Below are 144,179 nucleotides of genomic sequence, written 5' to 3'. Positions count from 1 at the left end.
ACTTTGCTCGGGCACCTCCATTTTGGAGGAGGTGCCTTATATATGGGAGGTCCTCCGGCAATTGGCCGGGGACTCCTTAGGACGGCGCGCGCGGTCCCTTTAAGAGAGGGGGAGCACGCGCGCGCGCCCTAAGCACGCAGCCGGAGTAGGAGCGCGTGCCGGAAGCAGCGGGGAGAGAAGCGCTAGAGGACGCCGCGCCAGGAGCAGGGAGGTGAGAGGGACGGCGTCTCTGCCTATCAAGGGGCAGAGACGCCGATGCTACAACTACTATAATACTGCCCCCTATGTACAGGAATATAACTACTATAATACTGCTCCTATGAGCAAGAATATAACTACTATAATACTGCCCCTATGTACAAGAATATATCTACTATAATACTGCCCCCTATGTACAAGAATATAACTACTGTAATACTGCCCCCTATACACAAGAATATAACTACTATAATACTGCCCCTATGTACAAGAATTTAACTACTATAATACTGACCCCTATGTACCAGAATATAACTACTATAATAATGTCCCCTATGTACAAGAATATAACTACTATAATAATGTCCCTATATACAAGAATATAACTACTATAATACTGCCCCTATGTACAAGAATAAAACTACTATAATACTGCCCCCTATATACAAGAATATAACTACTATAATACTGCTCCCTATGTACAAAAATATAACTACTATAATACTGCCCCCTATGTACCAGAATATAACTACTATAATACTGCCCCCTATGTCCCAGAATATAACTACTATAATACTGCCCCCTATGTACAAGAATATAACTACTATAATACTGCTCCCTATGTACAAGAATATAACTACTATAATACTGCCCCTATGTACAAGAATATAACTACTATAATACTGCTCTTATGTACAAGAATATAACTACTATAATACTGCTCTTATGTACAAGAATATAACTACTATAATACTGCCCCTATGTAGAAGATTATAACTACTACTAGATGGTGGCCCAATTCTAACGTATCGGGTATTCTAGAATATGTATGCGGCCGACCGGGCACAATCAGCAAAGCAGTGGTTAATTTGGCGCCAATATCGCTGATTGGTCGCGACCGCCGACCCGCAACCAATCAGCAAAGCGGTGTTTAAATTTGGCGCCAAAACTGTGTTAGTGAAGACCGGAGAGCATATTTAAATTTGGCGCCAAATTGCTGATTGCTCGCGGTCGTCGGCCTTGGCCAATCAGCAAAGCAGTGTTTGAATTTGCCGCCAATAGCCGCTGATCTCCCAACGGTAGCCGCATGGAGGTCAGCGGCGCCGCCGGTCGGGGTACTTATGATGCGAGCAGCCGGGAAATGATCAGCTAGCGCCGGTCATCTCCTGGCTGCATCACTGCTGACCTCTACGCAGAGCGGAGTTTAAATTTGGCACCAATTATGTTGACTGGTCGAGGCCGGCGACCGCTACCAATCAGCAAAGCGGTGTTTAAATTTGGCGCCAAAATCGCTGATTGGTTGCGGCCGACTATAACTACTATAATACTGATCCTATGTACAAGAATATAACTTCTATAATACTGCTCATATGTACAATAATATAACTACTATAATACTGCCCCTATGTACAAGAATATAACTACTATAATGCTGTCCCTATGTACAAGAATATAGCTACTATAATACTGCCCCTATGTACAAGAATATATCTACTATAATACTGCTCCTATGTACAAGAATATAACTACTATAATACTGCTCATATGTACAAGAAAATTACTATAACACTGCTCCTATGTACAAAAATAACTACTATAATACTGTTCCCTATCTACAAGAATATATCTACTATAATACTGCGCCTATGTACAAGAATATAACTACTATAAAACTGCTCCTATGTACAAGAATATAACTACTATAATAGTGCCCCAATGTACAAGAATATAACTACTATAATAGTGCCCCTATATACAAGAATATACTATAATACTGCCCTCTATGTACAAAAATATAACTACTATAATACTGCTCTTATATACAAGAATATAACTACTATAATACTGCCCCTATATATAAGAATATAACTACTACAATACTGCCCTCTATGTACAATAATATTACTACTATAATACTCACCCCTATGTACAAGAAAATAACTACTATAATACTGCTTCTATGAACAAGAATGTAATTACTATAATACTGCTCATTTGTACAAGAATATAACTACTATAATACTGCCCCCTATATACAAGAATATAACTACTATAATACTGGACTCTATGTACAAGAATATAACTACTATATCACTGCTCCTATGTACAAGATTCTAACTACTACAATACTGCCCCCCCATATACAAGAATATAACTACTATAATACTGCCCCCCCCCATATACAGGAATATAACTACTATAATACTGCCCCTATGTACAAGAATATATCTACTATAATACAGCCCCTATGTACTGGAATATAATTACTATAATACTGCTCCTTTGTACAAGAATATAACTACTATAATACTGCCCCTATATACAATAATATAACTACTATTATACTGCTCACTATGTACAAGAATATAACTACTATGAAACTACTCCTATGTACAAGAATATAACTACCATAATACTACCCCTATGTACAAGAATATAACTACAATAATACTGCCCCCTATGTACAAGAATATAACTGTTATAATACTGCCCCTATGTACAAGAATATATCTACTATAATGCTGCTCCTATATACAAGAATATAACTACTATAATACTGCCCCTATGTACACGAATATAACTACTATAATACTGCCCCTATGTACAAGAATATAACTATTATAATACTGCCCCTATGTAAAAGAATATAACTACTATAATACTGCCCCTATGTACAAGAATATAACTACTATAATACTGCCCCTATACACAAGAATATAACTACTATAATACTGCCCCTATGTACAAGAATATAACTACTATAATACTGCTCCTATGTACAAGAATATAACTACTATAATACTGCCCCTATGTAAAGGAATATAACTAATATAATACTGCCCCTATGTACAAGAATATAACTACTATAATACTGCTCCTATGTACAAGAATATAACTACTATAATACTGCCCCTATGTACAGGAATATAACTACTATAATACTGCCCCTATGTACAGGAATATAACTACTATAATACTGCCCCCTATGTACAAGAATATAACTACTATAATACTGCGCCTATGTACAAGAATATAACTACTATAACACTGCCCCCTATGTACAAGAATATAAAAACTAAAATACTGCCCCTATATACAAGAATATAACTACTATAATACTGCCCCCTATGTACAAGAATAAAACTACTATAATACTACCCCCCTATGTACAACAATATAACTACTAAAATACTGCCCCCTATGTACAAGAATACAACTACTATAATACTGCCCCCTATGTAAAAGAATATTACTATAATACCACCCCCTATGCACAAGAATATAACTGCTATAATACTGCCCCTATATACAAGAATATAACTACTATAATACTGCCCCCTATGTACAAGAATATAACTACTATAATACAGCCCACTATGTACAAGAATATAACTACTATAATACTGCCCCCTATGTACAGAAATATAACTACTATAATACTGCCCCCTATGTACAAGAATATAACTACTATAATACTGCCCCCTATGTACAAGAATATAACTACTATAATACTGCCCCCTATGTACAAGAATATAACTACTATAATACTGCCCCTATGTACAAGAATATAACTACTATAATACTGCCCCTATGTACAAGAATATAACTACTATAATACTGCCCCTATATACAAGAATATAACTACTATAATACTGCCCTCTATGTACAAGAATATAACTACTATAATACTGCTTCTATGCACAAAAATATAACTACTAGAATACTGATCCTATATACTAGAATATAACTACTATAATAATGCCCCTATGGACAAGAATAAAATTACTATAATATTGATCCTATATAAAAGAATATAACTACTATAATACTGCCCCTATGTACAAGAATATAACTACTATAATACTGCTCCTATTAACAAGAATATAACTGCTATAATACTGCCCCTATATACAAGAATATACTATAATACTGCATTATATGTACAAGAATATAACTACTATAATACTGATCCTATATACAAGAATATAACTTCTATAATACTGCTCATATGTACAATAATATAACTACTATAATACTGCCCCTATGTACAAGAATATAACTACTATAATATTGTCCCTATGTACAAGAATATAACTGCTATAATACTGCCCCTATGTACAAGAATATATCTGCTATAATACTGCTCCTATGTACAAGAATATAACTGCTATAATACTGCTCATATGTACAAGAATATTACTATAATACTGCTCCTATGTACAAAAATAACTACTATAATACTGCTCCCTATGTACAAGAATATATCTACTATAATACTGCGCCTATGTACAAGAACTTAACTACCTTAATACTGCTCCAATGTACAAGAATATAACTACTATAATAGTGCCCCAATGTACAAGAATATAACTACTATAATAGTGCCCCTATATACAAGAATATACTATAATACTGACCTCTATGTACAAAAATATAACTACTATAATACTGCTCCTATGTACAAGAATATAACTACTATAATACTGCGCCTATGTACAAGAATATATCTACTATAATACTGCGCCTATGTACAAGAATATAACTACTATAATACTGCTCCTATGTACAAGAATATAACTACTATAATACTGCCCCTATGTAGAAGAATATAACTACTATAATACTGCCCCTATATACAAGAATATACTATAATACTGCCCTCTATGTACAAGAATATAACTACTATACTACTGATCCTACATACAAGAATATAACTACTATAACACTGCCCCTATGTACAAGAATATAACTACTATAATACTGCCCCTATATACAAGAATATATAATAATACTGCCCCTATGTGCAAGAATATATCTACTATAATACTGCCCCAATGTACAAGAATATAACTACAATAATACTGCTCCTATGTACAAGAATATAACTACTATAATACTGCCTCTATGTACAAGACTATAACAACTATAATAATGCTCTTATATACAAGAATATAACTACTATAATACTGCCCCTATATATAAGAATATAACTACTACAATACTGCCCTTTATGTACAATAATATAACCACTATAATACTCACCCCTATGTACAAGAATATAACTACTATAATACTGCTTCTATGTACAAGAGTATAACTACTATAATACTGCTCATTTGTACAAGAATATAACTACTGTAATACTGCCCCCTATATACAAGAATATAACTACTATAATACTGCCCCTATGTACACGAATATAACTACTATAATACTGCCCCTATGTACAAGAATATAACTATTATAATACTGCCCCTATGTAAAAGAATATAACTACTATAATACTGCCCCTATGTACAAGAATATAACTACTATAATACTGCCCCTATACACAAGAATATAACTACTATAATACTGCCCCTATGTGCAAGAATATAACTACTATAATACTGCTCCTATGTACAAGAATATAACTACTATAATACTGCCCCTATGTAAAGGAATATAACTACTATAATACTGCCCCTATGTACAAGAATATAACTACTATAATACTGCTCCTATGTACAAGAATATAACTACTATAATACTGCCCCTATGTACAGGAATATAACTACTATAATACTGCCCCTATGTACAGGAATATAACTACTATAATACTGCCCTCTATGTACAAGAATATAACTACTATAATACTGCTCCTATGTACAAGAATATAACTACTATAATACTGCCCCCTATGTACAAGAATATAACTACTATAATACTGCCCCTATATACAAGAATATAACTACTATAATACTGCCCCCTATGGACAAGAATATAACTACTATAATACTACCCCCCTATGTACAACAATATAACTACTAAAATACTGCCCCCTATGTACAAGAATACAACTACTATAATACTGCCCCCTATGTAAAAGAATATTACTATAATACCACCCCTATGCACAAGAATATAACTACTATAATACTGCCCCTATGTACAAGAATATAACTACTATAATACTGCCCCTATGTACAAGAATATAACTACTATAATAATGCCCCTATATACAAGAATATAACTACTATAATACTGCCCTCTATGTACAAGAATATAACTACTATAATACTGCTTCTATGTACAAAAATATAACTACTAGAATACTGATCCTATATACTAGAATATAACTACTATAATACTGCCCCTATGGACAAGAATAAAATTACTATAATACTGATCCTATATAAAAGAATATAACTACTATAATACTGCCCCTATGGACAAGAATATAACTACTATAATACTGCTCCTATATACAAGAATATAACTGCTATAATACTGCCCCTATATACAAGAATATACTATAATACTGCATTATATGTACAAGAATATAACTACTATAATACTGATCCTATATACAAGAATATAACTTCTATAATACTGCTCATATGTACAATAATATAACTACTATAATACTGCCCCTATGTACAAGAATATAACTACTATAATACTGTCCCTATGTACAAGAATATAACTGCTATAATACTGCCCCTATGTACAAGAATATATCTACTATAATACTGCTCCTATGTACAAGAATATAACTACTATAATACTGCTCATATGTACAAGAATATTACTATAATACTGCTCCTATGTACAAAAATAACTACTATAATACTGCTCCCAATGTACAAGAATATATCTACTATAATACTGCACCTATGTACAAGAATATAACTACTATAATACTGCTCCAATGTACAAGAATATAACTAATATAATAGTGCCCCAATGTACAAGAATATAACTACTATAATAGTGCCCCTATATACAAGAATATACTATAATACTGCCCTCTATGTACAAAAATATAACTACTATAATACTGCTCTTATATACAAGAATATAACTACTATAATACTGCCCCTATATAAAAGAATATAACTACTACAATACTGCCCTCTATGTACAATAATATTACTACTATAATACTCACCCCTATGTACAAGAATATAACTACTATAATACTGCTTCTATGAACAAGAATATAACTACTATAATACTGCTCATTTGTACAAGAATATAACTACTATAATACTGCCCCCTATATACAAGAATATACCTACTATAATACTGCACTCTATGTACAAGAATATAACTACTATATCACTGCTCCTATGTGCAAGAATATAACTACTACAATACTGCCCCCCCATATACAAGAATATAACTACTACAATACTGCCCCCCCCCATATACAGGAATATAACTACTATAATACTGCCCCTATGTACAAGAATATATCTACTATAATACTGCCCCTATGTACTGGAATATAACTACTATAATACTGCTCCTTTGTACAAGAATATAACTACTATAATACTGCCCCTATATACAATAATATAACTACTATTATACTGCTCACTATGTACAAGAATATAACTACTATGAAACTACTCCTATGTACAAGAATATAACTACCATAATACTACCCCTATGTACAAGAATATAACTGCAATAATACTGCCCCCTATGTACAAGAATATAACTGTTATAATACTGCCCCTATGTACAAGAATATATCTACTATAATGCTGCTCCTATATACAAGAATATAACTACTATAATACTGCCCCTATGTACACGAATATAACTACTATAATACTGCCCCTATGTACAAGAATATAACTACTATAATACTGCCCCTATGTACAAGAATATAACTACTATAATACTGCCCCTATACACAAGAATATAACTACTATAATACTGCCCCTATGTACAAGAATATAACTACTATAATACTGCTCCTATGTACAAGAATATAACTACTATAATACTGCCCCTATGTAAAGGAATATAACTACTATAATACTGCCCCTATGTACAAGAATATAACTACTATAATACTGCTCCTATGTACAAGAATATAACTACTATAATACTGCCCCTATGTACAAGAATATATCTACTATAATACTGCGCCTATGTACAAGAATATAACTACTATAATACTGCTCCTATGTACAAGAATATAACTACTATAATACTGCCCCTATGTACAAGAATATAACTACTATAATACTGCCCCTATATACAAGAATATACTATAATACTGCCCTCTATGTACAAGAATATAACTACTATAATACTGATCCTACATACAAGAATATAACTACTATAACACTGCCCCTATGTACAAGAATATAACTACTATAATACTGCCCCTATATACAAGAATATACAATAATACTGCCCCTATGTGCAAGAATATATCTACTATAATACTGCCCCTATGTACAAGAATATAACTACAATAATACTGCTCCTATGTACAAGAATATAACTACTATAATACTGCCTCTATGTACAAGACTATAACAACTATAATACTGCTCTTATATACAAGAATATAACTACTATAATACTGCCCCTATATATAAGAATATAACTACTATAATACTCACCCCTATGTACAAGAATATAACTACTATAATACTGCTTCTATGTACAAGATTATAACTACTATAATACTGCTCATTTGTACAAGAATATAACTACTATAATACTGCCCCCTATATACAAGAATACAACTACTATAATACTGCAATCTATGTACAAGAATATAACTACTATATCACTGCTCCTATGTACAACAATATAACTACTACAATACTGCCCCCCCCATATACAAGAATATAACTACTATAATACTGTCCCTATGTACAAGAATATATCTACTATAATACTGCCCCTATGTACTGGAATATAACTACTATAATACTGCTCCTTTGTACAAGAATATAACTACTATAATACTGCCCCTATATACAATAACATAACTACTATTATACTGCTCACTATGTACAAGAATATAACTACTATAATACTACTCCTATGTACAAGAATATAACTAATATAATACTACTCCTATGTACAAGAATATAACTACAATAATACTGCCCCCTATGTACAAGAATGTAACTGTTATAATACTGCTCCTATGTACAAGAATATATCTACTATAATGCTGCTCCTATATACAAGAATGTAACTACTATAATACTGCCCCTATGTACACGAATATAACCACTATAATACTGCCCCTATGTACAAGAATATAACTACTATAATACTGCCCCCTATGTACAAGAATATAACTACTATAATACTGCCCCTATACACAAGAATATAACTACTATAATACTGCCCTCTATGTACAAGAATATAACTACTATAATACTGCTTCTATGTACAAAAATATAACTACTAGAATAATGATCCTATATACAAGAATATAACTACTATAATACTGCCCCTATGGACAAGAATAAAATTACTATAATACTGATCCTACATATAAGAATATAACTACTATAATACTGCCCCTATGTACAAGAATATAACTACTATAATACTGCTCCTATATACAAGAATATAACTGCTATAATACTGCCCCTATATACAAGAATATACTATAATACTGCATTCTATGTACAAGAATATAGCTAGTATAATACTGATCCTATATACAAGAATATAACTACTATAATACTGCTCATATGTACAATAATATAACTACTATAATACTTCCCCCTATGTACAAGAATATAACTGCTATAATACTGTCCCTATGTACAAGAATATAACTACTATAATACTGCCCCTATGTACAAGAATATATCTACTATAATACTGCCCCTATATACAAGAATATAACTACTATAATACTGTCCCTATGTACAAGAATATAACTACTATAATACTGCCCCCTTTATACAAGAATATAACTACTACAATACTGCCCCCCATATACAAGAATATAACTACTATAATACTGAACCTATGTACAAAAATAGATCTACTATAATACTGTCCCTATGTACAAGAATATAACTACTATAATACTGCTCATATGTACAATAATATAACTACTAAAATACTGCTCCTATGTACAAGAATATAACTACTATAATACTGCACCCTATGTGCAAGAATATAACTACTATAATACTGCCCCCTATGTACAAGAATATAACTACTATAATACTGCCCCCTATGTACAAGAATATAACTACTATAATACTGCCCCCTATGTACAAGAATATAACTACTATAATACTGCCCCTATGTAAAAGAATATAACTATTATAATACTACCCCCTATGTACAAGAATATAACTACTATAATACTGCTCCTATGTACAGAAATATAACTACTATAATACTGCTCTTATATACAAGAATATAACTGCTATAACACTGCTCCTATGTACAAGAATATAACTACTATAATACTGCCCCCTATGTACAAGAATATAACTACTATAATACTGCTCCTATGTACAAGAATATAACTACTATAATACTGCCCCCTATGTACAAGAATATAACTACTATAATACTGCCTCCTATGTACAAGAATATAACTACTATAAGACTGCCCCTATGTACAAGAATATAACTACTATAATACTGCTCCTATGTACAAGAATATAACTACTATCATACTGCTCCTATGTACAAAAATATAACTACTATTATACTGCTCCTATGTACAATAATATAACTACTAAAATACTGCTCCTATGTACAAGAATATATCTAATATAATACTGCCCCCTGGTACAAGAATATAACTACTATAATACTGCCCCCTATGTACAAGAATATAACTACTATAATACTGCCCCCTATGTACAAGAATATAACTACTATAATACTGCCCCTATGTACAAGAATATAACTACTATAATACTGCCCCTATGTACAAGAATATAACTACTATAATACTGCTCCTATGTACAAAAATATAACTACTATAATACTGCTCTTAAGTACAAGAATATAACTACTATAATACTGCTCCTATGTACAAAAAAATAACTACTATTATACTGCTCACTATGTACAAGAATATAACTACTATAATACTGCTCCTATGTACAATAATATAACTGCTAAAATACAGCTCCTATGTACAAGAATATAACTACTATAATAGTTCCCCTATATACAAGAATATACTATAATACTGCCCTCTATGTACAAGAATATAACTACTATAATACTGATGCTACATACAAGAATATATCTACTATAATACTGCCCCTATGTACAAGAATATAACTACAATAATACTGCTCCTATGTACAAGAATATAACTACTATAATGCTGCCCCTATGTACAAGACTCTAACAACTATAATACTGCTCTTATATACAAGAATATAACTACTATAATACTGCCCCTATATATAAGAATATAACTACTATAATACTGCCCCTATGTACAAGAATATAACTACTATAATACTGCCCCTATATACAAGAATATACTATAATACTGCCCCTATGTACAAGAATATAACTACTATAATACTGCCCCTATATACAAGAATATACTATAATACTGCCCTCTATGTACAGGAATATAACTACTATAATACTGCCCTCTATGTACAAGAATATAACTACTATAATACTGATTCTACATACAAGAATATATCTACTATAATACTGCCCCTATGTACAAGAATATAACTACAATAATACTGCTCCTATGTACAAGAATATAACTACTATAATGCTGCCCCTATGTACAAGACTCTAACAACTATAATACTGCTCTTATATACAAGAATATAACTACTATAATACTGCCCCTATATATAAGAATATAACTACTACAATACTGCCCTCTATGTACAATAATATAACTACTATAATACTCAACCCTATGTACAAGAATATAACTACTATAATACTGCTTCTATGTACAAACATATAACTACTAGAATACTGATCCTATATGCAAGAATATAACTACTATAATACTGCCTCTATGTACAAGAATATAACTACTATAATACTGCCCCTATGTACAAAAATATAACTACTATATCACTGCTCCTATGTACAAGAATATAACTACTACAATAATGCCCCCCCCATATACAAGAATATAACTACTATAATACTGCCCCCCCCATATACAGGAATATAACTACTATAATACTGCTCATATGTACAAGAATAGATCTACTATAATACTGCCCCTATGTACAGGAATATAACTACTATAATACTGCTCCTTTGTACAAGAATATAACTACTATAATACTGCCCCTATATACAATAATATAACTACTATTATACTGCTCACTATGTACAAGAATATAACTACTATAATACTGCCCCCTATGTACAAGAATATAACTACTATAATACTACCCCTATGTACAAGAATATAACTACAATAATACTGCCCCCTATGTACAAGAATATAACTGTTATAATACTGCCCCTATGTACAAGAATATATCTACTATAATGCTGCTCCTATATACAAGAATATAACTACTATAATACTGCCCCTATGTACACGAATATAACTACTATAATACTGCCCTTATGTACAAGAATATAACTACTATAATACTGCCCCTATGTACAAGAATATAACTACTATAATACTGCCCCTATACACAAGAATATAACTACTATAATGCTGCCCTCTATGTACAAGAATATAACTACTATAATACTGCTTCTATGTACAAAAATATAACTACTAGAATACTGATCCTAAATACAAGAAAATAACTACTATAATATTGCCCCTATGGACAAGAATAAAATTACTATAATACTGATCCTATATAAAAGAATATAACTACTATAATACTGCCCCTATGTACAAGAATATAACTACTATAATACTGCTCCTATATACAAGAATATAACTGCTATAATACTGCCCCTATATACAAGAATATACTATAATACTGCATTCTATGTACAAGAATATAACTACTATAATACTGCTCATATGTACAATAATATAACTACTATAATACTGCCCCCTATGTACAAGAATATAACTACTATAATACTGTCCCTATGTACAAGAATATAACTACTATAATACTGCCCCTATGTACAAGAATATATCTACTATAATACTGCCCCTATATACAAGAATATAACTACTATAATACTGCCCCTATGTACAAGAATATAACTACTATAATACTGCCCCTTTATACAAGAATATAACTACTACAATACTGCCCCCCATATACAAGAATATAACTACTATAATACTGCCCCTATGTACAAAAATAGATCTACTATAATACTGTCCCTATGTACAGGAATATAACTACTATAATACTGCTCCTATGTACAAGAATATAACTACTATAATACTGCCCCTACGTACAATAATATAACTACTATTGTACTGCTCCTATGTGCAAGAATATAGCTACTATAATACTGCACACTATGTAGAAGATTATAACTGTTACAATACTGCTCATATGTACAATAATATAACTACTAAAATACTGCTCCTATGTACAAGAATATAACTACTATAATACTGCACACTATGTAGAAGATTATAACTGTTATAATACTGCTCATATGTACTGTAACATACCTGGCGGCGTCCTTGCATAGTGGTCCATCTCCCACTGTGCAAGAGCGCGCACTTGATCTCCTGTCCAGAATGTCTCTCTGGCTTCCCTCCATGCTGTCTGTTTGTGTCTGTTTCTGCTGCTTAAGGGCGGCGCCCGATCACTTCCTGCTTTTTGTACCTGCTGTGGGTCACACCTCTTGTGCGTCCTCAGCCTATTGCTGTCTGTCACCTGGTATATAGCTCAGCTGCGCCCATCTATCCCTGCCTGAGCATAGTGTTTCTTTCAGTGTGTGCTTGCACTCTGAAGGTGCCAGGTCCCGTTCTGTGTTCTCTTGTCTGCCTATCCTGGAGGCTGTATTTCCAGGCCTGTCTGAACACGCTCCTAGCCTGTTCCTCCTGCCTTCTAGGGGCCGATTACCTAGACCTGTTCCTGTATCTTGTCTGACCTGTCTGAACACGCTCCTAGCCTGTTCCTCTCGCCTTCTAGGGGCTGATTACCTAGACCCCCTCCTGTATCTTGTCTGTCCTGTCTGAACACGCTCCTTGCCTGTTCGTCCTGCCTCTCTGGGGGCCGTATTCCCAGACCCGCTCCTGTATCCCGCTGCAGTGTCGGTCTCCTCCGTACACTCAGTTCCAGTCTGAACTCTCTCCTATCCTTTACCTGTTTTGCCTCTATGTCCGTTCCCTTCCTTTTTCTGCAGAGTCTGAACTCGTACCTAACTCCTGCTTGTTGTCTCTGTACTCCCGTTTGTGAGTTTGTGGTCCACTCGCTACTTCACTGCAAGTACCCTGTGGGTGTCTGGCTCTGCCTTTCCCTTCCTGTCTGTTCCGTGTGAACAGAGCCCTGTCCCCCCTACTCAGCCTAGCCTGCTCTGACTCCTTTGCTCACCGCTCCGGCGGTTCTAGCCTGCTCTGACTCCTTTGCTCACCGCTCCGGCGGTTCTAGTCTGCTCTGACTCCTTTGCTTACCGCTCCGGCGGTTCTAGCCTGCTCTGACTCCTTGCTCACTGCTCCGGCAGTCCTGTCCTGCCCTGCTTCTGCCCACTGCTCCGGCAGTCCTGTCCTGCCCTGCTTCTGCCCGCTGCTCCGGCAGTCCTGTCCTGCCCTGCTTCTGCCCGCTGCTCCGGCAGTCCTGTCCTGCCCTGCTTCTGCCCGCTGCTCCGGCAGTCCTGTCCTGCCCTGCTTCTGCCCGCTGCTCCGGCAGTCCTGTCCTGCCCTGCTTCTGCCCGCTGCTCCGGCAGTCCTGTCCTGCCCTGCTTCTGCCCGCTGCTCCGGCAGTCCTGTCCTGCCCTGCTTCTGCCCGCTGCTCCGGCAGTCCTGTCCTGCCCTGCTTCTGCCCGCTGCTCCGGCAGTCCTGTCCTGCCCTGCTTGTGCTCGCTGCTCCTGCAGCCCCGTCCTGCTCTGTTCTTGCCCACCGCTTCGGGCGTTCCCTCTCTGCAGTGGTTGTCTACCGCATCTGCGGTTCTGTGACCCAGTCTGTACTGGGTCTTAACCTTTCTGTGCTCCAGCCCGTCCTTTCGGCCAGTACCTCCCTGCCTGCATACTCGCCTGTATCCACCCATCTGCATACCTGCCGTGTTTGCTTATATCCACCAGTCTGTGCCAGCCTAACCTGCCTGTTCCTGAGTCCCAGTGTGTACTGGGTCCTATCCCGCCTGTGTTCCTACCTGCTAGTGCCTCCCTGTCTGCACTCTAGCTGTGCTTGCCTGTACCCCTCTACCTGTATTGTTCCTGAGTCCCAGTGTGTACTGGGTCCTATCCCGCCTGTGTTCCTACCTGCTAGTGCCTCCCTGTCTGCACTCTAGCTGCGCTTGCCTTTACCCGCCTGCCTGCATACCAGTCGTGCCTGCCTATACCCTCCAGTCTGTGCGCCAGCCTAACCAGCCTGATCCAGTAATCCCTGTGTGGGTCAACCCCCGTGTCCGGAGTTTGACCTGGAGTAGCACCTGGTCCCTCTGCCCGGTTTCTCCCTGGTGCACTGGCGTCGTATGCCGTCGTGCCATCTTGGTCGGATCGGCCAGATACTTAGTCACGCCCCTCCAGGCACTCTCCGGTTCATGGTCCAGTGGAATCACTACAATCACACGCACACGCCGCTCAGCCCGGGCGTGTGCATAACATGTACAATAATATAACTACTAAAATACTGCTCCTATGTACAAGAATATAACTACTATAATACTGCGCCCTATGTGCAAGAATATAACTACTATAATACTGCCCCCTATGTACAAGAATATAACTACTATAATACTGCCCCCTATGTAAAAGAATATAACTACTATAATACTGCCTCTATGTACAAGAATATAACTACTATAATACTGCTCCTATGTACAGAAATATAACTACTATAATACTGCTCTTATATACAAGAATATAACTACTATAATACTGCTCCTATGTACAAGAATATAACTACTATAATACTGCCCCTATGTACAAGAATATAACTACTATAATACTACTCCTATGTACAAAAATATAACTACTATTATAATGCTCACTATGTACAAGAATATAACTATTATAATACTGCTCCTCTGTACAATAATATACCTACTAAAATACTGCTCCTATGTACAAGAATATAACTAATATAATACTGCCCCCTATGTACAAGAATATAACTACTATAATACTGCCCCTATGTACAAGAATATAACTACTATAATACTGCCCCCTATGTTCAAGAATATAACTACTATACTACTGCCCCTATGTACAAGAATATAACTACTATAATACTGCCCCTATGTGCAAGAATATAACTACTATAATAGTGCTCCTATGTACAAAAATATACCTACTATAATACTGCTCTTATGTACAAGAATATAACTACTATAACACTGCTCCTATGTACAAAAATATAACTACTATTATACTGCTCACTATGTAGAAGAATATAACTACTATAATACTGCCCCCTATGTACAAGAATATAACTACTATAATACTGCCCCCTATGTACAAGAATATAACTACTATAATACTGTCCCTATGTACAAGAATATAACTACTATAATACTGCCTCTATGTGCAAGAATATAACTACTATAATACTGCCCCCTATGTACAAGAATATAACTACTATAATACTGCCTCTATGTGCAAGAATATAACTACTATAATACTGCCCCCTATGTACAAGAATATAACTACTATATTACTGCTCCTATGTACAAGAATATAACTACTATAATACTGCCCCTATGTACAAAAATATAACTACTATAATACTGCTCTTATGTACAAGAATATAACTACTATAATACTGCCCCCTATGTACAAGAATATAACTACTATAATACTGCTCCTATGTACAAGAATATAACTACTATAATACTGCCCCCTATGTGCAAGAATATAACTACTATAATACTGCTCCTATGTACAAGAATATAACTACTATAATACTGCCCCCTATGTACAAGAATATAACTACTATAATACTGCTCCTATGTACAAAAATATAACTACTGTGGCAAGACGACTCACTCTGCCGCTTCCGGAGGTAGACTCAGGAACCCGGGTTTACTCTGCAGTTTTTTTTGTATGGCATAAAGCCTTGTAGCTCCAGCAAAATAAACACAGCCTTAATGGCAATCAACAACAAACAAAACATAAACTTATAGAACAGTCCATATGTGTGTGTGCGGTTCGCCGACAGCGCTTATAGTCCTGCCTTTAGCTCCTTCCTGGTCCGTCAGGGTTTCCTTCGGTAGGCTGGTCCTGGCAAAGATGTGGACAAGTTCCCAGGCTATGCTCCTACTGGATGAGTTCCTTAAGGGTACCGCTTCGGGGTATAGGGTCACATAGTCCATGATGACCAAGATGTATTGTTGGCACCGGGACAATTTAACTAAGGTGCCCACGAGGTCCATGGCAATCCTCTCAAAGGGAACTTCTATAACCGGTAGTGGAACTAAGGGACTATGGAATTGGGAGGTGGGCACAGTTATCTGGTAGGTGGGGTAGGACCTACAATAGTTTAAGATCTCCTGGTAACATCTTGGCCAATAAAACCTCCTCACTATTCTCTCCTGAGTTTTTTAAACCCCTAGGTGTCCCCTTAGAATATGTGAGTGGGCCATATCCAGTACCCTCCGTCTGCATGGCCCCGGCACTAACAGCTGTTCCACTGTTTCACCACCCCTTAGTTTAGCCACCCGATATAGCAACTCTCCCTGAACTGCAAAGTGGGGGAACCTGGTATCGGGCTCCGGCTCTTGGGCAACTCCATTACATACAGTAACCTGGTCAAACGTCCCCTTTAAGGTCAGGTCTCGAACTTGAGCAGTCCCAAAGTTCTCTCCGGACATATCTAACTCAGGGAGGTCGGCCTCCTCGGTCACCGTCTTGCCCTCATCACCGGCAAGGACGTACAGTGGGAACTCATCCACTTTAGACTTCGTCGGGGGTTCTCCTCCAGGGACCTGGCTTTTCCCCACGCTACTTAGTCCGGTTCAATTCCCCCACAAGTCCCAAAATAAAGAAAAATCACGGCCCAGTATGACGGGATGTATCAGGTCCTTAACCACCCCGACCTCTTGGGATTGGGCACCACAGTCTGTTCCCACTGTCACTGTGGCCACAGGATAGTCCTTGGCGTTTCCATGGATGCACCGAATGCCCACAGTTTTGGAAGGGATGAACTGGTGGGGAAGGGTAGCTCTGATTAAGGTCACCAGAGTCCAACAGTCCAAGTACCTGTACTCCATTAATTGACACAGCACATGACTGCAGCCCTTCGCCGGGTTGACAGTCCACACTGCAGGCTGGATAAGCATAATAGGAACACCGCATAATAGGAACTACCTAGGCTGCAGTCCATAGGCTCAGGGGACATATGACACTGGGCGGCTATATGTCCAGGGTTGTTACACCGCGAACCGACTATATCCTTCACAACAGTTCTTGCAGCACCTTCAGTGGGAGTGGGACGCCCCCCAGCGGTGGCTCTAGACCCCTTCCGTGGTGAACCCGCTCCTTTTTGGGTGTTCCAGTACGGGTAAGTGACTATATCCAGTTTCCTAAGGGATTTTTCAACCACCTGGTACCTCTCTACCAGGTCGATAAGTCATCTGCAATCTGGGGAATCACCCTGGGAAACCCAAGTCTGTACCGACTTGGGAAGGGAGTGCATGAATTAATCAATCACCACCCGCTCGACCATCTGGGCCAAAGTGGAGGGCTCTGGCTGCAGCTACTTCTGCACGAGATGCAGTAGATCAAACATCTGACAGTGAGGGGTTTGTCACTGGCATACGCCCAGTTGTGGACTCGTTGGGCTCTCACCGCCATATTCACTCCCAAGCGTGCCAATATCTCTATCTTTAGCTTGGCGTATTCCTTGGCATCCTGCAGTGCCAAGTCGTAATATGCCTTTTGGGGTTCACCCGACAAATATGGTGCCAGAACCTCTGCCCACTGTTATGGTGGAAGTCTCTCCCGATCAGCCAAGCTCGCAAAGAATGTCAGAAAGGCTTCTACATCATCACAGGGGGTCATCTTCTGCATGGCCCGTCTTACCGCCTTCCTGACATGGGAGTCATCAGTTAGCCCTGGGGTCGGGGCAGTTGCCCTGCCCTGGATGGCGTCCGCCAGAAGCTGTATCTGCTGTTGCTGCTGCTGTGCCTTTTGCTGCAGCTCGATCTGTTGCAGCAACAGTTTGGTCGTCTCCTGGTGCCGCTGCTGCATGCTCTACTGGCTCTGCAGGTGCTGCTGCTGGTACTGCGCCTGCTGTTGCTGTAGCTGCTGCTGGAATTGCGCTTGTGCCTGCTGTGCCTGCAATAGATGCTTAAGCAGGTCCTCCATGTTTCTGGACATCTCTGGCTGGCTGACTGCCTTCACTCAGGACATCCAACATTCTCTGTGGCAGGTACATGTGTTCCTGGAATCTTGCCAGCACTCTCACACAACTGTGGCAAAACGACTCACTCGGCCACTTCCGGAAGTAGACTCAGGAACCCGGGTTTACTCTACAGGCTTTCTTGTATGGCATAAAGCCTAGTAGCGCCAGCAAAATAAACACGGCCTTACTGGCAAAACAACAAACAAAACAAATGATAGCACAATCCATATGTGTGTGTGTGTGTGTGGTTCGCCCACACCGGTTACAACCCAGCCTTTAGCTCCTTCCTGAGCTATGGCTGTCCAGTCTGGAGACCTAGCCACTCCAAACACAACAGAAAAAAAATGGTGACTGAGCATTTAAACCTTGCTCAACCACACCCTGAGGTGGAAGTATGGGGAATGACTTCCCTCCCATCTCTACGTCATTCCCATAAAACCACACCCTTTAAGTGAGTTAACCCCCCAGCAAATAACATGCTGGCAGAAAGTCTATTGGTTTCAGTTCACACAGGCTAGCAACCTGTGTGACACATACCTCCCCTCATAAGTCATACCAGTGACTCTGTCAAACTATTATATTACTGCTCCTATGTACAAGAATATAATTACTATAATACTGCTCCTATGTACAAGAATATAACTACTATAATACTGTCCCTATGTACAAGAATATAACTACTATAATACTGTCCCTATGTACAATAATATAACTACTATAATACTGCTCCTATGTACAAGAATATAACTACTATAATACTGCTCTATGTACAATATAACTACTATAATACTGCCCCCTATGTACAAGAATATAGCTACTATAATACTGCCCCCTATGTACAAGAATATAACTACTATAATACTGCTCCTATGTACAAGAATATAACTACTATAATACTGCCCCTATGTACAAGAATATAACTACTATAATACCGCTCCCTATGTACAAGAATATAACTACTATAATACTGTCCCTATGTACAAGAATATAACTACTATAATACTACTCCTATGTACAAGAATATAACTATTATAATAGTGCTCCTATGTACAAGAATATAACTACTATAATACTGCCCCTATGTACAAGAATATAACTACTATAATACTGCCCCCTATGTACAAGAATATAACTACTATAATACTGCCCATATGTACAAGAATATAACTACTATAACACTGCTTCCTATGTACAAGAATATAACTACTATAATACTGCTCCTATGTACAAGAATATAACTACTATAATACTGCCCCCTATGTACAAGAATATAACTACTATAATACTGCTCCTATGTACAAGAATATAACTACTATAATACTGCTCCTATGTACAAGAATATAACTACTATAATACTGCTCCTATGTACAAGAATATAACTACTATAATACTGCTCCTATGTACAAGAATATAACTACTATAATACTGCTCCTATGTACAAGAATATAACTACTATAATACTGCCCCTATGTGCAAGAATATAACTACTATAATACTGCCCCCTATGTACAAGAATATAACTAGTATAATACTGCCCCTATGTACTAGAATATAACTACTATAATACTGCTCCTATGTACAAGAATATAACTACTATAATACTGCCCCCTATGTACAAGAATATAACTACTATAATACTGCCCCTATGTACAAGAATATAACTACTATAATACTGCCTCTATGTACAAGAATATAACTACTATAATACTGCCCCCTATATACAAGAATATAACTACTATAATACTGCCCCATATGTACAAGAATATAACTACTATAATACTGCCCCTATGTACAAGAATATAACTACTATAATACTGCCCCTATGTACAAGAATATAACTACTATAATACTGCCTCTATGTACAAGAATATAACTACTATAATACTGCCCCCTATATACAAGAATATAACTACTATTATACTGCTCCTATGTACAAGAATATAACTACTATAATACTGCCCCTATGTACAAGAATATAACTACTATAATACTGCCTCTATGTACAAGAATATAACTACTATAATACTGCCCCCTATATACAAGAATATAACTACTATAATACTGCCCCATATGTACAAGAATATAACTACTATAATACTGCCCCATATGTACAAGAATATAACTACTATAATAGCTTTTCTGTTTACGGTTATGCTGCTGTTATGATTTTCAGCTGTTTTCTGTGTACAGGACGTTTCAGTTTTTCTGTAATGTATTTTCTGTACCCATATCAGTGACAGGAAACATTGTGTTTTACCACCTGCAGCAGTTCCAGTAAATGCATTTCCCTTTTTGCAAAACTTCTAGCAATTTTTAGCTGCTCACGGAAGTCTCATGTCATAATTAGAGCTTATTTATAATGGGGGCTATAATTGAAAGGAACAAGAAATGACAGAGAAGCTGAAGAGTTGCAGACTCTTGAAATTGTGTGGAAAATCTAAAAAAATTACTGTAGTGGAGATTCCCTGACATCTGAAGTGATGGCAAATCGTGGTACCATTTTCCCTCCGCAGGACAGTGCTCCCCGTCGCCCCACTGTGCAGACCTCTTCAGCGAGAATTGGACTTTGCAATGCATTGGAACCCTCAGCAAAATCGCAGCACAAATGTGAATGCAGTGTGAAAGCTGAAGATCCCCTTTAAGGGAATATATTGCCTGTATTATTTTTATTAATAGTAAAGAACTGATTTATTTTATTCATTTATTTTAATTTTTTTGTGCAGGATTATGGGGCGGCCATGTTGTCTGAGTTTCTTTTTCAACAGCATTTTGAAGTTTGCTTTACATCTGCCACGTGGATCATAGAAACCAGTAATCTGGTGATGTTCATTGACTTCTATTGGAAAGTGTTGTGAGCATCAGACATTGATGAGCTCTCCTAAGAATAGGCCATCAATGTTAAAGTCCAAAACAATCTATTTAATGTGAAAACAGCCATAGTTATGTCCAGGGGAGGATTAAGAGTAGCAAGGCCCCCGGGCAGTTTAGAAGGCGCGGACCCCCCCCACACACACACCTGATTTATCACGTGACATGTCACATGATCCCCTGTGATAGATCATGTGATAGTTCACGTGAAATTAATTTGGCACAATATTAATTATAATAATTTTTTTTAGGCTGTGTGCCCACGATGCGTTTTTTAAGCAATTCCGCTGCAGAAACGCTTAAAAAACGCATGATAGAAGGTCTGCCATGTCCCCCCAATGATAATCCGCATGTTCTGTGCACATGCTGCGGAAATTTCTGCTGCGGATTATCATTGCGGAAAAATCTGCAGCACTACCAATTATTTTGCGGAAGCGCGGCGTTTTCGCCGCCATTGACTTGCATTGGAACGCATGGAATCCGCATCACTGCATCTGTACATGCAGAATCCAAGCGTTTCAATGTGCTGATGGTACCCGGGTTTGGAGAACAGAAGACTCTCCTCCAGACCCGGGTACCATAGAACCTGTAAAAAAAAGAATAAAATAAAAAATAAATATTATACTTACCTTCTGATGGCCCCCGGTGTCTTTATCCGATGCGTCCTGGCTTGCCGGCAGCTCGCGATGGTCTGAAAAGGACCTGCCGTGACGTCATTTAGTCATGTGACGGGTCACGCAATCGCCAGGCAGGCCATCAGAAGGTAATTATATATTTATTTTTTACCATTCTTTTACGGTCACACTATATAAATCCTTGCTGGTTGCATGGATTTATATAGTGTGACCATGTTGTCAAGCACTTTCCAAGTGATGCTAAAATCGCTTGTCAACCCGCATGCGGAAATGCATGTGAAGAACGCTTCACTTCCGCTTGTCCCTGGCAGGAAAAACGCATGTACAATCCGCATGTACAATCCGCATGCGTTTTTTCTGCCAGGGAGATGCAGAAACGCTCAAAAAAAATCCGGAGCATTTCTGCATCGTGGGCACATAGCCTTACATTAATTGTATGACTCAATATTGAGCACACGTAGCCATCTATACACAGCAGGAGGCCGCACGTAGCCATCTATACACAGCAGAAGGCCGCACGTAGCCATCTATACACAGCAGGAGGCCACACGTAGCCATCTATACACAGCAGGAGGCCGCACGACGCCATCTAACACAGCAGGAGGCCGCACGGCGCCATCTATACACAGCAGGAGGCCGCACGTAGCCATCTATACACAGCAGGAGGCCACACGTAGTCATCTATACACAGCGGGAGGTCGCACGTAGTCATCTATACACAGCGGGAGGCCGCACGTAGCCATCTATACACAGCGAGAGGCCGCACGTAGCCATCTATACACAGCGGGAGGTCGCACGTAGTCATCTATACACAGCGGGAGGCCGCAAGTAGCCATCTATACACAGCAGGAGGCCGCACGTAGCCATCTATACACAGCAGGAAGCCGCACGTAGCCATCTATACACAGCAGGAGGCCGCACAGCGCCATCTATACACAGCAGGAGGCCGCACGTAGCCATCTATACACAGCAGGAAGCCGCACGTAGCCATCTATACACAGCAGGAGGCCGCACAGCGCCATCTATACACAGCAGGAGGCCGCATGTAGCCATCTATACACAGCAGGAGGCCGCACGTAGCCATCTATATGCAGCAGGGGGCCACACCGTGCCATCTATGCACAGCGGGAGGCCACACGTAGCCATCAATACACAGCAGGAGGCTGCACGTAGCCATCTATACACAGCAGGAGGCTGCACGTAGCCATCTATATACAGCGGGAGGCCGCATGGCGCCCCCCCCCCAGAGACAGCGGGAGGCCACACGCAGTCATGAACACACAAACATATACAGACATATACATACACGCATAAACACATTTGAAACACAAAAATACATATAAACAGACATCACACAATGATATCTGCCTGCACACACACACACACACTCACTCACTCAATCACACACACACACACACTCACCATCCCCCGGGTCCAGTAATCCTGCTCCTCTCCGGTGCAGCAGTGCAGGCCGGGCGCGCACTGCGTGACGTCACAGCTAGGAGACACGGCCGCGCACAAGCTTTCATACATTTCTTTGTAACTTTTAATGCGATATATGGATAGAGCATTTTTGGCGAAAAGAAGTAAAAATGACAGAAAGTTTGTGCCAGCCTGATATTGTCAAAGCCTCTTCCCTATGTCAGGATTAAACCACCGGGATCAGAATTTTCTCCAATCCTGGCCGTTAGTATTGGAGGACAGCTGTGAATCCCACTCATCCTCCTGCTGCTGATCACTATTCCCAGGACCATCACTATCATGTTCAAGGTGATGTAGGAACTGGTTATAGGGGAAAAGCCCTATAACAAACAAACAGCCCCCAGCCCCTGGAGCTGATGTATACAGCCTCTAACACCCGGTGACAGCTGCTTAGGTGCAGGCGCGTTTCTGTTGATTTCAGCTGTGATGTTCCGGGAAGCCACTTGTAAGAAAATAAATACAAAGTGAGAAGTTGTTAACAAAGTGTCCCAAGAAGTGTCAGCGGCACAAATAGCAACACATTTCCTGCAAGGTTTCTGTCCCTGTCTCAACCCCGAAAACTTGAGCATCTACTTCAGAAGAAAGTTTCAGGAAAACTTTATTACATAGGTACAATAAATCAATGAAACAAGAACAATGTAAATAGCTGAACACAACTAATATAACAAGAGGTTTCTCCAAATTCAGCACAAAAGGCCACTTTTACTGACTACAGGAGCCTAAGAGTTATTCTCCCCTTCTTTAGCAGAATGTAACATCTCTCTGGCTGTTATAACCTGCTGCAGACATGATACACAGACAGACATCAGCTTCTGCCAGGGTTCCTGATCACTAATATTTTTTGCATTTCTACCACCCTCATTCTTCTCATCTCACCAAAAATTTTCTGTGTAGGTCAAGTCAGGCGACTGAAGAATTCTCCAGAATACTCCAGGGCTCTTATTACCACCAAGGCTTTGTGGACTTGAAGGTATGTTTGGTATCATTATCCTGTTATGTGGTTCAAAGATGCCCATCTTGCCCTCCACAAGCAGCAGATTTTCAGTGCCAGAGGAAGCAAGGCAGACCTGTAAGGGGGGAAGACCGGGGTGTAAGTACTTTCAGAAGAAAGGATCTGGAACTGCCGGGGCCGTACCTCTGGTTGCAGGGTGAAGACAGACTGTGAGCACAGGAGTCAGGTGACTGGGAAGCTGGGGGCGTGTCCAGAGAGAGAGCTGGGAGGTCAGGTGACCGGGAAACTGGTGGCGTGGCTAGAGAGAGGGGGAGACTAGGATTTTTGCGCGGGAAAGCAGCAAGAGAGTTCTACTCAGGAGAGCAGTGTGAGAGGGTCCAGGCTCCTGGCTCCAGTACTGGGAGCAAGATCCGAGTGCAGTGGAGAAGAGAAGCAGGGTCTGTGGAGCCGAGCATGTGAGGTTCACTGTTATGGACTAGGGGCTCAGCGGGTAAAACCGGAGACCGCCCGCTGCCGCCAGAAGACGGAGCATTGTTTGGGCGGGGAAGCCTGAAGAAAGTGTCACCAGCATCAGCTGGCAACTGCCTTGTGGAGGATAAAAGTCAGCTAAGTGTAAAAACTGTCGTTTACAACCGGTTTGACTCTGCTACATCTAGTTAAACTGTGAACTGTCAGTTATAGACTTCTACCTGCTATTTCCCTTGTTTTTCCCCATATTTTCCCCTGTTACTCCCTGCGTGGAAATTTACCCTGTTATCATAAACCTCCCCTGTTTATTAACCCTGTATTGGCTGCTCTGTGTTTCCATGTCACTGCATCTAAAGTACCTGTGTTACAGACCCAGCGCACTTGCCTCCACCATGTTGCACTGTAGACATCATTAAGGCTTTGCCATGTCAATATAAAGGCATCACTTTAGGCATCACTGAACCAGCGCCATGTTTGACTATAGGAATCACCAAATCAGTGCAATGCTTTATTGCAGACATCACAGAGCCACCTGCTTCACTGAAGGTCCATTGGCTCCCAAGCTTTAGCTTTTTCACAAATGGCAAAATACATTTTTTCCTAGGATTTACTTGATTGAATCCATCTAGCCCTCCACAAGCTGCAGCATTTCAGTGTCAGAGGAAGCAAAGCAGCCCCAGAGGATCACCAAGCCACCCCATGCTTCACTGTAGGCATCAACAGGCCATGGCCATGCTTCATTATAGGCATTGACGAGCCAAAGCAATTTTTCACTGTAAGCCACCACCATACTTCACTTTAAGCATCACCAAGTCACCACCATGCCACCGCCATGCTTCACTGTAGACATCTCCGAGCCACCACTATGCTGCACTGTACCACCACTATCCTGCACTGTAGTCATCACCAAGTCACCACCATTATTCACTGTAGGTATCACTGAGCCATTGCCATGCTTCACAGGAGGCATCATCGAATCCCTGACATGCTTCACTGTAGGCATCCCCAAGGCAGCACCATTCTTCACTGCATTTTTCCACGTATGCCTCATTCCTCCTTCTCCAGACATGCACACATAAGCCTAAAAAATTCCACTTTTGTGTCATTGCTTCAAAGTACATAATTGCAGAACCTCTGTGGCTTATATATATGGTTTTGAGCAGATTAGATTTACTACTCTTGTCCTTTTGGAGAAACCAATTATTATACAACCCCTGGTAAAAATTATGGAATCACCGGCCTCGGAGGATGTTCATTCAGTTGTTTAATGTTGTTGAAAAAAAAGCAGATCATAGACATGGCACGAAACTAAAGTCATTTCAAACGGCAACTTTAGGGCTTTAAGAAACACTAAAAGAAAACAAGATTAAAAATGTGGTACTCAGTAAGGGTAATTTTTTCAGACCAAGCAGAGGGAAAAAATTATGGAATCACTCAATTCTGAGGAAAAAATGATGGAATAATGAAAAACAAACACACAAAAGAACACTCCAATACATCACTAGTATTTTGTTGCACCACCTCTGGCTTTAATAACAGCTTGCAGTCTCTGAGGCATGGACTTAAAGGGGTGTTCCCATCTCCAAGATCCTATCCCAATATAGTAAGTGTAATAATAATAATATTAGCAAATACCTCTAATTAGAAATGTTGTATAGTTTTTCTGATTCGCTATGTGTCTTTCCTCATGTGCAGTCATTGCAGGACCTTAGGTATCCATGGTTACGACCACTGATATAGTGACAGTTAGTTAACTAGTTGCTAGTGGTTATAACCATGCATAACTAAGGTCCTGCAATGCCTGAACATGAGGAAAGAGACATGGCGAATCAGAAAAACTATACAACATTTCTAATTGGAGGTATTTGCTAATAATATTATTATTACACCTACTACATATTGGGATAGGATCTTAGAGATGGGAATACCCCTTTGAGTGACAAACAGTACTCTTCATCAATCTGGATCCAACTCTCTCTGATCGCTGTTGCCAGATCAGCTTTGCAGGTTGGAGCCTTGTCATGGACCATTTTCTTCAACTTCCACCAAAGATTTTCAATTGGATTGAGATCCGGACTATTTGCAGGCCATGACATTGACCTTATGTGTCTTCTTTCAAGGAATGCTTTCACAGTTTTTGCTCTATGGCAGGATGCATTATCAGCTTGAAAAATGATGTCATCATCCCCAAAAATCCTTTCAATTGATGGGATAAGAAAACTGTTCAAAATATCAATGTAAACTTGGGCATTTATTGAAGATGTAATGACAGCCATCTCCCCAGTGCCTTTACCTGACATGCAGCCCCATATCATCAATGACTGTGGAAATTTCCATGTTCCCTTCATGCAGTCATCTTTATAAATCTCATTGGAACGGCACCAAACAAAAGTTCCAGCATCATCACCTTGCCCAATTCAGATTCGCGATTCATCACTGAATATGACTTTCATCCAGTCATCCACAGTCCACGATTGCTTTTCCTTAGCCCATTGTAACCTTGTTTTTTTCTGTTTAGGTGTTAATGATGGCTTATGTTTAGCTTTTCTGTATGTAAATCCCATTTCCTTTAGGCGGTTTCTTACAGTTCGGTCACAAACATTGACTCCAGTTTCCTCCCATTCGTTCCTCATTTGTTTCGTTGTGCATTTCCTGTTTTGGAGACATATTGCTTTAAGTTTCCGGTCTTGAAGCTTTGATGTCTTCCTTGGTCTACCAGTATGTTTGCCTTTAACAACCTTCCCATGTTGTTTGTATTTGGTCCAGATTTTAGACACAGCTGACTGTGAACAACCAACATCTTTTGCAACATTGTGTGATGATTTACCTTCTTTTAAGAGTTTGATAATCCTCTCCTTTGTTTCAATTGACATCTCTCGTGTTGAAGCCATGATTCATGTCAGTCCACTTGGTGCAACAGCTCTCCAAGGTGTGATCACTCCTTTTTAGATGCAGACTAACGAGCAGATCTAATTTGATGCAGGTGTTAGTTTTGGAAATGAAAATTTACAGGGTGATTCCATATTTTTTTCCTCAGAATTGAGTGATTCCATAATTTTTTCCCTCTGCTTGGTCTGAAAAAAAATTACCCTTACGGAGTACCACATTTTTTATCTTGATTTCTTTTAGTGTTTCTTAAAGCCCTAAAGTTGCCATTTGAAATGACTTTTGTTTTGTGCCATGTCTGTGATCTGCTTTTATTTAACAACAATAAACAACTGAATGACTATCCTCCGAGCCCGGTGATTCCATAATTTTTGCCAGGGGTTGTATTAGTTGTGCTGAGCTATTTAAATTGTTCTTGCTTGATTGGTTTATTGCAAAGCGCAGAAAATGAGTAAATTTTGCTAATAAACTGAATTTACAAAGGATGGCTGAAACATTTGTTTGCGATAGCATTCCCTAACTAAATACCCCCATTGTATGTCACTTTATAGCTATAAAATGTAATATGCAAACCATTGGCCACAATGGTATAAAACATGTTGCTCATTGCAAGAGGAGGAAAGGTTTACAGAGGAATCCCCCAACTGCTTTGATGCCACAGATGATATTGAGTGCATCATTCAAGGGGTTAAATGGCCAGGATCAGAGTTACAATCGGCGCTTGCTGTGACGGTACAGTCTCAGCTCCTGAGCCTGATACTTTCCAGCACTGTACATATACAGGGGTTTGCGGGAAGCTGAGCAAGACAGAATCATATATAGAGGGCAAATGTTGCAAAAAAGTTAACATGAAATCAGAGACTCCCGGGAAACTGCCAATTTTGCAGCCATTGCTAAAAAAAAATAATTCAGCTTCTGCCAGGGTTCCTGATCACTAATATTTTTTGCGTTTCTACCACCCTCATTCTTCTCATCTCACCAAAAATTTTCTGTGTAGGTCAAGTCAGGCGACTGAAGAATTCTCCAGAATACTCCAGGGCTCTTATTACCACCAAGGCTTTGTGGACTTGAAGGTATGTTTGGTATCATTATCCTGTTATGTGGTTCAAAGATGCCCATCTTGCCCTCCACAAGCAGCAGATTTTCAGTGCCAGAGGAAGCAAGGCAGACCTGTAAGGGGGGAAGACCGGGGTGTAAGTACTTTCAGAAGAAAGGATCTGGAACTGCCGGGGCCGTACCTCTGGTTGCAGGGTGAAGACAGACTGTGAGCACAGGAGTCAGGTGACTGGGAAGCTGGGGGCGTGTCCAGAGAGAGAGCTGGGAGGTCAGGTGACCGGGAAACTGGTGGCGTGGCTAGAGAGAGGGGGAGACTAGGATTTTTGCGCGGGAAAGCAGCAAGAGAGTTCTACTCAGGAGAGCAGTGTGAGAGGGTCCAGGCTCCTGGCTCCAGTACTAGGAGCAAGATCCGAGTGCAGTGGAGAAGAGAAGCAGGGTCCGTGGAGCCGAGCATGTGAGGTTCACTGTTATGGACTAGGGGCTCAGCGGGTAAAACCGGAGACCGCCCGCTGCCGCCAGAAGACGGAGCATTGTTTGGGCGGGGAAGCCTGAAGAAAGTGTCACCAGCATCAGCTGGCAACTGCCTTGTGGAGGATAAAAGTCAGCTAAGTGTAAAAACTGTCGTTTACAACCGGTTTGACTCTGCTACATCTAGTTAAACTGTGAACTGTCAGTTATAGACTTCTACCTGCTATTTCCCTTGTTTTTCCCCATATTTTCCCCTGTTACTCCCTGCGTGGAAATTTACCCTGTTATCATAAACCTCCCCTGTTTATTAACCCTGTATTGGCTGCTCTGTGTTTCCATGTCACTGCATCTAAAGTACCTGTGTTACAGACCCAGCGCACTTGCCTCCACCATGTTGCACTGTAGACATCATTAAGGCTTTGCCATGTCAATATAAAGGCATCACTTTAGGCATCACTGAACCAGCGCCATGTTTGACTATAGGAATCACCAAATCAGTGCAATGCTTTATTGCAGACATCACAGAGCCACCTGCTTCACTGAAGGTCCATTGGCTCCCAAGCTTTAGCTTTTTCACAAATGGCAAAATACATTTTTTCCTAGGATTTACTTGATTGAATCCATCTAGCCCTCCACAAGCTGCAGCATTTCAGTGTCAGAGGAAGCAAAGCAGCCCCAGAGGATCACCAAGCCACCCCATGCTTCACTGTAGGCATCAACAGGCCATGGCCATGCTTCATTATAGGCATTGACGAGCCAAAGCAATTTTTCACTGTAAGCCACCACCATACTTCACTTTAAGCATCACCAAGTCACCACCATGCCACCGCCATGCTTCACTGTAGACATCTCCGAGCCACCACTATGCTGCACTGTACCACCACTATCCTGCACTGTAGTCATCACCAAGTCACCACCATTATTCACTGTAGGTATCACTGAGCCATTGCCATGCTTCACAGGAGGCATCATCGAATCCCTGACATGCTTCACTGTAGGCATCCCCAAGGCAGCACCATTCTTCACTGCATTTTTCCACGTATGCCTCATTCCTCCTTCTCCAGACATGCACACATAAGCCTAAAAAATTCCACTTTTGTGTCATTGCTTCAAAGTACATAATTGCAGAACCTCTGTGGCTTATATATATGGTTTTGAGCAGATTAGATTTACTACTCTTGTCCTTTTGGAGAAACCAATTATTATACAACCCCTGGTAAAAATTATGGAATCACCGGCCTCGGAGGATGTTCATTCAGTTGTTTAATGTTGTTGAAAAAAAAGCAGATCATAGACATGGCACGAAACTAAAGTCATTTCAAACGGCAACTTTAGGGCTTTAAGAAACACTAAAAGAAAACAAGATTAAAAATGTGGTACTCAGTAAGGGTAATTTTTTCAGACCAAGCAGAGGGAAAAAATTATGGAATCACTCAATTCTGAGGAAAAAATGATGGAATAATGAAAAACAAACACACAAAAGAACACTCCAATACATCACTAGTATTTTGTTGCACCACCTCTGGCTTTAATAACAGCTTGCAGTCTCTGAGGCATGGACTTAAAGGGGTGTTCCCATCTCCAAGATCCTATCCCAATATAGTAAGTGTAATAATAATAATATTAGCAAATACCTCTAATTAGAAATGTTGTATAGTTTTTCTGATTCGCTATGTGTCTTTCCTCATGTGCAGTCATTGCAGGACCTTAGGTATCCATGGTTACGACCACTGATATAGTGACAGTTAGTTAACTAGTTGCTAGTGGTTATAACCATGCATAACTAAGGTCCTGCAATGCCTGAACATGAGGAAAGAGACATGGCGAATCAGAAAAACTATACAACATTTCTAATTGGAGGTATTTGCTAATAATATTATTATTACACCTACTACATATTGGGATAGGATCTTAGAGATGGGAATACCCCTTTGAGTGACAAACAGTACTCTTCATCAATCTGGATCCAACTCTCTCTGATCGCTGTTGCCAGATCAGCTTTGCAGGTTGGAGCCTTGTCATGGACCATTTTCTTCAACTTCCACCAAAGATTTTCAATTGGATTGAGATCCGGACTATTTGCAGGCCATGACATTGACCTTATGTGTCTTCTTTCAAGGAATGCTTTCACAGTTTTTGCTCTATGGCAGGATGCATTATCAGCTTGAAAAATGATGTCATCATCCCCAAAAATCCTTTCAATTGATGGGATAAGAAAACTGTTCAAAATATCAATGTAAACTTGGGCATTTATTGAAGATGTAATGACAGCCATCTCCCCAGTGCCTTTACCTGACATGCAGCCCCATATCATCAATGACTGTGGAAATTTCCATGTTCCCTTCATGCAGTCATCTTTATAAATCTCATTGGAACGGCACCAAACAAAAGTTCCAGCATCATCACCTTGCCCAATTCAGATTCGCGATTCATCACTGAATATGACTTTCATCCAGTCATCCACAGTCCACGATTGCTTTTCCTTAGCCCATTGTAACCTTGTTTTTTTCTGTTTAGGTGTTAATGATGGCTTATGTTTAGCTTTTCTGTATGTAAATCCCATTTCCTTTAGGCGGTTTCTTACAGTTCGGTCACAAACATTGACTCCAGTTTCCTCCCATTCGTTCCTCATTTGTTTCGTTGTGCATTTCCTGTTTTGGAGACATATTGCTTTAAGTTTCCGGTCTTGAAGCTTTGATGTCTTCCTTGGTCTACCAGTATGTTTGCCTTTAACAACCTTCCCATGTTGTTTGTATTTGGTCCAGATTTTAGACACAGCTGACTGTGAACAACCAACATCTTTTGCAACATTGTGTGATGATTTACCTTCTTTTAAGAGTTTGATAATCCTCTCCTTTGTTTCAATTGACATCTCTCGTGTTGAAGCCATGATTCATGTCAGTCCACTTGGTGCAACAGCTCTCCAAGGTGTGATCACTCCTTTTTAGATGCAGACTAACGAGCAGATCTAATTTGATGCAGGTGTTAGTTTTGGAAATGAAAATTTACAGGGTGATTCCATATTTTTTTCCTCAGAATTGAGTGATTCCATAATTTTTTCCCTCTGCTTGGTCTGAAAAAAAATTACCCTTACGGAGTACCACATTTTTTATCTTGATTTCTTTTAGTGTTTCTTAAAGCCCTAAAGTTGCCATTTGAAATGACTTTTGTTTTGTGCCATGTCTGTGATCTGCTTTTATTTAACAACATTAAACAACTGAATGACTATCCTCCGAGCCCGGTGATTCCATAATTTTTGCCAGGGGTTGTATTAGTTGTGCTGAGCTATTTAAATTGTTCTTGCTTGATTGGTTTATTGCAAAGCGCAGAAAATGAGTAAATTTTGCTAATAAACTGAATTTACAAAGGATGGCTGAAACATTTGTTTGCGATAGCATTCCCTAACTAAATACCCCCATTGTATGTCACTTTATAGCTATAAAATGTAATATGCAAACCATTGGCCACAATGGTATAAAACATGTTGCTCATTGCAAGAGGAGGAAAGGTTTACAGAGGAATCCCCCAACTGCTTTGATGCCACAGATGATATTGAGTGCATCATTCAAGGGGTTAAATGGCCAGGATCAGAGTTACAATCGGCGCTTGCTGTGACGGTACAGTCTCAGCTCCTGAGCCTGATACTTTCCAGCACTGTACATATACAGGGGTTTGCGGGAAGCTGAGCAAGACAGAATCATATATAGAGGGCAAATGTTGCAAAAAAGTTAACATGAAATCAGAGACTCCCGGGAAACTGCCAATTTTGCAGCCATTGCTAAAAAAAAATAATTAAGTATTAGATGGACAACCATTCAGATAAATGGCTCCCCATCCCACATCTCTCATGGGCTGCGCAGTAGAGCAGATTGGTAGAGCTGCCAGGGAGCTAATCAGAAATCAGTAAATGATGTGTTCAGAATACTTAAAGCAAAGTTATTCAGCATCCTAACTACACTGGAGAATGACATTGTAGTTTATTTACCAGTCCCGGCTCCAGCACCAGCCTTTCCGTCGTCCGCCCCTAGTAGTCGGCTTTCTCCGTGTGCACTGAGGTCATACACCTAAACCTTATAGGCCAGCTCAGGCGGTGGCACACTGACTGAGTAATCAGGTAGTTGGTGGGCACTCGAGTACTAGCATTACTTTAGTCACCCAACATAAACAGCTTTACTGTTCCACAGGGCTAGGCTACAACACTACAAGGGCGCTTCCCGACATACCCATCTCTGCTTTTCCCGTAGGCTATGCTACATCAAGCCAGTGCATCACCAAACATACCCTGCTCTGCTATTCCACTCAACTGAATCCATTTCTCCTGCTGCCGTCTAGTTTCTACAGCCTCTGTTACTTCTAGTGGTTCATCTCACTGCATCAACGCCTGAAGTCCATGCATCTTCGACATGATGAATCTTCCTCACCAGGTGAGCCATAACACATACATGGAATTGGGGAATCCTCCACAAATCCATTGCATCTGAGCATAACGCAATGTATTCCCCCTCTGCCATCAGCTATATTCCACGACTTCCTGACAATCCCGTCAGAAGGATCCCACTAGGGAGAAATCAGTGGGTCCTGCACCATTTCCCATTAATGCCGTGTGGCATCAACTTGGGATATGGATGATTTTCCAGCCTCTCCGACCATTTTCACAGACGTAGAGAATTACATTCTTCCCGATATGATGACAGATGTCTGAAGTTCTCAGGGCTAAAGAAACTTTTATCCACCACTGGATTACAGAATTCTGCGTCTCTGAAGCCTTAGGGCAAGTAGATAGTCATCCATCAACTCCTCCTGAAAGCAAGGGAAATCTCGTCCAAGGTTTGCGGGATGATTTTCATTTGAGTTGCTCTGTGAGTGCTGGACCAAATCTGATCTTTGGCCCCATAGTCTGCAAACACTTGAATCCCAGGAATCCCGTCAACTTTCTCTGACCCATTTCAGAAGAAAAACTAACGTAGGGATGACATGTTCAGCAGCAGATTATACACGACCTACAATTCACGTCTGAACTCGGGAGACGTGACTTTCCATTCTGTGAAGATGGCCATACACTTTTGATTTTTGTTGGCAAATTCCAAAAGCCGATGCTGGGAACTGTCTGCAAACTGATCCCTCTGGTCGCTAACGTACCCCGTCACCCAGCTGAGTTCCCCCTTGAAATGCCACAGATGATCCCTTCGAGTACATCCCTCGAAGGGTTCATTCCCCCCCATACAGTACCACCGTTTCCCTCTTCCCAGTTGTCTATAAGAGTATATATTTTTTTTGCTCTGGATTTGCAGTGCAGAACTGTTTCAATTCTGCCACATATGGTTTTAGGTTAATTTGCAATGGTCGAAAATCAGAGAATGTGCATTACCGATGATCACACCATGTAAATATACCCCGATCAGCTGATGAATGAGCACAACGCTCAATCATCGGCTTATTTGATCATTTATGCCAGCATAAAAATCACCATGGTCGGCAGCACATTGCTCTATGTAAATAGGGATATGCTGCCGTCAATATGCATGCTGCATGGGGACAGAAACATTGTATTAAGCATACATACATACATCATTCACACCTTTCAATACGGCATAAAAAGCTTTGAAAAGTTGCAAAATTTAGGAGCAACTCGGTTGCACCAAAATTTTTTGCTGCATTTTGTCGAAGTTAGGGTGTGACGGGACTCCACAGCTCGTCTAATTCATCATGAGCTGTGGCATTCCTTACACCAGAAATCTCACTCCAATACCTGACTGGAGTAGGATTTCTGGCATAGCGCACGGAGGCGCTCGACAATCGTCAAGACTCTCCAGATTCATGAAGAGGTGTGCAGTGCATCTCTTCATGAATCAGGAGTGTCTGACCCCAGCATGCCCCCTCATGGAGACCATCTTGATGAACATCGGCCACCTTGATGAAATCGGTCTCACAGTCTTTTTCTATCCATGTGATGAGCATCGATCATGTAAAGTCAATTGGTGCTTGGTTATGGGTAGAAATCTGCTTGTCTTAAGTATTCATACTGCATCTTTTTCAGCATAAATCGCTAAAACACTTAGAAGAATCCTCCTATTCATTTCTATAGAAAAACGACTGGCTGTCCATATGTTTTGGCCTTTTGAGAGTCTTTTAAATGCTTCAGGCTTTCAAAAACGACCTGCGGGAGAAAAGAAAGTGCAAGGTTTTCCTGATGGAAAAGGCTCCAAACTAGGCACTGTCCAGCCAAAAGGATGCAAAAACTCCTTCAATCTGTAAGGCTACGTGCACACAATGTGTTATTCAGGCAGATACCGCCTGGAATACTCCTGAAAAAGTGTGACAAAACATGAACAAAATGCAATGAAAAAATGACTTGAACATAATCCGTCTGTTTCTACTTCTTTTATCCGCTCCATGGTTCGGAGCAGCAGGCTCATTCTTCACGTATTTCCATTAGGAAGCCGCTCGCATCTATAAAGTAATACACAGAGAAAGGACGATGGCGGCGAAGCTGGTGTAAAAAAAAAACTACGGTAAAATCGCCTGCAAAGTCACTTTAGGAAAAAGACCGCCGGCATTCTCATGAAGCAACTTTGCATAGAATGCACTGTATGCGCATCTACTCCCCCTCCAACCTCCAACTGGCTGTCATCTACCGCCCCCCAGGATCAACCACCACTTTCTTTGACCACTTCACCACTTGGCTACTTCATTTCCTCTCCATTGACATCCCCACTATCCTCATGGGCGACTTCAACATCCCCATTAACACTTCCCTCTCAGCTGCCTCTAAGCTTCTATCCCTCACTTCCTCCTTTGGTCTTACCCAGTGGTCTTCCACACCCACCCACAAAGACGGCCACACGCTAAACCTCATCTTAACCCGCCTCTGTTCCCTATCTAACCTCTCTAACTCACCTCTCCCTCTCTCTGACCACAGCCTACTTACATTCTCTTCCATCTCCTCTCCAGGTGCACAATCTCCACTCCACAAACTTGCCTACCCTCGCAGAAATCTCAAACACCTTGACCTACACTCACTCTCTGAATCCCTTCTCCCTCTTACAGACATTAGTTCCTTACATGATGCAGATGTTGCTGCCACTTTATACAACACCACAACAGCTGCAGCTCTCGATTCGGTCGCCCCCCTGACACATACCAAAGCTCGCACAATCAACAGACAACCCTGGCACACCAGCCTAACTAAAGAACTGCGACGGGCCTCCAGGGTTGCTGAGCGTAGATGGAAAAGGTCCCACTCCAATGAGCACTTCATCGCATTCAAACAGACCCTCACTACCTTCAAGTCCACACTCACTGCAGCACAACAAACATACTTCGCATCCCTCATATCCTCCCTGTCTCACAACCCCAAACAACTATTCAACACCTTCAATTCTCTCTTCCGCCCCCCAGTGCCTCCTTCCTCTCCTCTTATTTCAGCTGAAGACTTTGCCTCATTCTTCAAACAGAAGATTAACACCATCAGACAAAGCTTTTGCCTAAAGTCCCCACAGCCCCTCCTCACACCTACTCAACCCTCTTCCTCCAAAACCACCTTCTCCACCATTTCTGAAGATCAACTTTCCTCTTTACTCTCCAAATCACACCTCACCACCTGCAAACTTGACCCAATTCCGTCCCACCTCATCCCAAACCTTACCACTATCTTCATCCCAGCCCTAGCCCACCTCTTCAACCTGTCACTAACAACTGGTGTCTTCCCCTCATGCTTCAAACATGCCTCAATCACACCCATCCTCAAAAAGCCATCCCTTGACCCATCCTCTCTGACTAGCTATCGCCCCATATCACTTCTCCCCTATGCCTCCAAACTACTGGAACAACATGTCCATTCTGAGCTGTCCTCCCACCTCTCCTCCTGCTCCTTCTTCAACCGCCTACAATCTGGTTTCCAACCGCACAATTCTACTGAAACTGCACTGACCAAAGTTACCAACGACCTACTAACCGCCAAATCTAAGAGACACTATTAGGTCCTCCTCCTCCTGGACCTGTCCTCTGCCTTCGACACAGTGGACCATTCCCTCTTACTGCAGACTCTCTCATCTCTTGGCATCACAGACTTGGCCCTATCCTGGATCTCCTCATATCTAACAGACCGGACATTCAGTGTCTCCCACTCACAGACCACCTCCTCATCTCGCCCCCTATCTGTCGGTGTCCCCCAAGGTTCAGTCCTAGGACCTCTGCTCTTCTCCATCTACACCTTCGGCCTGGGACAGCTCATAGAGTCTCATGGCTTTCATTATCACCTCTATGCTGAGGACACACAGATCTACCTCTCTGGACCTGATATCACCTCCCTACTAACCAAAATCCCACAATGTCTGTCTGCTATTTCATCCTTCTTCTCTGCTAGATTTCTAAACCTTAACATGGACAAAACAGAATTCATCATCTTTCCGCCATCTCATTCAACCCCTCCAACTGACCTATCTATCATAGTCAATGGCTGCCCATTCTCCCCAGTCCATCAAGCTCGCTGCCTTGGGGTAACCCTGAACTCTCCTTCATACCACACATCCAAGCCCTTTCCACTTCCTGCCGACTCCAACTCAAAAATATCTCCCGGATCCGCACATTCCTCAACCATGAATCTGCAAAAGCACTAGTGCACGCCCTCATCATCTCCCGACTTGACTACTGCAACCTCCTGCTCTGTGGCCACCCTTCCAACACTCTTGCACCCCTCCAATCCATCCTAAACTCTGCTGCCCGACTAATCCACCTGTCCCCCCGCTATTCCCCGGCCTCTCCTCTCTGTTAATCTCTTCACTGGCTCCCCATTGCCCAGAGACTCCAGTTCAAAACCCTAACCATGACATACAAAGCCATTCACAACCTGTCTCCTCCATATATCTCTGACCTACTCTCCCGCTACATACCCGCACGCAACCTCCGATCCTCACAAGATCTTCTTCTCTACTCCCCTCTAATCTCCTCCTCCCGCAATCGCATACAAGATTTCTCCCGTGCTTTCCCTCTTCTCTGGAACTCTCTACCCCAACACAACAGACTCTCGTCGACCGTGGAAACCTTCAAAAAGAGCCTGAAGACCCACCTCTTCTGACAAGCCTACAACCTGCAGTAACCACCGCTGCACAACCAGCTCTAACCTCACCTACTGTATCCTCACCCATCCCTTGTAGATTGTGAGCCCTCGCGGGCAGGGTCCTCGCTCCTCCTGTACCAGTCGCCGTCACATTGTGTTCAAGATTATTGTAATTGTTCTTGTATGTATACCCCTTTTTCACATGTAAAGCGCCAAGGAATAAATGGCGCTATAATAATAAATAATAAATAGAGAAAAAAATCTGATCTGCCCCTGAAAAAATGATGTTATGCACAAAAGCCCTAATAAATGCTTTAAAAATGTCTAAAAACCACTTCAAGAAACCAAAAAGTTCTCCAAGAAGGAAAGTTTTCCTGCAATTTCCACTCGAAAACTAATTTTTAACCCCATGGAAAAATAAACTTAGTTTGAACATAGCCAATTATGATGTTACGGTATAGTTTTACTCCAGCACACTCTCGGTTTTTTTTTTAGAAGACGCTTCAGAAAGCATGAAGGTAGTTTTTCTTGAATCATCTTTTGGTAGTCTTGAAGCAGCTTTTCCACCTAATTCTTTTTTTTTTTTTTTTTAACTTGGATATATTTTATTTTTATTTATTTTACTCACTTCTATAGCGCCATTAATTCCACAGCGCTTTAGACATTATCGTTACTGTCCCCATCGGGGCTCACAATTTATATTCCCTATCAGTATGTCTTTGCTTGGGTTTCCTCCTGGTTCTCCAGTTTTTTTTACACACTCCAAAGACGGGGAGAACAAATAAACTCCTTGCAGATGTTGTCCTTGGTGGGATATGAACCCAGGACACCAGAGCTGCAGTGCTAACCACTGAGCCACCGTGCTGCCCATATATAAACTAGCAAGTGGATTCCAAACATGACCCACCTAAAGAACAATCAGATCACTTCTTTTATCCACTCAAGAAGCTCAAAAAGACTGAAGAAGTCATTTTGACATTTTTTAAATGTCTTAACAGGCATAAATGTGTCTGTACCCGAAGACTGTGTTATACTGTCATGATGCCATGATTGTTCTTTTTCCACGCTGTGTTCTATATTGCTGATTGTTTTGTTGACAGAGTATCATTTCTCTCTCTTCAAGGCTGTGTTCAACTGTGATGTCATAACTGTAACTGGATTTCTTCTTAGGCTGTGTTCTATATTGACGATGGTTATGAGGTCAGAACATAATTTGTCTTGATCCAAAGCTATGTTCTGTGCTGATGTCATCGCAATGTTTGTATTTAGTTTTTGGGCTGCAATAAATTCTTCAAAACATCTTACAAATTAAATATTTATACTGAACTTCCATCCCTGATATATCCCTGCTCTGTGGACTCCAGCCAAACCTTTAAAGGGAACCTGTCACTTAATTCCTGTTGCCCAAAAAATGGACAGTATGAATCAGATTCTGGCTGGGTATGTTTTACTCTGAACGACTGTGGCACAATAGAGTATCAACAGGATAGGTGAAAACTAGTGATGCGCGAGCATACTCGCAAGTACTTGCCCGAGCATCTCAGTACTCGGGATGCTCGGAGCTCGCCGAGTACTTGCGAGATGCTCTGACGGATGCCCGGGTCCCCCCCCTGCATGTTTGGCGCTCTTTAGAGCATACAACATGCAGGGATTGCCTGCCACTCATGGTAATGCCGCAGCCATGTTGGTTGTGGCATTACAGTGATTGGCTGGCCGCACAGCGTTATCAGGTCTATATCAGACCTGGCGCCGCCATGCTTGTCACATTCACTCCGGATCAGACAGTGCAGGGAGAGCTGCTGCTGAGCTAGGGAGAGATTTGCTTGTGTATTAGGTAGTGTAGGGAGAAAAGAAGTACGGTACATTACACATATCCATCTCAACAAACAGTCCTTCTGAGGACTAATCCATCTGCAGAGATATCAGGCAGGCAGTGTATATAGGCAGGCAGTGTATATAGCAGACTGCAGTGCATATAGCACAAGAGGCTCCATTCCAGTTCTGTCGGCTGCTACTGTTAGATATTTCTAGAAATAGGCCCAGGTCTCAGGGGCCAGGAATAATTTTCTTTGGATCTTAATCCTCATTATTTGCTTAAAACGCAATCCAGAAAACACAGTTTTTCTGCGCCATTTGCTTGTTGGCACTGCAGAATACAGCCAGGTCCTTTCCATATTACAGCGCTATAAATACAGCTATTTAAAACTGTGGTTTGTCCGTCATACGGATTACATACAACTTCGCTCCAAATTCAGCCATTTGTAGTGAGCGTGGAAGATATTGTCCTCCATTTAAAATGGGCAAGGCACGTGGCAAGGGACAGGGAACTGGACGTGATGGTGATGGTGCATGCAGAGGCCGAGGGCAAACTGAAATTGTGCCACAACAAACACCCACATCTTCTCGCCCGACCTTCCTGTCCCAATTCCTAGGGGACCGCAGCACACCACTATTGATACCAGAGCAGTGTCAAAAGGTTGTTGGTTGGATAGTGGATAATGCTTCCAGTCACTTAGCCGCCACCACCACCCTGTCTTCCACACAGTCAAGTCTCAGTAGCCGTGAGTCTGGACTGCATATTCCTCACCCTGATCCTCCTTCCTCCCACCATGCCGAGTACCCAGAGACAACTGATCCCACACTTGGACACTCTGAAGAGCTGTTCACTTTTCCATTTATAGATTCAGGCCTCTCGCCCGGCCCGATCCACTTGAAGCGGGGCAAGAGATCGCGTGTAGCGATGCCCAAATATTTGAGCAGCCACCGGTCATAAGAAGGCGACGGTGGGAAAGGGTCACAAGAGGTGGATGATGATGAGACACAATTGCCAGAAAGTCAGGAGGACCAGGGTGCGGAAGTGGAAGACGAGGTGGTGGTTGATATAGTAACTGACCCAACCTGGCAGGAGGACATGCAGAGCGAGGAAAGCAGCACACAGGGGGAGGGAGGCAGAATACCCCAACAGGCAGGAAGAAGCAGTGTGGTGGCCGCAGACAGAAGGCAGGCAACCATTCCCCGTAACACCAACACGAAGGAAGTAGCCAGTACAACTGTTAGGTCTTCCCAAGTCTGGTTGTTTTTTAAAGACTCTGCCGATAACCCCAAAAAGGCCATTTGCACCACCTGCCAGGCCAGCATCAGCAGGGGTGGCAAAACGACCAGCCTGACCACCACCAGCATGATCAGGCACATGGCAGCAAAGCACCCGACTTTGTGGGCCGAACCCCAGGGTCCAGGAACAGTGTCTGCGGGTGGCACCATTGCTTCTTCCGCTGTTGTGCATGCAAGCCAATCCCCTGTCCATGGTGCATGGGAAGATGCCTCCTGCCCTGCACCTGTCATTGCATACTCTCAAGTAGCAGCATCAGGAAGCACGTCCATGTCCTTGTCCCAGCGCAGCGTTCAGTTGTCCATACCCCAGTCCTTGGAATGCAAGCGCAAATATGCAGCCAACGCCCCACAGGCCACACTACTAAATTCTCACATTTCACGACTGCTTGCGCTCAAAATGTTGCCTGATGGCCGTGGCCGTCCCTCGGTACTCGGTCCCCAGCTGCCACTATTTCTCCCGGTGTGCCGTCCCCGCATTACACAAGCACGTGTCCCAAAACATTAGCCGTGCCCTCAACGCAGTTACTGGGAAAGTCCACCTAACCACGGACACGTGGACAAGTGCTTGTAGGCAGGGACGGCACACTGGGTTAAGATAGTGGAAGCCGGGACCCAGTCGGACCTTGGGACGGAACACGTCCTCCCGACGCCAAGGATTGCGGGCCCTAAGTCAATCAGGGTTGCCCCCACAGTCTACAGCTCCTGCACCTCATCCTCCTCTTCAGCCTCTATCTCCAAAATGACCACATCAGTCACAAGCTGGAAGCACTGCAGAACTGCCTGGCCAAGCAGCAACAGGCTGTGCTGAAGCTAATATGCTTAGGTGACAAACCACACAATGCTGAAGAGTTGTGGACAGCTCTGAAAGAGCAGGCAGATCTGTGTCTCACACCGCTGAATCTACAGCCAGGCATGGTCATGTGTGACAATGGCCGGAACCTGGTTGCGGCTCTGAGGCGAGGCAAGCTCACACACGTACCATGTCTGGCCCATGTGCTTAACCTCGTGGTTCAGCGGTTTCTCAAATCCTACCCTGAGCTGCCGGATCCGCTTGTTAAAGTACGTCGTCTGTGTGCCCATTTTAGAAAGTAACCTACAGCTTCCGCCGCCCTTGCCGTGTTTCAGCAGCGTTAGCAGCTTCCGGCTCGCAGACTGATGTGTGATGTCCCCACGCGTTGGAACTCTACACTGCAGATGTTGGGAAGGATTTGTGAGCAGAAGAGGGCAGTTGTTGAGTACCAGCATCAACAAGGCCATCGGTATTCAGTTCAGACTCCACACATAAGACCTCAGGAGTGGACATGGATGTCAGACATATGTACCATCCTCCAAAACTTTGAGGACTCCACCAAGATGGTGAGCGGTGATGATGCCATAATTAGCGTCACCATCCCGCTTCTCTGTCTTCTAAAATGCTCTCTGCTCACAATCAAAGAGGATGCATTGCAGGCGGAGCACGATGAGATGGAGCAAGGAACCATACAGGGTGATTACACACAGCCCAGCCTCATCTCATCCCAACGTGGATTGGGTGACAATGAGGAAGAGGAAGGACAGGAGCTAGTTTCATGCACTATAGATGGTACTACCTGCACAGCTGTCATACCGTCTGTTCAGCATGGATGGCCTGAGGACAGAGAGGAGGAGGAGAGCATGGTCAGTCCTCCTCTTGGTGAGGACACGAAAGTCTTGCCTGTTAGCAGTCTGGCACGCATGGCTGAGTTTATGTTACGCTGCCTTTCCCATGACCCTCGCATTCTCAAAATTTTGGGTGACAGTCATTACTGGTTGGTGACACTTCTAGACCCACGCTACAAGGAGAACTTTATATCTCTTATTCCTGTGGCGGACAGGTGTACAAAAATGGGGCAACACCAGAAGGCCCTTGTTGCGGAACTATTAAAAAAATTCCCATCTGAAAACGCTGGTGGCAGAGGTCACAGTTCGTTGGACAACCAAGGAGTACAGATGAGAGAGACACAACTCCAATCCAGCAGAGGCAGGGGAACACTGTCAAAGTTCTGGGAGAATTTTCTCAGCCTCTCCAATCGCACAAGCCCTGAGGCGCGGGGTACTCTCACAAGGAGTGCAAAGTTTGGGAAGATGCTGAGGGAGTAACTTGCCGACAACAGCAACGTCCTCTGTGATTCCGCTGTGCCTTATAATTATTGGGTATCCAAGCTGGGTACGTGGAATGAACTGGCTCTCTACGCCTTGGAGGTCCTGGGCTGCCCTGCCGCCAGCGTTTTATCAGAGCGGGATTTTAGTGCCACTGGTGGAATTATAACTGATAAGCGCATCCGCTTGTCAACTGAAAATGCTGTCAGGCTGACTCTTATAAAAATGAACAAGGGCTGGATTGGGCCAGACTTCTCAACACCACCGAATGATAGCAGCGGAACATAAAGTCAAATCCAGTGTCTTTTTTTGGGAGGTGTATTCCCATGCACCTCTTCACACCCACACATTGGTATACGCTTCCTGATTTTGGCTATTTGCTCTTGTCCTCCTCCACCACCATATCACCAGGTGACCGTGGTCCGTGATGCAACACCCACATCATTTTTTTAAAGGGTGTTTATGATGCCCGTAAAAAAAAATGTTTATACAGTATGTTCATGTATACCCCCCAGGGGTAAATGTCTGTCAGCCTATACACTTAGTGCATGGGCATTACAAGTATAGGAGACCCGCTCCTTTCTAATGGGAACATTTTTTATGAGGCCCTCCTCCACGTCTCTTCCGAGGGGCATTGGAGTGCCTCCCAATTTTTGGCAACTCTTGCATTCACTGCATAGGCCAACACTATGGGAGACCCACTTCCTAATAATGGGAACATTGTTTTCAGGAGGCCTTCCTCTAAGTCTCTTCAAAGGGGTATTGGGGTGCTTCCAAATTTTCAAAGTGGTATTGGGGTGCGTCCAAATTTTGGGCAGCCCAGCCACTCACTGCATACGCAATAACAGTATAGGAGACCCACTCTTTAGTAATGGGAACAACAAAGCATAGCCGGCTGATGGCTCTGCAAGAATAGTGAGGGCCGACAGCTGGCCCTTTAAGAATAGTAAAGGTCGCCTGATGGCCCTATAAAAATAGGCTTTGTGATTTTCAGAGTCCCTCCTTCATAAATGAAACAGGATTTGTCTGATGATGTCTCACACACCACATGGCCAGATAAGGTTGTAAAATGTTAAAATGACATTTCCTGGTGAATGCATTTGTCACGGTTGAAAGCAATACAAAAGTGAAAAAACGCATGTAAAACGCTACGTGTGAACATAGCCCAGGGTGGGGAGGAGTATTTTTGTTTTTGGTTATTTATTTTGCCTTATATACAAGTCATGACCCTGGAAAGGATGTTCCTTAACATATTTCCCAGGAAAATCCATTTTGGATTTGTTTTCGTATGTTTTATTGTGAGTCCGTACAAGTGGTGCAATACTCTGACAACGTTGTTGACAGCAGAGACCTGGGAGTCAGAAATGCTTCCAGGGGTCTTCCCCATGCTGTTTCCATCGATTTGGGCAATTTTTAGGCCCTCTGCAGAGAGCCGGGGGGAGCCGCCTGAAAAGTGCTCGAGTTTCCCATAGACTTACATTGGGCCCGTTGCTCGGGTTGAGCACCCGAGTATTCCAATGTGCTCGACCCGAGCATCGAGCACCCAAGCATTTTAGTGCTCGCTCACCACTAGTGATAACTTGCTGTTTGGTGGGCACCCCACTGCTGGGACCCTCATGATCTGGGGATCAGGGAATTTTTATGCTCCTGAGAGAACTTTTAACCCTTTTTCAAAATGTCGTGGTAAGTTGAACTTACGACCACGGCTCCGTTCATTCCCTATGGGTCAGCCGTATGCGCACTGCCACTCCATACTAACAGGGATAAAAGTTCCCTGTTCTGCGGATTCGTGGGGTCCCAGGTGCAAGGCCTCCACCACTCGACAAATTATCACCTATGCCATGGATAGGTAATAGCTTGTTTTAACAAGACAACTACTTTGGAGGTGGTTTGCAAGTAGTCTATTATCTAACTGATGTTAATTGATGTTTTGTTTAACTAAAGGTCCATTTACATGGACAGACAGGTGGCACAAAACGACGGCTGATCGGTAAAACTATACTGAATGTTTAATAACTTGTTTATACAGAAATGAGCGTTCTTAAGAAAGCAAATTCACAATTATCTTTCAGTGTAAATGCAGCTTAAGATTCAATGTAGGCTGCGTTCACATGATAACAACTGAGCCAACGTGAAAAGCAGTGCAGTTTGCAAATTACAACAGCTTAAAACACCATCATTGAACCATCACCAACTGCAAAGCCATTAAGAATGAATGCATTTAGCAGCTGCACTTTGCATGCTGCGCTGGTCTGCATGTCGTCGCTTGTTTTGGCTGCAACGTGTATACATTGTCACGGGATACTGAGACAGAGAGGGGTCGAAGATCGCGGAGTCTGGATTCACAAACCCCTGCACTGATTAGAACAGCTTCACCATTCTATTAAACAATGCAGGTTTTCCTTGCCCGGTCATGGCAAGGGTTAATCAGTTTAGTTGATCTCCTGGAGCTCTCCATCCTGGATTGTCTCAGCTGTTCTGTGTTGGCCACTCCCCTCTGGCATATAACCTCCACTGGCACTTGGGAGTTGCCAGTGATAGTTAGAAGTTCCTGGTTTGGTGGTGAAGGAGAGTTCTGAATTAGTAGCAGTCGGATGGTGTAGTTTACAGGAGATATCTGCGTGCATTTGGTATTGTGAGTTATCCTAACCGTCTCCCATTTGGTTTACCCCTCCTACTGTACCCTTGATTTCCACTCGGTTGTTTGGTGAGTGCATTTATATGATTGTAGTTTTCTTTTATCACTGTCTGTTTCCCTTGTCTGTCAGGTTTGTGTTTTATTATACACTTCTGTTCCATACGTCCCTGGGTGGGGGAGGAAACAGATTAGCGTGCATATCGGAGCATAGCAAGGTATGAGACACAAGCAACTCCACCTTCAGGGGTACAGGCACAGCCTAGGGTCTTCCTAGCTTGAGGGACAGGAAAGGTACTTATATATTTTGCAATAACATTGGGGAGGCGTCTGATTGGCTTCAAATTTATTCTGCAGCCGGACAATTAACCCAAACATCCAGCCAATGTCATTAAGGAAGGTCTTCAGCGAAAAGAAGAAGAGGAGTCCTGGAGGTGATTATCGGGCTCCACCGGGCCCTGATCTCACATCATCCAGTCTGTCTAGGATCAGATGAAAAGACAGAAGGATCATACACAGAAGATCTGGGGTCAGTTCTCTAAGATGTTTGGAACAACCTCCTGCCGAGTTCCTTTATAAACTGTGTACGAATGACGAGAAGAAGTGATTAAAATGACAGGCAGCCACCAAATATTGATGGAATTTAGATTTCTCTTTTGTTCAGTCACTTTGCATTTCATTAATTGATAAAAAAAAAATTAACTATTATCACTTCTATTTTTGAAAGGGTCTTACTTTGCAGAATTTTTACACACCTGCCTAAAACATTTGCACGGAGCAACTTTAAAAATGTTCTTCATATGACACGGTATCAGCGCTGACATCAAGACTTAGCTGAGGCGCCTCAAATAATATAGAGATAAACAAGAAGACGTGAAATTATCCAACTCCAGAAGATCACAACTGTGAAATTGCAGTTTATTTTGTGCTATATAATCAGACATTGTCCATGTAAGAACAGGCTCGGGTGGCTAAAAACAGAAGAGACAGTTACAGTGATAAAACAGGAAACGCTCATATTCCCAGACAATCGTAAGTTTACTCCAGAGCCGGGGAAGACTCTTTGAACTCTGCACAAAGTGTGTTTGGTGAGATACTGTGGTTGTGATACTTCCTCTGTGTTGGTAGTGACACTGCCAGAAGACGTCGGCCACAAGGGAATTTGTATCACAAAAACATCCGTTTAAGTCCAGCAAGGAAATGACACAGAAAGCTGTGTACTGCGATGAGATAATAAAAATGTAATAAAAATCAATTCTCAAAAGCCATTCCGCTAACTGCTGATAAGAACATAACTGCTGCAGAAATATCTAGAATATAACTGCTATAATACTGCCCCTATGTACAAGAATATAACTACTATAATACTGCTCCCTATGTACAAGAATATAACTACTATAATACTGCTACTATGTACAAGAATATAACTACTATAATACTGCTCCCTATGTACAAGAATATAACTACTATAATACTGCCCCCTATATACAAGAATATAACTACTATAATACTGCCCCTATGTACAAGAATATAACTACTATAATACTGCTCCCTATGTACAAGAATATAACTACTATAATACTGCTACTATGTACAAGAATATAACTACTATAATACTGCTCCCTATGTACAAGAATATAACTACTATAATACTGCCCCCTATATACAAGAATATAACTACTATAATACTGCCCCTATGTACAAGAATATAACTACTATAATACTGCTCCTATGTACAAGAATATAACTACTATAATACTGCCCCTATGTACAAGAATATAACTACTATAATACTGCTCCTATGTACAAGAATATAACTACTATAATACTGCTCCTATGTACAAGAATATAACTACTATAATACTGCCCCTTTATACAAGAATATAACTACTATAATACTGCTCCAATGTACAAGAATATAACTACTATAATACTGCCCCTATGTGCAAGAATATAACTACTATAATACTGCCCCTATGTACAAGAATATATCTACTATAACACTGCTTCTATGTACAAGAATATAACTAATAAAATACTGCCCCCTATGTACAAGAATATGACTATTATAATACTGCTCCTATGTACAAGAATATAACTACTATAATACTGCTCCTATGGACAAGAATATAACTACTATAATACTGCCCCTATGTACAAGAAAATAACTACTATAATACTGCTCCAATGTACAAGAATATAACTACTATAATACTGCTGCTATGTACAAGAATATAACTACTATAATACTGCCCCTTTATACAAGAATATACCTACTATAATACTGCTCCAATGTACAAGAATATAACTACTATAATACTGCCCCTATGTACAAGAATATAACTACTATAATACTGCTCCTATGTACAAGAATATAACTACTATAATACTGCTTCTATGTACAAGAATATAACTACTATAATACTGCCCCTTTATACAAGAATATAACTACTATAATACTGCTCCAATGTACAAGAATATAACTACTATAATACTGCCCCTATGTACAAGAATATAACTACTATAATACTGCCCCTATGTACAAGAATATATCTACTATAATACTGCTTCTATGTACAAGAATATAACTAATATAATACTGCCCCTACGTACAAGAATATAACTAATATAATACTGCCCCTATGTACAAGAATATAACTATTATAATACTGCTCCTATGGACAAGAATATAACTACTATAATACTGCCCCTATGTACAAGAAAATAACTACTATAATACTGCTCCAATGTACAAGAATATAACTACTATAATACTGCTATGTACAAGAATATAACTACTATAATACTGCCCCTTTATACAAGAATATACCTACTATAATACTGCTCCAAAGTACAAGAATATAACTACTATAATACTGCCCCTATGTACAAGAATATAACTACTATAATACTGCTCCTATGTACAAGAATATAACTACTATAATACTGCTTCTATGTACAAGAATATAACTACTATAATACTGCCCCTTTATACAAGAATATAACTACTATAATACTGCTCCAATGTACAAGAATATAACTACTATAATACTGCCCCTATGTACAAGAATATAACTACTATAATACTGCCCCTATGTACAAGAATATATCTACTATAATACTGCTTCTATGTACAAGAATATAACTAATATACTGCCCCTACGTACAAGAATATACCTAATATAATACTGCCCCTATGTACAAGAATATAACTACTATAATACTGCCACCTAAGTACAAGAATATAACTACTATAATACTGCCCCTATGTACAAGAATATATCTACTATAATACTGCTCCTATGTACAAGAATATAACTACTATAATACTGCGTCTATGTACAAGAATATAACTAATATAATACTGCCCCTATGTACAAGAATATAACTACTATAATACTGCCCCCTATGTACAAGAATATAACTACTATAATACTGCTCCTATATACAAGAATATAACTACTATAATACTGCCCCTATGTACAAGAATATAACTACTATAATACTGCCCCTATGTACAAGAATATAACTACTATAATACTGCCCCAATGTAGAAGAATATAACTACTGCAATACTGCCCCTATGTACAAGAATATAACTACTATAATACTGCTGCTATATACAAGAATATAACTACTATAATACTGCTCCTATATACAAGAATATAACTACTATAATACTGCTCCTATGTACAAGAATATAACTACTATAATACTGCCCCTATGTACAAGAATATAACTACTATAATACTGCCCCTATGTACAAGAATATAACTATTATAATACTGCTCCTATGTACAAGAATATAACTACTATAATACTACCCCTATGCACAAGAATATAACTACAATAATACTGCCCCTATGTACAAGAATATAACTACTATAATACTGCTCCTATGCACAAGAATATAACTACTATAATACTTCCCCTATGTACAAGAATATAACTACTATAATACTGCTCCTATGTACAAGAATATAACTACTATAATACTGCCCCTATGTACAAGAATATAACTACTATAATACTGCCCCTATGTACAAGAATATAACTACTATAATACTGCTCCTATGTACAAGAATATAACTACTATAATACTACCCCTATGCACAAGAATATAACTACAATAATACTGCCCCTATGTACAAGAATATAACTACTATAATACTGCTCCTATGTACAAGAATATAACTACTATAATACTGCCCCCTATGTACAAGAATATAACTACTATAATATTGCTCCTATGTACAAGAATAAAACTACTATAATACTGCTTCTATGTACAAGAATATAACTACTATAAAATACTGCTTCTATGTACAAGAATATAACTACTATGATACTGCTCCTATATACAAGAATATAACTACTATAATACTGCCCCCTATGTACAAGAATATAACTACTATAATACTGCACCTATGTACAAGAATATAACTACTATAATACTGCTGCTATATACAAGAATATTACTACTATAATACTGCTCCTATATACAAGAATATAACTACTATAATACTGCTCCTATGTACAAGTATATAACTACTATAATACTGCCCCTATGTACAAGAATATAACTACTATAATACTGCCCCTATGTACAAGAATATAACTACTATAATACTGCTCCTATGTACAAGAATATAACTACTATAATACTACCCCTATGCACAAGAATATAACTACTATAATACTGCTCCTATGTACAAGAATATAACTACTATAATACTGCTCCTATATACAAGAATATAACGACTATAATACTGCCCCCTATGTACAAGAATATAACTACTATAATACTGCTCCTATGTACAAGAATATAACTACTATAATACTGCTCCTATGTACAAGAATATAACTACTATAATACTGCCCCTATGTACAAGAATATAACTACTATAATACTGCTCCTATGTACAAGAATATAACTACTATAATACTGCTGCTATATACAAGAATATTACTACTATAATACTGCTCCTATATACAAGAATATTACTATAATACTGCTCCTATGTACAAAAATATAACTACTATAATACTGCCCCTATGTACAAGAATATAACTACTATAATACTGCCCCTATGCACAAGAATATAACTACTATAATACTGCTCCTATGTACAAGAATAGAACTACTATAATACTACCCCTATGCACAAGAATATAACTACTATAATACTGCCCCCTATGTACAAGAATATAACTACTATAATACTGCTCCTATGTACAAGAATAAAACTACTATAATACTGCCCCTATGTACAAGAATATAACTACTATAATACTACCCCTATGCACAAGAATATAACTACAATAATACTGCCCCTATGTACAAGAATATAACTACTATAATACTGCTCCTATGTACAAGAATATAACTACTATAATACTGCCCCCTATGTACAAGAATATAACTACTATAATACTGCCCCTATGTACAAGAATATAACTACTATAATACTGCCCCTATGTACAAGAATATAACTACTATAATACTGCTCCTATGTACAAGAATATAACTACTATAATACTGCCCCCTATGTACAAGAATATAACTACTATAATACTGCTCCTATGTACAAGAATAAAACTACTATAATACTGCTTCTATGTACAAGAATATAACTACTATAAAATACTGCTTCTATGTACAAGAATATAACTACTATGATACTGCTCCTATATACAAGAATATAACTACTATAATACTGCCCCCTATGTACAAGAATATAACTACTATAATACTGCACCTATGTACAAGAATATAACTACTATAATACTGCTGCTATATACAAGATTACTACTATAATACTGCTCCTATATACAAGAATATAACTACTATAATACTGCCCCCTATGTACAAGAATATAACTACTATAATACTGCACCTATGTACAAGAATATAACTACTATAATACTGCTGCTATATACAAGAATATTACTACTATAATACTGCTCCTATATACAAGAATATAACTACTATAATACTGCTCCTATGTACAAGTATATAACTACTATAATAGTGCCCCTATGTACAAGAATATAACTACTATAATACTGCCCCTATGTACAAGAATATAACTACTATAACACTGCTCCTATGTACAAGAATATAACTACTATAATACTACCCCTATGCACAAGAATATAACTACTATAATACTGCTCCTATGTACAAGAATATAACTACTATAATACTGCTCCTATATACAAGAATATAACTACTATAATACTGCCCCCTATGTACAAGAATATAACTACTATAATACTGCTCCTATGTACAAGAATATAACTACTATAATACTGCTCCTATGTACAAGAATATAACTACTATAATACTGCCCCTATGTACAAGAATATAACTACTATAATACTGCTCCTATGTACAAGAATATAACTACTATAATACTGCTGCTATATACAAGAATATTACTACTATAATACTGCTCCTATATACAAGAATATAACTACTATAATACTGCTCCTATGTACAAGAATATAACTACTATAATACTGCCCCTACGTACAAGAATATAACTACTATAATACTGCCCCCTATGTACAAGAATATAACTACTATAATACTGCTCCTATGTACAAGAATAAAACTACTATAATACTGCCCCTATGTACAAGAATATAACTACTATAATACTACCCCTATGCACAAGAATATAACTACAATAATACTGCCCCTATGTACAAGAATATAACTACTATAATACTGCTCCTATGTACAAGAATATAACTACTATAATACTGCCCCCTATGTACAAGAATATAACTACTATAATACTGCCCCCTATGTACAAGAATATAACTACTATAATACTGTTCCTATGTACGAGAATATAACTACTATAATACTGCTGCTATGTACAAGAATATAACTACTATAATACTGCCCCTATATACAAGAATATAACTACTATAATACTGCTCCTATGTACGAGAATATAACTACTATAATACTGCTGCTATGTACAAGAATATAACTACTATAATACTGCCCCTATATACAAGAATATAACTACTATAATACTGCTCCCTATGTACAAGAATATAACTACTATAATACTGCCCCCTATGTACAAGAATATAACTACTATAATACTGCTCCCTGTGTACAAGAATATAACTACTATAATACTGCCCCTATGTACAAGAATATAACTACTATAATACTGCCCCCTATGTACAAGAATATAACTACTAAAATACTGCCCCTATGTACAAGAATATAACTACTATAATACTGCTCCCTATGTACAAGGATATAACTACTATAATACTGTCCCTATGTAGAAGAATATAACTACTATAATACTGCCCCCTATGTACACGAATATAACTACTATAATACTTTTCCTATGTACGAGAATATAACTACTATAATACTGCTGCTATGTACAAGAATATAACTACTATAATACTGCCCCTATATACAAGAATATAACTACTATAATACTGCTCCTATGTACGAGAATATAACTACTATAATACTGCTGCTATGTACAAGAATATAACTACTATAATACTGCCCCTATATACAAGAATATAACTACTATAATACTGCTCCCTATGTACAAGAATATAACTACTATAATACTGCCCCCTATGTACAAGAATATAACTACTATAATACTGCCCCCTATGTACAAGAATATAACTACTATAATACTGCTGCTATGTACAAGAATATAACTACTATAATACTGCCCCATATACAAGAATATAACTACTATAATACTGCTCCCTGTGTACAAGAATATAACTACTATAATACTGCCCCTATGTACAAGAATATAACTACTATAATACTGCCCCCTATGTACAAGAATATAACTACTAAAATACTGCCCCTATGTACAAGAATATAACTACTATAATACTGCTCCCTATGTACAAGGATATAACTACTATAATACTGTCCCTATGTACAAGAATATAACTACTATAATACTGCCCCTATGTACAAGAATATAACTACTATAATACTGCCCCCTATGTACAAGAATATAACTACTAAAATACTGCCCCTATGTACAAGAATATAACTACTATAATACTGCTCCCTATGTATAAGGATATAACTACTATAATACTGTCCCTATGTAGAAGACTAATTACTGTAAGAATCTGTTCACATAGAATTTTTTCTTCCTTATTTTTTACGTTGAATCAGTCACATATTGATAAGGTCTCGGCATTCGGCTCCCACAGGTGATCGCACAATGGAATTTGGCCCTTCGATAAGGGCTGGTTTGTGTAAACTGCTTGTTTGGTCTACTGCTATCTTTCCATGCCCACCCATAGACATGCACTTTCAACAGTGATGTTTGAGCTCTGCTTGGGGAGGGAAGAAGACGCCTCTGCTAGACACTTCTGGATCAGTCACTGAAATTCAATATACCCAATCCCTTCTCTCCTCCACCTCATATAATGGGAGAATTATGAGGTCTCCCATGCACAGTAGAGGGTTCACTTGTATGGGGGCATACCTCCTTTATGAACCTTGTGTATAATTGTTGCTAGTCGCCTCCTGAGCTCTGGAGGGACATATTTTTCTGTATTCAGCTATGTGTACTAGGTTGATGTGGTTTCTGTACCTTGGTTACTGACTGTGTACAGTTACTTATATCTCTCCAGCTTCTTGTTTACCTCCCTGTTGGCGATGTAGAGACACGTTAAATCATGGCAGATTATTGTTATTTACTTAGTTATGTATCCTAGAAATTATAGCTTGCACTTTTATGACAGTAAGTCGAAAACACGTGCAGGCAAATCATCATGAGAATGGAGGGAAGAAAGATCAGCTTTACAGGGAATACCCACTGAGCTCTGAACCAGCAGCTCAACAAGCAGGGAACACTCACTGAGGCGTGAACCTGCAGCTCAATAAGCAGGGAACACTCACTGAGGCGTGAACCTGCAGCTCAACAAGCAGGGAACACTCATTGAGGTCTTAACCTGCAGCTCAACAAGCAGTGAATAGCCACTGAATTATAAAACTGCAGCTCCACACGCAGGGAACACTCACTGAGGTGTGAATCTGCAGCTTCACAAGCAGTAAATATTCACTGAGGTCTGAACTGCAGCTCCATAAATAGGGAACGCTCACTGAGGTCTGGACTTGCATCTCACCAAACAAGGAACAACCAATGAGCTTCTAACCTGCAGCTTCACAAAAAAACAAACCTCCAGAGCTCTAAAAGTACAGCAGTGAACACCTGCTGATCTCTGAACATCACTGCCTGCTGAACAGGAAATATCCACTGATCACTGAAACTGCAACTCAACAAGTATTAACCCCTCACTGAGCTCTGTACATTCAGCTCCTCAAACCAGGACCCCCCAGAGCTTCAGACCTGTAGTTTTCAAGCAGGTAAAAGCCACTGAACTCTAAACATCGAGGGAAAACCCACTGAGCTCTAAATCTGCAACTTTACAAGCAGATACATTGGAAAAAAAATTATATATTGTAAAATAGAAATCAGATAACAAATGACAAAGGTGCATATTTCAATCTTACAGCAAACAAGGCATCACTACCTCTGGTGTCACCCGTCCATATGATTTCTTAGTCTCCGGACCAGTAAACCATCTGGAGGATCTATATTTCTTACACTTTGACATATAACGTTGCGATAAACACTGTGCTATCCTGAGAATTCGCCTTGTATACATGGGCAGATTAGACAGGTCATTTGCTCTTTCTGAGTAACGTATTGGCGATGAGTGGGAAACGTAGATGTTTATTAACTTGCTAATACCAGTAATAATTTGATTCATCTTGATGTGACCTTACAGAAGCATGACCACCTCTGCCTGGCTGGCGTCAGCACCGCCGTGGTGTGAATAGCTACATCCATGATTAGATTTCCCTAAGGACATAACCTGCTCGGTCGATTTGTAAACAGCCTGACCGAGGTGGTCCTTAAAGGTCACTTATGTATCTGTTCTGTGCCTACAGAAAAGCAAGAACATGTCGGGAACGGCAGCTGTAAGAACGGGCTTGGGTCAAATGGGGTTGTCAGTCTCTAGGATTGCTTCCATTCAATGAAAGCAAACAGAGGAGTTTCATTATACACTGATTAAAGTGTTTTCCCAACTCATTAAGTGATCGTATATCACCAAGGTTATACTTTCTTATCTGTGCTGGCCGATCCTGAAGAATGAACAGGCGACAGCTGCAGTGGAGGAAACAACAAGGAAGGGGACACTGCGCTAAAACAGCCACAGGGACCCTTTATTCTCCTAGCAGTCGGTCCCCACCGATCAAAAAGTGATGACGTATTGTATTTGTACACAGAGAAAGGTTCTAAAAGGGTGTAAAAAAAATAAACAGCAAGGCTTTTAAAGGATATGGACTTTAGAATTTTTTTTTTTACTTAAAGAAGTTGTCCGGTGAAAACAAGTTAGCTCATGTCCACATCATAGGTGACAACTTATTAATTTGTGGGTGTCCGACCGCTGGGACCAGCAGCAATCGGCAAAATAGGGAACTTGTAAACTCGATTCAGCCTTAAAAGCCAAACGCTGCAACAAGGAACCAGATATACGGAAGAGCTCTCCGCCGAATGGCAGACTTACGGAAGAGCGCTCCGCCGCATGCCAGACGTACGGAAGAGCGCTCCGCCGCATGCCAGACGTACGGAAGAGCGCTCCGCCGCATGCCAGACGTACGGAAGAGCGCTCCGCCGCATGCCAGACGTACGGAAGAGCGCTCCGCCGCATGCCAGACGTACGGAAGAGCGCTCCGCCGCATGCCAGACGTACGGAAGAGCGCTCCGCCGCATGCCAGACTTACCGGACAGGACGGTGAGAGTGGGAGGTATTCTCCACTTACAGAGTTCGGAGGCCTGTTGTTATGGGAGCAGGTCCAGGATGTGTTTATCAGTACAGTGACACGTTTTGGACCATGTGAAGACGATGGACGGCTGTATCCGCACGGTTATAATCAGCGCTGGTTTTGATCAGGCTGCTATTCCTCCATAAATGTAATCCTGGTAAGCAGGAACTTATAGGGGCCTCTGGACTCAGAGTACAGGCAGAGATGGGTACAGTCCACGCGGCAGGGGCTGCGGTCCACGTGGCAGGGGTACGCCACAAACCACTGCTCTGGAATATGCTGCCTAATGGATTAAGGATCTGTTGCCTGTTTACCTAATACATACATTTTCTCACCTACCTAAAAAATTTACTGTATTATTTTTATGCGCCTCGTGAAAAGCAGAGATGGAAAAAAAATAGCCTAAAAATCCTATAAAAGTCTCGGGGCTGAACCGTAAGATCGGCTCCAGGTGTCCGTTTTTCACGTACGTCTTCTGTGCGCTTCATATTTTTTTTTAGTTTATGGAGCTGTTTATAGGTCACGAACTGAGTGGTTTGCAAAAAATCCCGGAGACAAGTCTGTTTTTGATCAGGAGACACAGAAGTGTATGGATCGGTGAGAAGCGGGGACGGCAGCGGTGGCATCACTGCACAGTCCATGCGCTGTCCGGGAATAACACTGAGATGCAGATTTATCACAGAAACCACTGAAGAAACTGATGGTAAAAGCGGAGCAGACAGCAGAGCCGTGTGTTCAGGTCAGAGGAAACCACAGACGTCTGAACGAGGCCCTAAAGACAGAGCAGACGGGCCGCAGCCACACAGGGTCACGTGCCCATTGTCCTCTGTAGGGAGCTGCAGCAGCTCCAGGGGGCAACGGATCGTCCCCCCCCTCCCCGAACAGACAGCAGGAAAGTCACCACTACGCCAATCACTGTCCGCAGCTGCTGTATCTAATCCTATCCTGTGTGATACTGTCTACTGAGCTGTGTATCTAATCCTATCCTGTGTGATACTGTCTGCTGAGCCGTGTATCTAATCCTATCCTGTGTGATACTGTCTGCTGAGCTGTGTATCTAATCCCATCATGTGTGATACCGTCTGCTGAGTTGTGTATCTAATCCCATCATGTGTGATACTGTCTGCTGAGCCGTGTATCTAATCCTATCCTGTGTGATACTGTCTACTGAGCTGTGTATCTAATCCTATTCTGTGTGATACTGTCTACTGAGCTGTGTATCTAATCCTATCCTGTGTGATACTGTCTGCTGAGCCGTGTATCTAATCCTATCCTGTGTGATACTGTCTGCTGAGCTGTGTATCTAATCCCATCATGTGTGATACTGTCTACTGAGTCGTGTATCTAATCCTATCCTGGGTGATACTGACTGCTGAGCCGTGTATCTAATCCTATCCTGGGTGATACTGACTGCTGAGCCGTGTATCTAATCCTCTCCTGGGTGATACTGTCTGCTGAGCCGTGTATCTAATCCTCTCCTGGGTGATACTGTCTGCTGAGCTGTGTATCTAATCCTATCCTGTGTGATACTGTCTGCTGAGCTGAGTATCTAATCCTATCCTGTGTGATACTGTCTGCTGAGCTGTGTATCTAATCCTATCCTGGGTGATACTGACTGCTGAGCTGTGTATCTAATCCCATCATGTGTGATACTGTCTGCTGAGCCGTGTATCTAATCCCATCATATGTGATACTGTCTGCTGAGCCGTGTATCTAATTCTATCCTGGGCGATACTGTCTGCTGAGCCGTGTATCTAATCCTATCCTGTGTGATACTGTCTGCTGAGCTGAGTATCTAATCCTATCCTGTGTGATACTGTCTGCTGAGCTGTGTATCTAATCCTATCCTGGGTGATACTGACTGCTGAGCTGTGTATCTAATCCCATCATGTGTGATACTGTCTGCTGAGCCGTGTATCTAATCCCATCATGTGTGATACTGTCTGCTGAGCCGTGTATCTAATTCTATCCTGGGCGATACTGTCTGCTGAGCGGTGTATCTAATTCTATCCTGGGTGATACTGACTGCTGAGCCGTGTATCTAATCCTATCCTGCGTGATACTGACTGCTGAGCCGTGTATCTAATCCTCTCCTGTGTGATACTGTCTGCTGAGCCGTGTATCTAATCCTATCCTGTGTGATACTGTCTGCTGAGCCGTGTATCTAATCCTGTCCTGTGTGATACTGACTGCTGAGCCGTGTATCTAATCCTATCCTGTGTGATAGTCTGCTGAGGCGTGTATCTAATCCTATCCTGTGTGATACTGTCTGCTGAGCCGTGTATCTACTCCTCTCCTGTGTGATACTGTCTGCTGAGCCGTGTATCTAACCCTATCCTGTGTGATACAGTCTGCTGAGCCGTGTATCTAATCCTATCCTGTGCGATACTGTCTGCTGGGTTGTGTATCTAATCCTATCCTGTGTGATACCGTCTGCTGAGCAGTGTATCTAATCCTATCCTGTGTGATACTGTCTGCTGAGCCGTGTATCTAATCCTATCCTGTGTGATACCGTCTGCTGAGCAGTGTATCTAATCCTATCCTGTGTGATACCGTCTGCTGAGCAGTGTATCTAATCCTATCCTGTGTGATACCGTCTGCTGAGCAGTGTATCTAATCCTATCCTGTGTGATACCGTCTGCTGAGCAGTGTATCTAATCCTATCCTGTGTGATACCGTCTGCTGAGCCATGTATCTAATCCTATCCTGTGTGATACCGTCTGCTGAGCCGTGTAGCTAATCCTATCCTGTGTGATACTGTCTGCTGAGCCGTGTATCTAATCCTATCCTGTGCGATACTGACTGCTGAGCCGTGTATCTAATCCTATCCTGGGTGATACTGACTGCTGAGCCGTGTATCTAATCCTATCCTGTGTGATACTGTCTGCTGAGCCGTGTATCTAATCCTATCCTGTGCAATACTGTCTGCTGAGCCGTGTATCTAATCCTATCCTGTGCGATACTGTCTGCTGGGTTGTGTATCTAATCCTATCCTGTGTGATACTGACTGCTGAGCCGTGTATCTAATCCTATCCTGTGTGATACTGTCTGCTGAGCCGTGTATCTAATCCTATCCTGTGCAATACTGTCTGCTGAGCCGTGTATCTAATCCTATCCTGTGCGATACTGTCTGCTGGGTTGTGTATCTAATCCTATCCTGTGTGATACTGTCTGCTGAGCCGTGTATCTAATCCTATCCTGTGCGATACTGTCTGCTGGGTTGTGTATCTAATCCTATCCTGTGTGATACTGACTGCTGAGCCGTGTATCTAATCCTATCCTGTGTGATACTGACTGCTGAGCCGTGTATCTAATCCTATCCTGTGTGATACTGACTGCTGAGCCGTGTATCTAATCCTATCCTGTGTGATACTGACTGCTGAGCCGTGTATCTAATCCTATCCTGTGCGATACTGTCTGCTGGGTTGTGTATCTAATCCTATCCTGTGTGATACCGTCTGCTGAGCAGTGTATCTAATCCTATCCTGTGTGATACTGTCTGCTGAGCCGTGTATCTAATCCTATCCTGTGTGATACCGTCTGCTGAGCAGTGTATCTAATCCTATCCTGTGTGATACCGTCTGCTGAGCAGTGTATCTAATCCTATCCTGTGTGATACCGTCTGCTGAGCAGTGTATCTAATCCTATCCTGTGTGATACCGTCTGCTGAGCCATGTATCTAATCCTATCCTGTGTGATACCGTCTGCTGAGCCGTGTAGCTAATCCTATCCTGTGTGATACTGTCTGCTGAGCCGTGTATCTAATCCTATCCTGTGCGATACTGACTGCTGAGCCGTGTATCTAATCCTATCCTGGGTGATACTGACTGCTGAGCCGTGTATCTAATCCTATCCTGTGTGATACTGTCTGCTGAGCCGTGTATCTAATCCTATCCTGTGCAATACTGTCTGCTGAGCCGTGTATCTAATCCTATCCTGTGCGATACTGTCTGCTGGGTTGTGTATCTAATCCTATCCTGTGTGATACTGACTGCTGAGCCGTGTATCTAATCCTATCCTGTGTGATACTGTCTGCTGAGCCGTGTATCTAATCCTATCCTGTGCAATACTGTCTGCTGAGCCGTGTATCTAATCCTATCCTGTGCGATACTGTCTGCTGGGTTGTGTATCTAATCCTATCCTGTGTGATACTGTCTGCTGAGCCGTGTATCTAATCCTATCCTGTGCGATACTGTCTGCTGGGTTGTGTATCTAATCCTATCCTGTGTGATACTGACTGCTGAGCCGTGTATCTAATCCTATCCTGTGTGATACTGACTGCTGAGCCGTGTATCTAATCCTATCCTGTGTGATACTGACTGCTGAGCCGTGTATCTAATCCTATCCTGTGTGATACTGACTGCTGAGCCGTGTATCTAATCCTATCCTGTGTGATACTGTCTGCTGAGCCGTGTATCTAATCCTATCCTGTGTGATACTGTCTGCTGAGCCGTGTATCTAATCCTATCCTGTGTGATACTGTCTGCTGAGCCGTGTATCTAATCCTATCCTGTGTGATACTGACTGCTGAGCCGTGTATCTAATCCTATCCTGTGTGATACTGTCTGCTGAGCCGTGTATCTAATCCTATCCTGTGTGATACTGTCTGCTGAGCCGTGTATCTAATCCTATCCTGTGTGATACTGTCTGCTGAGCCGTGTATCTAATCCTATCCTGTGTGATACTGTCTGCTGAGCCGTGTATCTAATCCTATCCTGTGTGATACTGTCTGCTGAGCCGTGTATCTAATCCTATCCTGTGTGATACTGACTGCTGAGCCGTGTATCTAATCCTATCCTGTGTGATACTGACTGCTGAGCCGTGTATCTAATCCTATCCTGTGTGATACTGTCTGCTGAGCCGTGTATCTAATCCTATCCTGTGTGATACTGTCTGCTGAGCCGTGTATCTAATCTCATCATGTGTGATACTGACTGCTGAGCCATGTACCTAATCCTATCCTGTGTGATACTGTCTGCTGAGCCGTGTATCTAATCCTATCCTGTGTGATACTGTCTGCTGAGCCGTGTATCTAATCCTATCCTGTGTGATACTGTCTGCTGAGCCATGTATCTAATCCTCTCCTGTGTGATACTGTCTGCTGAGCCATGTATCTAATCCTATCCTGTGTGATACTGACTGCTGAGCCGTGTATCTAATCTCATCATGTGTGATACTGTCTGCTGAGCCGTGTATCTAATCCTATCCTGTGTGATACTGTCTGCTGAGCTGTGTATCTAATCCTATCCTGTGTGATACTGTCTGCTGAGCCGTGTATCTAATCCTATCCTGTGTGATACTGTCTGCTGAGCTGTGTATCTAACCCTATCCTGTGTGATACTGTCTGCTGAGCTGTGTATCTAATCCTATCCTGTGTGATACTGTCTGCTGAGCCGTGTATCTAATCCTATCCTGTGTGATACTGTCTGCTGAGCCGTGTATCTAATCTCATCATGTGTGATACTGTCTGCTGAGCTGTGTATCTAATCCTATCCTGTGTGATACTGACTGCTGAGCCGTGTATCTAATCTCATCATGTGTGATACTGTCTGCTGAGCCGTGTATCTAATCCTATCCTGTGTGATACTGACTGCTGAGCCGTGTATCTAATCTCATCATGTGTGATACTGTCTGCTGAGCTGTGTATCTAATCCTATCCTGTGTGATACTGTCTGCTGAGCCGTGTATCTAATCCTATCCTGTGTGATACTGTCTGCTGAGCCGTGTATCTAATCCTATCCTGTGTGATACTGTCTGCTGAGCCGTGTATCTAATCCTATCCTGTGTGATACCGTCTGCTGAGCCGTGTATCTTATCCTATCCAGTGTGATACTGTCTGCTGAGCTGTGTATCTAATCCTCTCCTGTGTGATACTGTCTGCTGAGCTGTGTATCTAATCCCATCATGTGTGATACTGTCTGCTGAGCCATGTATCTAATCCCATCCTGTGTGATACTGTCTGCTGAGCCATGTATCTAATCCTATCCTGTGTGATACTGTCTGCTGAGCCGTGTATCTAATCCTATCCTGTGTGATACTGACTGCTGAGCTGTGTATCTAACCCTATCCTGTGTGATACTGTCTGCTGAGCTGTGTATCTAATCCCATCCTGTGTGATACTGTCTGCTGAGCTGTGTATCTAATCCTATCCTGTGCGATACTGTCTGCTGAGCCGTGTATCTAGTCCTCTCCTTTGAGATACCGTCCGCTGTACCTCAGCACGTACACACATTTGCCCTACACGTAGTGCCGGCCTGGAGGGGGGCGGGTCCCGGGGGTCTCCGCGGCCGGTGGTCCGGGCGGTGCGGGGTTTCCCGCCCTCTCTCCCCGGTGTCCAGGTCACTTCAGGACACTCAGGTCTCCTCTGCTCCAGGTCACGTGACGGCCACATAGTTTCACTGGAGCTTCGCCCAATCAGCGCGTCCAGGGTTACCAAGGGATGGGCGGGGCTTAAAACGTAAGAGACGTGTGACACGCAAAAGGGGGCGTGGTGTACCAGACGCAACTCATAGTAGGGCGTGGCTTTATAAATCGTATAGCTTCGGGGGCGTGTTCCGTAAAGGGGCGGAGCGTGCAGCAGAGGCGGGCTGTTCGGTGGCGGGGGAGGCAGTGTCGGCACGCAGTCCTTGGTGGAGCAGCGCGGCTGGAGAGCGGGCGGTGGACGGTAAGCAGCGGGGACTGGAGGGGGGGAATCTCTGCAGGCAGCGGCGGACGGAGGCGGCGCCGCCCCTCATAGCACAAAGAGCTGAGGTTCCCGTTATATTACCTAATTAGCAGCGACTGTGTGTGTGTGTGTGTGTGTGTGTGTGTGTGTGTGTGTGTGTGTGTGTGTGTGTGTGTGTGTGTTACATGGCTTGTGTGTATATATATATAATTTCTGATATATGACCTGTATATGCGACCTGCTGTACTGTGTGTGATGTATTGCCTGTATATGCTGTATGTGTATAACATATATTAGAGCTATAATGTATGTGTGTAGTAGATCAGCTGTATCTAGCCCATGTGAGCTGCTGTATATGATGTACTTGCTGTATATACTGGATATGGGAGCTATTGCCTGTATATGTAATATACTGTATACTGAATGAGCTGTGAATATATATATATGTGTATATGTGTGTGTGTATGGACCTGTGTATACCGCACACCTGATACAGGACCTGGATATAACGTGTATGTACAATATATCACCTGTGTGGGAAGCGGGAACCACCCCAAGAGTCTGTTTCATGATGCAATATAATGTGGTGGATACATGGGTGCGCTCCGTTCTCTATAAATGCGATACATACTGATCCGTGTGACGGATGGCGTGCTCCGCCGTGACGCGCTCTGCCGATGGCGTGCTCCGCCGTGACGCGCTCTGCGGATGGCGTGCTCCGCCGTGACGCGCTCTGCGGATGGCGTGCTCCGCCGTGACGCGCTCTGCGGATGGCGTGCTCCGCCGTGACGCGCTCTGCGGATGGCGTGCTCCGCCGTGACGCGCTCTGCGGATGGCGTGCTCCGCCGTGACGCGCTCCGCTCTGTGATACTTTGTTGCTGTCTGTATAGCGGGATTATGGCAGAGTAACAGATGGCGATTCCCCTGCACAACAATAGCCGCCCGTCCTGTGCCGCTCTCTGCTGGATGGTGTCATCGCGGAGGTGACATCAGCCCGGGACTCACTGGCCTCTTCCTATCGCCGGTGACTCACGTTCCTGATTCCCCCCCCCCCCTTCACACTCCGCACGGCTCTGACTTCTGCCGCTTATATCATCCTGATGTCATGTAGGATCCCGCTGTCCACAGTGCACCCAGGGTTCGGGGAAGACAGGACGCAGGGTGATCTGTAATATTATATATCGTATTATGTAAGTGACTGGGAAGTGTCGCGCTGCAGCCGATCCCCCCTCCGGGGGCTTCAGCCGTATTTATTACTTGGGTGGCACAGCGCAGTTGATCCCTGGTAAACGGATTTGTCTGATTGGCAAATCATGAACATTCATCTTGCCTGAGTTGATGGCTTTTCCTTGGAGGGGTCTCCATACAAGCTCCCCCCTCCACCCGCAGTATCTGCCTTTAATCAAGACCATCAATATTAGATCAGTGGGGGGTGTCCCATTCGGGTTTGTACATTGCATTACCATACAAAGCCATTAATAGAACCAAAATAGGCTGCTAAACACTGGCCATCCGGTAAATGGCTGGAGTACCCCTTTAAAAACAGCTCGGTCATCTGACATCCAAGACTTGCTGATCGTTGAGACCCCGAGGGCTCTGATGGTTCTGTAATTTTAGAAGGGTCCCAATAGTCAGTCCCCCAGCAATCGAATGTGTGTGCTTTGTCTACAACTTGCTGATGCATTGTGGTCACACAAATATTTTGGGGTACGTTCTGTACAATTTGGCATTTACAGCTCCGACAATTGCTGATATCTATTCTGGGAAAGCTGCATTGTGTGATCTGCAACCAAAACTCCCCTGTGGTTGGATCTCGTGTCAGCGCACGACAATCAGCCCTGCACCCCCCGATGTGGAAGCGAGCGGAGCCGGAACATCTGTAATATCTGACCCCCCCTCCCCCATCGTTAGGCTCCATCCATGTGACTCGTCGTTTTCTTATTTTTCTCGCGCACCTCGCTGAAGCATTAAGGCCGATTCATCAAAGCTTTCACGTCGTAAAAGTGTCCTAAAAGTTTTGTAGAGTCGCACAACTTGAAGTTGCTCAAAAGTTTTCTCTTTGGATCAGCAGAGCTGGGGAGGCGTCTGGATGGGGCGGCAAATTCGTGAAACGTGTCGGCGTCTTTACTTGAGAAATGTAAGTAGCATCTATGGCAGCACCAGTGGCGTGCACCTCTCCGTGAAGTCAGCGCCTCTTGTGCTCCATCGCTGCTTTCTTTGCCACTTATCACTTTCCACGTCCTAGAGATGAGGTCCCATTGTGCCTGCAGCAAAAAGCGTCTGCATTCAATCAACCCACTATGACCATGCTGCAAAAAAACAAACCCTGATACATCTACGGAAAAATAAGTTATGGCTTTTGGAAGAAAAGGAAAAAACTAAAGTGTGTAAATGAGAATTGGCCGCGTGGGGAAGGGGTTAACCCTTAATATGGATGAGCGCAGATTTCCCTTTCAGTCACTTGGACTCTGCATTAGTTATTCTTTCTGCGATTGTGATGGAAAGTTCCTGTTGCGGCTTCTGATGGGATTTCCGTCCTGATGGATAAATATCGGCACAGGGCACAAGTTCAGGTAAAGCATAGAAAGGGCCAGACCTTCTTGGAAGGCGATTTCAGACTGTCACATTAGACTGTCGGCCGATATCGGGCAGACTGTGGGGGGCGCCTCTGACTGATGGTTGGGGGAGAAGTCAATTGTGCATGTCTGATTTTGGACTGCTGATCACATTGTTCTCCCAGACCGACGTGTCAGCCGCGGCCCTTTTGGAGAACACAGGAGCGCTCGGCCGAATGAGCCCCTCTTGTATGGGAAAGTCAGCTGAGAGCCATATAACATGTATTGTGACCTCCTACGGACCCCAAGAGCGAAGGGAAAGTCACAGATCATAGGAAAAAGTGACCCAAAATGTGACTTGTAAATTAAGTTTGTTTGGAAGTTTTCTTCTCTTTTTTTTTTTTCCTCCCATAAATTGTCTATCCCGGCGGACGAGCAGCCCTGTACTCTGGATATAGACTGAGTTCTGTGCCGTACCCTTCGTTACCGCCCACGCAGATATTTAGAAACTTTTCCAAAATTTAAGACTCATTTATGTATGGGTAGGATGGTGAGATGAGAAATGCCGACTCTGCAGTGGGGGAACGTGCCAAGAATGTGGAGAAATGACTTCGGGAATGAGGAAAATCGCCCAAGACACATATTGTGTGAACATGCACTGGTCTCCTATGGTCGACCTGACCCGCCTCGCTTCGACCCTTTAGATTTTGGCGCTTTGTACTTTTTTCCCATGATCTCAAATGACAGGTCTGTGACATTTCTGTGCACCCGTTTTCAGGATCCGTACAGATCCCCCACTCATCTGCAACCTATAACTTGTAATGTTGAATGTTGCTCCTTTAAAGGATTATTCCCATCTTAGAGAAGTGTCTGTGATCAGTGCCGGTCCATCCGCTGGTGATTCTTCTGATTTAGCCACAGACCATAGAAGGAAGGGCAGGCGGCTCCATTCACTTGAAAAACTGCAAAGGGGGCTCAGCGCTGCCGAGAGGGGTGCGACCTCTAGCGAAACCCTTCTAGATCTGTCCGGCTGGTTCCCTGTGCTTCAGTCATGCAGCTTTCCTGTGCACTTTCTTCCTTTTCTTCAGTGTTCAGAGCTCCGCTGTCTGCAGCCAGTGAATTCTGCACATTATTGGGCTGTGGCTGCTCTGTTCTGGGCATCAGTGGGGCCCAGCCTCGGAGTAGCTGGCACACGTAATTTGGGGTCACTATGCATCGCTGGTACGGTACCTGCCCTGGCCAGGTGGCATGGATGCATAGTGACCCAGTTTTGCGGGTGACTCACGCTGGATTTTGTGACTTTTGGCCAAACCTTTGTGCATTACTCATTGTCTGACAGCTTTGATTGCATTGAAAGATTGTGACACCGGCGGGCGGCTCGTAACGTCCCAAACATTAACGCCTCCTAGGGAGGAGGAAGGAGAGGGAGATCTGTGCCCCCCACCAGGATATGTCTTTCTAGACCAGTGATATTACTACAACCCCCAATATGTTCTCACTTAAGTTGGTCCATAAATCAGGTACCATATCGATAATGTAATGGATATGCATAGCTGGCAGCAACTGAAGGATATACGGTATATACCAGCAGGCGGTGCCCTCGCTCTCGGATTTTCTTCCCGGGTGGTATTCTGCTGTTACCATGGCAATTCTTCGCTCGCCGAAGCGATTATTACATGGCTGATATGTAACCAGACCCCGGCCGCAGTGAGGGAGACGCCATTCGCCTGCGTTGACTTGTGCCATTTTTCTTTTTTTTCCACACTTTTCAGTGTTGAGGTGTGAAATTCGGTGCAAAAATCTGCCTTTTGCACATGATTTTGCAGCTGATCCACTGCACATGTGCACCAATATCTAAGGGCGCGTTCACACGGGACGGAGCCGGCGCAGAAACTCTCTGCTTTTGCCACAAATCTTATCCTTAGCAGCTGTATAGGAAAGGTTCACTTGCTTTAGATATTGCCTTGTGCATTGCAAAGCGTGAAATCGGTGGTGAATCGGCAATAGCCGGCAAGTTCTGAGTGCATTTCATTTTCCTACCAGGTGTGAACGCGCACCTTGTTGTCCGGCTTCGTGTGGGAATTCTCGGAGCGGCCATCTGCGATGGGGGCAGGGGAGGATCCTGCAGGGATTCCCTCTCCGGTGGATCAGCCGTGCCGCCGCTCTGTGTGTTGCGTTCTCTTCTGTTGCTCATTCATTTTTTCCGGAGCTGAAGTCGTCTTTTGAAGTGAAGGGATAAATGAATGGTCACGGCCGGAGCGCGGGGCGTCTTTATAGGAACGCCGCGTTTCCTTCCACAATCGCTGGCGGTTAGAATGTGGATGCACTTGTATCTCCTGATACTTCTTCGTTACCGTACTCCTCTGATACATTGTAACGGCACGGAGGTACAGACACTGCTGCCAGTAAAACCGCTGCTGTCTGAATGCCCATTTTGCTGTTTTTGTTTTTTTTGGGTCTCTTCATCGTGTTTTTCGGGTACAGAGCACGTGTGCTTTATCTGCAGTACATGTTCAGTAAAGTTAGTTTTATTCACCAAAAACATTTTTTTGTTTTTGCAGCGTTTTTCACTCTTTCTATGCGTGAAAAATACTGAAAGAATAAACTCTGCAGCTCCCAGCGTGTGCATGAGATTCATGAAATCTCCGAGCTTTTGCTGCGATTATTAATTTTCATTGAAAAAAAGTGCAAAAAAAAAAAAAAAAAAAAAACGCTGCATGTGCACAGAGCCTAATAAACATTGCAACAAAAAAAGCCTCTGCCGATCCTTGTAGATACAGGTCGTATTCGCTGCAGAATCTTCAGGTTTTTTTTTTTTTTCTTGGGATTCTCAGTATATTCTTCCCTGGGATCAGCCCCATTCAAAGGAGAAAGCGTCCCTAGTTTTTGGGCATAATTCATATTAAACCACTTGTTTCCTGTTGAAGCCAATGGAAACACGGGTTTTCCCATTAAGCTGTGGGCATCACTTAGAAGCAACTTATGTGCAAAACCTGCGTGAATGCGGGTTAAGTGCCCCTTTCACAGCTCAGCGGTGCCTTCCTGGCTCTAGTGCGGGGCCGTGATCCATCCTGAGCGGAGCTGTTGGTGCTTGGATGATGAGGGTCCTGCGGCCCCCCCGATGGTGCTGATAATCAGCTGGGTAGCGGACAGTTTCTGCCTCTCCGGCGGCGTCGTCCTACAGTCGGCTTCTCCCGTCAGCCTCTGATTAGCGTAATTAAGACATGGGGATTAGGCGATTATAGGTTGTGGACATGAATTGTCTTGTTCCTCTCCTCGTGGATCTGATAATTAACATAAATGTGTTTGGACAGAGCTGCATTACCCTCCAATAATAATGTCAGATCTCTGTACCAGGAACAAGGACCCCGAGCTGCTGCTCCAAATGCAGTCCTGCAAAACCAGCCCCATGGGTCCAGCCCTGCATGCACGTCCATGTCATCACTGCCCAGAGGTCTAAGACCTAACCCTTACCGAGTGGAGTGGAGAAAAGCACCAACTCGCCAAGGAGTGGGCTCGGAGCAAGTGGAGACGGGCACCGCCGCGCCACAGGCAGACGAGGTGGAGACGGGCACCGCCGCGCCACAGGCAGACGAGGTGGAGACGGGCACTGTCGCACCACACAATGCATATGACAAGCGAAGTGTGTTACTGCTTCATCTACACAATGTGCACTGGCAGTGGGCACCTGTATATTGCATGGGTGTAGCTGGGCACAGGTCTTGCTTCCCTGGGCACTGGCAGTGGGCACATGCGCATTGCATGGGTGTAGCTGGGCACTGGCAATAGGTGCATGCGCATTGCATGGATGGAGTCGGGCACAGTTCTTGCTTCCCTGGGCACTGGCAATGGGCGCATGCACATTGCATGGATGGAGTCGGGCACAGTTCTTGCTTCCCTGGGCACTGGCAATGGGAGCATGCGCATTGCATGGATGGAGTCGGGCACAGTTCTTGCTTCCCTGGACACTGGCAATGGGCGCATGCGCATTGCATGGATGGAGTCGGGCACAGTTCTTGCTTCCCTGGACACTGGCAATGGGCGCATGCGCATTGCATGGATGGAGTCGGGCACAGTTCTTGCTTCCCTGGACACTGGCAATGGGCGCATGCGCATTGCATGGATGGAGTCGGGCACAGTTCTTGCTTCCCTGGACACTGGCAATGGGCGCATGCGCATTGCATGGATGGAGTCGGGCACAGTTCTTGCTTCCCTGGGCACTGGCAATGGGCGCATTGCATGGATGGAGTCGGGCACAGTTCTTGCTTCCCTGGGCACTGGCAGTGGGCACATGCGCATTGCATGGATGGAGTCGGGCACAGTACTTGCTTCCCTGGGCACTGGCAATGGGCGCATTGCATGGATGGAGTCGGGCACAGTTCTTGCTTCCCTGGGCACTGGCAATGGGCGCATGTTCATTGCATGGGTGTAGCTGGGCACAGTTCTTGCTTCCCTGGGCACTGGCAATGGGCGCATGCGCATTGCATGGGTGTAGCTGGGCACAGTTCTTGCTTCCCTGGGCACTGGCAGTGGGCACATGCGCATTGCATGGGTGTAGCTGGGCACAGTTCTTGCTTCCCTGGGCACTGGCAGTGGGCACATGCGCATTGCATGGGTGTAGCTGGGCACAGTTCTTGCTTCCCTGGGCACTGGCAATGGGCACATGCGCATTACATGGTTTGAGTCGGGCACAGTAGTTCTTGCTTCCCTGGGCATTGGCTTCAACAGTGGGCGCATACATTGCACAGATGAGGCCGGGCACATTATTGGACCATACGCACCATAGTGCAGGATGCTTCCATGTTGGATTGCAGACTTCCCTCTTGAGTATTTTTGTACGTTGGGCTTTGTGTTGTGTTCGGCGCTGCGGTTCTCACAGTCCTCGGAGGTTTACTATTCCCATGTCCATTATAAAAGCTGTGTTTGTGTAACATTTGGACGTGCCGTGCCACAGCTGGAATGCCGCGTTAATGTGGGTCGCCCCGGAGCTCCGGACCATCCTGTTTTTGCTTATTGACATTGGCTCACCAGTCTCTGCAGCGGTGGGGTGGGTTGGAGGGTCTTGGCACGGGACGGTTTTCATTGGGCTCAGACCATGAAATATCAAGATTTTATTTTATTAAAAGGATGTAGCGAACGCTTTACGGAAGGAGGGGAATACTTTTTTATATCTTTGGATTGTGTTGGTTTTTGCACGTGTTCCTGTGAGCTTTGCCGCTTCCAGGCAAGTTGGATGGATGTTTGCAATCTAGATTTAGGAGATTTTGGTTGCATTAGGAACATGCATTTGTTATATTTGAAGCTTCACCTCTAACTTGTACTGTCAAAGAAAGAGTCTCCGATCTGGAGATCAATTAGCCTTGGTGGAGACTGGTTTGGGAATATTTGGCTGTCGGTCCTCCGGAGTGCTCGGATGTTAGTCTGCCCTACACCAGGCTTTTCGCAATTTCTCTGTTCCCCGTGTGGTATTTATTATCTTCGCTGTGAACCAATCTCTTCCCATATTTTCGTGATTTCACGGATCCTTTTGACCTTGGAAGCCTGAGACTATGCGAGACCGGTAAGGGCAGGAATACCCGGCTTGCACTTATCCAGCTGCTGCCGTCGTTCTGCTTTCTCTTGGAGGCGTACCAAGTATCGGGCTATTGATACGACGCTACCTCGCCGGGGTCAGTGCCGGAAAGGCCAGATCAGCAAGTAAATTTAGTCCATGTGACTGACAGGTTGACGGCTCCCAAGGAACATTCCCTACCTTGCAAGTTACGCGGAGAACTTTGTGATCCGGTCAAGGGCAATCAGGAAAAAATGGATTAGAAGCCTGAAGGTCTTTTTTCGGGTTCCTATTTGGTTACCTGAAGTCTTTTGCCGTTTGGGTTTCCACTGACTAATCAGGAGGGTTAGAATCCTGACCTTAAAAATATATCAGAGATCGCAGTGATGGACAGATGGGTATTAAAGCACCCTACAAGGAGGCAACGAAGTCACCACTTCTACTAAACCAATGATGCAAATCGCCCCTGAGGATGTTCTTGTTGCATTTCCGTGATAGGACCTTCACTACTCTGCGGAGAAAGTGGACATGGAAAGTGCCAAAATACTTGTCAAAGCCCCGACCGCTTCTCTGGTCTTTGTTTTATATGGCTACAACGGTGACTTAAAGTTTAGAACATGCCCGCTGCGGCCAGTCATTGGCTAGATGGCGCTAGACTTCTGAGTCTAGTGATTGGCTGCAGCTTTCATGTAGATGGGACCACCCTTCTTCATCCCTGTAATCAAAAAAAAGGCAATGGAAAGCAAGCGCTAGAATGACCAGTCCTTCAGCAGAACCGTAATGCTTGTTCTGTCATGGTTGTACCCCAATTTGTCTTTTAAAATGGACAATCCCCTTTAAATGGGGCTGCCCATCCCACCTCTCTTGCTCTAGGGTTGCGGAGTGTGCTGCAATAAGGACCCCGAGACCTTCGCTCTAGTGATGACCGGGGCTCCTAATAGCATTTTACGGGCGCAAGTCCAAGCCTGACCCGTGGGTCTAAGGAACCGAACTTGCAGGGCGATGACTATATCAGTTCTGAGTCGTTAGATCCATGGTCAGGATACTGCTTGCAAACTTTATATGGTTGCACAAAAGCCACCGTAATACACTGTGAGGAAGACCAAGTGGAACCACGTCGGTGAGAAGAGCTCCCGACTTCTGGATCTGACTCCAAATGTCTTGTTGACCCATCAGGATTCCTAATATTTGGGCTCTGGATTTCTCGCGGCGCTTCGTACGGTCACCTGGACGTTCCGTTCTCGTAAAGGATACAAGAGGCTACAGATGTTTGACTTTATTGGGCGTTGTATCCTACAGAGGGGCTACACCAGGGTCAATCACTCGCAAGAATTTACTTTTTGGAAAAAGAAATACAAAATACAATATTTGAGCCGTGCGCCCAACGTCATTGACCGCCAAGCTTGGTAGCTCTGGACACCACCATGGTCAAGTCTTTTGCTGGCGGCACAGCTCAGATTCATTGTTCTGCAGAGCGTGACCTCTAGGAATGCGGTCGCCCGCTACTGCAGTGTGTGAATTCACTCTTATATTGGTGCATCGCCTTTTATGTCTTTGTTGTCCCGGTGCCGCAGTCACTTTATCTATGTACATGTCGCCATGTTGGTGAATGGAGAAAGGAAGAGGAAGGTCTTTGAAGCGGAGAAAAGCTTGTGCTTGGAATGTGGGCCAGTGTTCTCCGGCCGGGGCTGTATACCCGGCTCATAGCTGGCAGCTGGGCTCTGAGGGGCCGGTATTGTGCCAGTAATTCCCTCTTCATCCTCACCAGATATTGGAATGCCTTTGAAGTCTTCCCCAGCCCCCTCCATTCAGTTCGCCTTCTGCACTGTGAAGTCTATCTGTACAAAGTCCAGCAGCAATTGCCTGAATATGAATAATATATATAATGTACATGGCAAAATGTGGTGGTCGTGTTTTATTGTATTTTAAGAGACTAAGGCTATGTGCCCACGATGCAGAAATGCTCCGGATTTTTCCTGAGCATTTCTGCATCTCCCTGGCAGAAAAAACGCATGCGGATTGTGCATGCTTTTTTTTCTGCCTATGTACAAGAATACAACTACTATAATACTGCCCCCTATGTACAAGAATATAACTACTATAATACTGCCCCCTATGTACAAGAATATAACTACTATAATACTGCCCCCTATGTACAAGAATATAACTACTATAATACTGCCCCCTATGTACAAGAATATAACTACTATAATACTGCTCCTATGTACAAGGATATAACTACTATAATACTGCCCCTATGTACAAGAATATAACTACTATAATACTGCCCCCTATGTACAAGTATATAACTACTATAATACTGCCCCCTATGTACAAGGATATAACTACTATAATACTGCCCCCTATGTACAAGGATATAACTACTATAATACTGCCCCCTATGTACAAGGATATAACTACTATAATACTGCCCCCTATGTACAAGGATATAACTACTATAATACTGCCCCCTATGTACAAAGATATAACTACTATAATACTGCTCCCTATGTACAAGGATATAACTACTATAATACTGCCCCCTATGTACAAGAATATAACTACTATAATACTATCCCCTATGTACAAGAGTATAACTACTATAATACTGCTCCTATGTACAAGAATATAACTACTATAATACTGCCCTCAATGTACAAGAATATAACTACTATAATACTATCCCCTATGTACAAGGATATAACTACTATAATACTGCCCCTATGTACAAGAATATAACTACTACAATACTGCCCTCAATGTACAAGAATATAACTACTATAATACTGCTCCTATGTACAAGAATATAACTACTATAATACTGCCCCTATGTACAAGAATATAACTACTATAATACTGCTCCTATGTACAAGAATATAACTACTATAATACTGCTCCTATGTACAAGAATATAACTACTATAATACTGCTCCTATGTACAAGAATATAACTGCTATATTACTGCCCCCTATGTACAAGGATATAACTACTATAATACTGCTCCCTATGTACAAGAATATAACTACTATAATACTATCCCCTATGTACAAGAATATAACTACTATAATACTGCCCCCTATGTACAAGAATATAACTACTATATTACTGCCCCCTATGTACAAGGATATAACTACTATAATACTGCTCCCTATGTACAAGAATATAACTACTATAATACTATCCCCTATGTACAAGAATATAACTACTATAATACTGCCCCCTATGTACAAGAATATAACTACTATATTACTGCCCCCTATGTACAAGGATATAACTACTATAATACTGCTCCCTATGTACAAGAATATAACTACTATTATACTGCTCCTATGTACAAGAATATAACTACTATAATACTGCCCCTATGTACAAGGATATAACTACTATAATACTGCTCCTATGTACAAGAATATAACTACTATAATACTGCCCCTATGTACAAGGATATAACTACTATAATACTGCCCCTATGTACAAGAATATAACTACTATAATACTATCCCCTATGTACAAGAATATAACTACTATAATACTGCCCCCTATGTACAAGAATATAACTACTATAATACTGCCCCTATGTACAAGGATATAACTACTATAATACTGCTCCTATGTACAAGAATATAACTACTATAATACTGCCCCTATGTACAAGGATATAACTACTATAGTACTGCCCCTATGTACAAGAATATAACTACTATAATACTGCTCCCTATGTACAAGAATATAACTACTATAATACTGCTCCTATGTACAAGAATATAACTACTATAATACTGCCCCTATGTACAAGGATATAACTACTATAATACTGCCCCTATGTACAAGGATATAACTACTATAATACTGCTCCTATGTACAAGAATATAACTACTATAATACTGCTCCTATGTACAAGAATATAACTACTATAATACTGCCCCCTATGTACAAGGATATAACTACTATAATACTGCTCCCTATGTACAAGAATATAACTACTATAATACTATCCCCTATGTACAAGAATATAACTACTATAATACTGCCCCCTATGTACAAGAATATAACTACTATATTACTGCCCCCTATGTACAAGGATATAACTACTATAATACTGCTCCCTATGTACAAGAATATAACTACTATTATACTGCTCCTATGTACAAGAATATAACTACTATAATACTGCCCCTATGTACAAGGATATAACTACTATAATACTGCTCCTATGTACAAGAATATAACTACTATAATACTGCCCCTATGTACAAGGATATAACTACTATAGTACTGCCCCTATGTACAAGAATATAACTACTATAATACTGCTCCCTATGTACAAGAATATAACTACTATAATACTGCTCCTATGTACAAGAATATAACTACTATAATACTGCCCCTATGTACAAGGATATAACTACTATAATACTGCCCCTATGTACAAGGATATAACTACTATAATACTGCTCCTATGTACAAGAATATAACTACTATAATACTGCTCCTATGTACAAGAATATAACTACTATAATACTGCCCCCTATGTACAAGGATATAACTACTATAATACTGCTCCTATGTACAAGAATATAACTACTATAATACTGCCCCTATGTACAAGGATATAACTACTATAATACTGCTCCTATGTACAAGAATATAACTACTATAATTCTGCCCCTATGTACAAGGATATAACTACTATTATACTGCTCCTATGTACAAGAATATAACTACTATAATACTGCCCCTATGTACAAGAATATAACTACTATAATACTGCTCCTATGTACAAGAATATAACTACTATAATACTGCCCCCTATGTACAAGGATATAACTACTATTATACTGCTCCTATGTACAAGAATATAACTACTATAATACTGCTCCTATGTACAAGAATATAACTACTATAATACTGTCCCTATACACAAGAATATAAGTACTATAATGCTGCCCTCTATGTACAAGAATATAACTACTATAATACTGCCCCCTATGTACAAGAATATAACTACTATAATACTGCTCCTATGTACAAGAATATAACTACTATAATACTGCCTCTTAACTACAAGAATGCATCTAATATAATACGACCTCTATTATTCTTGTGTTTTATTGAGCGTTAGAATGAACCCACTTTTTGGTTCCTGGGAACTCTTGAGCCTCCTCGTTTGGCAGCAGAACTTTTCTTGGTTCACACAGGAACTCTAAAAGATTCCTGGGTCGTCTCGAGCTTTACACCCCGGGTCAGGTTCTGTCCTAATCAGAAGGCTGGTGAATTGGCTCGGGTACTGAAAGAGTCTGCTGTTGCTGCTCTCAAGGTTGCCAGAAAACGCTTGGGGTCTCCAAAGCAAAGATGGAGCCAAGACCTTCTCTACTATTTATTTTGACATAAAAATCCATGTGCCCAGCGAGCGGATGGCTGTGAGGGTATCTATAGCCGTGCTGACGCGATTTCCCTCGCTGAGGCGCTCACCATCTGGATTCCCATTAATGTGGGGGCAGTATGTCATACTTTGGATTGTCTATAATGAACTCCTTGGATATGATTTTAACCTTCTCCCAAGACTTCACTGATTACTCAGTTTTTGCAATCTTTTATGTATATTCCCAGTATATTCTAAAAAAAAATAAATAAATAAAAATAATTTTTTATTTATATATTTTTTTTTCTTTGCATTCTTCATATCCATTAATTCCTGAGAGCGAAGAACAAGTTTCATTTATTCAACCTTGAAAAAGTTTAGCTGACACCTCTATAAGTAATACATATTGTAAGGCCACAACCTCACTATTCGTATTTGGTCAGTATTCGGTCAGTATTTTTTCTTGGGAGTGGGTGATAAATGCAGAATTGGTGACTTGTTTCCATTATACCTTTTCTCTGATTGTTCCTCACCTGGTTTTTACTCCCACTCCTGAGAAAAAATACTGAGCAAATACTGAGCAAATACTGAGCAAATACTGAGCAAATACTGAGCAAATACTGAGCAAATACTGAGCAAATACTGAGCAAATACTGAGCAAATACTGAGCAAATACTGACCGGATACTGATAGTGGGGCCACGGTCTTAGAAGGGAAGAGACATCGGTAAGCACAACACGATTTATAGTCTCCAGGACGGAGTCTGCATATACTGCGCTACTACCCCCTCTATTGAGAACGCTATAACTACTATAATACTGCTCCTATGTACAAGAATATAACTACTATAATACTGCCCTCAATGTACAAGAATATAACTACTATAATACTGCCCCTATGTACAAGAATATAACTACTATAATACTCCCCCTATGTACAAGAATATAACTACTATAATACTGCCCCCTATGTACAAGAATATAACTACTATAATACTGCCCCTATGTACAAGAATATAACTACTATAATACTGCTCCTATGTACAAGAATATAACTACTATAATACTGCTCCTATGTACAAGAATATAACTACTATAATACTGCCCCTATGTACAAGAATATAACTACTATAATACTGCCCTCTATGTACAAGAATAAAACTACAATAATACTGCCCCCTATGTACAAGAATATAACTACTATAATACTGCCCCTATGTACAAGAATATAACTACTATAATACTGCCCCTATGTACAAGAATATAACTACTATAATACTGCCCCTATGTACAAGAATATAACTACTATAATACTGCCCCCTATGTACAAGAATATAACTACTATAATACTGCCCCCTATGTACAAGAATATAACTACTATAATACTGCCCCCTATGTACAAGAATATAACTACTATAATACTGCTCCTATGTACAAGAATATAACTACTATAATACTGCTCCTATGTACAAGAATATAACTACTATAATACTGCTCCTATGTACAAGAATATAACTACTATAATACTGCCCCTACGTACAAGAATATAACTACTATAATACTGCTCCTATGTACAAGAATATAACTACTATAATACTGCTCCTACGTACAAGAATATAACTACTATAATACTGCCCCCTATGTACAAGAATATAACCACTATAATACTGCTCCTATGTACAACTGTATAACTGCTATAATACTGCTTTTACAGATGTGCACAGTTGGTGGGGATAGTAACACTTTTGGGGGTACTTCTCCGCACACTATATGGGGGCACAGCTTTGTCTTTTTCCTGCATGAAGTAAACATGAGACTTGTTGGGTGGGTGGGCATTGCTGTGACTATTTCTTCTGCTTTCTGTGGGAATATGAGCCGCGCTCGGGGGCATCTGCGCATCGCTGGGGACTGCTTCGCTTCCTGCACATTCTTACTTTGTTTATAACCTTGGGGAAGCGATGACTGAACCTTTATGAAGTTTGGCTTAAAGTGAATGTAGAAGATTGAGGTTTTTAGAACTAGAATTCCTCCTTTTTTTATATTTCCTGACCGCAGATTGCGCGTTAGACCTCGCGTGGATATAATGCCTGGTGTGTGGCTCTGTTGTAGACCCTTGAGCAGGTACTAAGGGGGCGAAGGGTCATTGGTGCACTACAAGTCGCAGGTGTCCGTAGTTGCCTGCCGGGGGGGGCTGCTCTGGGGGGTCATCTCTTCCGTTTCCCGCACACATCGGGAGCTTTTTCAGGTGTATAAATCACCAGGACCTGGTGTATGTGAACCGGACTTTGTGCTCAGGGTTTCCTCACATCAAATCTTTTGCTTTCCGCACCTTCCCACTAGTGGAAATGCGATGCGTTCCGGCTCTGAGCGGGTACACAGGCCTGGCAAGCTCTGCTGAGAGTGGGCGCCAGGAATGCCTTGGCTACCAGCCCGAAACAAGGGGATTGGTTTGTCCCCTCCCTGCGGATGGCTGCCGGCGCCTTCTGCCAAGCACGTTGCAAGGTGTATACATTAGGGGAGGTAGATGAGTATGCCCTTGGGGATGCGCCGCTGCCCTTGGGGCGCCACGTGTTGGGGTGATAAATCCCGCTGATGGCCGATGAGGCTTATTTCTGTCTCTGCCGCCTTCTATCCCAATTTTTTTTTACTTATTTTCCACCAAGTTTCCAGTCCATGATTGGTGACCGTTCTCTCTCTCCCAGGTTTTAATTATCTCAAGTTCATCCCGGAATTAAAGAGCTTTTACTCTATTAAAGAAACAATTCTCTTTGTGATGGAAATTTTTTTTATTTTTTTACCATTTTCACTATTTGTTCTACTTGGCAGTGAATGAAAACACTTTGGTTTGCCTTAAAGGGTTAATCTTTCCCCTAAAAAGCAAAGTTATCCCCTATCCTTGCAATTTAGGATACCGTGCTGATCAATGAGGATGGGGGGGTCCTGTCTCCGGGTCACCCATCAATGCTGAGAGCGAGGCTCTTACACCCCTAGAATGGGGGTCTGGGTGTGAATGGAGCTTGATGATATCCAGCGCTGCCAATGACAGTGAATGGAGCAGAGGCCGAACATGTGCACAGTACGGGGTCTCTGGAGCCCAATCTCAGGATCGCTGGAGGTGGCAGCCGGACCCCCAGCAATCAGTTGTGTCTACTGCTTGTGATGCTGGAATGATGCAGTATTCACAATTGTATACAGTGTAGACTGGAGCCACCTCCAGACTGATACATTGTAACAAGCTCAGGTGTTCAGATTACACCGCTCTGCCATCAGCAGCAGATAGTTTGCTACAATGTATCAGTCTGAAGTGACCAGAACTTTGCATCAGATACAGCTGTATCCACATCCCAGCCAGGCACGGCTGCCTATAACCTGACATGTAATAGTGACAGCGAGCCCCCTATACTGATCAGCAGGGGGCTCGGAGGACGGACCTCATGTCCTGGGGATCCACACTAATAATCTGTGGGGGCATTGCCCCTTTATGGGGGTCTTTGCGACTGATACTTTGTGAATTATTTTACCTGATTGAGGCGACAAAGCGCTAATTCTGTTTTTCTCTATTTCAGGTAGTGTTAAAGCTTCACGACGGCCGGTGGTAGGTGAGTGTGCGATCTACATGTGTATATATATATATATATCTCCTGTGTGTGTATGTATATATATATCTCCTGTGTTAGTCGCCATCTTATTGAACCTTGTGGCATTTTATGCATTTTCCATGATGTGTTACACTTTAAAGTGAGCTGTATGCTGATGGCTTCCCCCAGAAGAGCGCCCCCTCTTGCCCTCAGGCTGTGTTTAGTATTGCACCCTGGCCCTTTTAGGTGAGCAGCGGATGGATGGTGTTTCTGGGAGCGGGCGGCCCCCCATTATTGCCTCTTGTCTGGCTGAGTCAGACCCTGTTGTTTTCGGGAGGAATAGGGGTGCCCCTTGTTCTTCCCCTGACACCTTCGCCCCTTTTACATCGAGTTGTTCTTGTTGCTACAGAATGATGGTGAATGTAGCGAGGACGTGGCTGCACGAGTCCATAGACTGACCAGGCTCCACAGCAGCACAGAGTATTAAAGCAGGAGTGTGTAGCTGATGTGGTAGGGTGGTCACCAGCTGATCTACATAGTGATCCCCCCCAGCAGCACAGAGTATTTCAAGAGATGCGCGATATTTTTGTGGGAGCCATATTCACAGCAGCACAGAGTATATTGGTCTTTGATTTCCTGAAATACTCTGTGCTGTTGGGACTATCGCTCCATAACCTTCCATCACACACCTCCTGTAATGCTGAATGGAAGCAGGTGGGTCACCAGCAGCACAGAGTATTACAGGAGGGGTGTGGTGATTTTGTGGAGGGTTGAGGAGCGCTATTCCCAACAGAGTATTTCAGGAAAGGAGTGTGCTGATCTTGTGGGAGGACAATGTCCAAAATACTCTGTGCTGCTGGGAATACTGCTAGTCGCCCTCCTACAAAAGGATTGCATGCCTCCTGAAATACTCTGTGCTGCTGGATTACGAAATTCTTTCCAGTATGTAATTAAGTTGATCAGCCACAGCCCCCCTCCTGAAATACTCTGTGCTACTGGAAAGACTCTGTATCTTACACTGTGACTGCCAAAAGAGAAGAGTGACCTCCCACAAGATGTGCACAGTCCTCTCGAGTCACATGGCGGACGATGCAGGGCTCTTACAGCAGCACAGAGTATTACAGGAGAGCGATGTGCTGATCTGCATGCTGAGCATTGCTCTGCGGGGCTGTGTTCCCAGCAGCACAGAGTATTACAGGAGAGCGATGTGCTGATCTGCATGCTGAGCATTGCTCTGCGGGGCTGTGTTCCCAGCAGCACAGAGTATTACCGGAGAGCGATGTGCTGATCTGCATGCTGAGCATTGGTCTGTGGGGCTGTGTTCCCAGCAGCACAGAGTATTACAGGAGAGCAATGTGCTGATCTGCATGCTGAGCATTGGTCTGCGGGGCTGTCCCCAGCAGCACAGAGTATTACAGGAGAGCAATGTGCTGATCTACATGCTGAGCATTGCTCTGCGGGGCTGTGTTCCCAGCAGCACAGAGTATTACAGGAGAGCAATGTGCTGATCTGCATGCTGAGCATTGGTCTGAGGGGCTGTGTTCCCAGCAGCACAGAGTATTACAGGAGAGCAATGTGCTGATCTGCATGCTGAGCATTGGTCTGCGGGGCTGTGTCCCCAGCAGCACAGAGTATTACAGGAGAGCGATGTGCTGATCTGCATGCTGAGCATTGGTCTGCGGGGCTGTGTCCCCAGCAGCACAGAGTATTACAGGAGAGCGATGTGCTGATCTGCATGCTGAGCATTGCTCTGCGGGGCTGTTCCCAGCAGCACAGAGTATTACAGGAGAGCAATGTGCTGATCTGCATGCTGAGCATTGGTCTGCGGGGCTGTTCCCAGCAGCACAGAGTATTACAGGAGAGCAATGTGCTGATCTGCATGCTGAGCATTGGTCTGCGGGGCTGTCCCCAGCAGCACAGAGTATTACAGGAGAGCAATGTGCTGATCTACATGCTGAGCATTGCTCTGCGGGGCTGTGTTCCCAGCAGCACAGAGTATTACAGGAGAGCAATGTGCTGATCTGCATGCTGAGCATTGCTCTGCGGGGCTGTTCCCAGCAGCACAGAGTATTACAGGAGAGCAATGTGCTGATCTGCATGCTGAGCATTGGTCTGCGGGGCTGTCCCCAGCAGCACAGAGTATTACAGGAGAGCAATGTGCTGATCTGCATGCTGAGCATTGCTCTGCGGGGCTGTGTTCCCAGCAGCACAGAGTATTACAGGAGAGCAATGTGCTGATCTGCATGCTGAGCATTGCTCTGCGGGGCTGTGTTCCCAGCAGCACAGAGTATTACAGGAGAGCAATGTGCTGATCTGCATGCTGAGCATTGGTCTGAGGGGCTGTGTTCCCAGCAGCACAGAGTATTACAGGAGAGCGATGTGCTGATCTGCATGCTGAGCATTGGTCTGAGGGGCTGTGTTCCCAGCAGCACAGAGTATTACAGGAGAGCAATGTGCTGATCTGCATGCTGAGCATTGGTCTGAGGGGCTGTGTTCCCAGCAGCACAGAGTATTACAGGAGAGCAATGTGCTGATCTGCATGCTGAGCATTGCTCTGCGGGGCTGTGTTCCCAGCAGCACAGAGTATTACAGGAGAGCAATGTGCTGATCTGCACGCTGAGCATTGGTCTGTGGGGCTGTGTTCCCAGCAGCACAGAGTATTACAGGAGAGCAATGTGCTGATCTGCACGCTGAGCATTGGTCTGTGGGGCTGTGTTCCCAGCAGCACAGAGTATTACAGGAGAGCAATGTGCTGATCTGCATGCTGAGCATTGCTCTGCGGGGCTGTGTTCCCAGCAGCACAGAGTATTACAGGAGAGCAATGTGCTGATCTGCATGCTGAGCATTGGTCTGAGGGGCTGTGTTCCCAGCAGCACAGAGTATTTCAGACCCTTCTCCGCCTGTGTCCTTGGTGACGTCTGTTCTCCCGTGTCACTAATGCGTCAGTTCTCAGGAACGCGGGAACATCGTGTTTCCGAGGAGCCGCTGAGCGAGAAGAATAAAACGCTGCGTCGTCTTAATGCAAATCGGCCGGAATATTCTGATATTTTCCTTCTTGGTGGTGATATATAATTCTGTCCTGTTTTGTCTTATTCTGCTGGGTCCGGAGCTGCGCTCAAAGTGCAGCCGTGTCCCATGACCCTCGGGGCGGCCTGAGCGGTGATGTAGCAGAGACCCCCAGGGGCCCCAACACTGGCCCTGTGTGTAAAGCAATAGGGGGGCTTGTTCATTTGATCACTGTGATGGCAGGTGGTCTACTCGGGCGCCTCCTCTGACCCTGTGACTATAGGAGCTCCTGCTGCGATGCTGATCCTTTATTCTTTAGGGGTCCTAGACATCGGACCCCCGCCAATCATAAATTGACGACCTGCATCCTGCCGACCACTTTATAAATGGGGATATCCCTTTAAAGGAATTGTGCCGCTAAATGCGTTTATCCTATGCACAGGATGGGTGATCTCTGGAGGTTCGACCACTGGGGACCCCCACAGATCACCAGTATGGGGGCTCCGCAGTGAGAATGCAGTGTATGACCATCACTGTGACATAACCAGTATCCAAACTCGCTCAATGTCCCTTCTCTCGGGGGATTTTAGGACCCTCATTCTCTTGATTGGTGGCTGGTGGGGGGGGGGTCCCGAAAGAAGAATGCAGTGGTGGTCGTGCATGCACAGGTCACATGGGGGGTCCCAATCACTGGCCTCTGCGGAGATGCTGAGATCTCTCACGAGACCACCGAGCTATCACAAGACAGGTGCTTGCTTCTTATATGATGTCCTGCTGATTATTTCCTCCCTGCTTGTTGACTGTTGCCTGCCTAGATGCACATTGCTCATAGGGGGCAGTAGTGATGCAGATACTGACAACCTCATTGGTAACGCAGAACTATTGTAGCAAGCTCTGACTCTGCTGGACCTGGCCGCCGTTATATGGGCGCCACATAATGCCTCCTCCCTGTGGATACTAGTCTGGGGTCTAGGGGGGCTCAGGAGCGCTTGTCTGGTAGAGCTAATATTTTGTTACAATGTATTCAGTGCAGATGATTCTTTCCCTGCTGATAGTTTGTTACATTGTGTCAGTTTATTGACTTTTAGATCTCACGGTTTAATCTACAGAGTCAGAAGTCATTAGTAAGAATGAGCTGACCCGTGGAAATACGGGTTCTGGTACCCGACCTGTACTTTGTTCCAAAGTTCGGTTTGGGTACCAGAACTGTACCCGAACTTGAACCAGAATCCGAACTTTGGCTCTGGGAAAGAAATCGCTGTGCCTTCTGTCGCGCTCGCCTTCTGTCGCGCTCGCCTTCTGTCGCGCTCGCCTTCTGTCGGGCTCGCCTTCTGTCGGGCTCGCCTTCTGTCGGGCTCGCCTTCTGTCGGGCTCGCCTTCTGTCGGGCTCGCCTTCTGTCGGGCTCGCCTTCTGTCGGGCTCGCCTTCTGTCGGGCTCGCCTTCTGTCGGGCTCGCCTTCTGTCGGGCTCGCCTTCTCTCTCTCCCTCCGGTACCAGTCCGTGTTGGGTGTCCAGCACTGAGCATTAACTGTCCGATATGAAATACTGAACTTCTACGATCTGGTTCTCTCCTCACTAGTCATCAGTGTAAATTGGGATTTTCCACCATTTACTGACAGGAGCCGAGATCGTGAAGGAAAAATGAAACAGAATATTTTAATATATTAAGTTGCAGATCTTTATTTTACAGCATTTGGTTGTTTTTTTTTTGCACGGCTGATTTTTCCATGTACAAGAAAACGGACTGAAGAGCGGGGTCCCGAGTGTTGACCGTTTTTCTTGTACTTGGAGGGAAAAAAATTCTCCACTTTTTCCCTTCAGACAGAAAAATATCTTTCGATTTGAGAGTCCTCAGTGGTTGATACTATCTTTTCAGTCAGCCATTAAAAGGTAACGAATTGCAAGCTTTGGAGACTACTCAGGTCCCCATCAGGCGCAGAATAACAAAATCTGAAGAGTCAGTGTTAATACAGCAAGACCCATAAATAATGCAATAGAGGAGACCGGTGACGTAAAGCAGAGCTATTCCTATTGGAGAGGGGTAAACAGTTGTGGCCGTGCTCCCCTGTGGACCCCTTCATGGGTTTTGGGGGCTGAAATTGACATCACTAATTGAAGACAGACCCCGAGATGGATAACGGCAGGAAATGCCTGGAGACCCTCGCTCTGCTCCAGAACACTTGGCTGCTCGGTTCCTGGATCCTCCGTAGACTGCGGATCTAGCAGAGCCGACTGTGCTCACTGCGGGCTTTTACTACGCAGAATGTCCTGTTCGTCCTAATCTCCCTGCTTTATGAATGTAATTCTAGAGCTGCGGTGTACATTGACACTACAGTTGACAATGCGCATTAGAACAAAGTCCTTCTGTCCACGAGGATTGGGTCTGGCATCTGTGAAACGACGCAACTGAATGTCAGACGTAGCAGTGCCGAATAAGATTGAGGTCTGTGGTTTTACATAGGACTGCAGGTTGAGCGTAAACCCTCCTACTTTGAGAGTTGGCTGACAGGTTGAGCTCTGCTACATCTGGGTGTATTTTAGGAAGTGAATGTCGTCCCTGCTCCGGTGGCGGAGCTCTGTCCCCCCGCACAGTAGACACGTCGAGAGCTTGCGGCGCTGCAGATTTCTCCCAGCCGCACGGATTTATTTACTGATCGCGCTGCATCCCGGCCAGGAAAACCTGTGACGTCCGCAAAACGTAGGAAGCTTCCCCGCCGCTGATAGGAGGGAAATCCCAGGGATAGAGGCTCGGCGAGCGCCACCGCTGCCACAGTCCTTCCCAGCCACCGACACATCTGCTGCACCGCAGGTGAGCCACCACAGGGGACGGGGGCCGGCTGGAGCCCCCTACAGAGGGGAGCAAATCACTGCCCAAACCCCGATATTCTGTGCTGTGGAGCTGACGCCGTGGTGGGTGTTTTGATGGGTTTTGGGTCCTTTATCTGGTGCCCGGCTCCTGGTTCTGTTCAGCCCGGACCCCTCTTATTACCTAAAACAGGAAGCGGTGAGTGTCAAGGACATGCTGGGGGTTGTAGTCTTACAGCAACTGGAGAGCCGCAGGTTGGAGACGACTACATTGTGGATATTTTATTTTTTGGGGTTTTATTTAATATTTGAATTGCTTTCTATATATTCTGATTTCTTGGGTAAATGCACCACAGATTATAGAGATGGCAGGGGTGGTTTTCAGGGCCTGCTGGGAGTTGTAGTTTCTCAATGACTGGAGTGGTACAGGTGGCGAAGATCTGGAATAAGGGTTTTTCGCACACATATAAATATTCCGTGTGTGTGTGTGTGTGTGTGTGTGTGTGTGTGTCAGGTTATTGTTGGGTCTTCACTTTGTAACTTTTTGCTTTAATCTGAATATACATACCAAAAGTTTGGACACACCTTCTCATTTAAAGATTTTTCTGTATTTTCATGACTATGAAGATTGTACATTCACACTGAAGGCATCAAAACTATGAATTAACACATGTGGAATTATATACTTAACAAAAAAGTGTGAAACAACTGAAAATATGTCTTATATTCTAGGTTCTTCAAAGTAGCCACCTTTTGCTTTGATGACTGCTTTGCACACTCTTGGCATTCTCTTGATGAGCTTCAAGAGGTAGTCACCGGAAATGGTTTTCACTTCACAGGTGTGCCCTGTCAGGTTTAATAAGTGGGATTTCTTGCCTTATAAATGGGGTTGGGACCATCAGTTGTGTTGTGCAGAAGTCTGGTGGATACACAGCTGATAGTCCTACTGAATAGACTGTTAGAATTTGTATTATGGCAAGAAAAAAGCAGCTAAGTAAAGAAAATCGAGTGGCCATCATTACTTTAAGAAATGAAGGTCAGTCAGTGTGAAAAATTGGGAAAACTTTGAAAGTGTCCCCAAGTGCAGTTGCAAAAACCATCAAGCGCTACAAAGAAACTGGCTTACATGAGGACCGCCCCAGGAAAGGAAGACCAAGAGTCACCTCTGCTTCTGAGGATAAGTTTATCCGAGTCACCAGCCTCAGAAATCGCAGGTTAACAGCAGCTCAGATTAGAGACCAGGTCAATGCCACACAGAGTTCTAGCAGCAGACACATCTCTACAACAACTGTTAAGAGGAGACTTTGTGCAGTAGGCCTTCATGGTAAAATAGCTGCTAGGAAACCACTGCTAAGGACAGGCAACAAGCAGAAGAGACTTGTTTGGGCTAAAGAACACAAGGAATGGACATTAGACCAGTGGAAATCTGTGCTTTGGTCTGATGAGTCCAAATTTGAGATCTTTGGTTCCAACCACCGTGTCTTTGTGCGACGCAGAAAAGGTGAACGGATGGACTCTACATGCCTGGTTCCCACCGTGAAGCATGGAGGAGGAGGTGTGATGGTGTGGGGGTGCTTTGCTGGTGACACTGTTGGGGATTTATTCAAAATTGAAGGCATACTGAACCAGCATGGCTACCACAGCATCTTGCAGCGGCATGCTATTCCATCCGGTTTGCGTTTAGTTGGACCATCATTTATTTTTCAACAGGACAATGACCCCAAACACACCTCCAGGCTGTGTAAGGGCTATTTGACCAAGAAGGAGAGTGATGGGGTGCTACGCCAGATGACCTGGCCTCCACAGTCACCAGACCTGAACCCAATCGAGATGGTTTGGGGTGAGCTGGACCGCAGAGTGAAGGCAAAAGGGCCAACAAGTGCTAAGCATCTCTGGGAACTCCTTCAAGATTGTTGGAAGACCATTTCCAGTGACTACCTCTTGAAGCTCATCAAGAGAATGCCAAGAGTGTGCAAAGCAGTCATCAAAGCAAAAGGTGGCTACTTTGAAGAACCTAGAATATAAGACATATTTTCAGGTGTTTCACACTTTTTTGTTAAGTATATAATTCCACATGTGTTAATTCATAGTTTTGATGCCTTCAGTGTGAATGTACAATCTTCATAGTCATGAAAATACAGAAAAATCTTTAAATGAGAAGGTGTGTCCAAACTTTTGGTCTGTACTGTACATACATACATCTCACTAAATTAGAATATCATCAAAATTTATTTCAGTTCTTCAATACAAAAAGTGAAACTCATATATTAGTCATTACACACAGAGGGATCTATTATATAGAGTCATTACACACAGAGGGATCTATTTCATGTGTTTTTCTGTTAATGTTGATGATTATGGCTTACAGCCAATGAAAACACAAGTCGTCATCTCAGTAAATTAGAATAATTAACAAAAAACACCTGCAAAGGCTTCCTCAGCGTTTAAAAAACACACAGATGTATCCAGGACATGGAGTACAAGTGTCGCATTCCTTGTGTCAAGCCCCTCATGACCAATAGACAACGCCAGACGCGTCTTACCTGGGCCAAGGAGAAGAAGACCTGGACTGTTGCTCAGTGGTCCAAGGTGTTGTTTTCAGATGAAAGTAAATTTTGCATTTCATTTGGAAATCAAGGTCCCAGAGTCTGGAGGAAGAGTGGAGAGGCCACAATCCAAGCTGCTGGAGGTCTAGTGTGAAGTCTCCACAATCAGTGATGGTTTGGGGGGCCATGTCATCTGCTGGTGTAGGTCCACTGTGTTTTATCAAGACCAAAGTCAGCGCAGCCGTCTACCAGGACATTTTACAGCCCTTCATGCTTCCCTCTGCCGACAAGCTTTATGGAGATGGAAATGTCATTCTCCAGCAGGACTTGGCCCCTGTCCACACAGCCAAAAGTACCAATACCGGGTTACACACAACAGTATCACTGAGCTTGATTGGCCGCAAACTCGCCTGACCTTAACCCCATAGAGGATCTATTATAGAGAATCTATGGGGTATTGTCAAGAAGAAGATGAGAGACCCCCAGAGCCAGCAATGCAGATGAGCTGAAGGCTGCTATCAAAGCCACCTGGGCTTCCATAACCCCTCAGCAGCCACAGGCTGATCCCTCCATGCCACAGGCTGATCGCCTCCATGCCACAGGCTGATCGCCTCCATGCCACAGGCTGATCGCCTCCATGCCACAGGCTGATCGCCTCCATGCCACAGGCTGATCGCCTCCATGCCACAGGCTGATCGCCTCCATGCCACAGGCTGATCCCTCCATGCCACAGGCTGATCGCCTCCATGCCACAGGCTGATCGCCTCCATGCCACAGGCTGATCGCCTCCATGCCACAGGCTGATCGCCTCCATGCCACAGGCTGATCGCCTCCATGCCACAGGCTGATCGCCTCCATGCCACAGGCTGATCGCCTCCATGCCACAGGCTGATCGCCTCCATGCCACAGGCTGATCGCCTCCATGCCACAGGCTGATCGCCTCCATGCCACAGGCTGATCGCCTCCATGCCACAGGCTGATCGCCTCCATGCCACAGGCTGATCGCCTCCATGCCACAGGCTGATCGCCTCCATGCCACAGGCTGATCGCCTCCATGCCACAGGCTGATCGCCTCCATGCCACAGGCTGATCGCCTCCATGCCACAGGCTGATCGCCTCCATGCCACAGGCTGATCGCCTCCATGCCACAGGCTGATCGCCTCCATGCCACAGGCTGATCGCCTCCATGCCACAGGCTGATCGCCTCCATGCCACAGGCTGATCGCCTCCATGCCACAGGCTGATCGCCTCCATGCCACAGGCTGATCGCCTCCATGCCACAGGCTGATCGCCTCCATGCCACAGGCTGATCGCCTCCATGCCACAGGCTGATCGCCTCCATGCCACAGGCTGATCGCCTCCATGCCACAGGCTGATCGCCTCCATGCCACAGGCTGATCGCCTCCATGCCACAGGCTGATCGCCTCCATGCCACAGGCTGATCCCCCTCCATGCCACAGGCTGATCCCCCTCCATGCCACAGGCTGATCCCCCTCCATGCCACAGGCTGATCCCCCTCCATGCCACATTGCCGCATTGATGCAGTAATTGATGCAAAAGGAGCCCGACCAAGTATTGAGGCATTTACTGAACAGACATTTCAGGAGGATAACATTTGTTGTTATAAAGTATTCTAATTTACTGAGATAATGACGTTTATGTTTTCATTGGCTGTAATCCATAATCATCAACATTAACAGAAATAAACACGTGAAATAGATCCCTCTGTGTAATGACTCCATATAATAGATCCCTCTGTGTAATGACTCTATATAATAGATCCCTCTGTGTGTAATGACTATATAATAGATCCCTCTGTGTGTAATGACTCTATAATAGATCCCTCTGTGTGTAATGTCTCTATATAATCCCTCTGTGTGTAATGTCTCTATATAATAGATCCCTCTGTGTGTAATGACTCTATATAATAGATCCCTCTGTGTGTAATGACTCTATATAATAGATCCCTCTGTGTGTAATGACTCTATATAATAGATCCCTCTGTGTAATGACTCTATATAATAGATCCCTCTGTGTGTAATGACTCTATATAATAGATCCCTCTGTGTGTAATGACTCTATATAATAGATCCCTCTGTGTGTAATGACTCTATATAATAGATCCCTCTGTGTGTAATGACTCTATATAATAGATCCCTCTGTGTGTAATGACTCTATATAATAGATCCCTCTGTGTGTAATGTCTCTATATAATAGATCCCTCTGTGTGTAATGTCTCTATATAATAGATCCCTCTGCGTGTAATGACTCTATATAATAGATCCCTCTGCGTGTAATGACTCTATATAATAGATCCCTCTGCGTGTAATGACTCTATATAATAGATCCCTCTGCGTGTAATGACTCTATAGAATAGATCCCTCTGCGTGTAATGACTCTATAGAATAGATCCCTCTGCGTGTAATGACTCTATAGAATAGATCCCTCTGCGTGTAATGACTCTATAGAATAGATCCCTCTGTGTGTAATGACTCTATAGAATAGATCCCTCTGTGTGTAATGACTCTATAGAATAGATCCCTCTGTGTGTAATGACTCTATATAATAGATCCCTCTGTGTAATGACTCTATATAATAGATCCCTCTGTGTGTAATGACTCTATATAATAGATCCCTCTGTGTGTAATGACTCTATATAATATAGGAGTTTCACTTTTTGTATTGAAGAACTGAAATAAATTAACTCTTTGGTATTCTAATTTAGTGAGATTCAGCTGAATATGTGTATGTATATATACTTTTTTGTGTATATAGTATAGGTATATGCTGTGGGGCTATAGTATAGGTATATGCTGTGGGGCTATAGTATAGGTATATGCTGTGGGGCTATAGTATAGGTATATGCTGTGGGGCTATAGTATAGGTATATGCTGTGGGGCTATAGTATAGGTATATGCTGTGGGGCTATAGTATAGGTATATGCTGTGGGGCTATAGTATAGGTATATGCTGTGGGGCTATAGTATAGGTATATGCTGTGTGTGTTTTGTTCCTGGAGGTTTGTGTCGTCCTGGCCTTTTTTCCACTTCCCATGATGAATCCCATTTAAAATTGTTCAATCAGTCTCTAGGCTGATAACAGGGAGCAATAGCTGCCATCACAGTTGCCTTCTTGTCTGGTTTAAAACTGCAGATAACAGAAAACAATAGATAGTAAGGAACTGCACACTTTGGGGTCAGTGAAGTCCCAGCAGTGTGAGGGGGTCCCTGCAGGGTGAGGGGCTCCTCCGCTTCCTCTCTTTTGTGCTGGTTCCCAGTCCCCCTCCCCCAGCGTGAGATGTCCCATAACCTGCAGCGGCTGATAACAGATAGCAGTAGCATTCAGGTACACAGCCAGTGGCAGGGAGCGGTCAGGCCCGCTGTGATGAGCCCAGACTCCAGGTACTGGCGCCTGGTTGTGGGTTTTTGGTATCGCGCCTGTGATCACTGCGGTCGGGTCTATTGCGTGACTCTTTATCCCCCCTTTGTCGTCTTGGGCACAGACGGGTCCAAAATGGCAGCAGCACCGATACAGCACTGCCGGTGCCAGTCCTCAGCCGTGTGCCGTGCGGACCCTCTCTGGGCGCCAGCACTTGCTGTGCCCTGGTGTAGTGGAGGTCTAGTCTTACCATGGTGGCACAACAAGGTTAACCCCTTCCTGACAGCCGTTTTACATTTTTCTAGTTCTTTTACGCCCAGCTCCCAAGAGCCATAACGTAACAAAGGGTCTACAGCCGAGATCGGAGTCCACTCTGATCCCGGCCATTGTAGCTGCAGCCTATAGAAATCTGCTCCTCCGGCTCTTCCCATATACTTATAGGGGATACTAACCATATAGAGCTGTGCAAGTCACACTGCCGCGAGGGTCTCTCCTCCGTGCTTTACACTACAGTTCTGCTCCACGATGGCACAGCATTGATCAGTGACTTCAGCTGGTATCCATTATCTATTGCAGTATGATGGTCTGACCTGAGGCTCGGACTGCTGCACTCTCCATCATGCTTTACACTGCAGCGCGGCACCAAGAAGTTGTTTTTCTGCCTGAGAATATACATTGCTGTCTGCCAGTTTTCTCTGTAGTGGTCATGGGAACCAGGAGGCTTAGGATGAACATATCTTTTGGACCCTGATGGATAAGGGAGTCTTCCAGTGTCTGGGATTGTCCTGCGCAGCGCCCCCTCCAGGCCCTGATCCTACAGCCTGTAGCACCGTGTCACGGATGCTCCGTGATAAAACTCCTCTGTCCACGGCACAGGAATCCTGACCCTCAGTTCATATATCTATCCCCCACACCTTTTCACTGCCTCTTGCAACAAATACTCTGTGCTGCTGTTAGTACCATACTTTCCTGTCAGCCTGTGATCTTCTAGATGAGTACACGCCCCTCCTGAAACACTCTGTGCTGCTGTTGGTTATCGTCTTTCACAGTGTAAATCTATTTGTGGCCTTCCACAAGATCACTACACTGTTCTCCTGAAACACTCTGCACTGCTCTGGTAGTTTAATCCTTCCTTTTGTGTAAATCTTCCACAAGATTGGCACTCTCCTGAAATACTCTGTGCTGCTGTTGGTGAATCAGTCATTTTCCACCTTTAACATATCTTGACACATGCAGCCCTGTCCTCACTGGGTGGACAGCTCACTCCTCTCCTGAAATACTCTGTGCTGCTGGCAATACCTTATTCCCTTACACAACGCAGAAGTAGGTTACTCCCAGCAGCACAGAGTATCTCAGGAGACATGTGCGGATTTTGTGGGAGATTACAGCCTGAGAGTTATAGCAGGGGGCAGGGTGCCACCAATCTACACACTTGTCTCCTGAAATACTCTGTGCTGCTGACTGCAAACCTGCGACCTTCCAGTGTGCCCCAGTCACATGCCGCCGTCAGTCACTTAGCCACTGTTTCTCTTTTCCTGAAATACTCTGTGCTGCTGGGATCTGTGAACTTCCAGCAATCCCGGAGTGCTCCCATAGCGGCCCACTGCCTGAGTCGGACCCCCGCAGACATTCGGTGTGTTGTCTTGTCTCCTAACACTAAACCTTTCCAGCTGTGTATGAGACGGTGACTACAGGAGAGCGAGGGGCACAGGCCGACCACCGCCTGCCGCTGACAGCCAGGTGGAGACCACAGCGGGAGCCAAAATCGCTGTACCCAGCACAGACCCCTCATCATCCTGCGCCCCCTGTCCTCAGGTGACCTCACCGGGACCGCAAATCCCCGAAAACACAGTGATCAGAGACATCCAAAACAGAAATATGCAAATGTAATCAAATATATGCAAATAGGCAACACAAATTTGGCTCCGTCTACACCCATTGGTCAGAAGTGGACCTGCTTTACATTAGATGATATAATGGACGGTCTGTAACAGTTGTTGCTGGTTTGTCCTGTTTTCCAAGATCTCCGCTTGCTTCCATTGAGTAGAGATGTTATTTTCATTCTGTGGCTGAAACCTGCACAAACCCAAAGCTTCACTGCCGGGAATGTGGTAACATTGTGACCCAGCTACAGATTCCTCTTCCATTTTATCTGCGCTGATACATTGTAACAAACAAGATTTGCACTGCTGATGTACTTGAAGGGTTAATCTCCTGATCAGAAAAGGTAAAATGCAAATTGCTTGCAAAAATGAGGAACTTTGCAATTCACCCCTGTAGTCTGTGCACTGGAAGGCATCCCAAGCAAGGAGCGCAGCGCTTACAAGCCCTGGCCAGGGGCAGCGGGGCGGTGCAGCGGGGCTCTGGCCAGGGGCAGCGGGGCGGTGCAGCGGGGCTCTGGCCAGGGGCAGCGGGGCGGTGCAGCGGGGCTCTGGCCAGGGGCAGCGGGGCGGTGCAGCGGGGCTCTGGCCAGGGGCAGCGGGGCGGTGCAGCGGGGCTCTGGCCAGGGGCAGCGGGGCGGTGCAGCGGGGCTCTGGCCAGGGGCAGCGGGGCGGTGCAGCGGGGCTCTGGCCAGGGGCAGCGGGGCGGTGCAGCGGGGCTCTGGCCAGGGGCAGCGGGGCGGTGCAGCGGGGCTCTGGCCAGGGGCAGCGGGGCGGTGCAGCGGGGCTCTGGCCAGGGGCAGCGGGGCGGTGCAGCGGGGCTCTGGGGGTCCCCACGGAGAGCCCTTCATTGCTGAGCTGGTGTAAATATCTTGTTGACTACTTTGCCTGTTGTCGTTCTTGAGTGCGGTGGCTACTGCTGATGTGACTAGTGGCCCCCGGGGGCCGCTGCATCTGGTGGAATCTGCACTAATTGGCGCTCTTAGCCGCCTGTGTGCTGGGTAATTACCGCTGCCTATCTGTGCCCGGCCGTGCTGCCATCTGCAGGACTGTCACCATTTTTACACATCTCTTCTTGCTGTCTGCAAATGGAAACATAATTTACATCCAAAGATTAAAGGGATTTGAAGAACCTGTCCGCTTCGTCCTAGCGCCCCCACGTGTCCGAGTTGTGAATGTATCTGAGCTGCAATACTGCGCCCGCCCTGTGGACTGGAGTGGCGCTGTCTTATGAAGAACGCTGCCCCGATTCTCCGGTCCTGTACGACCTCTGAGCGAGGGCTGCAATGGTTTCCTTTTTTCTTCTCCAGACTGATACATTCACCTGCACTGATACATTGTTCCAACCTGTAAGAACAGGCAGAGACTTGTGCAGCCCATGTATTCAGCTCAGAGAAGACGATTGTAACAAACCTTCAGCTGTGAGTGGTAGGGACATCTTGGTCTAGAAGTTGCAACTTGACAGCCGTGTCCACGTAACTGGCGGTGGGACGTTTAACCCTTTACCTCTCACTGGCATGACTAGTTGGTAAGCGCAGCGATGTGGCGGGAGCGCTGGCATAGTGTACTGGAGGCAGTAGACTGTACCAGATTAGTTCTCTACATCATTGCCCACGCGGCTGGCACCCAGCGCACTGTCATTATAAGGCTGTCCGTGGTGCCAGCTCCCAGATCCGGCTCATTGGTGCAGCCACTGCACATCAGACGGCCGCCATGAAGCCTAAATTACATGCTGTCCCGCACGGACTGTGAAAACTAAGGATTAGCTGCCTGATATAGCACAGGCGCCTGTCCGTCCGAACCCAAAACCGTGCACTATCCGTACCAGGCTACGTATGTCATGGCATCACAGTACCACGCCCATAGGGGGCGCCCTGATTCGGCTGCGCTCTTTGCTTGCAAGTGGACCATAAAACAGCAGGAAAAAAAAGTTTTGCCCCAGTGGGAAACTTCTTAAACCTTTGGGCTTCCAGTGGACATGGTCTTTCTTGATGGACCTTTGTGCCAGTGACAAACTTATCTTCGAGCGTCCTCCGATCTCCCCCTTTCTATCCTGGGCACGGTGCCGGGGCAGAATTTTGGAGATGACTAGCGTAAAGTTGTGTAAGGGGGCTGCACCCGTCTCCTGCCTGACACATGGCATCGGGGAGAGGGGGATAAGGGAGGTTGAATTTCAACTCTGCCACGAGATATGTTGCCGCCAGAGTTGCTTGCCTGCAGGTTACTCCTCCATATTGAATCACATCAGCAGTCAAATTGATTGTGCATGTATATGGGGGTTGGGGAGAGAAGTATGAGCACCACCTCTACAGATATATCTTGTCTTGGCATGGAGAGATGCAAAGTTTTGAAGGTGACAGTCCATTGCTCTGGGTCATGACCGGGGCACAACCTGGAGGGCCGGGGCCCATTGTGATGCCACCCAGCATACAATTGAGACCTCGATACAAGAAGTTGTATTACCTGGTTCTTTTTGGAGAGGGTGGAGTGATGTCCCCCCCTAAGCTCCAGCGTTGATGCACCATAAGGGATTCCCATCGTGGGGTTTCCTGTGGATTTCCGTTGTTGTTCTGGAGTTTACTATCTTCTAGGTCCAGTTTTGCTGTGGGGGGATGGGTGGGATATATTGTGTACTGCGCCCCTATGATCATAGCATATAAGGCAAAAACTGAAATATTCCCCTGGAGAACACACAGGTCCCATATAACCTGGTGTACGTCTGATGGGAGTTTGGGTTACAAGGGACATGCCAGGGGTGCAGCACGCAGGCTGGGCGGCTGATCCTATATTTGGCTGGAGCACCCTCCCAAGTCAATCTGTCTTATACATGAGCCAAGACGCTCTCCGCAGACAAGAATAACCCAGGAACATTTTCCACCTTTACGAGGGACCGAACATTAATAAATCAGAAGTAGTGACAGCCAGATCTTACTGGGTACACTGCTGCAATGTTTGTGGATTTGAGAAGTGATGTTACTATCATACAGCGCCTCCGCAGGGCAGTTCAGGCATTACTTCTCTATTGTTGAAGTCCTCTTATTAAGTCCTCCAGAGCAAGAGCTGCTCTTGCATGTTTAAAAGAGGTGTTCTGATGTAGAAACCAATCTATTCTCCTGAGTTGATGGAGGGCAAATCAGAGAGCGCATCACCTCTTCATAAGCATTCTGCCAGAACCATAGGTGCAGGGACTTAATTTTCCTGACTTCCCAGTATGCAGTGTTCTCCCCCCACTCGTCTGCTATAAACAGATTACACTTGACATCAGGCAGTAGACAACAAGTTAGACAGAATGAAACGCTTTGTGGCCTGCACTTGAGTTTTTGGGGGTAAGACAAAATGTTTATTTTATAAGTGATTTACAGATAGAGAATGTGACAATCAAAGGGAATCCTTTGCCTTAAATTACAGATTATAGACTGTAAGTCAAGTGAAGGGAGACGGAGCTGGGCAGAGATAGAGCTGGAGTGACAGAGGGTTCAGATCTACCAGAGCTCTTCAGCCTCATTTGCATATAAATTCACACGCTGATTTCTCAGTAACAGAGGAACAGACCGGCCATGTGAAGGTATTGCTGGACTTGTCTATGAAAGAGCTACATGTGCAAATCATTGTGGGTGAGATTCTGATGACAGATTCCCTTTACAGTACTGCGACCATCTAATATGACCAGACCCCTATATGATCTGATGACTGGCAGATATTCTTCACAAGTCCCCCGTATACACTTTCTCGTGTGTGTCCTTACAATGGGAATGGTGAGTAAGCCGCAACCAGACCTCATTAAAGGGGGAGCAAAGATCAGGAAATGTGGTAACCCAGCATGTGTGATCCATCCTTCCCCTGACACAGGCTGTGAAGGGACAGTTTTCTCACCCGGCCCCAATATGTCCAGCCATTACATGACCTAGATCAGTGATTTCCATGTAATGCTTCCTGTCACCTGAGGTGGCGCTGCAGGGAAACTGAGCACTTGCCGCTGATTGCTGTGCCGCTGATCTCTGGTGAGCCGGTTCTGACCGCCCCAGGTAGTAAAAAATGGCCTAGTTGTTTTTTTTTCCCCTATGATATTTAACTTCTGAAACTTGATACTAAGTAGTTGCCACTTTACATAAATCAAAACAAGGTTACTGCTGTCATAGCGACCGGGAAACTGTTGTCACGGAGGACTGTGGGATGATTTCTCTGGAGTTGTTGCTGATCTTGGTCCCGTGCTACAAGTACATGTAGAAACTTCTCTGTTATGTAACTCGTCCTCCCATACTGCATCTCGTGGCTTTATTTTCCTTTTTCCTTCCTTGCCTTTCATTTCTCTTCTCATATCGCATGCCTTTCCATTCCTGTTCTTTTCCTCCTTTTCCTTTTCAATTCCCTACTTTGCCTTGTTTCCTGTTTCCTTCCCTTTTGCTTTTCTTACCTCCTTTTGCTTTGCTTTTCTTCCCTTCCTCCTTTGCCTTGCCTTTCTTCCCTTCCTCCTTTGCCTTGCCTTTCCCGCTCCCTTCCTTCCTCCCTTTGCCTTGCCTTTCCCGCTCCCTTCCTTCTTCCCTTTGCCTTGCCTTTCCCGCTCCCTTCCTTCCTCCCTTTGCCTTGCCTTTCTCCCCTCCCTGCCCTTCCTTCCTCCCTTTGCCTTTCGTAACTCTGCTCCCTTCCTTCCTTCCTCCCTTTGCCTTGTCTTTCCCCGCTCCCTCCCTTTCTTCCTCCCTTTGCCTCGTCTTTCCCCGCTCCCTCCCTTCCTTCCTCCCTTTGCCTTGTCTTTCCTGCTCCCTCCCTTCCTTCCTCCCTTTGCCTTGTCTTTCCCCGCTCCCTCCCTTCCTTCCTCCCTTTGCCTTGCCTTTACGCCATCCCCTCCTTCCTTTCTTTCTCCCCTCCCTTCCCTTCCTCCCTTTGCCTTGCCTTTCTCCCCTCCCTCCCTTTGCCTTGCCTTTCCCCGCTCCCTTCCTCCCTTTGCCTTTCCTTTCCCCGTTACCTTCCTTCCTCCCTTTGCCTTGCCTTTCCTTGCTCCCTTCCTTCCTCCTTTTGCCTTGCCTTTCCTTGCTCCCTTCCTTCCTCCTTTTGTCTTGCTTTTCCTTGCTCCCTTCCTTCCTCCTTTTGCCTTGCCTTTCCTTGCTCCCTTCCTTCCTCCCTTTGCCTTGCCTTTCCTTTTCCCGCTCCCTTCCTTCCTCCCTTTGCCTTGCCTTTCCTTTTCCTGCTCCCTTCCCTTCCTCCCTTTGCCTTTCCTTTTCCCGCTCCCTTCCCTTCCTCCCTTTGCCTTGCCTTTCTCCCCTCCCTTCCTCCCTTTGCCTTGCCTTTCCTTGCTCCCTTCCTTCCTCCCTTTGCCTTGCCTTTCCCCGCTCCCTTCCTTCCTCCCTTTGCCTTGCCTTTCCCCGCTCCCTTCCTTCCTCCCTTTGCCTTGCCTTTCCTTGCTCCCTTCCTTCCTCCCTTTGCCTTGCCTTTCCCCGCTCCCTTCCTTCCTCCCTTTGCCTTGCCTTTCCCCGCTCCCTTCCTTCCTCCCTTTGCCTTGCCTTTCCCCGCTCCCTTCCTTCCTCCCTTTGCCTTGCCTTTCCCCGCTCCCTTCCTTCCTCCCTTTGCCTTGCCTTTCCCCGCTCCCTTCCTTCCTCCCTTTGCCTTGCCTTGCCTTTCCCCGCTCCCTTCCTTCCTCCCTTTGCCTTGCCTTTCCCCGCTCCCTTCCTTCCTCCCTTTGCCTTGCCTTGCCTTTCCCCGCTCCCTTCCTTCCTCCCTTTGCCTTGCCTTGCCTTTCCCCGCTCCCTTCCTTCCTCCCTTTGCCTTGCCTTTCCTTGCTCCCTTCCTTCCTCCCTTTGCCTTGCCTTTCCCCGCTCCCTTCCTTCCTCCCTTTGCCTTGCCTTGCTTTGCCTTTCCCCGCTCCCTTCCTTCCTCCCTTTGCCTTGCCTTGCCTTTCCCCGCTCCCTTCCTTCCTCCCTTTGCCTTGCCTTTCCTTGCTCCCTTCCTTCCTCCCTTTGCCTTGCCTTTCCCCGCTCCCTTCCTTCCTCCCTTTGCCTTGCCTTGCCTTGCCTTTCCCCGCTCCCTTCCTTCCTCCCTTTGCCTTGCCTTGCCTTTCCCCGCTCCCTTCCTTCCTCCCTTTGCCTTGCCTTTCCTTGCTCCCTTCCTTCCTCCCTTTGCCTTGCCTTTCCCCGCTCCCTTCCTTCCTCCCTTTGCCTTGCCTTTCCCCGCTCCCTTCCTTCCTCCCTTTGCCTTGCCTTGCCTTTCCCCGCTCCCTTCCTTCCTCCCTTTGCCTTGCCTTTCCCCGCTCCCTTCCTTCCTCCCTTTGCCTTGCCTTTCCCCGCTCCCTTCCTTCCTCCCTTTGCCTTGCCTTTCCCCGCTCCCTTCCTTCCTCCCTTTGCCTTGCCTTTCCCCGCTCCCTTCCTTCCTCCCTTTGCCTTGCCTTTCCCCGCTCCCTTCCTTCCTCCCTTTGCCTTGCCTTTCCCCGCTCCCTTCCTTCCTCCCTTTGCCTTGCCTTTCCCCGCTCCCTTCCTTCCTCCCTTTGCCTTGCCTTTCCCCGCTCCCTTCCTTCCTCCCTTTGCCTTGCCTTTCCCCGCTCCCTTCCTTCCTCCCTTTGCCTTGCCTTGCCTTGCCTTTCCCCGCTCCCTTCCTTCCTCCCTTTGCCTTGCCTTTCCCCGCTCCCTTCCTTCCTCCCTTTGCCTTGCCTTTCCCCGCTCCCTTCCTTCCTCCCTTTGCCTTGCCTTTCCTTTCCCCGCTCCCTTCCTTCCTCCCTTTGCCTTGCCTTTCCCCGCTCCCTTCCTTCCTCCCTTTGCCTTGCCTTGCCTTTCCCCGCTCCCTTCCTTATATATTCCTTCCATACATATATGCATCCAAAACACTTCATGAGAACGTGCCCTTTTAAATCAAGTAAGTCTTTCAGGGCAGTGAATAATGGTATTTCCATCTGGGGGGCTATATCCCACCCGGATAACTTCCTGCTGACGCCTGCACATCTCTAGTTCTGCTGCCGTTCTAGATGAAAACCAGATTTATTCCATTCACTGACTGCAAGTGGAGATATGGAACAGGAGGGTTTACAGGGAAGCTGCCCCCTGCTGGCAGTGTTAGGTGAGGGCTGGATGGGCTTAATCAGGTTTACATCCAGACCAGCTACAGCGCTTTTGCATTGGGGGTCCGGACCCCGCAGGTGTCAGCTGGAAACCATTAACCCTAGATGTAAATAATTCTTTCATTCACTCGCAGCACCAGAGGTGGGATTTGATGATGAGGTATTTTAGAATAAGCTGGTGACCCAGTGTTGGGACCCCCCTCCCTGATCCCCGAGCTCACAGCCCCCCTGGCGGCTGCTCCTGCGATTTTCTCGGTGGTCTCAGGGGGGCCAGCCCAGGACTGAGGGCCCCTGCGTTGTTTTTTGGGACCTGAGGTCATGGATAATATGCCCCCAGTGTGGACGCCTCGCTGCACCCCTCTCCTGTATTGGCCCTTTCTAAGGTTATTGTAGCCGGGGCCCCGCTCCTCGTGCGGGGGGAGGGGAGGCTTCTCGGCCTCTTCCAGGCCCCGCGTGATGTCGCTGACACGTCGCCCATTTCAATTGCAGTATTCTACACCTTGATGGTGTCTGCAGGGTTTTTCTATAGCAACCCCCATCATACGGCCCGGCTGTTACCATGGCAGCAGAGGCCTTCTGAATGGCTGAGTACAGAGGTAGAGCGACGTGTATCCGTCACCACGAGACCAGCGGCTATCCCACATCATTGGAGACCCCAAAGAGAGTGCAAGACCCCCGCAGCCGGCAAGCCTGATACACGGCGGCGTCTTATAATAGTCCGGCTGCGTAATAAGAGGAGGCGATGTCAGGTCACAAATGTCTCCGCACAAGGTGTATACAAAGCCAAGCCGGTAATGGCTGATAACAGGGAGTAATGGATTGTAGTCTCCTGTCCTACAGTCACCTCCCCCAGTCATGGCTGATAACAGGGAGTAATAGATTGTCTCCTGTCCTACAGTCTCCTCCTCCAGTAATGGCTGATAACAGGGAGTAATAGATTGTAGTCTCCTGTCCTACAGTCTCCTCCTCCAGTAATGGCTGATAACAGGGAGTAATAGATTGTAGTCTCCTGTCCTACAGTCACCTCCCCCAGTCATGGCTGATAACAGGGAGTAATAGATTGTAGTCTCCTGTCCTACAGTCTCCTCCTTCAGTCATGGCTGATAACAGGGAGTAATAGATTGTAGTCTCCTGTCCTACAGTCACCTCCCCCAGTCATGGCTGATAACAGGGAGTAATAGATTGTAGTCTCTTGTCCTACAGTCAGCTCCTCCAGTAATGGCTGATAACAGGGAGTAATAGATTGTAGTCTCCTGTCCTACAGTCACCTCCCCCAGTAATGGCTGATAACAGGGAGTAATAGATTGTAGTCTCCTGTCCTACAGTCTCCTCCTCCAGTAATGGCTGATAACAGGGAGTAATAGATTGTAGTCTCCTGTCCTACAGTCTCCTCCTCCAGTAATGGCTGATAACAGGGAGTAATAGATTGTAGTCTCCTGTCCTACAGTCTCCTCCTCCAGTAATGGCTGATAACAGGGAGTAATAGATTGTAGTATCCTGTCCTACAGTCTCCTCCTCCAGTAATGGCTGATAACAGGGAGTAATAGATTGTAGTCTCCTGTCCTACAGTCTCCTCCTCCAGTAATGGCTGATAACAGGGAGTAATAGATTGTAGTCTCCTGTCCTACAGTCACCTCCCCCAGTAATGGCTGATAACAGGGAGTAATAGATTGTAGTCTCCTGTCCTACAGTCACCTCCCCCAGTCATGGCTGATAACAGGGAGTAATAGATTGTAGTCTCCTGTCCTACAGTCTCCTCCTTCAGTCATGGCTGATAACAGGGAGTAATAGATTGTAGTCTCCTGTCCTACAGTCTCCTCCTCCAGTAATGGCTGATAACAGGGAGTAATAGATTGTAGTCTCCTGTCCTACAGTCACCTCCCCCAGTAATGGCTGATAACAGGGAGTAATAGATTGTAGTCTCCTGTCCTACAGTCTCCTCCTTCAGTCATGGCTGATAACAGGGAGTAATAGATTGTAGTCTCCTGTCCTACAGTCTCCTCCTCCAGTAATGGCTGATAACAGGGAGTAATAGATTGTAGTCTCCTGTCCTACAGTCACCTCCCCCAGTAATGGCTGATAACAGGGAGTAATAGATTGTAGTCTCCTGTCCTACAGTCTCCTCCTTCAGTCATGGCTGATAACAGGGAGTAATAGATTGTAGTCTCCTGTCCTACAGTCACCTCCCCCAGTAATGGCTGATAACAGGGAGTAATAGATTGTAGTCTCCTGTCCTACAGTCTCCTCCTTCAGTCATGGCTGATAACAGGGAGTAATAGATTGTAGTCTCCTGTCCTACAGTCACCTCCCCCAGTCATGGCTGATAACAGGGAGTAATAGATTGTAGTCTCCTGTCCTACAGTCTCCTCCTTCAGTCATGGCTGATAACAGGGAGTAATAGATTGTAGTCTCCTGTCCTACAGTCACCTCCCCCAGTCATGGCTGATAACAGGGAGTAATAGATTGTAGTATCCTGTCCTACAGTCACCTCCCCCAGTAATGGCTGATAACAGGGAGTAATAGATTGTAGTCTCCTGTCCTACAGTCTCCTCCTTCAGTCATGGCTGATAACAGGGAGTAATAGATTGTAGTCTCCTGTCCTACAGTCTCCTCCTCCAGTAATGGCTGATAACAGGGAGTAATAGATTGTAGTCTCCTGTCCTACAGTCTCCTCCTCCAGTAATGGCTGATAACAGGGAGTAATAGATTGTAGTCTCCTGTCCTACAGTCAGCTCCTCCAGTAATGGCTGATAACAGGGAGTAATAGATTGTAGTCTCCTGTCCTACAGTCTCCTCCTCCAGTAATGGCTGATAACAGGGAGTAATAGATTGTAGTCTCCTGTCCTACAGTCACCTCCTCCAGTAATGGCTGATAACAGGGAGTAATAGATTGTAGTCTCCTGTCCTACAGTCTCCTCCTCCAGTAATGGCTGATAACAGGGAGTAATAGATTGTAGTCTCCTGTCCTACAGTCACCTCCTCCAGTAATGGCTGATAACAAGGAGCAGTAGCGCTCCCTGACATGTAGCAGGCGGTGTCCCTATTCCTCGGTGCTCCCTGTGCTGTTCTGCGGGTGACATTACTAATGGGAGTTCCCCGCGCTCAGTGTAATGGAGACACATTCCCTATGTGTGAATAGGCAGCTGTGATAGCGGAACTGCGCCCTGCTGACAACCTGGATCCACACAACAGCCCTGAGGAGGAGGAGGAGGAAGAAAAGGTATTTGTGTAGGGATTAGTTACTGTAAGAGCCTTACAAGTGCAAGCAGTGTGTGATGGTGTCAGTGTGCTGAGAGCGGGCAGCTGCGACTGGTTCTGTGCGGAGCCTGCACACGCCTGACGAGGAGAGCCGGCACCGCCAGGACCCCTGTAACTACTGCTGGTGCCAGCTCTGTATATACAGCCTCTATATATACTGGGGCAGGGGTCCTCTGTAATCACTACTGGTACCAGACCTGTATATACAGCCTCTATATATACTGGGGCAGGGGTCCTCTGTAATCACTACTGGTGCCAGACCTGTATATACAGCCTCTATATATACTGGAGCAGGGGTCCTCTGTAATCAGTACAGGTACCAGCTCTGTATATACAGCCTCTATATATACTGGGGCAGGGGTCCTCTGTAATCACTACTGGTGCCAGACCTGTATATACAGCCTCTATATATACTGGAGCAGGGGTCCTCTGTAATCAGTACAGGTACCAGCTCTGTATATACAGCCTCTATATATACTGGGGCAGAGGTCCTCTGTAATCACTACTGGTACCAACTCTGTATATACAGCCTCTATATATACTGGAGCAGGGGTCCTCTGTAATCAGTACAGGTACCAGCTCTGTATATACAGCCTCTATATATACTGGGGCAGAGGTCCTCTGTAATCACTACTGGTACCAGCTCTGTATATACAGCCTCTATATATACTGGAGCAGGGGTCCTCTGTAATCACTACTGGTACCAGACCTGTATATACAGCCTCTATGTATACTGGAGCAGGGGTCCTCTGTAATCACTACTGGTACCAGCTCTGTATATACAGCCTTTATGTATACTGGAGCAGGGGTCCTCTGTAATCACTACTGGTACCAGCTCTGTATATACAGCCTCTATGTATACTGGAGCAGGGGTCCTCTGTAATCACTACTGGTACCAGACCTGTATATACAGCCTCTATGTATACTGGGGCAGGGGTCCTCTGTAATCAGTACAGGTACCAGCTCTGTATATACAGCCTCTATATATACTGGGGCAGAGGTCCTCTGTAATCACTACTGGTACCAGCTCTGTATATACAGCCTCTATGTATACTGGGGCAGGGGTCCTCTGTAATCACTACTGGTACCAGCTCTGTATATACAGCCTCTATGTATACTGGAGCAGGGGTCCTCTGTAATCACTACTGGTACCAGACCTGTATTTACAGCCTCTATATATACTGGGGCAGGGGTCCTCTGTAATCACTACTGGTACCAGACCTGTATATACAGCCTCTATGTATACTGGAGCAGGGGTCCTCTGTAATCACTACTGGTACCAGACCTGTATATACAGCCTCTATGTATACTGGAGCAGGGGTCCTCTGTAATCACTACTGGTACCAGACCTGTATTTACAGCCTCTATATATACTGGAGCAGGGGTCCTCTGTAATCAGTACAGGTACCAGCTCTGTATATACAGCCTCTATATATACTGGGGCAGAGGTCCTCTGTAATCACTACTGGTACCAGCTCTGTATATACAGCCTCTATGTATACTGGAGCAGGGGTCCTCTGTAAACACTACTGGTACCAGCTCTGTATATACAGCCTCTATGTATACTGGAGCAGGGGTCCTCTGTAATCACTACTGGTACCAGACCTGTATATACAGCCTCTATGTATACTGGGGCAGGGGTCCTCTGTAATCACTACTGGTGCCAGACCTGTATATACAGCCTCTATATATACTGGGGCAGGGGTCCTCTGTAATCACTACTGGTACCAGACCTGTATATACAGCCTCTATATATACTGGGGCAGGGGTCCTCTGTAATCAGTACAGGTACCAGGTCTGTATATACAGCCTCTATATATACTGGGGCAGGGGTCCTCTGTAATCACTACTGGTGCCAGACCTGTATATACAGCCTCTATATATACTGGGGCAGGGGTCCTCTGTAATCACTACTGGTACCAGACCTGTATATACAGCCTCTATATATACTGGGGCAGGGGTCCTCTGTAATCAGTACAGGTACCAGGTCTGTATATACAGCCTCTATATATACTGGAGCAGGGGTCCTCTGTAATCACTACTGGTACCAGACCTGTATATACAGCCTCTATGTATACTGGAGCAGGGGTCCTCTGTAATCACTACTGGTGCCAGACCTGTATATACAGCCTCTATATATACTGGAGCAGGGGTCCTCTGTAATCACTACTGGTACCAGACCTGTATATACAGCCTCTATGTATACTGGAGCAGGGGTCCTCTGTAATCACTACTGGTGCCAGACCTGTATATACAGCCTCTATATATACTGGAGCAGGGGTCCTCTGTAATCACTACTGGTACCAGCTCTGTATATACAGCCTCTATGTATACTGGAGCAGGGGTCCTCTGTAATCAGTACAGGTACCAGACCTGTATATACAGCCTCTATGTATACTGGGGCAGGGGTCCTCTGTAATCACTACTGGTGCCAGCTCTGTATATACAGCCTCTATATATACTGGGGCAGAGGTCCTCTGTAATCACTACTGGTGCCAGACCTGTATATACAGCCTCTATATATACTGGAGCAGGGGTCCTCTGTAATCAGTACAGGTACCAGACCTGTATATACAGCCTCTATATATACTGGAGCAGGGGTCCTCTGTAATCACTACTGGTGCCAGACCTGTATATACAGCCTCTATGTATACTGGAGCAGGGGTCCTCTGTAATCAGTACAGGTACCAGGTCTGTATATACAGCCTCTATATATACTGGAGCAGGGGTCCTCTGTAATCACTACTGGTACCAGACCTGTATATACAGCCTCTATGTATACTGGAGCAGGGGTCCTCTGTAATCACTACTGGTGCCAGACCTGTATATACAGCCTCTATATATACTGGGGCAGGGGTCCTCTGTAATCACTACTGGTGCCAGACCTGTATATACAGCCTCTATATATACTGGGGCAGGGGTCCTCTGTAATCACTACTGGTGCCAGACCTGTATATACAGCCTCTATATATACTGGAGCAGGGGTCCTCTGTAATCAGTACAGGTACCAGCTCTGTATATACAGCCTCTATATATACTGGGGCAGGGGTCCTCTGTAATCACTACTGGTACCAGACCTGTATATACAGCCTCTATATATACTGGAGCAGGGGTCCTCTGTAATCACCACTGGTGCCAGACCTGTATATACAGCCTCTATGTATACTGGAGCAGGGGTCCTCTGTAATCACTACTGGTGCCAGACCTGTATATACAGCCTCTATATATACTGGGGCAGGGGTCCTCCGTAATCACTACTGGTGCCAGACCTGTATATACAGCCTCTATGTATACTGGGGCAGGGGTCCTCTGTAATCAGTACAGGTACCAGCTCTGTATATACAACCTCTATATACTGGGGCAGAGGTCCTCTGTAATCAGTACAGGTACCAGACCTGTATATACAGCCTCTATGTATACTGGAGCAGTGGTCCTCTGTAATCACTACTGGTACCAGCTCTGTATATACAGCCTCTATATATACTGGAGCAGGGGTCCTCTGTAATCAGTACAGGTACCAGACCTGTATATACAGCCTCTATATATACTGGAGCAGGGGTCCTCTGTAATCACTACTGGTGCCAGACCTGTATATACAGCCTCTATATATACTGGGGCAGAGGTCCTCTGTAATCACTACTGGTACCAGGTCTGTATATACAGCCTCTATATATACTGGGGCAGGGGTCCTCTGTAATCACTACTGGTGCCAGACCTGTATATACAGCCTCTATATATACTGGGGCAGGGGTCCTCTGTAATCACTACTGGTGCCAGACCTGTATATACAGCCTCTATATATACTGGGGCAGGGGTCCTCTGTAATCACTACTGGTGCCAGACCTGTATATACAGCCTCTATATATACTGGAGCAGGGGTCCTCTGTAATCACTACTGGTGCCAGACCTGTATATACAGCCTCTATGTATACTGGAGCAGGGGTCCTCTGTAATCAGTACAGGTACCAGCTCTGTATATACAGCCTCTATATATACTGGGGCAGGGGTCCTCTGTAATCACTACTGGTACCAGCTCTGTATATACAGCCTCTATATATACTGGAGCAGGGGTCCTCTGTAATCAGTACAGGTACCAGCTCTGTATATACAGCCTCTATATATACTGGGGCAGGGGTCCTCTGTAATCAGTACAGGTACCAGACCTGTATATACAGCCTCTATATATACTGGGGCAGGGGTCCTCTGTAATCACTACTGGTGCCAGACCTGTATATACAGCCTCTATATATACTGGGGCAGGGGTCCTCTGTAATCACTACTGGTACCAGCTCTGTATATACAGCCTCTATATATACTGGAGCAGGGGTCCTCTGTAATCAGTACAGGTACCAGCTCTGTATATACAGCCTCTATATATACTGGGGCAGAGGTCCTCTGTAATCACTACTGGTGCCAGACCTGTATATACAGCCTCTATATATACTGGGGCAGAGGTCCTCTGTAATCACTACTGGTGCCAGACCTGTATATACAGCCTCTATATATACTGGGGCAGGGGTCCTCTGTAATCACTACTGGTGCCAGACCTGTATATACAGCCTCTATATATACTGGAGCAGGGGTCCTCTGTAATCAGTACAGGTACCAGCTCTGTATATACAGCCTCTATGTATACTGGGGCAGGGGTCCTCTGTAATCAGTACAGGTACCAGACCTGTATATACAGCCTCTATATATACTGGGGCAGGGGTCCTCTGTAATCACTACTGGTGCCAGACCTGTATATACAGCCTCTATATATACTGGGGCAGGGGTCCTCTGTAATCACTACTGGTACCAGACCTGTATATACAGCCTCTATGTATACTGGAGCAGGGGTCCTCTGTAATCACTACTGGTACCAGACCTGTATATACAGCCTCTATATATACTGGGGCAGGGGTCCTCTGTAATCAGTACAGGTACCAGACCTGTATATACAGCCTCTATGTATACTGGGGCAGAGGTCCTCTGTAATCACTACTGGTGCCAGACCTGTATGTACAGCCTCTATATATACTGGAGCAGGGGTCCTCTGTAATCACTACTGGTGCCAGACCTGTATATACAGCCTCTATATATACTGGAGCAGGGGTCCTCTGTAATCAGTACTGGTACCAGACCTGTATATACAGCCTCTATATATACTGGGGCAGGGGTCCTCTGTAATCACTACTGGTACCAGACCTGTATATACAGCCTCTATATATACTGGGGCAGGGGTCCTCTGTAATCAGTACAGGTACCAGACCTGTATATACAGCCTCTATGTATACTGGGGCAGAGGTCCTCTGTAATCACTACTGGTGCCAGACCTGTATGTACAGCCTCTATATATACTGGAGCAGGGGTCCTCTGTAATCACTACTGGTGCCAGACCTGTATATACAGCCTCTATATATACTGGAGCAGGGGTCCTCTGTAATCAGTACTGGTACCAGACCTGTATATACAGCCTCTATATATACTGGAGCAGAGGTCCTCTGTAATCACTACTGGTGCCAGCTCTGTATATACAGCCTCTATATATACTGGGGCAGGGGTCCTCTGTAATCACTACTGGTGCCAGACCTGTATATACAGCCTCTATATATACTGGGGCAGGGGTCCTCTGTAATCACTACAGGTACCAGCTCTGTATATACAGCCTCTATATATACTGGGGCAGAGGTCCTCTGTAATCACTACTGGTGCCAGATCTGTATATACAGCCTCTATATATACTGGAGCAGGGGTCCTCTGTAATCACTACTGGTACCAGACCTGTATATACAGCCTCTATGTATACTGGAGCAGGGGTCCTCTGTAATCACTACTGGTGCCAGCTCTGTATATACAGCCTCTATATATACTGGGGCAGGGGTCCTCTGTAATCACTACTGGTGCCAGACCTGTATATACAGCCTCTATATATACTGGGGCAGGGGTCCTCTGTAATCACTACTGGTGCCAGACCTGTATATACAGCCTCTATATATACTGGGGCAGGGGTCCTCTGTAATCACTACTGGTGCCAGACCTGTATATACAGCCTCTATATATACTGGGGCAGGGGTCCTCTGTAATCACTACTGGTGCCAGACCTGTATATACAGCCTCTATATATACTGGAGCAGGGGTCCTCTGTAATCACTACTGGTACCAGCTCTGTATATACAGCCTCTATGTATACTGGAGCAGGGGTCCTCTGTAATCACTACTGGTGCCAGACCTGTATATACAGCCTCTATATATACTGGGGCAGGGGTCCTCTGTAATCACTACTGGTGCCAGACCTGTATATACAGCCTCTATATATACTGGAGCAGGGGTCCTCTGTAATCACTACTGGTACCAGCTCTGTATATACAGCCTCTATATATACTGGGGCAGGGGTCCTCTGTAATCACTACTGGTGCCAGCTCTGTATATACAGCCTCTATATATACTGGAGCAGGGGTCCTCTGTAATCACTACTGGTGCCAGACCTGTCTGCTGTGTAGGATGCAGTCACTAATGGTTTCTGAGTATTTGTTGATTGTGTTCCTTTACATCTGCTCTGACCTGATGCCCCCTCAGTGCCATCCCACCTTCCCCGGTGCCCTTGCCCCCCCCCACCCTCTGCAATAGAATGCAGTCTATTGCTCACTGTTGTCAGGCATTTCAGGCTGCAGTGTTAGTGAATGGGATGGGAGAAAACATAGATGATTGCTCTCGGCCGGTCCTCCTCTGCTCCTGGGGTTAGGGTCTCGCTGAGGGGCTTCATGGAGATGAATGTCACGTTCAGCTGGATCTGTCTGGGCCCCCAGGGTTTATACGTTATACTTTGTGCCTGCAGCGATCAGGAGGCAATCCTGGCACCCTCTGTGCTCTCTCCTATTCCAGAGCAAATTCCGCAGGTTCCTCTGCTGCCCCAAATTGTGTGGATTATCCTCTGGGGGGTTCGGGGTGGGGGGATATTCCCCTGGTGCCTCTGTGGCTCCATTCCTTGGTACCCTGTCGTCTCTGTACACCAAACCTCCTATAATTGGCTACAGCGGCCACATGGGAGGAGATGTCCTCACAGGGGAGCGGGCAAAGGGAACCACAGGAGTGCCAGGGAGGGGAATTATTTTGTTTGTTTTTTTTTAAATTAAACTTAGAACTTTCCTTATCGCACCCACTCCCCTCCAGGACCTGCAGATCAAAATAAATCCACTACAAATGAGATTTGTTGCGAGTTTGCCATTGCTAATGGCACAGGAAAAACTTTTCCAGAACTTTTTAAAAGTTTTACAAGTCTTCTCAGTGCAGCAAAACGACAAAAAAAAAAGTATGATGTATGTGTAATGTTAAAACTCTGCCACCCTCTTGGTACTATCTGCACCACGGCCAGCTTGTAAAGGGTTGGGGGCAATGGTCACAAAACCCGGATTTGTATATCTCCCCTCTGCTTGTGCATGTGTCTGTCTACAGAGAGCCGCTGGCAGGTAGAGAGGGGGTCAGCGGCTGCTTACATCAAATACTATATAAAGCCATTAATCTAAGGCTCTGGACAGTAAAGAAGTCTTCAGCTCCCCCGAGGCTGTGCCCACAAGGGCCGATGTCTAAATGTCCACTGGTTCTTGAGATGTCCCTGACAAGTAACATCAGACCCACAGAGGAGCCGCGAGGGATTTCTCTGGTCAGCGACCACCGAGGCGGCATCACCCGGAGGACCTTCTCCTGTAGGCGGAGGACCTATGGTTCACTCCACACATTCCCTTTAAGTTTAATCCAGCAGCTTCTACAATTCGGAGGTAGTGGGCTCCTGACTATCGGGATGCTACAAACAATGGCGACACTAGAGTGCACAGGTTGTGTGTGGTACTGCAGTTCAGCCCTGGTCCTCTCTGTGAGCACCAGACTTGTGGTGCGGTTTCTGGAATTGGGAAGCCATATTTTTATTTTATTTTTAATTACATGACACCCCCTTTAATATAAGGACGACTGGATGGTGAAGAGCAAGGGGGATAAAAATTCAAGTCCCAGCAGTCGGACCCCTACTGATCAGTAAGCCCCTATGTCCCCTTGACTTTTCCATTTCAGCAGGATGTGATGTATATGGGGGGCCTCCTGAATCTCCCCGGCAGTGATATCCGGGGAGGGAATAATCGGGTGGTTGGAATTTGCCAGAGATGTCCGGCCGCCACTTAGTCCCCCCACATGGCTGGGCACTCGTGTATGGGGGCTATTTCTCCTTACTCACTTTGTCCAAGAACGATCTATCCCAACCCCCCATTACATATTGCCAAATGCCGCTCATCTCCCCTGCGGAGATAGGGATCGGGCATGTTGTCTTGTAACATACCCCATCCATCTCTCCTTTGACATCTGCTGTTAGGGAAGAGTCAGGAGCCCCCACACACATTACTTTTCAGACTTTTCTTCCAAAGTTGACCAGTTTGACCAGTCTGTCCCTGGGAAGGGGTCCGGTATGGTGACCTCGCCTCTTCCCACCCCCACAGCGGAGCCGCCTAATCCAGCACGTAAGCACCAGGAGCAAACACTTCACTGCTATACAGCCCTCCGAGCTATGACAGCCCATGTAGGTCACTAGATGCCGGAGATCACAGAGCGGTGACGCACGGGCCCCTGGTGGACGCACCGGCCCCTGATGTGGGACTCCAGAGTGATGTCACCTTGGGTGGGACCCTCCATTGTTCTGCGCTCTCCCCCTCCGCTGTCAGTCAGCTGATAAGCATGTGCTATCGTGTATCTCACCCCGGGGCGCCCATGTGATCAATACAGGGCTAAATATAGGAAGCCGGGTGTAGGACCGAGGCCGCGGCTGCCGTCCTGAACTTCCCACTGGAACCGGCTGCAAACCCCGACCTCAGAGAGGCGAGGATGGCCCGCAAAGGTCTCATCTCCTGTAAGGCCGGAGGGTCACACAAGACCGGCCTTAAGGACCCTGGTGGTCAGTCTAAGCCAAGCGATGAGAAAGCGACCGGTGGTCCCTGAACAGCTTCACTCCCACCTTCCTACAGAGCCACTCGCCTCCTCCTGGGGGAGCTATAGTCCATATCATTTCCCAAGGAGCATTGCCCGGAGCCGGGGGTCTCCATAAGGAACCTTACCTACGTCTGGTGCGGATGTATGGAGCTGTGCCCGTTCCAGACATGGTGGGTGCTGGCTGCTCTTTACAGCTGGCATCCGCTTCTATCAGAGCTATCTCTAATTGCTACTGACAGCATTTGATGGCGACAGTCCATGTGGTCACCGTTCTGCACGCAACAACCCCAGTATATATTGTTTAGGGGGGGTCAAAAACAGAAGTAAAAGTTTAAAGAGAATCTGTCCGCAGAGTTTTGCTGTGTAATCTGACAGCCGCATGATGTAGGAGCAGAGACTCTGATTCCAGCGGTGTCACTTGCTGTCGTTTTCATAAATCATGGTGTTCTCTACTGCAGATCTAGCAGTGCTCCGAATGCTGAGCCCTGTATAGCCAAAAATACCAGACCATTTTATCGCCCCGTTATTCTTGTTACATTGTTTCAGCAGGCCATGTATTAGTTACTTTTTGATTCTAATGTGCCGCCATATAGCGCCACAGTGTCTGTTGCCGACCTTTATGCGCCGTAGAGTCTGGATAAGGGCTGGTTACTGCCCGATACATTGCTGTTTCTTACGGATACATGTTCGGCATAATGTCTTCTAATTTTGGATGTGCTAATTATTGCCACCAGCGAGGGATTGGCTTCTGGAGATGTGCACCCACACATACATATCAAGCCAAAAGGTCTGTGCTGTTCTCCACATACATGGAGGAGTTCATGTGTAAGGTTGGATCCAGTGTGCCGCCATAAGGTGCCACCGTAAGGGAACTTTTACTGTAGCCTCTATAACACGCCATGCAGGGGCCGCCCGGGGAGGGTAGATTGTGGTCTCGTGAAAAGCTAGGAGCATCATAGTTTGCGCCATGGAATAAATGGCGCTATAATAATAAATAGGTTCATACTACGTAAATCTGTATTACGCCGTATACATGAGTTTTTAAAAGGTCTGTGCTCAGAATTAATCTTTAAACCTTACACATAAAAATAGTTAAATGCGCTTCAGATTGCCATTGTCATAATGCTACTGACGCGAAGAATCAAAATAGAAAATGGCTCAGTAAAAGGGGTTAAATCAATTAAGTGCAGTTTCCATATTGACCTCTAGATGTCAGTATAACACACTTCCTTTCTGAACCTCTCGCTTTCCAGACTGCTGTAAAAATGTGATGCATATAGTGAATAGTGGACGTGACTCATACCTAACTTTTTTTTTTCTATTTCTCTTACAGTTCTGACTTTGGAGATATATGGAGCTGCTGAAAAACACTTTTGAATACTGTCACGCCCAACACCCTCTCTCCGCATGAATTTCACGCTTTGCCCATTGCTCAGGAGCCGGGTCACGGGTGGCGCACACCATTAGAGGCCTCTGTGCACAGTTCTCCTCCAGCAAAAGACTCTTGCGTCTCTGGAACCCTGGTCTCCAGTCACAGTCCGTCCCGGCTGTAAAATTCACAGTTTATCCAGATGGGGTAACGTGATTGGTCCAAAAGGATCATCTGTTCTCCTCTGAGCTGCCTGGACTCATCACAAAGATTTTTTTTTTTTACATATATATATATATATATATATGGAAGGAAAAGTCTCGGGAACTAAGTGTTAAGAACTTTTGGAAAGTTTGTGTCCGTGGAAGTTTGGATACTGATCCTGAGCCTTGCACACGGGCCGTTACATACAACCTCCCGACCCCTTTACTGGTTTGGGTGTTTTGTTTTTTGTTTTGTTTTTTTAAGATATTTTGCACAATATTTGTGTTAGGTTTTTTTTGTACGTTTTTATCTCTTTGTATCTCTTGAACGTTTCGCCATGGCTCGAATTAATCGCCCGGCTCCAGTGGAAGTCTGCTACAAAAACATGCGCTTCCTGATCACCCACAACCCTACAAACGCCACGCTGAACACCTTCATAGAGGTGAGTGAAGGCTGACAGGCGCACCTTGTTGTGTTTCACCCTGTATTGCGGAGAACTTTGTTCTGTACTACATTAATTCAACATTGGAGCCTTAAGAGATGTTTTCATGTTTTGAAGTCTTCCTGTTTCAGAATAACTTTGTTTTTATGGTCTCCTATATGACTTGTATCCTTCATTTTTCACCCAGTTTCCCCTCTGCAGCATCTTAGTCTAACCGCACTAGCCCAAAGACAGAAGTAGAGATGTCTGTGCTATGTATGGGGTACCCCATAACAGCTAAAACACTAGAAAGCGGCAGCATGGAGGACAGTGTAGATGTGAATCCAGCTGTGGGGTGAGATAAAACACTAGAAAACTGCAGTATGTAGGACATTTTACAGCAGTACTGAGAAATGTACCTGTGTATCCAGCTCTAGGGTGAGCGAAAACACTAGAAACCAACAGCATGGAGGACATTATACAGCAGTGTAGCTGTGAATACAGCTCTGGGGAGAGAAAACGCTAGAAAGCAGCATCATGGAAGACATTATACAGCAGTACTGAGCTACATAGATGTGATTCCAGCTCTGGGGTGAGCTAAAATGCTAGAACATTGTACTGCAGTGTAGCTATCAATACAGATCTGGTGCGAGATTAAAAAAAAAACCACTAGAAAGCAGCAGCATGAGGACATTGCACTCCTGTACTGAGCAGTGTAGATGTACACCCAGCTCTGGGGTGAGAAAAAAAATGTTGGAAGCAGCAGCATGGAGGACATTGTACACCAGGACTGAGCAGTGTAGATGTACATCCGGCTCTGGGAAAAGAAAAAAAAACACTAGAAAGCAGTAGCATAGAGGACATTGTAGACCAGTACTGAGCAGTGTAGATGTACACCCAGCTCTGGGGTGAGAAAAAAACACTGGAAAACAGCAACATGGAAGACAGTGTACAGAGTGTACTAGAAAGCAGCGGCACCACCATCTGTGTGTGTATGTGCTTTTCTTTCACTCTGCTTTTCCTCACCCTTCACCTCCCCTGTATATAGATTTCAATAGGTGGCTGTAATGTGATTCCTCAGTGAGCTGAAAGTCTCTTACAGATGTTAGCAGTAATTCAGAGTGAATGTTGAGCTCAGGAGGCGGCGGGGAGAAGTGGCTCATAGATGGAGAAAGGTTTCTCATTGGTAGTTTATGAAAAGTTTGTTGAAATGACATCGACAGTTTAACTTTTCCCTAAAAAGGAAAAACAAACTTCCTTCTGATCCATACTGTATTGCAAGGATAATTCTCTGTGCGGTGGGAGCAAGTCTGCTCATCCATGATGGCACCTGTCCAAGCAGGAAAAAAATCCGGTGCCATGATGCAACGCCAGGTGACCGGGCACTATGCCGGAAGAAACTAAAACCTCATCTGACAGCGCAAAGCTTTCCTGTAGGGTTATTCACCAAAAACTACAAATCCCAGCATCCCCTGCTGATTCCTACACTGTACTCTGTACTAGTCCATTCATAGTCCCAGAATTGGGGACGTCAGAGCGCCCGCTGTCCCGTGTGTTGGGGCCTCGTCAATTCGGAAAAGTCGGCACCATTTCCAGCACTACGCGGTCAGGCCCCCGAATCAGGGAGGCTAAATTATGCAAATATGTTAGTAAACGGGTTCTTAAAATTAGTCCTTTTTTCTTTCTGGATTACCCTTTTAACATCCCCCTTTTTTTAGCCGCCTGTGTTTCCCTAAGACGCAGGACTCGAGCGCCGAGTGTAGTGGGTAAGCTGTTGGGGATTGCTGTCGGCACAGACTGCAAGCTGCAAGTTTGAGCGCAGCTTTGGGTGTAACTGGAGCGCTTGGCTAAGGTGCCAGGTATTGGGTTAATGCAATAAGCTCCAGTGCTGCGCTCCTCGTCATGTGCACAGCCGGGGACTTGGCAGCGGGCAGCACCGAGCTATTTTTGTGGAGGCTGCGTGAACCGCCATCATCTGCAGTCCCCGAGCGCAGGGTGGATGTCTTCCAAGCTCAGCGCTCGTCTTTATTGGATGTTTGGGAACCTAAACTGACGGAGACTAAAAATAAATTGGATTTGGAGAGGAGGAAAAAAAAAAAGGGCGAACTATCATCCGACGGCGGGAGAGCTTTCTGCAATTAATCGTGCCCTGTTTACACTCTGGATTAACCCTGTGCAGCCAAGAGTTAAGCCAGAAAAAAAAAAATACCCACCTTTCCGGCTGCCTTGCTGCTGTGATATCAGAACTCGTGCCAAGTCCTAATGACGCGGAGGAACTTTGGAGGCCTGGACGCAGATGCTGCGTGGAAAGAAGAGGACCGGACAGCGAGCAGCGGCGTGGCCGGAAGGGGAGTAATTTTTTTTTTTTTTTTGCGACCCTGTTCCAACTTACATTTCTAGTTCATAACCCGCGGACTACCTGTTATTGGCTTCCTCCGATCTGTATGTGAGACTCTTGCCCCCATATTTTTGCATTGCCCAACAAGAAACAGTCCCGTCATTGTTTCCGGAGCTGAAATCCACTATTTGCATGAGCTGACTTTTTTGTTTTTTGCAAATGCAAATTGCTCCGGTCGCCGCAACTCGCCACCGCTGCCACGCTCTCTTCCTCCCCTCATGAGTGATAGGTTGTGATGGAGTTTTGGGGGCCTGTAGACCCCTGGTTGCTATTTGTGATTTCCCATCCCCTTACGTAATTATGTGCAGTCCTATGTAACAGTCAAGATAACATGTCAGAGTAGAAGGAATAAGACGTCTTCCTAGGTAGAGAAGTCCTGTCCGAGGCTACAGCCCACCAGCGTCAAAGTGCTCTATGGGGTTCGGCCGCCTCCTTCACCTTTTCTGTCTCTTATCCAGGATCTGAAGAAGTACGGGGCCACCACGGTGGTGAGGGTGTGCGAGGTGACCTACGACAAGACCCCTCTGGAGAAAGACGGCATCACTGTCATGGTAAGATCAAGGACCACTAACCTTGGGAGGTTTCATCACTAACATAAAAAAAAAAAGTTCTAATTTTTAGTTTTAGGATTTTATTTTACATGTACTTTTCCGTGTTTATTATATTTTGGGATTCTTGTTTTTCTCCCCACGTTCTGCTCTTTGATAAGTGGCGCGTTTTCCGTTTGTCGCCGCTGATTATAAGAGCTGGAAATAGCTGAAGGCTGCGGCAGTGGAAACTTCACTCTCTGCTCTCGAGACCTGAGGCCCCTTATGTAATATTCTTATCGCCATCGGGGCCACGGTTTCTTAGTTATTTTGTTTTAGGAAACGCTGCTTTAAGCAGAACTCCCAGCGCCCCTTTTTGTGCCCCCCAGGACAGAGCTTTACTCCTCCGCTCTTTTTCCTTGACCCTTAGCCGTAGGGTTTGGCCCAGTCTCCTGGATCATCACGGCCGCCCTGTTGGCTGCTTATGACCCGAATTCAGTCTGCGCTCCCTTAGATTAGCCATCCAGGACTCTAGAAAAGCTGTGTGAGAGCGCTGTCTCCCTGTGCCCAGTGTCAGCACCAGGCTCTGCGCGGATTCCTGGATGGCAGACTTGGCAGTGCCAGCCTGTTTGCTGATGGGCGATTTTCCAGTCTGTTGCCCTTCAGCAGAGAAGCCTTCCAGGAAGAGCCGTGCGGCCTCGCTCTATAAAACCTCCGCCGCTTATTAATCCTCTGAACCGGGCGACCGTCCCAGAACATCAGATATTCGGACCAAGCCCAAATGCACTTTTAGGCGAAAAAGAAAACCCCTGTTTTCACGGCTCATGAGACTGCTTTGAAATCCCAATAATGTGCCCTTATCTCCGGCTCAGTCGCTGGCATGTTTACAGGGCACTATAAATAGCCGGACTCGCTGCAGCCGCAGATGCCCAGCCTCTATCTATCACTGATGAGGCCGGAGGGGCAGCATGGGCATTATCCTGGGCACCCCAGGTCTCCTGCACCCTATAAAGGCATCTGGATGGGCGCTGGAGGGTGACGGACTGCACCGGGAGGAGTCGACGGACCGGGCGCCGGGAGGGGGTGACGGACTGCACCTGCTCCTCATTTTTCTTTTTTCTGGAACACAGTCCTTCTCTATTGTCAGGAGTATAATCCTTCTCTTTATTTTGTTCAATGGGACCAAAGTCCACTCTTCCTGTCCACTGAGACTAATTGCCTCTTTCCTGTCTATAGTGTCCTTTTTCTGTCTGTGGCCACTTGCCACTGCCTCATCCACCAGAGCTGTGGCCACCCCCTTCCCTCATGCCCCCATCTCACCCACCAGAGCTGTGGCCACCTTCCCCTGTCTCATCTGCCAGAGCTGCGGCCACCTACCCCCCCTCCCCCTGCCCCTGTCTCACCTGCCAGAGCTGCGGCCGCCTCCCCCTTCTGCCCGTCTCACCTGCCAGAGCTTTGGCCACCTTCACCTCTGCCCCTGTCTCACCTGCCAGATCTGCGGCCACCTCCCCCTCCCTCCCCCTTCCCCTGTCTCACCTGCCAGAGCTGCGGCTACCTCCCTCCTCTGCCCCTGTCTCACCTGCCAGAGCTGCGGCCGCCTCCCCCTTCTGCCCGTCTCACCTGCCAGAGCTTTGGCCACCTTCACCTCTGCCCCTGTCTCACCTGCCACAGCTGCGGCCACCTTCCTCTGCCCCTGTCACCTGCCAGAGCTGAGACCACCTTCCCCCATGTCTCTCCTGCCAGCGCCGTGGCCACCAGCCTGTCTGCCAGGGCCCGAGCCCCTTCCCCGTCATTGGCTTGCGCGCTGGGGCCGTGGCCACCTTCCAGCTCTCCTTACATCTGTGGAATGAGGGGAAGTGTTGCTGCCTTCTCACCCTTGTACTCCAGTGACAACTCCTGGAAGCCAATTGTATTCTCCTCGCAGTAGCCGTCTTTGGCGGGATTGATGCGCAGCTGGCAGTAGATATTGGGTGGTGCTACCATCTTGCCTGTTCAGGGCATTGGCCAGGACACCTGTGCCAGTCAGCCAGCTGGTTTCACGGGTCGTCATCCTGCCCTGAGCCTCTGCGTGGTAATTAGGATTCTTCTATCCTTCGCCTCTGCCGTTACTTGCAGAAAGTCGGCACTTTCTGGAGGTGAGGACTCGAGACTGCAGAGAGTTCCCCATTGTCTCTGGGACAGTAGGATATAAGAGGCGTTATTCCTGGAAGATCCCACTTCCATTATTTTGCGCACTCAGCTGTGTGGCAGGAGAGACCGATTTCCTGTGAATTCCTGCACTTTCCGTCACATCATCCCCCACCCAAAACTGCTGCGGCTCGACAGCGCAAACTTCTTGGGCAGTTTCCTTCTGTCCTTTTTCATTTCTCTTGCAGATTTATTAAATGTTTAAGGAACAATTTCAGTCCTTAAAAAATTCTTGCTAGAACAAAGCTAATTAGAGAGGAGGAGGGTGATGCAGCTATGAATGCTGTGAGAGGGGGGGAGAGAGCAGCCAGGATACGTGACTGGTTACATAGAACAGGAGACATCACAATAACATCTGATCCTTCATCCGCAAAGATATTATAGAAATTTGCATCGCTGTCGTTGATTTTTAATTTTTTTATTTTTTTTTTGTACTGAACTGTGATTTTCAATTGCAGGATTGGCCTTTCGATGACGGCGCGCCGCCTCCCAGCAAGATCGTGGACGACTGGCTCAACTTGCTGAAAGCAAAATTCTGTGAAGATCCAGGCTGCTGTGTGGCCGTGCACTGCGTGGCCGGACTGGGCAGGTGAGGAACGTGGTCGTTAATTTACAAAAGGACCTTGGCGCCGTACTGTTACTAAGTGGAAACCATCAGCAAGCTGATGTTGGCGAATCTGTTCGAATTACAATAAGAGGAGACATTCCGTTCTGATGGTCTCGGACTAAAAAAAAAAAAAAAAAAAAAAAAAGAAATAGATGAATATTGATTTGTATACAGGTCTGGTTTTGGGTGGAAATCCTCAAGAATTAGGATAAATGATTTGACCTGCGGCGCCTGTCTGCGCATCCCTAGAATCCGAGCTCGGCCAAATACTGTTATGGAGGCTGGCCAGAAAAAGGGCTTATCTACTGACCCACAAAACCTCCAGTACCCAGACCACAGCCAGTGACGCGCCGCAACGGAGATCAGCGTGAGCCCATAATGGATGATCCCTTTGGGGTCTATTTGTCAAATCTCTGACTCCGCAGACGGATTCTCCGATGGGGCGCGGCACTTTACTTTGGCCATAGAGAGGACGGCGGTTCTCTGGCTGAGCGCCAGAACATCTGGGGATTGAAATAGACTGGAATAGAGAACACAAGGTCACAGTGAGCCCCCCGTAGAGATCTTGGGGCAGAACATCCGAAAGAGAATTTAAGGTGAAAATTGAGCTCTGGTGACGGATCCTCTGTCAGAGTCTATAGAGATTATTAGTCGTGTCCTTGCTTAGTAAAAGGAGACCCTCCGACCCAAATTGGACTCTGCAGATCTCAGAAAATGTGCTGCGCTGGGTCCTAGAGCCAAAGAGCAATTTGGAATAATTGAAATTTACATCTATGATCTCAAAATTTGAGATCAATAGTGGGCGACTGCACACGGGCGGCAGATATTGACAGTTGGGGCGAAACCGTGAAGAGAAGTCTGCATTGAAAGCCCCACGTGCAGGGTCATCCATTCTTGTTTTGTATTTTTTAGGGCTCCCGTCCTGGTTGCTCTTGCACTCATCGAGAGCGGGATGAAGTATGAAGATGCCATTCAGTTCATTCGGCAGTAAGTGTTTTGCCTTCTCACCTTACTATCTTTTTAAAAAAAATCCTTTCCTGCACCTTCCTTGTATATTTTCCTTGTTTTGCCTCTTTCATGCTTATTCTTTCCTTCACTCCTTCATCTCTTTACTCTTCTTTTTTGCTCCTTATTTTACTTTTGCCTCTGCCTCCCTCCGTTTTGCCTCTGCCTCCCTCCGTTTTGCCTCCTTGACACCGCCATGTGTTTCACTTTCAGAAAGCGCAGAGGCGCCATCAACAGCAAACAACTGACGTACCTGGAAAAATACCGGCCGAAGCAGAGACTACGATTCAAGGACCCCCACAACCACAAAAACAAGTGCTGCATCATGTAGACGCCCAGACTCATTGCCAAAGCTCACACGGGCGCCCCATCCCCTCCTCAGTAACACGAGCTTCTGCTATGAAGTCCGCAGCTTCCTCCAACCATCAACCGACAAACATCCGCCAGTACTAGAAGTACCAGCAATAGCATACACAGGGTTAAGTCCGGCAGATAAACGCCGGATATTCCCGTACCAGCAGATACAGCCTAAGGGAAGGAGATCACAGTGCAGATATGACTTCTGGTGTATTTTATATGCGTGTTTGTATTTTTTATTTTTGCTGCCCCCTTGTGGAATAACAGGGGTACATTGGTTCCTAAGCTTGTCCCATCGGACCATGTGCACACACCATAGGAAGCGTCTGACACATCCAAGCCTTACTATTCCGCTTCTCCTCTCGTCAGATGAGAACTTGATCTATTTCATAATATTTTCGTTTTCTAATTATCTCAAAAAAAATTTTTGGAAGTGCCGCCAGCAACCACAACGAGGAGATAAAAAAAAAAAGTGGATTTGGCATCTGCTCAAACCAAGTCTGGTTTTATATATCAATTTCTAAAGTCTTGGGATTTCCAGCGGATGCTATAAAACAAGAGCAGATATTTTTTTTTGTTTGCATCTTGTAAATCTGCGCTCGCTGACTGAAGGTTTTTGGGTGTTTTTTTTGGGGGTAGGGGGTCACAGTAGCCTTTAAGTCACAGATGGAAAAGGGGTGAGAGGTGGGGAAGTAAGATCTGATTCTCCGGGAGGGTATAAAATAAAAAAAACAAACTTATAAAACTTTTGAAAACTTTTAAAATGATGAGATTGTGACTCACATGTATAAATGTCTGTTACATTTTTTTTTTTTTTTTTCTTTATTGATCTTTCGGAAAATGGTTTCCTTCATGACTGTATGAACTCGAAGGGTAACTTAAAGTACAAAAATGTATAAGAAATATATAAAAAAAAAAACTAATTCTGACGGTGGTTCCATAACCGTAAATCTGCAGCACCTGCTTCGTATAGCACTTGTATCTACAGGTCCAATCTACCTCTTCCTGCAGAGGGTTGTGCAACAGCCGTCGGCTCGCACCGGTCACAACGCACGCCATTCGGATGAGTGTCGGGGAGCTCAGTGCTGAATTTTTTTTTTATTTTTTTTTTTTTACATTTTTAGGTATTGAGCTGGTATAATAAAATGGTTGTGAAGCCGTATATAACAGAATCACTTTTATACACATCACGTGTTCTACAAGATGACTGACGACGTATTCTGTAAAAATGGCCGACCGGAGGATTTCTTGTATCGGTTGAAGAATTTTTTTTTTTTTTAAATTAAAAAGATTAAAAAAAAAAATTCTTCTGCGACGACTTCGTCCCATCGAGGAGTTTGTGTCTTTTAACACTTTGATTATGCCCATGTATTGAAGATTTCGGAATAAAATAAATGGCACTGGAGTTTATTATTAAATTGAAAAGTCGTGTTTTTGTTATTTTTTGTGGGGGGGGGGGGGATTGTGTTTTTTTTTTCAAAGGAAAAATACTCAATATAAATAGGTCACAATTCTGCAAAATAACTTTGATTGTTTTTTGTACAATTTTTGAAAAAAATATCATTAATTCACTATTCACATTTCGAGTCACGGCATTTATGAGTTTTGTATTTATTTTTTATCCTATAAAAACCCGTAAAGTACTTTAAATCAAAAAGTGTTTTTATAATTAAAAAAAAAAAATGCAAACTCTGCGTGTTACTACTTAGGAGCGGCTCCTGATTGAATCTGCTGTAATCTAAGCTGAAAAACTCCTCAATTCAAAGGCTGCAAAAAAAAAAACTTCAGGAAAAAGCTTTTTCCAAAGTGCTTCAAAAACTGCTGAAAATGAAAAACTGTTAAAAAATTAGAAATTATTTCATATTGAAAATCTGGAAGTTTTTGACCACTTTGAAAAAGCGCTGTCTCAAAACCTTTTTTGGGCGGGCTGTTCGGGTGGGTTGGCTTTATTGGTCGGGCTGTTCGGGTGGGTTGGCTTTATTGGTCGGGCTGTTCGGGTGGGTTGGCTTTATTGGTCGGGCTGTTCGGGTGGGTTGGCTTTATTGGGCGGGCTGTTCGGGTGGGTTGGCTTTATTGGGCGGGCTCTTCGGGTGGGTTGGCTTTATTGGGCGGGCTCTTCGGGTGCGTTGGCTTTTTTGGGCGGGCTCTTCGGGTGCGTTGGCTTTTTTGGGCGGGCTCTTCGGGTGCGTTGGCTTTTTTGGGCGGGCTCTTCGGGTGCGTTGGCTTTTTTGGGCGGGCTCTTCGGGTGGGTTGGCTTTTTTGGGCGGGCTCTTCGGGTGCGTTGGCTTTTTTGGGCGGGCTCTTCGGGTGCGTTGGCTTTTTTGGGCGGGCTCTTCGGGTGCGTTGGCTTTATTGGGCGGGCTCTTCGGGTGCGTTGGCTTTATTGGGCGGGCTCTTCGGGTGCGTTGGCTTTTTTGGGCGGGCTGTTCGGGTGGGTTGGCTTTTTAGTTTGTTCACAAATTTAGAATGGAGGGTTTTTGCTACAGAATCTCCTGAAGGGGGGTGGGGGGGGAGGAACATACCCTAAGTGGTTTGTTCACACAGTGCTTTCAAGTGGATGCCGCCTGGAAAAGAGCTTAAAAAAAAAAAAAAAATTACTGAGCAAATATTCCATCTTTTTAAGCTTTTTAGCTGCTTAAGGTTTACAAAGCGGTTAAAGAAAAAGTGACGAGACCGATCCATTCTTCGGGAAGTTACTCACTATTAAAAGAAAAACACAGAAAATCACAGGAAAACCAATGCTGGCGTTTCCCTGAAGCTGCTATTGCAGGAAAATCTCAGCAGGTTTGCTGAAATGTAAAAAAAAAAAAAAAAAAAAAAAAAACTCACATGCAGTTATAGTGTTGAGCGAGCATGCTCGACACTGCTCGTCACTCGCCTGAGCATCTCACTACTCGGGATGTTCGGCGAGCACCGAGCATTTCCGGGTTACTCGGGCGGGAGCTCGGGTCTCCGCCCTGCATGTTTGGCGCTCTTTACAGAGCCAATGAACATGCAGGGATTGCCAGCCAGTCACTGTAATGCCGCAGCCATGTTGTTTGTGAGCATTACAGTGATTGGCTGGCTGCACAGCGTCACCTCGAGTATTTAAAACCGGGCGCCACCATCTTGGACACAGTCGCTCCGAATCAGACAGTGTAGGGAGAGTGCTGCTGAGTTAGGGAGAGATGTATAGTGCGAAATAGTTAGTGTGGGGTCTGTAAAGGCTGCCAGATCAAACAAACAGTCCTTCTCAGGACTAATATCCATCCCAGATATCAGGCAGGCAGGCTGTATAGGAGACGCAGTGGTTATACCAGCAAACGCTGCATTACAGTCCTGTGTGCTCCTGCTGCTCAAATTGCTGGACTTATCCCCCGGTCTCAGGGGCCAGGAAAAATCCTTTGTTTTAATCTAAATCCTGTATTTTTTTTCTCTCAGTCAAACTGTACAAATACCCGTCTTATTAACCTTTTGGTATCTCTCCCCCCCCCCCCCCCCCCCCCCCCAAAAAAAAAAAAAAAAATTGTGTGACTGTTCAGACACCAATATATCTGTTTAAAAGAGTCGGGTGTAGGCCAGAAAAATAGAACTGTGGTTTTCCTCTTCCATGGTTCTACTCTCCTTTTCATTACCCTTTTTCCATTGATAGTGCGAGTGTAAGCTATTTTACTTCATTTACAATGGGCAAGGTGCGTGGCAAGGGACGTGGAAGTGGACGTTCTGGTGATGGTGCGTGTAGAGGACGGGGCCGTGGCCAAGGTGAAAATGTGCCACAACCAACAGCCACATCTTCTCGCTCCCACTTCTTGACCGAATTACTAGGGAAGCACACAACAGCACCAGTATTGCGAACTGATCAGCGTGAACAGGTTATTAATTGGATAGCAGATAATACTTCCAGTTACCTGGGCACCACCACCTCTGGTCTGTCTTCCATACTGTCAAGTCTTAGTAGTCGTGAGTCTCGACCGCATACTCCTCCTCACCCTGATGCTCCTTCCTCCCACCATGCCGAGTGTCGTCAGACAGCAAGTGATCCCACACTTGGATACTCTGAAGAGCTGTTCACTGGTCCATTTCCATATTTGTGCCCCTCGCCTGATACGCTTGCAGTGGTGGAAGAGGAGATCCCATGTAGTGATGCCCAACTATTTGAACAGCCGCGGCCAGAGGAAGTCGACGCTGGCAATTTGTCACAAGAGTTGGAAGATGATGAGACACAATTGCCACGAAGTGAGGAGGAGGATCGTGGTGCGCAAGTGGAAGAGGAGGAGGTGGTGGATGATCTAGTCACTGACCCAACGTGGCAGGAGGACACGCAGAGCGAGGACAGCAGCACACAGGGGGAGGTAGGCAGAGTACCCCAACAGGCAGGAAGAAGCAGTGTGGTGGCCGCACACAGAAGGCGGGCAACAGTTCCCCGTAACACCAACACAAGGGACGTTGCCAGTACAACCTGTAGGTCTTCCAGAGTCTGGAATTTTTTTAAAGACTCTGCTGATAACCACAAAAAGGCCATTTGTACCACCTGCCATGCCAGCATCACCAGGGGTGACAAAACTACCAGCCTGACCACCACCAGCATGATCAGGCACATGTCAGCAAAGCAACAGACTTTCTGGGGCGAACCCAGGGTCCACGACCAGTGTCAGCGAGTGTCACCACTGCTTCTTCCGCTGTTGTGCGTGTAATAGAACCCCCTGTTGTGTGTGCAAGGCAATCTCCTGTCCATACTGCATGCAAAGATGCCCCCTCCTCTCAGTCTTCACTTGTTATGGCAGTTTCTCAAGAAACAGCGTCCACGTCCCACCGCAGCGTTCAATTGTCCATATCCCAGAGCTTTGAACGAAAGCGCAAATTCGCAGCCTAAACCCCACAGGCCACAGTCCTAAATTCGCACATTTCACGACTGCTTGCGTTGGAAATGCTGCCTTTTAGGCTGGTGGAGACGGAATCGTTCTGCAACCTTATGGCGGTGGCCGTCCCTCGGTACTCGGTCCCCAGCCGACACTATTTTGCCCGGTGTGCCATCCCCGCATTACACAAGCACATGTCCCAAAACATCGGCCGTGCCCTCAACAACGCAGTTACTGGGAGAGTCCACCTGACAACGGACACGTGGAAAAGTGCTTGTGGCCAGGGACGGTACATCTCCCTGACGGCATACTGGGTAAACATAGTGGAAGCCGGGACCCAGTCGGACCTTGGAACGGAACACATCCTCCCCACACCGAGGATTGCGGGCCCTTTGTCAGTCAGAGTTGCCCCCACAGTGTACAGCTCCTGCGCATCATCATCCTCCTCCTCATGTTCAGCCTCCATCTCAGATATCACCACATCAGTTACAAGCTGGAAGCACTGCAGGACTGCCTCAGCCAAGCGGCAACAGGCTGTGCTGAAACTCATAAGCTTAGGTGAGAAACCTCACACTGCTTGTGAGTTGTGGACAGCTGTGAAAGAGCAGGCAGATCTGTGGCTGAGACCGCTGAACCTACATCCAGGCATGGTCGTGTGTGATAATGGCCGTAACCTGGTGGCGGCTCTGAGGCGAGATCACACACGTACCATGCCTGGCTCATGTGCTTAACCTCATGGTTCACCGGTTTCTTAAATCGTACCCCGAGTTGCCAGATCTGCTCGTGAAAGTACGCCGCCTGTCAGCTCATTTTCGCAAGTCGGCTACAGCTTCCGCCGCCCTTGCTGTGTTGCAGCAGCGTTTGCAGCTTCCGGCACACCGACTGGTGTGTGATGTCCCCACACGTTGGAACTCTACCCTCCACATGTTGCAAAGGATTTGTAAGCAGAAGAGAGCAGTTGTGGAGTACCAGCTGCAACAAGGCCGTAGATATTCAGGTCAGACTCCACACATAAGACCTCAGGAGTGGACCTGGATGTCTGACATATGTACTATCCTGACAAACTTTGAGGAGTCCACTAAGATGGTGAGTGGCGATGACGCCATCATTAGCGTCAGCATCCCACTTGTCTGTCTTTTGCAACGCTCTCTGCAGAAAATTAAAGAGGAGGCACTGCAGCCAGAGTATGATGAGATGGATCAAGAAGCCATAATGGGCGATTACACACAGCCCAGCCTCATCTCATCCCAACGTGCATTGGGGGACAATGAGGGAGAGGAGGAGGAGGAAGAACAGGAGCTGGTATCATGCGCTGTAGATGGTAGTACCTGTACAACTGTCATACAGTCGGTTCAGCGTGGGTGGCCTGAGGACAGGGAGGAGGAGGAGAGCATGGTCAGTCGTCATCTTGGTGAGGACACGGAAGTCTTGCCCGTTACCAGTCTGGCACGCATGGCTGATTTTATGTTACACTGCCTTAACCGTGACCCTCGCGTTGTCAAAATGTTGGGTGACAGTCATTACTGGTTGGTGACACTTTTAGACCCCCGCTACAAGGAGAAGTTTCACTCTCTTATTCCTGAGGTAGAGAGGTCTACAAAAATGTGGCAGTACCAGAAGGCCCTTGCTGCAGAACTGTTAAAAAAATTCCCATCTGAACACGCTAGTGGCAGAGGTCACAGTTCGTTGACCAACCAAGGCGTACAGGCGAGAGAGATGCAACTCCAATCCAGCAGAGGCAGGGGAACACTGTCAACATTCTGTGACAGTTTTCTGAGACCCACCCAGCTTACAGGCCCTGAGGCGCGGGGTACTCTCACAAGGAGTGGAAAGTTTCAAAAGATGGTGAGGGAGTACCTTGCCGACCGTACCAGCATCCTCCGTGATTCCTCTGTGCCTTTTAATTATTGGGTATCCAAGCTGGACACTTGGAATGAACTCGCTCTGTACGCCTTGGAGGTCCTGGCCTGCCCTGCCGCTAGAGTGTTATCGGAGCATGTTTTTAGTGCCGCTGGGGGAATTATAACTGATAAGCGCACTCGCCTGTCAACTGACAATGCTGACAAGCTGACCCTTATCAAAATGAACAAGGGCTGGATTGGGCCAGACTTCTCATCACCACAAAATGACAGCAGAGTAACATAAAGTCAAATCCACTGTGTTATTTCGGCAGGTGTATTCCCATGCACCGCTTAACACCCAAACATGGGTATACGCTTCCTCATTTCTGCTGTTTTTTGCTCTTCTCCTTATCCTCAGCCTCCACCACCACTATACCACCAGGGTGACCGTGGTCCGTGTTGCCAGCATTGCAAGTTCCTCCATCCTAATTTTTGGGAGCTTTTGCTTGAAAGGCATATGCAAAGACTATGGGAGACCCACTCCCCAATAAAGGGAATAATGTTTTTAATATGCTGTACTGCATGGCTCTTGTAAGGGGCATTAAAATCGTCTTGTTAAGCTACTGCGACCTCCGCGTCTCTTCCAAGGGGCATTAAAACCGTCTTGTTAAGCTACTGCGACCTCCACCACTTTTCCAAGGGGCATTGATATTGTCTTTTTATTCCACTGCGACCTCCACCATTCTTCCAAGGGGCATTAAAACCGTCTTGTTAAGCTACTGCGACCGCCACGTCTCTTCCAAGGGGCATTAAAACCGTCTTGTTAAGCTACTGCGACCTCCACCACTTTTCCAAGGGGTATTGATATTGTCTTTTTATTCCACTGCGACCTCCACCATTCTTCCAAGGGGCATTAAAACCGTCTTGTTAAGCTACTGTGAACTCCACAGGTCTTCCAAGGGGCATTGAAATGTTGTTTTTAATTACCTCTAACCTCCACGACTCTTCCAACGGGCATTGCATTTCCTCCTAATTTTAGTCAGCTTTTGCTTTTCAATGCATAGGGGAACACTAAGGGAGACCCACTCCCCAATAATGGGTAGAAGGTTTTTAGTACGCTGTAATCCACGTCTGTTTCAAGGGGCATTGCAGTTCCTCATAATTTTTGGACAGCCTTCCATTCACTGCTTAGGCCAACAGTGCACAGGAGACCCAGTTGCTATAAATGGAAAAAACGGTTTAGTTAAGGCCCTCTGACCTCCATGTCACTTCCAAGGTGCATTAGAGTGCCTCTAAATTTTTGGTAGGCATTGCACTCACTGTATGCCCTATAACTGTGTAGCCGAACCGCTCCTTTTGGTACAGAAACATATCCTACAAGACATATGTGGTTAACTGGCCTGATATTGATGTGACTGGTCCATGTTCCTCCTGCTCTTTCTCCTTTGCCACCACCTCATCCATCATTCATCACCTGAAGCTTTGTTTTAACGGGAGTCATAGAACTGGGATAGTAGTAGGAAAACATCCAGCAATCCTCGGAGGAGGTAGGATATGCGCCAAAACGCTGACCACCTCAGGCCTAGCCGCTACTACATACATGCTCTTGCATTCCAAGAAAACAAAGCAGATGCTAACTTCTATCATCATCATCATGCTCCTCACCTTGGCATTCTCAACTCCCCTGATGGAGAAGCCAGGGACCACCGGAGGAGTCTGGTTCTCTGGTGGGCTGGTCCAATGCTGCCCTAAAGCAGGCCGGGCTAAGAAAAGTGTGGGGGAAGTTCACAGGAGAAATAGGGGCGGCTGGGGACCGTGTGTGAACACCCGGCCGCGGGGCAGCTGGGGACTGAGTATTGATACCAGGCCGCCCCCTGGCGGCTGGGTACCGAGCGTGGACACCCGGCCGCTGGGCAGCTGGGGACTGAGTATTGATACCAGGCCGCCGACGCAGCCATGACATGGTGGCCGGCGTCTGCCTCCACATGCCTAAAAGGCCCAATTTCAAGTGCAAGCAAGCTAGCAGTATGGTATTGCAGCCTGGGGGTGGGTGGGTAGCAGGCTGCATACTTGCGCTTGCATTGCAAGGAATCGGGGAGATACAATTGAACACTGCCCTGGGACAAGGACTTGCACGGGGATAGTTGCAAGTCTGCATCTTCTGATGCGGCAAGGATCACTTCTGATGGACACACTTTTAGGCAGTGACCTGGGTGTCAGAGATGCTTCCAGGGGTCTTCCCCATGCTGTTCCCATGTCTTTTCAGCACTGTATGCATGTGTCACACAGCACATGGCCAGATAAGGTTGTAAAATGTTAAAATGACATTTCCCGGTGAATGCATTTTTCACGGTTAAAAGCAGTGCAAAAACGCATAAAAAATTCTACTTGTGAACATAGCCCAAGGTGTGGAGGAGTATTTTTGTTTTTGGTTATTTATTTTACCTTATACACAAGTCTTTACCCTGGAAAGGATGTTCCTTAGCATATTTCACAGGAAAACAGTTTCAGTTTCGTTTTTGAACATTTTATTGTGAGCCCGTAAAAGTGGCTTAATACCTCTGACCACGTTGTTGACAGCAGTGACCTGGGGGTCAGAAATGCTTCCTGGGGCGATCCCCATGCTGTCCCCATGTCATTTGAGCACTGTCACTATTGTTTGGGGCACTTTTTAGGCTTTCTACAGACTGCCAGGGGAGGCGCCGCAAAAATGCTCGGGTCTCCCATAGACTAACATTGGGCTCGTTGCTCAGGTCGAGCACCCGAGTATCACGGCGAGCTCGGCCCGAGCTTCGAGCACCCGAGCATTTTAGTGCTCGCTCAACACTAGTTATAAACTCTCCTATCAAAACGAGCTCACTGATAGATTCTCAGTTAGCCCATTCTGCAGCCAGTAATAGTGCACTACAGACGCTATAGGAGGCAAACTGCAACATTTTTAATAAAACTGAATTGCAAAAATGTACTGATTTTGTTATTTGCAAGATATTACAAATTGTTGGGGTTTTTTTTTGCAATTGGGGGGCAGCTATAGCCATCATAGCAGAACTGGACCATCTTTCTACTTTTCACATTGTAATTGCAGGGTCTTTTTTTTTTTTTTTAGTACCTTCTAGGGTAAATTAAATGTCACCATTAAATGAAGAAAAAAATTATCATACCTCACAAAAAATCCACCTCCGGCAATGAGACAGGTGTGGGATTTAGACTACAAGTGAGTGCTATTAAGCAGAAATGACTGATCATAGCTGTGCTTTAATGGAGCAGCGCTGCAGTGTAAAGGATGGGGAAGGAGTCAAAAGCCGAGACAGGAAGGGGTGTTTCAGATTCCCTCTGAATCCAGCAGACAATGCGGCTCAGCTGAGACCGGTAAGTATTACCGTCGAGTGGACATCTGCTTTTAAAGGGTATATCAAGAAAAGTTAAAAGGATTGCCTTTTCAGGAGCAGCGCCACACGTGCCCTCAGGTTGTGTCTGGTATTGCAGCTCAGATATCATGAAGAAATATGTTTGCTCGTGCTCCCCCTTTTCTGTGTTTTTTTTTTATACTGAGCCATTTTGCAAAGTCTTTTTTTTTTTTTTGCCCTTCCGAGAATTCTAGCTATGTGCCCGACATTCTGCTCACGGGTTCGGGCTCAATACTTTGCATTGTCCTTTTCCTGGAATGACTTAAGCTTCCTAAGCATATTTCTCAGCGAGCGCGGCGTCCGTATAATCCATATCTCGTGTTATTTCGTCTTGGCTTTTCTTTTTTAGGTTTGTAAGTTGATATAATTCCTCTGAGAGAATCTCGGATCGGCTCCTCCAAGTGATGACGGAATGGAAAGCTTATGCCTGCCTGGCTCCTTAAGTGTCGCACCGTGCGATGAGATGTAGCAGAGCTGAATGTGTCATTTCATTCACATGGCGACACTTACCTGTTGTCTTGTGTAACCTGCCGATAACTTAATGTGATCCCACACTCAGCTCTGCTACATCTGCACATTACTGTGATCCCACACTCAGCTCTGCTACATCTGCACATATAACTTATTGTGATCCCACACTCAGCTCTGCTACATCTACACATATTACTTTCTGTGATCCCACACTCAGCTCTGCTACATCTACACATATAACTTACTGTGATCCCACACTCAGCTCTGCTACATCTACACATATAACTTACTGTGATCCCACACTCAGCTCTGCTACATCTACACATATTACTTTCTGTGATCCCACACTCAGCTCTGCTACATCTACACATATTACTTTCTGTGATCCCACACTCAGCTCTGCTACATCTACACATATTACTTTCTGTGATCCCACACTCAGCTCTGCTACATCTGCACATATAACTTACTGTGATCCCACACTCAGCTCTGCTACATCTACACATATTACTGTGATCCCACACTCAGCTCTGCTACATCTGCACATAGTACTTACTGTGATCCCACACTCAGCTCTGCTACATCTACACATATTACTGTGATCCCACACTCAGCTCTGCTACATCTGCACATATAACTTACTGTGATCCCACACTCAGCTCTGCTACATCTACACATATTACTTTCTGTGATCCCACACTCAGCTCTGCTACATCTGCACATATAACTTACTGTGATCCCACACTCAGCTCTGCTACATCTACACATATTACTGTGATCCCACACTCAGCTCTGCTACATCTGCACATAGTACTTACTGTGATCCCACACTCAGCTCTGCTACATCTACACATATTACTGTGATCCCACACTCAGCTCTGCTACATCTGCACATTACTGTGATCCCACACTCAGCTCTGCTACATCTGCACATATAACTTATTGTGATCCCACACTCAGCTCTGCTACATCTACACATATTACTTTCTGTGATCCCACACTCAGCTCTGCTACATCTGCACATATTACTTTCTGTGATCCCACACTCAGCTCTGCTACATCTACACATATAACTTACTGTGATCCCACACTCAGCTCTGCTACATCTGCACATATAACTTACTGTGATCCCACACTCAGCTCTGCTACATCTACACATATTACTTTCTGTGATCCCACACTCAGCTCTGCTACATCTACACATATTACTTTCTGTGATCCCACACTCAGCTCTGCTACATCTGCACATATAACTTACTGTGATCCCACACTCAGCTCTGCTACATCTACACATATTACTTTCTGTGATCCCACACTCAGCTCTGCTACATCTACACATATTACTGTGATCCCACACTCAGCTCTGCTACATCTGCACATAGTACTTACTGTGATCCCACACTCAGCTCTGCTACATCTACACATATTACTGTGATCCCACACTCAGCTCTGCTACATCTGCACATATAACTTACTGTGATCCCACACTCAGCTCTGCGACATCTGCGCATATTACTTACTGTGATCCCACACTCAGCTCTGCTACATCTGCGCATATTACTTACTGTGATCCCACACTCAGCTCTGCTACATCTGCACATATAACTTACTGTGATCCCACACTCAGCTCTGCTACATCTACACATATAACTTACTGTGATCCCACACTCAGCTCTGCTACATCTACACATATTACTTTCTGTGATCCCACACTCAGCTCTGCTACATCTACACATATTACTTTCTGTGATCCCACACTCAGCTCTGCTACATCTGCACATATAACTTACTGTGATCCCACACTCAGCTCTGCTACATCTGCACATATAACTTACTGTGATCCCACACTCAGCTCTGCTACATCTACACATATTACTGTGATCCCACACTCAGCTCTGCTACATCTGCACATATTACTTTCTGTGATCCCACACTCAGCTCTGCTACATCTGCGCATATTACTTACTGTGATCCCACACTCAGCTCTGCTACATCTGCACATATTACTGTGATCCCACACTCAGCTCTGCTACATCTGCACATATAACTTACTGTGATCCCACACTCAGCTCTGCGACATCTGCGCATATTACTTACTGTGATCCCACACTCAGCTCTGCTACATCTGCACATATAACTTACTGTGATCCCACACTCAGCTCTGCTACATCTACACATATTACTGTGATCCCACACTCAGCTCTGCTACATCTGCACATATAACTTACTGTGATCCCACACTCAGCTCTGCGACATCTGCGCATATTACTTACTGTGATCCCACACTCAGCTCTGCTACATCTACACATATTACTGTGATCCCACACTCAGCTCTGCTACATCTGCACATATAACTTACTGTGATCCCACACTCAGCTCTGCTACATCTGCACATATAACTTACTGTGATCCCACACTCAGCTCTGCTACATCTGCACATATAACTTACTGTGATCCCACACTCAGCTCTGCTACATCTACACATATTACTGTGATCCCACACTCAGCTCTGCTACATCTGCACATATAACTTACTGTGATCCCACACTCAGCTCTGCGACATCTGCGCATATTACTTACTGTGATCCCACACTCAGCTCTGCTACATCTACACATATTACTGTGATCCCACACTCAGCTCTGCTACATCTGCACATATTACTTTCTGTGATCCCACACTCAGCTCTGCTACATCTGCGCATATTACTTACTGTGATCCCACACTCAGCTCTGCTACATCTGCACATATTACTGTGATCCCACACTCAGCTCTGCTACATCTGCACATATAACTTACTGTGATCCCACACTCAGCTCTGCGACATCTGCGCATATTACTTACTGTGATCCCACACTCAGCTCTGCTACATCTGCACATATAACTTACTGTGATCCCACACTCAGCTCTGCTACATCTACACATATTACTGTGATCCCACACTCAGCTCTGCTACATCTGCACATATAACTTACTGTGATCCCACACTCAGCTCTGCGACATCTGCGCATATTACTTACTGTGATCCCACACTCAGCTCTGCTACATCTACACATATTACTGTGATCCCACACTCAGCTCTGCTACATCTGCACATATAACTTACTGTGATCCCACACTCAGCTCTGCTACATCTGCACATATAACTTACTGTGATCCCACACTCAGCTCTGCTACATCTGCACATATAACTTACTGTGATCCCACACTCAGCTCTGCTACATCTACACATATTACTGTGATCCCACACTCAGCTCTGCTACATCTGCACATATAACTTACTGTGATCCCACACTCAGCTCTGCGACATCTGCGCATATTACTTACTGTGATCCCACACTCAGCTCTGCTACATCTACACATATTACTGTGATCCCACACTCAGCTCTGCTACATCTGCACATATTACTTTCTGTGATCCCACACTCAGCTTTGCTACAGTTGAAACCAGAAGTTTCCATCCACTATATAAAGAGACACATCTGCATGTTTTTATCAATATCTGACATGAAATCAGAATAAATCTTTCCCGTTTTAGGTCAATTAGGATTACCATCATTTTTGATATTTTCCAAATGCCAGAATAATGAGAGAGAGAGAATGTTTTAAGGCATTTTTATTGCTTACTGCAAAGTCAAACATTTACATACATTTCATTAGTATTTGGTACCATCGCCCTTACACTGAATGACTTGGGTGAAACTTTTGGGATATCCTTCCACAAACTTCTCACAATAGCTGGTGGGAATTTGGGCCGATTCCTCCTGACAAAACTGGTGTAACTGATCCAGGTTTGTAGGTCGTCTTGCTCGCGGCCTTTTCAGCTTTGCCCATAAATTTTCAATAGGATTGAGATCAGGGCTTTGTGATGGCCACTCCAAAACATTGACTTTGTTATCCTTAAGCCACTTTGTTACCATTTTGGCAGTATGCTTCAGTTCATTGTCCATTTGGAATACCCATTTCCGCCCAAGCTTTAACTTCCTGGCTGACGTCTTGAAATGTTACTTCAGTATTGCCACATAATCTTCTTTTCTCATGATGCCATCTATTTTGTGCAGCACACCAGTCCCTCCTGCAACAAAACAACCCCAACCCCACAACATGATGCTGCCACCCCCATGTTTCACAGTTGGGATGGTGTTCTTAGGCTTCCAAGCTTCTCCCTTTTTCCTCCAAACATAACGAAGGTCATTATACACAAAAAGTTACATTTTAGTTTCATCAGACCACAGGACATGTCTCCAAAAATTAAGGTCTTTGTTCCTGTGTGCATTTGTAAACATTAATCTGGCTTTTTTTTATGTTTCTTTTGGAGCAATGGAATCAACTGATCGCTAAAAGGTTCAGCTGCTGGATCTGCAGAAATCAACTGGAAGAGGATTCAGCTGCTGGATCTGTTGGAATCAACTGATCGACAGGATTGAGCTTTTGGATCTGTAGGAATCAACTGATCGACAGAGGATTCAGCTGCCGGATCTGTAGGAATCAACTGATCGCTAAAAGATTCAGTTGCTGGATCTGCAGAAATCAATTAGAAGAGGATTCAGCTGCTGGATCTGTAGGAATCAACCGATCACTAGAAGACTCAGCTGCTGGATCTGTAGGAATCAACTGATTGCTTTGGAAACTGTTCCCTAATCAATTGTCCTAATATATTGGTGGTGATTTTGTAGGTTAAATAGGGAAGAATCTTTTCTGGCCCAATGTTTTACCTCCTCGGCACGGTCCAGAGCCATAATCTGCAGAGCGGCCAACCTGTCATGTAAGGGACATTTATGGGGTAAACAGAATCATGGAGGAGCCGGGCGAGGGCGGTCGGCACCGGGGTCTTCTCTTACTGACCCCCACCTTGTGCTCTCGCTCCGCTCTGATCCAGTTCTTTCTACTTAACAAGGCCAAGTAATCTTCGGTGTTTGCAGAGGGGGGTGTGAAGGAATGTTAAGTAGTCAGACATGTGTGGAAACCTTACCCATGTCATGAGGATATCCTATATATGTAGTCCTGGTGACTCTGGGGCCCGGGTTCCTGCAGGATTGAGAGTCAGGAGATGAAATTAAATCCTTGTGACGGGGGACGTGTGGTGATCAGGACGTCCATGGAATCCCGGCAGTGAATTGTGATTATTGATAAGTATTTGCCCCCCTCTCATGTAAATGGTATAGAAATAGTATCTGGTGTGAAGTGAGCTTGGCTTTAAAGTGAGACCAGCAAAAGTTTTAGGCAGGTGTGGAAAAAGTAAGCAACTTTCAGAAATAGAACTGTTATTAGTTTATTGTTATCAATTAACAATTATAGCAAACAGGTGATAATCATTATCATATTTAGCTTGAAACACAGTCATTAACTGAAACAGAAACAGCTGTGTTAGAGTCTTAAAACTAGGTGAGCAACAGACGACTCTGCTACAAAGTTGAGGTTGTGGAAAAAGTTTTATGTCACAGGACAAACACCATGGCAAGTCTGAGCTCAGCAACAAGACACAAGGTAGTTACACTGCATCAGCATGGTCTCACCCAAGAAAAGATGTCAAAGCAGACAGGGGTTACAAGATGTGCTGTTCAAGAAGAAGCAGCAAGAAATGGGCAACGTTGAGGACCGTAGATGGCCAAGGAAACTTAGTAAAACAGATGAAAGATGCATCATGTTACGGGTCCGGGTGGTGGAACCTCTGTGCCAAGGTGCTAGGAGGAACCCAGAGGGACGTGACTAAGTATCCACCCGAACCGACCTTGGTCGTACAGCAGCTAACGACACCGTGAACAGGGAGGATCCGGGCTGAGGGACCAGGTGCTACTCTGGGGACGACCTTGTAAGAGAGCAGGTGGCTCCCAGGGGTCAGATGGCTGGGACTGACCGGTATGGCGGATGGACACGGCAAGCAGGCAGAAGTCTCTGGTAGCCGACAGGTGGTCAAAGTTCGAGAAAGCAGGGCAAGTAGCAGTCTTTAGGTTTACCAAGAAGGTGGTCACAGCAAGTGACGGCAGGGTCTCCAGGCAGGCTGGCAGGAAACAGGCAGGTGCTCCCAGGTGAGCGGGCAGACAGACGAGGTGGGTAACAGGCAGGTAACTGGTGGGTGCTCCCAGGTGAGCCGGCAGACAAGCGAGGCAGGTAACAGGTGGGCGCTCCCAGGTGAGCGGGCAGACAGACGAGGCAGGCAACAGGCGGGTGCTCCCAGGTGAGCGGGCTGACGGACACAGCAGGTAACAGGCGAGAGCTCCCAGGTGAGCGGACTGACAGACGAGGCAGGTAACTGGCAGGTAACAGGTGGGTGCTCCCAGGTAAGCGGTCTGACAGACAAGGCAGGCGGATGCTCCCAGGTGAACGGACAGATAGCCAAGGCAGGTAACAGGTGAGCGCTCCAGGTGAGCAGGCTGGCAGGCTCGGCAGGTAACGGGCAGATAACAGGCTGGCAGGCAGGATGACAAGTCAGGCTAGCAGCGGGACCTGAGGGCTGAAGCACAGATCAGACTCAGTGCAAACTTTGCTCGGGCACCTCCATTTTGGAGGAGGTGCCTTATATATGGGAAGTCCTCCGGCTATTGGCCGGGGACTCCTTAGGACGGCGCGCGTGGTCCCTACAAGAGAGGGGGAGCGCGCGCGCGCCCTAAGCACAGTGCCCGGAAAGGAGCGCGTGCCAGCAGCAGCGAGGGAAGGAGCGCTGGAGGACGCCGTGCGCTGAACAGGAAGGTGAGAGGGACGGCGTCTCTGCCTAGCAGGAGGCAGAGACGCCGATGCTACAATCGGAAGATGTCCAGCAGTGCTATCAGCTCAGTACTGGCAGCAACCAGTGGGACCAGCTACACCCATCTACTCTTTGAAGATCTGGCCAGAAGTGGTCTTCATGGAAGAATAACTGACAAAAAAACAAAACTTTTCAAATGGAAACTAGGCCAAGTGACTCACCTAGGCACGAAAACATGGGAACCAGGGAACCAGGGTGAAGAAAAATGTCAGCAGGTCTCTGGACTGATGAGTCATAATGTAATGCACACGCCCGGGCTGAGCGGCGTGTGCGTGTGATTGTAGTGATTCCACTGTACCGTACCGGAGAGTGCCTGGAGGGGCGTAACTAAGTGTCTGCCCGATCCGACCAAGATCGCACGACGGCATACGACGCCAGTGCACCAGGGAGGAACCGAGCAGAGGGACCAGGGTCTACTCCAGGTCAGACTCCGGACACGGCTGTTGGCCCACACCGGGGAATACAGGAACTGGAAGGTTTAGGCTGGCACACTGGTATGCAGACGGGGAGGTACTGGCAGGTACAACAGGTTGGAGCACAGAGAGGATAGGACCCAGTACAGACTGGGACTTCTGGAACAGAACCGCAGAAGCGGTATACAAACACAGCAGGTTGAGACCGCCCGGAGCGGCGGGCAAGAGCAGAGCAAGACGAGGCCGCCAGGAGCGGAGCAAAGAGTCAGAGCAGAGCGAGGCTGCCGGAGCAGCGAGCAAAGGGTCTGAGCAGAGAGAGACTGCCGGAGCAGCGAGCAAAGGGTAAGAGCAGGGTAGGACTGCCGGAGCAGTGAGCAAGAGGAAACAGAGCGAGACTGCCGGAGCAGCGAGCAAAGGGTCAGAGCAAACTACCGGAGCAGCAATCTAGAGGGAGCAGGGCGAGACTGCCGGAGCAGCGAGCAAGAGGGAGCAGGGCGAGACTGCCGGAGCAGTGAGCAAGAGGGAGCAGGGCGAGACTGCCGGAGCAGCGAGCAAAGGGTCAGAGCAGAGTAGGACTGCCGGAGCAGCGAGCAAAGGGTCAGAGCAGAGTAGGACTGCCGGAGCAGCGAGCAAAGGGTCAGAGCAGAGTAGGACTGCCGGAGCAGCGAGCAAAGGGTCAGAGCAGAGTAGGACTGCCAGAGCAGCGAGCAAAGGGTCAGAGCAGAGCGAGACTGCCGGAGCAGCGAGCAAAGGGTAAGAGCAGACTGCCGGAGCAGCAAGCAAGAGGGAGCAGAGCGGGACTGCCAGAGCAGCGAGCAAAGGGGAGAGAGCAGAACGAGACTGCCGGAGCAGTGAGAAAGAAGGAGCAGAGCGAGACTGCTGGAGCAGTGAGAAAGAAGGAGAGAGCAGAACGAGACAGCCGGAGCAGTGAGAAAGAGGGAGCTGAGCGAGACTGCCGGAGCAGTGAGGAAAAGGAAGAGAGCAGAACGAGACTGCCGGAGCAGTGAGAAAGAGGGAGCAGAGCGAGACTGCCGGAGCAGCAAGCAAAGGGTCAGAGCTGGGCAGAGGAGACAGGACACTGTTCACACAGGACAGGCAGGAAGGGAAAGGCGGAACCAGAAACAAACTAGATACTTACAAAGAAGTAACGAGAGAGCACAAAACTCACAACTGAAGTACAGCGACAACAAGAGGGAGTTAGGTACAGGTTCAGACAATGCAGGAAAAGGGAAGGGACGGACATAGAGGCAAAACAGGTAAAAGATAGTAGAGAGTTCAGACTGGAACTGAGTGTACGGAGGAGACCGACACTGCAGCGGGATACAGGAGCGGGTCTGGGAATACGACCCCCAGAGAGGCGGGACGAACAGGCAAGGAGCGTGTTCAGACTGGCCTGGAATACAGCCTCCAGGAAGGCGGAACAAACAGGCAAGGAACGTGTACAGACTGCAGGTTAGGGTACACAGATAGGACACAGTACAGACATGGGAACAGATACTGAAAGACAGGTAACATAGACAGGACCTGGCATGTCAGAGACAAAAGCCAATTGACAGGGCAAGATGCTCAGGCAGGGATTGATTGGAGCAGCTGGGTTAAATACCAGGTGACAGACAGCAATAGGCTGAGGACGCACAAGGGGTGTGACCCACAGCAGGTACAAAAAGCAGGAAGTGATCGGGCGCCGCCCTTAAGCAGCAGAAACAGACACAGACAGCATTGAGGGAAGCCAGAGAGACATTCTCAAGTGCGCGCTCTTGCACAGTGGGAGATGGACCACTATGCAAGGACGCCGCCAGGTATGTTACAGTACCCCCCCCCTTACGCCCCCTCTTCTTCAGGCCTGCCAGAATCTTCCGCAGGGAATTCGAGGGCCAATCCTTCACTTCAAGGAGATCACTTCCACTGTCCACAGGAAAAACTGGTCTCATCTGATTAGCTAGGATGCTACCTCCTATCCAGCCTTCCTCAGCAACAGACAAAACGGGTGGAGTACCAGGAACAGCACACTAGGAAGTCTCTCTCCACATATTTTCAGGTGGCACCCCAGAGGGTACAGGAGACAACTGGAAGTCCTCCACCGGGTTGGAGGGGAGCAGAGACTTGGGGGTAATCTCTGCTTCGAGGTACATCTTGTCAAACTCACAGGAAGAAATAGACGGGTTATCAGGTACAGGGTGAGAAAAAGTCACTGTCTCTTTGTTATCTGGTGGTACCCCGGAGGATTCAGGAAACAACTGAAGGACCTCCGCCGGGTCAGAAGAGTGCAGAGGCTCGGGGAAAATATCTGCTTCAGAGTACACTAGGTCGGACACACTGGACGAAGCAGGCGAGGTATCGGGTGCCGAGTATAGGAAAGTCTCTGTCCATTCACCACCAGGTGGCACCCCGAAGGGTTCTGGAGACAACTGGAGGTCCTCCGCCTGGTCGGAGGGGTGTAGAGACTCAAGAATAACCTCTGCTTCGGAGTACACTAGGTTAGACTCACTAGGCGAAGCGAGCGAGGTATCAGATCCAGGATATAGGAAAGTCTCTGTCCATTCATCACCAGGTGGCACCCCGAAGGGTTCTGGAGACAACTGGAGGTCCTCCGCCTGATCGGAGGGGTGTAGAGACTCGGGAGTAACCTCTGCTTCGGAGTACACTAGGTTGGACTCACTGGACGAAGCGAGCAAGGTATCAGGTACAGAGTATAGGAGAGTCTCTGTCCTTTCGCTACCAGGTAGCACCCCGAAGGGCTCAGGAGACAACTGGAGGTCCTCCGCCAGGTCGGAGGGGTGAAGAGACTCATGGGTAACCT

General features: G+C 45.1%; 1 protein-coding gene across 4 annotated transcripts; it reads left to right on the top strand.

Moving 5' to 3' along the window:
- Positions 1-64,555: 64,555 nt before the first annotated feature.
- PTP4A3 (protein tyrosine phosphatase 4A3) lies at positions 64,556-124,590 on the top strand. 4 transcript variants are annotated; one of them, XM_073679949.1, is made up of 9 exons: positions 64,559-64,680; positions 81,714-81,746; positions 98,748-98,904; positions 98,985-99,094; positions 115,925-116,606; positions 119,442-119,534; positions 122,156-122,286; positions 123,217-123,291; positions 123,523-124,590. In XM_073679949.1, exons 5-9 carry the CDS (start codon positions 116,502-116,504, stop codon positions 123,638-123,640), a joined length of 522 nt encoding a protein of 173 aa, XP_073536050.1. In that variant the 5' UTR covers positions 64,559-64,680; positions 81,714-81,746; positions 98,748-98,904; positions 98,985-99,094; positions 115,925-116,501; the 3' UTR covers positions 123,641-124,590. The 4 variants fall into 4 exon arrangements, with proteins under 4 accessions (XP_073536049.1, XP_073536050.1, XP_073536051.1 ...); XM_073679950.1 differs by lacking the exon at positions 98,748-98,904 and having other exon boundaries at positions 64,562-64,680; XM_073679948.1 differs by lacking the exons at positions 98,748-98,904; positions 98,985-99,094 and having other exon boundaries at positions 64,556-64,680.
- The last annotated feature ends 19,589 nt before the right edge of the window (positions 124,591-144,179 follow it).

This window comes from Phyllobates terribilis, unplaced genomic scaffold (assembly GCF_046119375.1).
Source record: "Phyllobates terribilis strain yellow unplaced genomic scaffold, ASM4611937v1 Scaffold_4__5_contigs__length_816908805, whole genome shotgun sequence".
In the NCBI taxonomy this organism is placed as follows: domain Eukaryota; kingdom Metazoa; phylum Chordata; class Amphibia; order Anura; family Dendrobatidae; genus Phyllobates; species Phyllobates terribilis.
This window is presented reverse-complemented; position numbering and strand designations above follow the sequence as displayed.

Bases quoted from the DNA above. Each gene is read 5' to 3' on its own strand.
- PTP4A3 (XM_073679948.1), top strand. From the start codon at position 116,502: ATGGCTCGAATTAATCGCCCGGCTCCAGTGGAAGTCTGCTACAAAAAC. The intron at 119,535-122,155 runs GTAAGATCAAGG...TTTCAATTGCAG, and splicing joins AAGACGGCATCACTGTCATG to GATTGGCCTTTCGATGACGG. The intron at 123,292-123,522 runs GTAAGTGTTTTG...TTTCACTTTCAG, and splicing joins GCCATTCAGTTCATTCGGCA to AAAGCGCAGAGGCGCCATCA.